The sequence below is a fragment of the Colossoma macropomum genome, unplaced genomic scaffold, assembly GCF_904425465.1.
Source record: "Colossoma macropomum unplaced genomic scaffold, Colossoma_macropomum, whole genome shotgun sequence".
Lineage (NCBI taxonomy): Eukaryota > Metazoa > Chordata > Actinopteri > Characiformes > Serrasalmidae > Colossoma > Colossoma macropomum.
The window spans coordinates 8809616-8953794 of record NW_023494807.1 but is presented as its reverse complement, the minus strand read 5'-3'; the positions used below and the strand labels follow the sequence as shown (position 1 = coordinate 8953794).

The following is a 144179-nucleotide window of genomic DNA, read 5'->3' as shown; positions in this document are numbered from 1 at the left end:
CATTTCACTCCTCACACCTATGACTTTGCGTGTTCATGTCTAGGGGTAGGGTATCCCGATTTTTGTTGATATAGAGGGGTAGGGCGAAATGTTTGGGCTACGTGGCCCTTCAAATTGAGGTTTTTTCAGAGACACACTTTAAACGGAGTGTAATGATAAAAAAAAGGAAAACCAGCAAGATGCACAAGTGACCATAAAAGCCCACAAATGTGAGAATTTTCTCCTTTAAAAATTACGATAACAATTGAATTATCTTAGTTTAATGTCATTTTAATTTATAATAATCATTTTCTTCATAACAAGCATTAAAAAACACTAGTTGTATGCTAATGTCTCGGTAGCTAGCTAGCTAAATTTCTCGCTCCACCTTAGATAGTCCAGCAGTTCTGACACCAGATTGCAACTGCTGCTCTATTTAAGGTGGAACCGGACAATTCAGACAAGAAGCTTCAGCTTGATATCACTGAAGAATTAGTGATGGGTGATAATAAATAATTGCCCCTCTGTGAAGGGATATGGTGCCCTATATGTAACTAAAGTCCAGCAGTGAGGAGCTGAATTTTACCCTCCTCTGCTGTCACTGCAAACTGGCAGGGTCGCCTACAGAGCAGCGCTAGTAGCTGTTAATAAAGTAATGCTCTTTTTATTTGAGGGTCCATTTTGTTGGGGGAGATTTCAACCACTACCCCTTGTAACTTAGTTCCAAGGGGCAAGGAGACACTCGAAAACAAGGAGTAGGGATAAAAATAAGAAATGGGATTGGCCAACGTGTGTGTGTGTGTGTGTGTGTGTGAATAGTTTTGTGTATAACCAAATTTGTATTATTATAAAAATGTAAAGAATTAAAATCCTTCAACACCAAAAATGTGCAGAAATACTACAGCAAAGTAGGTACTAGGCTGTAGCATATTTATTGAAAGTCATTTTGGTTATGTTCATTTCTTCCCAGCGATTTCAGTTCTTCTAGTAGTTCTGTTTTTGTTGGTATTTTTTATAGATTCATTATTGTCAGAGTGTATGGTGGGTGGCGGTGGGTGAAGGAGGCATCCAAAGGCATTTGTGCTCAGGAGCCTCATAAAACCATGATCTGTTTCTGACGTACAATAATTATGACAGTGGCATAGTAAGAACTTCATTTTAGGGTTACAGTTTGGAGGGACTATATAGGAGACTGCCCCAGAGACATTTCTGTAGTGAGGGTGACACCCACCAACTAGCCAGCTTCACTGTAGCTAATTTAATCAAAGAGATGAAACTTTAAACACAACTCATGATTTCTGACCTCTCATTTAACTGTCTTGTGGGACCAGACATAACCTTGTAATAAGAGTGTCTGGAGAAATTTTGGGCTGAATGTGGGTGTGAACTTGTTAGTGTGGAAACAAACAGTAGTTGTGCTCCAAAAGTTAGGCCACAGCCGAGAAAGGTGGGTCCTTGATAGGTCTGTCGTCTGAAGACTCTAGAATTCTGGAAAACAGAAGGGTTTACTGAGGCTGCTTTGTCATGTTATCATAAAAGTAGATGGTGCACAGATTTTAATGGAGAAAATAATGTTGATGTCAATGATAACATTGATGTGAATGATGTAATATGTGGCATGCAAAACAATTTGCTTGTAATTAAATGCTGTCCTGCAAGCTGAAAACTGTGAAACTCACCAAAGCAGGTCCATTTCACACCCTGCATTCAATTTACAGCCTCTTAAACAGATACACAGCTACACAAATAGAGTACAGTATATGTTACTGTATATTTTACTGGCCTTTTTAAACAACCTGTAGTAGTTGGTTTTTATCTGCCAGCATTTCTCTTGAACTTTCATCAGGTCAGATAGGTACACAAAGGATTGTGGGTGACAGAAGACAGTGAAGGATACTCTGCTAGCATCCTTGAAAACAGTAAGACTGTATTCGAAGGATCCTTCTGATTCGAACAGACTTGAATAATGTAACGATCTACAGCCCCATATCCAAAAAAGTTGGGACGCTGTGCAGAATGTAAATAAAAATAGGATGCACTGATATGCAAATCATGTAAATCGTATTTTTAAAGGGAAATACTATAAAGACAACATATCAGATGTTAAAACTGAGAAATTGTATTGGTTCTTGAAAATTATATGCCCTTTTTGAATTTGATGCCAACAACACATTCCAAAAAAGTTGGATGGGGGCAGGTTTACCACTGTGTTTCATCACCTCTTCTTTTATCAACATTCTGTAAGCGTTTGGAAACTGAGGAGACACTGCTGTAGTTTTAAGAGTGAAATGTTTTTCTGTTCTTGTTTGATATAGGATTTCAGCTGCTCAACAGTTCGGGGGCTCATTTGTCATATTTTTCACTTCATAATGCGTCAAATGTTTTCAGTGGTGACAGGTCTGGACTGCAGGCCGGTCAGTTTAGCACCTGGACTGTTTCACTACAGAGCAATGCTGTTGTAATTCATGCAGAATGTGGTTTGACATTGTCTTGCTGAAATAATCAGGCCTTCCCTGAAAAAGGCGTCATCTGGATGGCAGCATATGATGCTAAAACATGTATGTATCATTCAAAATTAATGGTGCCTTCACAGATGTGCGAGTCACTCATGCCATGTGCACTAATGCACCCCTAATGGAGGACACAGTGTCCATGATTTCCAAAAAGAATTTCAAATGTTGATTTGTCAGACCACAGGACACTTTTCCACTTCACCTCAGTCCATTTTAAATGAGCTCAGGCCCAGAGAAGGTGGCAGCATTTTTTTTAGCAGCATCAGTTTTAACAGCATTTGTGGATGCAGTGATGAACTGTTTTCACAGACAGTGGTTTTCAGAAGAGTTTCTGAGTCCATGCAGTGATTTCCACTACAGAATCATGCCTGTTTTTAATGCAGTGCTGCAATACTGGTTTTTGGCCTTGTCCCTTGCATACAGAAATTTCTCCAAATTCTCTGAATCTTATAATGTTATTATGTACTGTAGATGATGAAACACAAAAGTTCTTTGCTATTTTATGTTGAGAAACATTATTCTTATTATCACAAAATCACAGGGTAATAGAATAAACAGTGATTAGGTTATATTTGCAGTATTAGTCTATATTTAGAATATTTTCTGGCTTAAACCCAGGCAGTGCCACAGCTCCCACAGCATAGTTGGCGATGAGCTCCGTTGCACAGCGGTCACATTCACTCAGGAGCATGCAGGGGGTTAGTATGGAAACAGATGCGACCTATTCCCCTGCCCCACTGGCTTGCAGAGGCACTTAAAGCTATTTTTAGTATTCTCCAGGCAACACTCACCTCAGGTCTGCCAGATAACCCTGCTAGCGTCGGCTCCTTGTGCCGTTATAAAACCATGAGCTTGAGGCTGGAGTGGCCTGGAGCTGTGGGGAGCGAAGGCAATATTATAAAATCCAGTTTCAGCCACATTGCTGCCATCAGCTCTCAGTTCCTGTAAATTAGGCTCTACAAGCTGAGGACACATCCACACTTCAGCCACATGTCCACACGGACACAGCACTGAAACATTGACCACATGCAGGAGTTGATTTGTAGAATGGTGGTTTTAAGTGTGTGGGTTAGGGGGGTTGCTTTACTTATTATTATGTTTTTTACTTTTTTGATGTTGGAAAAAACTTTTTTTTCACATATCGCTTATGTTATACTATGAATTGATTGCCTAGACATCAATGATCAATTTAAGCACACTGGAATTAGAACCCATTTTAGACCGCCTACGAATAAATGCTAACTTTACAGCTTTACATGAGAAGGAAAAAACATACAATAAACTCTCTATATAAAGTATCTATATATTGGTCTCTGTTTACCGATCGGTCTAAATCCCGACCCTCACCTATGGTCATGAGCTGTGGGTAATGACCGAAAGAATGAGATCGCGAATACAAGCGGCAGAAATGAGCTTTCTTCGCAGGGTGGCGGGCTACACACTATTTGATAGGGTGAGGAGCTCGGCCATCCAGGAGGAGCTCGGAGTAGAGCCGCTACTCCTCCACATTGAGAGGAGCCAGCTGAGGTGGTTCGGGCATCTGATCTGGATGCCCCCGGGACGCCTCCCGGTGGGGGTGTACCAGGCACGGCCTACCGGAATAAGACCCCGGGGTCGTCCTAGGACCCGCTGGAGGGATTATATCTCCAAGTTGGCCTGGGAGCGGCTTGGGGTCCCCGGGAATGAGCTGGATGAAGTTGCGGGGGACAGGGTCACCTGGGATTCTCTGCTCTCCCAACTGCTACCGCGACCCTATCTGGACTAAGCGGTTAACGATGATGATGATGATGATGATATATTGGTCACTGTCTGGACAAAACCTCATATCTCTATGGAACATGTTCATTGCCTTTTACAATATATTAAAATTTCATTATGAACGTTTTTTCCTTTTCCTGTGAAGTACAGTGGTGGTGATAGGAACCAGGGGTCGTCATGACTACAACACAAATATAGACATTTTATTTACTATCCAAAACCACCAGTGAACCTACACGTCTTCTGAGTTTATATATGGAATGTTGATGATGGAAAAATAGTGTAAAATCTCATAAAAATAAGGCACGTGTCTTCTCAGTTTTATATGGAATCTTGATGATGATAAACTGGCAATAAATGTTTTCTTTGGGGTCTATTTTGTTTTTCAAATAAAATAAATATATCATCAAACAATCATACAATCATAAGACATCAGGCTGTGTATTCATTACTATTTCATGTAATATCTTTCTGTGAGGGAGCTTTTAGAGCTGGACGTCTGGTTCCTATCACCACCACTGTGAACAATTCTGACTCTGTAAGTTTCTCTAGAACAGAGCGTTTCACACCAAACCACTTTGTGTGACTGTTTACATCGTAACCATCTAATAATGCAGACATTTTAAAAATTTCAGTGGACTCTTTTCAGTGGACTTCTTTTAACTGACACCTCACTTCTTAGGGAAGTATCTTTCAGTACTGCAGGGAAAGCTGAGGCGTGACTGAGGGAACCCACAAAGCCCATCACCCGTGTACCGTTAGCACCCCTCCTTAACGGAAAATGAATATTGATTTTGGATCCAGTGACTGCGCGGTTGTTCCCTAATAGGCGGAGCGGTCATGATAACGCTGAGCATGCTAGCAAACGAAATCAGCCAAGTGCAAAAGCGCTAATACAGCTGCCCATTTGTCTGAGGCAGTGATACTGAGGCAAGCGGAGCCGCTGTAATTGCCCAGTCGTGCCATTAGCATCTCCACACATATTGTCTTTTGTGGTGACTGTTTTGATTGGGCTTTATTGTTTATTGCAGCTTGTTCTCCTCCAAATTAATTGAAGGGGAAGAAAACAACAGCAGCAGCCTGCAACAGCCAGCACGCTATGATTGTAATGATTTATGTAAATAATCATAGTTTCAGTCAGTGGGAGTTATGAGAAAACACCCTGAAGCGTCTGATGTTGCAAGCGCAGAGAAATCATAAACTGGTGAAGGTCATTGCTGGCCTGGGTGGCAGCAGGCCTTAGCACTCTGCATTATTTTACCATATTTATTGTGTCAACATTCGAATGTTCTTCAGCCATGCCCCCCCGAGGGGCAGCCACTGCCGTCCAGCATCACCGGAGCCATGACCTTAGTGGTGATGTGCTACAAGTTTAGGAGTTCAATGACAAAACCAGACCATTCACTAATATGTGCTGCTTGGTTTTGCCTCTATTCTCTCTCTAGTCTGCAGAGTTTTGCGTGGTACTGTACTTTGCAAAAGTTGGAGACCATTTATTTAGGCCCAGTCCCATTTCACCTCGCTGCCCCTACCACTTAGCCCTTAGCCCTCCGTTTTGCACTTTCATGTCTAGGGGTAGGGAGTCCCGATTCTTGTTGAGATAGAGGGGTGGGGTGTAGTGTTAGGGCTACATGACCCTCCAAACGGAGGTTTTTCAGAGGCACTCCAAACAGAGTGTTATAGAAAAAAAAGAAAAGAAAAAAAAATGGCAAGATGGAGCACAAGCGACCAAAGAAACCCACAAATGTGAGAATTTTGTATTATATCTGTTTAAAAATTATAATAACCATTGTTTTATCTTAGTTAAATGTTGTTTCAATATATTATGGCCCTTTTCTTCATAACAAGCATAGAAATCACTAATAATATGCTAATGTCTCGGTAGCTAGCTAGCTAAATTACCCGTTCCACCTTAAATAGTCCAGCAGTTCTGATGCCTGAAGTGCCAGAATGTAACTGCTTCCCCATTTAAGGTGGAACGGGAAAGTTTGAACAAGAAGCTGGTGAATATCTGACTTCAGCTTCACATCACTGAAGAATTAGCGGTGGGTGATAATAAATAATTGCCCCCCTCTTTGAAGGCATATGATGCCCTAAATGTAACTAAAGCCCAGCAGTGAGGAGCTGAACTTTACCCTCCTCTGCTGTCACTGCAGACTGGCAGGGTCGCCTACAGAGCAGTGCTAGTAGCTGTTAATGAAGTAATGCTCTTTTTATTTGAGGGTAGATTTCAACCACTACCCCTTGTAACTCAGTTCCAAGGGACAAGATGACACTCAATAACAAGGGTTAGGGCTAAAAATAAGAAATGGTATTGGGCCTTAATTTCCAGACTAAGCTACTAAGTGCATTTTCAGTGCATATTTACAGAAAGTTACACAGAACTTCAATAACTGAATCTAAATCAGAGGTTTCAGTATTCAGTGTGTCCACTCCTCACCTTCATTACAGCTTCCATTCTTTTCTCTAGAGAGGAATTCATGGTAAATTGAAAAGCAATCACTATAGTGGAAAAATGTGAAATGCAATGCACACATGACCTTGCTTTTCCATAGTGTAATGCAGAAACCGAGCCAACATGAAAACCCTCTATTACACTGTTTTCTCATCGCTTGACCTCTTTACTGAAAAACAATACATGAAAATTTGCTTTTTAAAAACAAAACGCTGAATTCATGTCAGGATTGAACACAATCCACCTTGAAATGTAATGAAGGTATGACTATGCTGCTTTCCACTGTGCTGTACTTAATGTTAAATCAATGGAAGGAATCTTTTACTTTTCATTTTAACACGTTTTCCGTGTGTTACTGTTCAAAAGCAGTGTCTGCACTGCATTTCACTGTTTTGGTTGCATGTCAATGAGGCAAATATGTTTGAATAGAAAAAGGAGGTGAAGCAACATGAAAACAGTGTATTGTGGGTTTTGCTTTTCATTTTGGCAGATAATCCGCAGGTTGTTATGGAAAAGTAGTGTCGTGTGCATCGCATTCATTTCATTTTCACTGTTATACACAGTTATGTATAGCTCAGTGAAAAGCAATGCAGACATGTTTTCATTACATTTCAAGCTGGATTATATTAAACTCTGGCACAAATTCAGCATTTGGTTTTTCGAATGCAAATCCTTATAGACTGTTTTTCAGTAAAGAAATCATGTGATGTGAAAAAAATGTAATAGAGGCACATATTCTGTATTCACTGTAGAACAGTAATGTCATGTGTGCATTGCATTTCATGTTTTTCCACCGCAGTGATTGCTTTTCAGTCAGGAGACTCACTTTCAGTTCTTCAAAGAATCTACAGACACACCTCCAGAGTTCAGTCTTAGAAGCTGGTTGATCATTTTCTGAAGTAATCAAACACATTCAGTGGTGTTGAGGTCTGGACTCTGGGGTGGTCAGTCCATTGTTCAGCTTCTTTGTTTGATGTGTCCGTCTCCTTTTCTCAGTGAGGTTACACATCCTTTCAGATCCATAGCGCTGAGTTGTCTTCTCACAGTGGAAGGATGGACAGAAACACCTGTGGATGTTTTCAGATCTGAAGCAGCTTCATTTTCTCCTCTCTCTCGAAGATGAAAGCTTTAAGTGCTGTTTATCAGATGGGGGCAGTTTTGGTGTCTACCAGGTCTTCCAGGTGGTTGTTAGGAGCCTCTTTCTCTGTAGCCTTTAATAATTTTTTCAACTCCAGTTGAACTTATTTTTTCCTTGACTTTCCCATCATTTATGGAAGTGATCTTACATCTAATCTCAGAAATATCTCCTGAAAAATGAACAGCTTGTAGTTAATGGCTGTTTTGACTTTGAATTAAATAAATTAAATACATATTTCTTACATTAGGCATTAATTACTAATTCATGTTGCCACATGTGCACCAAGTATTACATGTAGTCTCTACATAAAGTTACCTATTAAATAGTCATTTTTAAAAAGTCATTTTTTATATAACAGAATTGTATTATAGAATGAAGTACTGCTGTACAGAGGTTTACATAGTTTTACATGGGTTACTCTGTAAATTAAATGGTCCGTATCATGTTCTTCTCAGAAGATACTGCGGTCATTTAATAAACTTTTTAACTTTCTGTTGTATAAAAATGAATGTATAAACCTTCACTTTATAAGCACTTTTTGGTCACCAAATTGCCACCACAAGTCTTATTTAGCACCAGTCCAACTACGTCCCTCTTCTCTCGCTGAATCTCGAATGGCTCTCTGCTCCCTACATGATGCACTATGTAGGAATTTAAATACTGGATCCTGCAGAACAACAGTGAATAAAACAGCTAAGAAATGGTCATTTGGGATGCAGACACACCCACACTGGATAATGATGCACTATTTGGCTGTAGAGGCTAGAATTTCTCAGCTTTCATAGCTAGCTCACTATTTAGGGAATACGGAAAAAAACAGGTTCTCACTTCATCAGTACACTCAGTGATCCATGAGAGCAGCTTTAGAGTCAAAGATTATTCATTAACAGCACGAAGGCTGGCACGGTGATGGAGTTCAGTCACTGTGAGGGGGTCGTATATTGTGGATTTGACAATGGCTTCTAACGGGGCTCAGCCAATCAGATTTTAGGACTGGAACTATCCCTCACTTACCATCCGAATCAGTGCTGCTGTTTTCCTTCACCTCTGCACAGACAGTCTGTCTTCGAAGCTGCTAAGCATCTGCTAAAAAGACTTTTTGCATAAAAATCGACCAGTCTGAAATTCAGTAAGTGGCAGCTCCGCTCCTGTAAGAGCTCTGAGAGCATTTGATTAATTAATAGCGGGAGCTGCTGCTAATCTGAGGGGATTTCTGCGCTCGTGTTCGGCAGTGTAAGTATGACAGGTCTGGTTCTGAAGCCTGAGCAGCCTGAGCTGAGCGTCTGGGTGCGGCAGCAGAGGGTCAGCGAAGGCCACTGCTGGGCGCTGGGCCATGTTAATCTGCGAGGAGGTTAATTTTGGTTTTAGGCGTGAGGACGCTGCCCACTCACACCCAGCCAGCTAAAAACCTGCAGGTCATTAAAATGTTAATGAGTGTGATCAGTTTAATAATGTCACTGCCCACTGCCCTAAATCTCATTCTGCACAGCTCATATAACGCCGACATGGGCGCAGTGAACGCTATGCAAATGAGGAGTGACGTCGGCTGGTGCTTCTCGGAACTCGACTGTTCATGACTCTCTGTCTCTCTCTCTCTCTCTCTCTCTCTCTCTCTCTCTCTCTCTCTTTCCCATTTCTTTCTCTTTATCTCTCTCCTTTTCACACTCTCTTATCTATCTTCTCTCTTTCTCACTCTCTCTCTCTATTATTTTGCTCTTACTAATTCTCTCTCACTGTTTCTCTCTCACTTTTTCTTTTATTCTCACTCTAAATTTCTCTAACTCCCTCTCTCTCTTTCTCTCTCTCTCTTTCACATTTCTTTCTCTCTCTCCTTTTCACTCAATTCAATTCAGTTCAAAGTAGCTTATTGGCAGGACTGTTTTGAGTACAATGTTGCCAAAGCATATAAAATTCAACTCAAAGCGGAACATATTTTGTAGAACTGAAAAAACAAATATAGAATTAATAGTAACAATGATAATGGTCATTGAAATAACAGCAATAATGTTAAAATAAATAAAGTAAATAAATAAAATAAGACAATATAATAAATGTTGTAAATCTTGGTAAAGTAAAAAAATAAATAAATTAAATAAATAAAATTAGACAACATATATAATAAAAATAATTAAAATCGGTGTATTTAACCTATATACAGTGAAGGGTTTGGGGGGTCAGGGAGGTGGGGGTGTGGAGTGTGTTACTGTCCCTCAGGCCGTGACATGTTGCCACATATTTCGCAGCGAGAGACGCTGTGCCGCCTTCTCCAAGGAAGATTGGTAGTTTTTCAGATTCTGTTAGAATTTCAAAATTTGGGAGAATGTTTTTTAATTTTATTATGAAATTTTCTCGTGCAAATTTGAATTTTTCACACTGAAGGAGGAAGTGCAGCTCTGTCTCGACCTCACCGCTCTCACAGTGACCGCACAGTCTTCTCTCTCTGGGCAGCCAGGATTTTTTATATCTGCCCATTTCTATGGCCAGACTGTGGTCACTGAGCCTGTACTTGGTCAGGATCTGTCTTTGCTGTGGTTCTCTGACGGTGAAGAGATACTCTCCAATTCATACTCTCTGTTTAGGGCCCGATAGTTCTGTAATTTAGACTGAGTTCTGGTTTCGCTGTCCCAATGTTCCAGATAGGTGTTTTTACTGTGTCTGATAATTTGGTTTACTCTGATTGGACTTTGGTCAGCAGTGCTGGACTGAGGCTGCTGTGTGTTAGGGGTTAGTGGGTTAGTTAGTCTCAGAACCAGCTGACAGAGGGGACTGGGTTTAGGGCTGAGCTCTTGGGTTTTAAGTGCTTTATATTGTAGTGAATTTGGATTACTGAATTTTAGATGCTGCCAGAATTTCAAAGCTCTTTTCTGAACGGGTATAATCAATGGAAGTGGGCCTAATTCTACCCTGCATGCATTTGTTGGTGTTTTTCGTTGAACTTTTAATATATTTCTGCAGAATTCTGCATGCAGGGACTCTGTGGGATGCTTGTCCCATCTAGAATAGTCATACGTACTGAGTGGACCCCATACCTCACTTCCATATAGCGCAATGGGCGCAATTACACTATCAAAAATCTTACACCAGATTTTAATTGGGATGTCTATTTTGTGGATTTTTTTCCTGATGTTGTAGAGAGCTCTCCGCGCCTTCTCTTTTAGTGCATTCACTCCCAGATCAAAGTTTCCTGAGGCGCTGATTTTCAGCCCTAGGTAATCATGATGTAACGAGTGCTCTAGGGTGGTGTTTCCTAGTGTGAAAAGGTGTCTGTTTTCCTGAGATCTGGCTTTTTTCTGGAAGATTACTATTCTGGTTTTGTCCATATTGACTGTCAGGGCCCAGTTCTGACAGAACTGCTCCAGCAGGTCCAGGTGCTGTAACCCTTGTTCTGTGGGTGACAGCAGCACCAGGTCATCTGCGTAGAGCAGGAATTTCACTTCCGGGTCGTTTAGGGTGAGTCCAGGAGCTGCAGCTTGTTCCAGTAACACCGCTAACACGTTTATATAAATGTTGAACAGGGTTGGACTCAAGCCGCAGCCCTGTTCTCACCCCGCGCCCCTGAGTGAAGTACTCTGTTCTTTTGTCGCCGAGTTTAATTCCACACTTGTTGTTCAGATATATGGACTTGATGTCATATACTTTACCCCCTACACCACATTGTAGAGTCTGATAGAAGAATCCAGTGTGCCAAATGGAATCAAAAGCTTTCTTAAAATCAACGAAACATGCAAATATTTTACTGTTGCTGTTTTGGTGGACGTGCTGGTTGATTAGGGTGTGTAGGGTGTAAATATGATCAGTAGTGCGGTGATTTGGTAAAAAGCCAATCTGACTCTTACTCAGGACACTGTGTTCAGTAAGGAAGGCCTGTATTCGGGCGTTAATAATACAGCAGAAAACCTTCCCCAGGTTACTGCTCACACAGATGCCTCAGTAATTGTTGAGGTCAAATTTGTCTCCACTCTTGTAGATCAGGGAAATGAGCCTCCTGTTCCAGGATTCAGGAAAGCAGCCAGCTTGGAGAACCAGGTTAAAGAGTTTCAGTAAGGCCCTGTGCAGGTCAGGTGAGCTGCTCTTCAGCATCTCAGTCCTGATGCTGTCAGGGCCACAGGCTTTCTTCGTTTTTAGGTTTTGGAGTGCGTCGGCCAATTCTTCTGGGGTAATTTCGTAATCTGATGGGTTTTGATTGTTTTTGATAGCAGATTCGAGAAGTTCTAATTTATTTTTTATGGAATTTTGGTTGCGTGTGAGATTTTCTGTTGGGGTTTCTTTAAATAGATTTTCAAAGTATGTTTTCCATGTGTTTTCATTCTGTATTGGTATCTCCTGGTTTTCTGGTGTTTTTAGAGTGTTCCATTTTTCCCAGAACTGGTTTTGGTTAATAGAATTTTCAGTTTCTTGTACAGTTTGGTTGTAGCTTTTAGCTCCTAGGATGGATGAATACAGACCCTGGATATTCCAGCAAGTTAATGAGAAAGACTGCATTGTTTATAATTTGTTGGTTAGAGGAGTAAGGTAAGTATAAAGAGATGAAAATGTGATTTAGATGTGTTTAACAAATTGTTGAGGAAAAAAAAAGTAAATAATAATAAAAAATAATAATAATAATAGTCATAATAATAATGTAGTATAAAAAATGGACAAGTGATAAGTATAAAGGCATGAACATGTAATGAAATCTGTTTAAACGTGATTTGAATAATAAATCTTATCTGTACATTTGAATTTGAGCAGAATACAAGCTTCCGTAAGCTGCAGTAAATCTAAGCTGTTTATCCCAGTATTTTACAGATGAGGTGAAGCAGTTGTCGCACTTCCCCGATATCTGAGGTCTTTTCCCTTGCACCACCTCTGAGTATGTGAGCTGCTGGGGGGGTGAGAAGGGCCAGGTGACGTTGCTGGGGACAGTGTCCATTCCATGCACATATGTGTGTGGGTTTGAAGGGACTCTGCTGGGCGGGGCTCTGCTGGGCGGGGCTCTGCTGGGCTTAGACGGCTGATGTGCTGCTGGTACGATGGTAGCGTGGTAGGGCTCTGCTAGGTCTGTGGGTGGATGAGAATCTTCCAAGTGTGGTGTTCCTTAGATCATTAGCCAGAACTCGAACACCTTCAAAATCAAGGTGTATGTGATCGTACAGGTGGTCATCAGTCAGAGTCAGGTGAGTGGCAATGTGGACATTTGGGATGATGGCACAGAATCTGATGATGTCCTGATTGATTCTGTTGATGAAGTCTGCAGGGAAGTCTTTTCGGGGAAGTAGAGTGGAGATGGTTATGGCTGCTTTTTGAAATTCTCTGTATGTCTTCTCTGCTACCCTTTTAAGAGACTCTGCCACGGTTTCTCTTTTTGAGTGCAGGTCATTTGTACCAGTGTGAATTGTGATGTTTTGGGGGTCGTGCAATGTGGACTGGCATAGTAGTTTCAGTGCACTGTCTGTAGTTGGGCACCAGAACTTTGCCACTCTGTGAGTGGGGAGCATCTGTCGGTGTTGGAGGAATTTCCCATTGGAGTCAATGAGGACTGCGGTCTTGGGAGGCTGTGAAGGGGTAGGTCTCCTTGATATTGGTAGATGTGAGAGCTGAAGGCTGGAAGACTGTGGGGTAGGTTTGCTTGCTGGCTGTGGGACTGGTGGGCTGCTTCTGGTCTGGGCAGGTTGGCTAGCTTATATAACTTATATAACTCTCTCATTCTATTTTCTCTCTCTCTCTCTCGCTCTCTCACAGGTTCTCTGTTACTGTGTCTTAGTATCTCACTCAGTTTCTCTCTTTCACTTTTTTCATTTCTCTTTTTCTCACTCTAAATTTCCCTCACTCCCTCTCATTCTCTTTCCTATTTCCTTCTCTCTCTTTTTTCTCTTACTGTTTCTCGCTCTCCCTCTTTCTCCTTTATTTTCATAAGCGCTTTCTCTCTTTTTCTTTCTCTCTCTTTCATGTTCTTTTCTTCTCTCAGTCTCTCTTGCTCAGCTCACTCTCTCTCTCACTCTATTTCTCCCCTCATTCTCTCTCTCTTTTGCTCTCTAACTCCCATTTTTTCTCTTTCTCTCTCTTGTCTCTCATTCTCTCTCATTCGATTTCTCTCTTTCGCTATCTGTTCCTGCCTCTCTCATTCTCTATCTCTTTCTCTCTTTCACTCTCTCTCTTGTTCTCTCTCACTCTCTCTCTTTATCTCTCTGACTCTCCTCCCTGTCTTACTCCCTTTTTTCTCTTTTTTCTCTCTCTCTTGTTCCCTCTCTCTCTATCTCACTCACTCGCCCCCTCTCTCATTCTCTCTCTCTTTTCATCTCTCTCTCGTTCTCTCTCTTTATCTCTCTCAATCTCCATCTTCTCCTTCTCTCACTCTCTTTTTCTCTCTCTCTCTCTACCTTGTTCTCTCACTCTTTCTTTCTCTCTCGCTCTCTCTCTCTCTCAGTGTATCTCTCTCTGTGTTCTCTCTTTCTTTATCTCTCTCAGTCGCTCTCTCTCGCTCTCTGGTGATATTCAGTGAGAATGAGCTGAATGTCCAGTGATTGGCTGTGATGTTGTGGCTCCTGACTGAATGCTGTGGCTCAAACACTGAAGAGTTTACAGTAAAACGTCTTAATAGCAGTTCATTCACCGTCTGTCAAAGTGAAATAACACACATTGTAGTGTTTTGTGTCTGAGCAGAGACTCCATACGGTCGTCTGTACTGAGCAGTAAATCCACTTCTGTTACGTTTCTGATTAACTTTTACGCTTTAACACTTGCAATTGTATGAAATGTGAGTAGATCTGTCTGGAGATCTGTCTCCATTCTGAATGGAGAAATGCCCCTGTGCTGTTTCAGCACAGATATTTGAACTTTGACCCCTCTGGGCCTATGTTAGACTGTAAAAGGTCAGTTAAAGCACAAAGCAGCAATGCAGCCTGACTCACAGACTCAATACAGAACCAAATCAGCGTCGGTCTGAGATCTGAGAGCATCTGAGCACAACAAAGCTCCATTATACTCACACAGACAGCACAGGCTTTATTACCACACACACAGAGCGAGAGAGAGAGAGCGAGAGAGAGAGAGAGACAGAGAGAGAGAGAGAGAGAATGGACAGAGGAAGAGAGAGAAGGAGTGCAGTTCATCTCCATATAAGAGAAAACACAAACTAACATTCAACTATTTGGAATCTTCTGAAAAAATAAAACCTCCATTTCTGCAGATACATGTATAAAATTCTATGATTTTAATATGATACACAACCTTATTGGCTTCAGATCATTTGTGGGAAAGCTGTAAAAATGAAGAAATGTAAGATGTGAGCAGAAAGATTCATCATACATAAAGTTATAATAAATTTAACACTCAGAATTAATTATAATTAATTAATATCAAGTGTTTGTAGAAATACATACATATACATACATCATCTAAACCGCTTATCCTTCTGGGTCGCGGTGGGGTGCTGGAGCCTATCCCAGCTGTCGTTGGGCGGAAGGCAGGATACACCCTGGACAGGTCGCCAGTCCATCGCAGGGCAGACAGACATACACAGTCACTCACACACTCACACACTCACTACCTAGTTTGTAGAAATAATAAAAGTAAATTATCCATCTTGAATTATATTTTCATTATTTATAATTATTTATAATAAAATATTGTTCACAATTAAATTGTAATTCTTTTAAAAATACATAAATATATATATAAAAATATGTAAAATATGTAGAATAAAGGTATAATAAAAATAATATCCAGAATTAAGATATAATATATTAAATATATAAAATTAGAATTAAATAAATATCCAGAACTTATTTGTAATAATAAAGGAAAACCTTAAAATGAAGTTCAGAAAAAAATACTATCTGGAATTTTATCATAATAATAGGAATAATTAATTAATTGAAAATAAAATTCATATTCAGAGTGAAAGTCTAATATATTTTTAGCACGTTCCAGTAAGTTCTAATATACTAATAAGTCATAAAATATAGTTATAAGACTATAAAAATGGTGATTTAATCTCAAGGCAGAACAGCCGAACAAAATTATTGAAAATAGATAATAACAGGATGTTATTTATCATTTAAGAACTTCAAGCATATTCCAATTTTAAATATTAAATAGAGCATCAGACACATGATGGCTTGTTGTGCACTTTTTTATATTTTCCTTATTCAATTTTATATAAGTACATAACAAACTAAAGCTGTATTTAATATTTCAAATATTTGGGATTTTTATTGCATAGTTTATTTTTGTAATTTGACACTCTCTCTCTCTCTCTCTCTCTCTCTATATATATATATATATATATCTCCTGCTCTCTAATAGCACATTAGCAGTGGAAGCAGTAAGTGTGTAAGTGCTGGTCTGTGAGTGTGAGTGTGGCGGTCATGTGGAGGTCAGCTGTTAACTCTCTGGTCAGGTTGCCTTTTCATAGTTAGCCATTATAGACTGACAGATACTGTCTCCTCATTAGCCGATTAATTGCTCTTGATTATCACGCGGCTAATGTATCTTAGGCGAATCCTAATTATAATCAGGCGGTATGACAGGGCAGCTACCTGAGGGAGAAGAGCGGGACTCTCTGGATATCTCCCCTCCATTAGCTTCCAGAGTCTGATCAATAGTCTGTGTGTCTGCGTGGGCCCAGAAGATGAGAAGACCCCCAGGATGAGCCTGTGTGGATGTGTGTACGTACCTGTGCGTGTCAGTGTTTACGCGTTAGCTGGCCCTCATCCATTAACAATTAAAGCCGTGATCGATCTGTGCTGGTCGTGATGTATTCTGATTATTCAAACAGGACGAGCAGACGCAGCAGCGCTTCACTGCTGGCTGTAATTACTGCCCGCTCTGTGAATGCCGACCTTATTGTGCTGCTTACTATTCACCACTGATCCTACACATCACCCTGCTGGTTGTACGGCAGAGCCGCCGCCCTCCCTTACCACCCACTCACTGGATGGATGGATGGATGGAGGGATGGATGGATCCACAGATTTGAGCATGAATTAATGTATGGATAAAAATAGATTTATTAATGATGGATGGATAGATGGGTTAATTGGTGGATGAGCACACAAATTTGTAAATGGATGAATGGACAGATGGATAAACAAATAGATTAATGAATGGTGAACTGGATGGATGGATGGATGGATGGATGGATGGATGGATTAATGGATGGATGGATGGAACCTTAGGTTTGTGGAAATGTATTTGAACTTGTGGATAAATGGATGGATGGATGGATGGATGGATGGGTGGGTAGATGGATCCACAGATTTGTGGAAATGTATTTGAACTTGTGGATGGTTGGATGGCTGGATCCACAGATTTTTGGGAGCTTGAATTAATGGATGTATAAAAATAGAATGATTAATGATGGATGAATGGATGGATGGATGGATGGATTGGATGGATGGATGGATGGATTGGATGGATGGATGGATGGACGGACGGATGGTTGGATGGATAGTTGCGCAGTTTGCAGGCATCAATTTCAGCATGAGCATATATTAACAAAACTAATAAAATTGAAAAGGTAAACCATTAAACATCTCATTTATACTGTTTTCATTTAAACACACATTAAAGTCAATTTACAGATCAGTCATTTACAAATCATGTCTGTTTCTGTTTGCATTTTACCGACCGTTCCAGCTTTTTCTGGAATTGTATTTATTCATGTATATTGTTTTTTAGGGTGGGGTCAAAGTTTCAAAGCGGAAATTTTTTTTTTTCCAAGTTGTTCACAGTGGTGGTGATAGGAACCAGACATCTGAACAGTTTAATGCCTCTTAAAGCTCCATCACAGAAAGTTTTACCTCACAAATGTTTATGATAGTTTTGACAAAGTTTAGGGCCTAAAATGTACATGCAGGGTGTTGTGAGGCAAAATAGTCCCCAATAAAAATGTTTCTTTCAGATTTTCCACTGTTTGCCATCATCAAAATTCCGTATAAAGCTCAGAAGACACGTGGAGGTTCACTGGTGGTTTTAGATAGTAAATAAAAGGTCTATATTTGTGTTGTAGACATGGTGACATCTGGTTCCTATCACCACCACTGTATAGAAATCTGAGTCTGTACGCTTCTCTATTTTGGGATTCCCTATTAATAAGAGCATCAGATCAGATTTGTAATTCACACTGGGTCTTATGAGAGGTTCTTCTACAACTGAATGAACTCAGATCACTGGAGGACTGGCCCGAAAACCTGGAGGTCAGATTCTGCACCCCAGCTTCATAAAACATACTTTTATATTACAGTCATGCGCTTCGCTATTCCTTTAACTGTTCCCAGGTTGTTTCAGACGGGTCTCGTTCAGCTTTGTCCTCACATGCCCTCTCACCCTCCTTTGTCGTCCCATTGTTGGGAACACATTACCAGAGCGAGAGAAAGAGAGACAGACGAGAGAGACGAGAGAGAGTGATTCATTGTTCCTCGCTGCGGGCTTTGTCTGTCCCCTCTTCCATTCTATACACATCTCTTCTCTCTTCTTTATCCGCTGTTCCTTTATGGCTGACTCTCACCGGCCACCTCTGAGCCGGCCGGCCCGCCGAATCAAAGCGAGAGAGAACAGAGCGATAGAACAAAGAGAGTGAGCGGAAATGATGAGAACAGGTTGATGTCATTAAAAGAGGATCTCTGGGCTTGATTTAAAACTACAGTGAGCCGAGTGGATAGAGGAACGCCACTTGACATTCTCAGTGGCGGAGAGCCAGTCTGGAGTGCCTTGTTCACCGTGTTGGTTTTGTATGAGTGCTCGGCGTATTTAAAAAGCCATTCAGTTGGTCCTGAAACGCCATTCATGAAAACTGAGGTTCGCTGTAAAATATTTTAATTTACAGAATGCATTTTCTCCAGCAGTTTACTGTTTATTTACAGTACTCTATACAGTACTTAATACTGTTTATTTACAGTACTGAGTACGATGCAGTACTTAGTACTGTTTTTTACAGTACTCAATACAGTATTTAATGCTGTTTATTTACATTACACAGTACAGTACAGTACTTACCAGTTAGTTACCATAACAACCAGCATCACGTGAGTCCAGTCAGAGTGAGACGAGCAGCAGTGAGGAGTGCTTGTGTTTTTAATTACTTTAAAATGATGTCAGACTCAGGAAAACGTCCTTCACATGTCCTTATTTAAGAAGGCTGAGAGGAAGACGTCGTGTTCTGAGACACAAAAGCTGGACGTTCGTCTTTTAAAGATCAGAGCATAAACTTTGTCTCCTCTGCAGACCAGTTTCTGCTCCACCATGTTGAACGTTATAAACTCTCACTATGACGTGACGCACATGATCAGAATGGACTTTCAGACTGGGAATGTAATCAGATACAGGTGTTTATACGGATATTATTCTTCTATTTAACAGAGTATTTACAGGATTATCCACCTCGTTCAAAAAACTGTAGTCTGTTCCGACTGAGGTGGATACGTGGACGTATTCTATTCTGATTGAGCTATTAGTTGGATTATTAACGGATTATTAGGCTGCATGTAAATGTGGCTACTGTGACGTACACTGAGCAATGTCAACTTGACATCAAAGTTATCAAATGTAAACTTTAGGACAAATGATACTTTCTGGAATAAGTGTTTATAAATGTTAACACAGGTTTTTGTCAGATGTCATGAAGGAAAAAATATGTTAAAAATAAGATAAATGCTTATATTAAAGCTGTACTGTGTAAGTTTGGAGACCTCTCTGGTGGAAATGTGTAATTGCATGCAAGATACAGAAGAGCATTTTGTATGATGATTGAAAGAGAATTCAAAGAGAACTCAGTATAAACTTGGTGAAAGACGCGTCTTCTGAGGATGTGAGTGAATTATTTACTGCTGCCATCACATCTTCATCAGTATAACTTTTTGAGACGTAAACATCGAGCCAGACATTCTTTTTGAGCCTGTGCATGAGACACTAGTACGGAGATGTACAACGTGGTCCGAAACACTCCCGACCCGACACCTCTGACTTTGAAATTATTATTTCAGACTTTTTACTTTTACATACTTGAGTATGTTTTAATGTCAATATCTTTGACTTTCACTAAAGCATATTTTGGGCTCCATTTCAAATTGAGTGAGACTTTGATGCTATCTGTAATTCCGCTGAAGTACAGTTTCTCTACCTTTTCCACCCCTTTTTCCAGTAAACCCTTGAGGAACCTAAATTTGGGCCATATTCATTTTGCTCTCTGAGGGTAAAACCTGCATGACTTTATTTTTTTGTTGATGCAGAAGTTTTCCGAACCATGCGACAACAACAGCTAGCAACAATCTGGAAACTCATGATGCAAAAGCACAAATATTCCATCAGAAATGGGAGCATCAGTTCAGCCTTCTCCATATGGCTGGATGTGAAAGGCGAGAAGTCCTACATCAGCACATTTCACCCTTTGATACATATGACTATTACAGCATTTTGGCCTATAGAGAATTCCACTGAGCGCTGAAGTCTAAGACCCAATTTCAGTGTAAAATGTGTCCTTAATCAACTGCCCAGTTGCCCACACTCTTAAAAACAGATGGTTCTTTGAGGGTTCTTTAGTAAAGACAATAGTTCTATATAGAACCATGAACACTTAAAGAACAATTTGCATGATTAAATGAAAGAGTTCTTCAGATTGATGCAGAATGTGTTGTATATGGTTCTATATGGCATCAAAAAGGGGTTCTGCTATCGGTATGATGTCAAGGTTGTACACACTTAAAAAGAATGTTCTTTAAGGGTTCTTTAATAAAGAAAATGGTTCTATATAAAAACGTGAAGACTCAAAGAACCCTTTACATGATTAAAGGGTTCTCTGCATCGTGAAAGGTTTTGCAGAGTGCTGTAGATGGATCTGTATAGAACCTTTCTGAAAATGATAGCAGAAACCATTTTGTGCTATATAGACCTCTTTTCAAAAAGGTGCTATATAGAACCATATACAGCATGTTCTCCATCAATCTGAAGAATCATTTCACCATTTAATCATGCAAAAGGTTCTTTGGGTGTTCATGGTTCTATAAAGAACTAATTTCTTTACTAAAGATCCCTTGAAGAACCATCATTTTTAAGAGAATAGAAGAACCCCTTTTGGTGCTATTTAGAACCACTTTCAAAACGGTGCTATATAGAACCCTATACAACACATTCTCCATCAGTCTGAAGAACAGTGTCACCACGCAAAGATCCATCTAATCATGTAGATGGTTCTTTAAGTGTTCATGGTTCTGTATAGAACCACTGGGCCTCATTCACCAATATAAGTTTTTTCTTGAATTTGTTCTGAATTTGTTCTAGAAAGGTCTGATGTTTTCTTAAAGAACAGAACTATTCTCACCTTTCAGCAAGTCAGCAATTGAATTGAATTGAATTCAGAACCATCAGCCCATTTAACCCATCCGTGCAGTGAAACACCCACATACATGCACACTAGTGAACACACACACACTAGGGACAGTGAGCACACTTGCCCGGAGCAGTGGGCAGCCCATATCCACGGCACCTGGGGAGCAATTGGGGGTTAGGTGCCTTGCTCAAGGGCACTTCAGTCACGTGCTGTTGGCAGAGGGGATTGAACCAGCGACCTTCCGGTCACAGGGCTGGTCCCTAACCTCCAGCCCATGATGCAATTGCAAACAGCTGCCTGCTCTGGACACTGTGATGAAAAATGAGCCTTTCAGAGCAAGACATACATTCGTAGGACCCCTTCCTCCCCCCATATGGGCTGTGATTGGCATGTCATTGGTGTTTTGCATGTCAGTCAAATGCCCTCTTGGCCACGTTTTGTGGTGAACCAGAAAGTCAGACGTGTGGCTTGCGAGTCTGTACAGTCACTGGATTCACACCCTGGTCGCATGCCAAAAGTAGGAACTCCATCATGACCCCCAACAAGTGGCCAGAAAACACATTTACCTGCTATTTCAAGTCTATAAAAAAATTATAATGACTGAAACAAAGCTAATATTTAAGTCGTCCATCCCGCATCGTTAATTCCCTGCATCGGGCGGCAGTGCTTTCACAGAGGAGGACATCGTCCCCTGATGTGGACCTGTCCCTTTCACACTCCATTAGACAGGCTCAGTCACCTGTTTCCAGGGCAACCCGTCGCCAGCATGGCACTGCCGTTTGAAAGGGGTTGCTTGGTTACTGTACCATCTCTGGGCAGCCTCACGCTGAAGTAGCTGGTGATTAATGCTACTGTATCAGTGATGGAGCACGAACAGATGCTCTCCTCCACCAGACCTGTTCCCCATACACACACTCACTCTTCCCTCAGTGCTCCCGAGCTGCTCCTCCAGACCTACTTTATTCCAGACACACAAATCACTGACGTATGGAGAGAGCACACACTGCCTGGCAAAAGTTTGGGGAACGGCTAGGAAAGTGAGAAGCATATTGGTAAAGGGGTTCGACAAGGCTGCCCACTGTCACCATACTTGTTCAATCTATATGCTGAACATATAGTGAGGGACACAGGACTGGAAGAAGAAGATCAAGGCTTCGAGATTGGTGGAAATCCTCAGGAACCTTTGATATTTCAGATGACAGGACACTCATAGTAGAAGATCTGATGGCCCTTATAAGGAAGGTTAAAGTACAGAGTGAAAAGACGGGACTTCAGCTCAATATGAAGAAAGCAAAGGTTATGACAGCAGGAAGGATCGCTAACATTCCCAGTGATGGTGAAGATAGCTGGACAGCTTTTGGCTACTCAGATGGATTATCAATAAAAGATTCAGCAGTCAAGAAATACGACCTTGAAATGATCTTCAGTTGTAATGATTTCTACAAACAAAGATCAGAAATGTCCAAGTGGTCTTTTCTGTGGTTCTTTATGGATGTGAAAGCTGGACAATAAAAAAGGACAAGAAAAATGTTGAACTTTGGTGCTGATGAGGTCTAAAAGTATCTTAGACAATAAAGAAAACAAACAAGTGGATTCTTAGCCAAATCAAGCATCATCTCTCACTTAAAGTCCAGATTACCAAACTTATTTACATATTATGAGAAGAATTCATTAGAAAAGACATTAAGGCTCGGACAGTCATTCTTGGAAGAGGACAGTCAGCAAGATGGATGAATACAATCAGAGATATCTATAATGAAGCCTGAGAACCCAAAGAGGAGGCAGGACATTCTGAAGAAACACTGTCCATTTAGTTGACAGGAGTCAGAACCAGCTCGACAGCGCTGGCTAACAACAATAATAAAGGCACTACAGCACTAAGTACATTTTATCATAAATTTTATGTATGTTATGTTTTAACTTCTGTTTTCAAAGTTTGCATGGGTAGCCGATTAGTTTAGTGATGCTAACCTAGCCGAGGGTGAGTGTGTTCTGATTGAATAATCCGCTGCTAACTGTCCACTCCTTCCCTTCAGCCACAAATGACCGTTAGTGTAATGTATGCTTTTAATGATAGTTTGGAAAACAAAACCTGCCCTTGCTGAGAAAGACATTTTGATGAACATGAGTATTTTATGCATTCACTCCATGGGTAAATCTAGAGATTTGGATCTCTTTGGTGGAAATATGTCATTACAAGCAACTTATGGAAGAACACTTTTGTTATTCACTTTGGCTCCAAATTATTTTTCTATGTTAAATGAACAACCTACAATGTAGCATTAGAATAGCACTGCTTATTAATGTAGCCATGTCTGGACAGGGATTTAACCCTACATTGATGGTGTTAACCACTATGCTGTCTCTACTCTGTCATTCAAAACAGCACTATTAGCTATTTGGGTATCCAGACCTTCTACCAAGCCTAAAAAACCTCCTGCTAAATTCGACCCGACAGCGCTGACTGTTGAATGAATATTTTAGGCCTTACAGGGTGACTCGCAGCAGCGCAAGGACACATTTTTAGCTGATCATTTTTTCACTTACATAAAAATCCTTCATTTTTAAAAACGTCTGATGTAGTGCATCTTTAATTACCCTTATTTATGAAGCACAGACAGATGTATGGTGGAGATCCGGTCAACACTTTTTATAATGAAAGAGTCACCATAATGAGTAGCCTGACCTCAAGTTCCCTCTTAATGCACCAGCCCTCTTCAGCAGATACACTTGTTCACTTCCAGCCTTCACTCCTCTGTGTGTGCGTGTGCTGGCAGATAGGCTGGGTGTAAAGGGCTTTAAGAGCCTTGGGACTATAGGGAGCAGTGGAGTGGGCCGCCTCTGTGAGATGGTGTCAATAATCTCTCCTCCAAACGGATGAAAGGGTGTGGAATTGCCCGCCGGGGCCATGAGGTGAGGGCACGGAGCCGCTCGCCTGATCCAGCCCAGCGCGAGTGTGACAACACATATATTCACCCCTGGAGTGGCTGCCGGCCGTTCCTCCCACTGTCGGAGCGTTAAAGTGATAGTTTGACAAAAAAAGATCAAATTTAACCCGCCTCCCCGAGTGTAGCTGATCAGCCAATACATGTTTTGTGTCTGAAGTTTTGATATAAAGCTAATGTAGCTAACAGGTAAGCTAATTAGCATCATGAAATTTGCGTGCTTAAATATTCACCCACTTGAATCGTACTGTGTTGAGGTGTTATGTAATCTAAATAGACATGATTATGTGGTTTTTGACTATGGTTATTAATAAATCTATACTTAAAACTAAAACTAGCTGTATAAAGTACTCATTAAATTAAATAATACTAAAAAATGACAAAATAAAAGTTCACTTTAACAACATAAACACAATTATGAATTACGGAGAAAAAATCTTTAATTTTCCATATTTTCAATGCATGAAGGATGTTGCTAATTCAGCATTGCTAAACCAACAAATCTCATCTGATCTAAACTACAATCCAGTTCAGTCCAGTTCACATCCAGCAGATGTGTAGGCTACCTGTTAATAGCAATGGAGAGCATAGAGTGGGGGTGAAGTTCTCATTCACCAGCTTCTTGTTCCTGTTCCACCTTAAATGATGCAGCAGTTACAGTCTGGTGCCTCAAGCACTATTTAAGGTTGAACGGCAAAATTTGAACAAGAAGCTGGTGAATGAGAAGCGACTTCAGCCTCAAAAAAATTGAACGTTATGAGACATTTGACAAAAAACTGTTCTACTTTTGAGGAAAAGTTTCCTGCTGGAGATGCGAGAAAGGCAGCTATAGCTGAGCTAAAGCTTAAAGCAGAGCAAAGCGAGTCTGCATTTTGGTTTATATTGTATTTTTAGCCTTTACTAGAACATCAGCACATACTGAGACATATTTACAGCCAAGATGGTAAAATGGACATAAAATGTTGTGGCTCCCAAGGTCATTTGTTTTTTGTTAAAAAGACAAATGGCTCTTCCTACCATTTGGGTTGCAACTCCTGTAATATTACAATGCTAAAAGTAATGCTAGAGATAAGGATGACAATAAGACTGTGAGACCATTGCTTTGAGACAGGAAGTTTGTCGGTGTTTACAGTGTATACAAGTTGGATTTTGGGATTGTAATAAATCTCTGCGTAATTTTGTAGTTAATAAAGAAAGCCTGGCTTTTATTCATCAAAGTTGCATACAGTCATTTCTAACTGTAAAATGAGTGATTTAGGCCTGCAGTTAGCACTATGCTAATTAGTGATGTATAAGGTCCCATTACTTGTTAGCTACTTAAGCCTTGTAGCTCCAGCTCAAAACTAAAGATGCAAACAAGTCTGAGCTGATTGACTACATTTAGGGTAAAAGACAAACTATATATTTTGCTTTATAATTAGATTTTTCGTACAGTTTCTGGCAATCGGTTGCAGGACACTTAGCCGCAGCTTATCAGGATAAATCAGCAGCAAACTGGCCTTTCAACTAATGTGGACCATGCTGGTAATTACTTGTTGGTAATACAGAGGATTCCCTTTGATAAAGAGGTGTGTTGGTGTTTATACTGGCCTTCATTAGGCTACAGCTGATAAGAGCCCAGATTAGTTTAGAACACGTCAGTATGTTTCACCAGGGTCGGAGAAGAAGTCTCTATTTGCTATGTTATGCGGTGTAACGTTAATTCTGACCATATTGGAAATGGAGCAATTACACAGCTGTATCATGCACCATTCAGCCGTGTAATTATTTCATTAAAGTCCATAGTTATCCGCGTTCTCGCTGAAACACTGGAGAGACGTGCGAAAGCAGGTTTCACATCACGCATGGTGACGCACTGCGATGGGCCCTATATTTTAAGTCCTGTACCAACTCACTCACATTCACATCCATTTCATGTGGCTTAGTTGCACAATAGTCAGATTTTTATAACGCAGCGGCGTCATTTTCCTTTAAAATGTGTTTCTTAAAGGACCCTTATCATTACAATTTTAACCTTTTGGGAGTTTGATGTGGTATGTAAGCCATATTAACGTTTTAGGACATGCCACTCACTCCCCAGTCCACACAGTCCATGTAATGCAAATTAACCTGCAAAAACAGTCCGTTTTGAATTCATTGCTTTTGTGATGTCACAAAAACAGCACATTTACATATATCCATCTACTGAGCCAACAGCCGTTTAGCTCTGCTCATTCACTGAAGCTATAAGCTGTATATTTCAGCCCGGATTCCTTTTTTGAACAAGGCACAGCCAATCAGAACAGAGGTCGTTTACATACAGTCATGTGCAAAGTTTAGGCGCCCTGGTCAAATCACGTTCAAAGTGATACTCAAGCAAGTTAACACATCTTTCACAGGGAACACATTTTGACTGTTTATTCTTTTCACATTTACATTATTGTTTGCTGTTTAAAATTCAGCCTGTGCAAAAGTAATGGTACCTTTTATATTTTATGTTTTATACTTTTTTTTTCAATATGTTAAACTCAGTAAATTGCACTACAAAGTGCAGAGAATGCCATATTTAAATTTGTTCCCTGTGGAGGATGGAGCTACGAGGCTAATGTAGCTAATAAGTAATCGAACCCGCTAATTAGCATCAATCCTCAATTAACATTAGCCCCAAACCACGTCAAGTTGTTAAGTAATCTTAAATAGATATGCTTGCATGGTTTCTTACACTGTGGGGCAGAATGTTATCTATAAACATGGGCTAAAATATGATCAATCTGCTAAGATCTAGCTGCTTTTTTTATTCTAAATTGTATTCACATTCATAGAGAAGTCTTCATGTTTTGGCTAAACCACTACATTTGAGGGACAGTTGCTGTTGTGGAGAACTTTTGCTTAAAATATTGGGTTGTTCTAGAACTGCAGTTCCAGCAGGCAGCTAAAGGAGATCCTGGCTTAGCAGTAATTTAAAAATTCCTTGATACTCTGTATTTATTGCCTCAGTTCTCTATGGCTCTTTGTACTGCAAACAGTTTTACACCTTTTCACCCGTTTAAGGTACTGAATGGGCGAAGAGGCCTACATTCAGCAAATTACTAGACAGATGCTGCATCTTTCCGCACCTCACAGACCCACGTGGCCACTCCAAATACAGTTTGTCGAGGCCCTTATAGGAAGTGTTTTACCCTGTAGAGTTTTGAGAGCAGTGGTGGAAAAGCACATAAATGCAGTACATGAGTGAAAGTAGAAATATCTTTTGTTTGCTACAGTAAAGTATAAGTGCTCGAGTAGAATTGATGTTTCTACTTGAGTTAAAGTACATACACCGATCAATCATAACATTATGACCACCTCCTTGTTTCTACGCTCATTGTCCATTTGATCAGCTCCACTTACTATATAGGTGCACTTCGTAGTTCACCCTGTGAACTACAACCCTGTAGTTTACCCTGTTCTTCAGTGGTCAGGACCCCCATGGACCCTCACAGAGGTCACTGTGTCCACTCACTGTCCACTCTATTAGACACTCCTACCTTGTCAGTCCACCTTGTAGATGTAAAGTCAGAGACGATAGCTCATCTGCTGCTGCACAGTTTGTGTTGGTCACCCTCTAGTCCTCAATCAGTGGTCACAGGACGCTGCCCACAGGACGCGTCCAGCAGTGACACTGAGGTGTTTAAAAACTCCAGCAGCACTGCTGTGTCTGATCCACTCGTACCAGCACAACACACACAAACACACCACCACCACGTCAGTGTTACTGCAGTGCTGAGAATGATCCACCACCCAAATAGTACCTGCTCTGTGAGGGTCCATGGGGGTCCTGACCACTGAAGAACAGGGTAAAAGGGGGCTAACAAAGTATGCAGAGAGACAGATGGACTACAGTCTGTAATTGTGGAACTACAAAGTGCACCTATATAGTAAGTGGAGCTGATAAAATGGACAATGAGCGTAGAAACAAGGAGTTGGTCATAATGTAAGTGTTTGCTTTTAAATGCACTTAAGTATTAACTGCATAAGTATTGCGAGAAATTCTAAAAATCCGATATTTCTTGTATCTTCAGTTTAGGAAACAGGTGAAATTTCATTCCTTATCCAAATTACTAGGATATCAGCAAGCAGTAAAAAGTGGTAAATACGCCACAACAACACCACAGCAGTTTCTGTAATTCTGAAAGCAGTGCCAGCTCTACCTAATAAATGACATAAGCAGCTGCTTAGGACCTCACGGCCACCAGGAGGCCCCCAGTTTTAGATAATCAGGCTGTGATTAGGTGTGCGCTGATTGGTTTGGTTTTTTTTATTACTAAGGAATATCTGCTGCACTTCACAGCATCTTGTGGAAGGAAGTGGAATAAATAATATGACATTTATTGTGAAATGTAGTGGAGTTAAAATAAAAGTTTGGAAAAAAAAGTACTTAAAAGGCCCAAATCCTACATTTTTCTTGTTTTTTGTATTTTTATGTATTTGTATATTGTATTTAAGTCCACTTCTTATGTTTTTGTTATGTACCAAAAACAGACACAGACTTCAGTTTTATATGACCATATTCCACAACTGCTAAACTGCTGCAGGCTTATGGATGGGCAGATATATGTAAATTCAGTTTTCTTGCCATCAAAAGAGGCTGTTTTTGCTGCTTAGTTTGCATATATGGACTGCATGGACAGGTGAGTCAGCTGTGCACTTTGAAACAAAGCTTACGTACTTCATCAAAATTTTTCATTTCAAAAAAGTGAGGAGTTTTCCAAGATATAGCCTCTTTAAATACAGTATGAATTACATGTTTTTCATTACTGTCCATCAATGCTTGAGCTGTGAGTGTCACTGTTCATCTTTCTAGACAGGATTTCATTACAGGTAACCTATTAAATGCAGAACATGAACATATCCAGCATGTATTGCCTGAAGCACCCCCATGTTTGTCCAGCAGGCATATCACAGTACAAATATCAATAATTTACATCTATTTATCTCTCTATCTTTCCTTCCTCTCACTGTCGCTCGCTGTCCTTCAGCTCTGCAGGTAGAACACAAGTGAGTATGATTGTGTGGAACTGTGTGAAAGTCGTCTGGCAGCTCAGGGCCGAGGAATAATTGGTCTGGACAGTGTTCCAGCACCTTCCGGAGACCCTCTGGGCCTTTTTTGCCCTCTCGTTGTGATGTCACTTAAAACACAGGGGTGCATCTTCATCGCCAACTTCTCCGGCGTGTCCCTTGAAGCCAAGGCTTTCTTAAAGCTATAAATCAGCACAGTGACCGTTATGGGAATTTTTTTATGTGGGACTGTAATGGGGCCACAGTTTCTCTCCAGGGGCCAAATATATGCCTTCAAATTCAAAGAGCTCTAAAATTGACTCGTAATATCTCTAAATACTGTCAAGTTTGAACACTGCTGGTCAAATGACATGTAAACATGGCTATAAAATTTGCAGAAGTGTGTTATTTTCTTGTAATATGCTCAGGGGTGCCCAAACTTTTGCCTATATATGTACATTTAGACTGTATATTTGTCCTAAAGCAGGGGTCTCAAGCTTTTCTCAAATTACCTGGTGGGGCACTAGCCAGGTGTTCTCCAAGGAGGTCTGGTTGAAATGCAGGAAAAAAGATGTCCCATATCCCATGTGTATGAATTTTACCTACATAATATATACACTGTACATATACATGCTGTATAAAGTATATAATTTAAGCCCATTTTAGTCCATGTTTAATAACAATTCTTCTGTCACCACAAACCACAATTATCACTGTGACTACTACTACTAATACTAATAATAGTAGAATTACTATTATTATTAGCTAATAGCTATTAGCTTATAGCTAAGCAGTTCAATGAGTTCAACAACTATGTCAATATAACATTCATACTTTTGAGGTATTTTGACTTATTTATTTACCCCTTACATGGTCAAGCACCCACCGGTGGGCCCAAAGTTTTATTACATACTTCTATAACCTAAGAATAGCTTATGCCATTTGCATTGAAGTCCCTGTAGTTACTTAATAATAAGCCTTAGTATGTTATAAACCTGGGATTTTAAGGGGTTAAAAACGTACTGTTGACTGTATCAAGGTCTGTGTGTGTATGAAATTTGGTAGACATCTCCTTTTGAGACTCCTCCTCAACAATTGTTATAAATGAAAGCCATTCCAAAAATGAAACCCATGATTTGTATTCTGCTAAAAGTAAAACGTGTCATAAGGTGAGTAGTGCTTGGACCCCAATGATTGCCACTTCATTTGTCATAAACACAGCATAACTATTACTTGTTAGCTGCATTAGCGTCATAGCACCAGTGTAAAATTAAAGAAGTAAATGTCCAACACCAAACATGTCGTGGCTGATTAACTACATTTGGAGTGAGGAGGAGGAAACAGTATAAATTTTATTTAATGCCAAACTATCACCTTAACTGAGCCCCTATTCCTCTTTGCTTTCCTCACATACACGTTAAATCAAAAGTGCAGAGTGTGCGATGTGCTCGTTTAGCCCTTCTCACAGGCAACGGATAGAACAGCAGGTGCATCCCGCGCGGCACCGCTCTGTGGACGTGATCCAATTTTGTCGCCGCTGTAAATTCTCACGACAGCCAACAATTCGGTTCGCTATCTCAGCGCAGCGCTGACAGCAGGAGGAATATAAGAGTGAGGAGCTGAGTCTGGGTCTGCGCAACACAACACGCCGCCTCCACTGCTCCTACTGACACTGTTTCACATCACTGCAGCAAAGCCAGACTTACACTCATATAGATGTCCACTATCAGACACACCTGCCTTGCACTTCCACTCACTGGCCACTTTATTAGAAACACCTACCTTGCACTTCCACTAACTGGCCACTTTAATAGAAACACATGCCTTGTGCTTCCGCTAACTGGCCACTTTATTAGAAACACCTACCTTGCACTTCCGCTAACTGGCCACTTTATTAGAAAGACCTACCTTGTGGTTCCACTAACTGGCCACTTTAATAGAAACACCTGTCTTGCACTTCCACTCACTGGCCACTTTATTAGAAACTCCTACCTTGCGCTTCCGCTAACTGGCCACTTTAATAGAAACACCTACCTTCTACTTACACTAATTGGCCACTTTATTAGAAAAACATACATTATACTTCCACTAACTGGCCACTTTATTAGAAACACCTACCTTGCACTTCCACTAACTGGCCACTTTAATAGAAACACATGCCTTGTGGTTCCGCTAACTGGCCACTTTATTAGAAACACCTACCTTGTGGTTCCACTAACTGGCCACTTTATTAGAAACACCTGTCTTGCACTTCCACTCACTGGCCACTTTATTAGAAACTCCTACCTTGTGCTTCCGCTAACTGGCCACTTTAATAGAAACACCTGCCTTGTGGTTCCACTCACTGGCCACTTTATTAGAAACACCTACCTTCTACTTACACTAACTGGCCACTTTATTAGAAAAACATACCTTATACTTCCACTAACTGGCCACTTTATTAGAAACACCTGTCTTGTACTTCCACTCACTGGCCACTTTATTAGAAACACCTGTCTTGTACTTCCACTAACTGGACACTTTATTAGAGACACCTACCTTGTGGTTCCACTCACTGGCCACTTTATACTGGTCAGTGTCACTGCTAGGTTTAGAGTGGACCAACACCCAAAAATTTCCAATGAAGAGCAGCTCTTACTGGTGATGAAGGACTAGAGCCCTTACACCAGCTAAGTAGGTGTTTATAACAAAGTGGCCACTTATTATGTACCGCAAGTATCATGTGCGATAAGCACTCTGTTATTATTATTTGTGATCAGTACAAAAAAGGAAATGCTTGACCAGTTAGTGTTCGCAACAACAAACCCCATGTTAAACATAGCCACACTAATTTAGATGTTTATCTAGAATCTACACAGTCAACGGCTTGAGCTCTTTGATGTTAACTGCAAACAAAAATTCCATTAAGCCATTAAGGGCCCCCCTCCCTTTCTCTCTCTCTCTCGCTCTCTCTCTCTCTCTCTCTCACTCTCCTCTCTCTCTCTCTCTCTCTCTCTCTCTCTCTCTCTCTCTCTCTCTCCCTCTCTCTCTTTCCCTCTTAAAGGCCTGAACAAGACATTTATTTTCTTTGGGCTTTGACCCATAGCCTGACCTCTATTCCCACTGGCCTAGATGGATTAAGGGGCCTGGGGGTGGGGAGGGTGGGGGTGTACATGGTGCTTGAGGCTGGACAGACTTCCCTCTGCGTTTCCACAGTGCCCAGCCTGGCCAATCTGACTGATTAACATCTTCAGCCTCTCCGCTAATCACTGCTGGCTTTCGGTTTGATCTAATCAGGCCAGTATACGAGGCTTTGATCCTGATGTTGAGTGACTATTCGCTCTCTAATGAGACAAGACGGCTGCAGTTAAGACTTAACAACTTTTTTTTTCCTCCAAAGTCTAGCCGTGTCTGTGATAAAGACTATGGGATTCCCCCTGTGATGACATTTAAGACTTTATGGCAGAAGTATGACATCATATACTTTCCTTTATTACACAAGAACATGTGTTTTGTGACATGTGTTGACATGTATTGACCAGTAAGTGGCAACCGAGCTGCATTTTATTAGGTTTGAATTGATCACAATGAATTACATTAATAATGCATTAGCATACACTCATTTTTGCGCCTAGATAAAATGCTCAGTGTATTGTTTTTTTATTTTTCTATATTCCATATAGAATTTATATTTCTATATTCGGTGCATTTAACGTTTGTTTCTGAATCGTATCAAAATAACTGAATCAAATCAAATCATGATGAACATTGAAGTTTGAATTGTTTCCTAAGATTTATGGCTTTGCATATCCAGTCACTGTGTCTAAAACAGGAAGCTCTGATTCTAAAAGCTGATTGGCTACTCTCTGTTTTACACTGACCTCCTCTTCCTCCTCCTCCTCCTCTTCCCCACCATCTTCCAGGTTGTTTTCTCAGGTTTGAAGCCTCCAAGGTCATGGTGGGCACTTTCTCTTTCGAGGTCAGTGAGCCCTCGACAAGAGAGATAGTTTCAATTTCTCTTTTACTGTCAGAAAAGCCTCGCGCCCTCTCTGCCCCCCAAACCCCAACGTCGCTGATGCGGATAAGCCGAGGAAGATGTTTCCTGCTTTTTTTTTTCTTTTATCATCTCTCTCTCTCTCTCTCTGTGTCAGTAATAGGCCTGTAGTGATTCTAGACTGATAGCTTCTTCAGTTGAGTGGGGAGATGATTGGCAGTGGAGTCAGGACAGGTGCATGTGGCCTGATTGGAGCCCCCCCTCCAGCCCTATTGAGACAGGTGAACCTTACCGATTGGCATTTAGTATCTTTCCGTCCTCTCCAGGCCACCCCAGGCACCAGGAGAAGATGAAAAAAGGAGATTGAAGGAAAGAACGAAAGAAAGAAAGTAGGGAAAAAAAAAAGGAATTCGATCGTTAGAGTTGAAAGCAGCCCGGTGTGAGACGCTGCACTTTCCACAACCTCTTGCTGACACCGAAAATCATTCACCGCTTCTTTCGCATGCAGTGAAGTCATCAGCGTCGGCCCTTTGACGCCTCGCGGTGCGGCTGGAGGCGTTTATCTTCGACGTACAAACGCTTTTTATTTGGCTTCGGCTTTATAGGCCACCTCATCAAGTCAATCAGGCAATCGCTCTGGCCTTTTCACGACCACAACTGAGTACAAGGACGTCATAGTAGCTCGGAGGATGTAGGGGGTGATAGCGAAAAGTTGCTATTGTATTAGCCTCCCGTCGACAAGCTAATTGCCCAGTGGTGGCAAGAATGAACGAGATTGGACCCCAAAAATGGCAGGAGCTCTAAGTCCCTGAGCTCATTTACTGGAATGGGCTTCTCTTCCTAATTTTCAGATTTTTTTCGTCCAAATTAGTTACTGTGACTTAATGACATTAATGACATTTTCCTTACTTTTTAAATGGGGATTCACATTTCTGCATAATAAATGATGTAAACAAAGTCATTCAGAGTGGTTTAATGAGAAAAGTGTTTTCACTGAGTCACAGTTGTTCACGGTGCTGGTGATCATGTGAAATGTTATGAATACACTGCCTGATACTTGACTCATACAGTCATATGCAAAAGTTTGGACATGCCAGTCAAATTACATGTTCTAGTAGAGTTTAGTTGAATATATTGGATTATATATGTCGTTACTGTCCAATGAAAAGCATGAATCTCCATTTTAATCGATTTTTAGTTTATTACCTCATTTGAACACGGCAGCTGTCCTTCACATTGTGTCAAAATCTTGTTGATTAGACCAATAGAAATGCTTCAAATTCACCTATAATAAAAAAGCTTTACATTAACTTACATTAAATGTTGAGAAGGGTTTTTCCTTCTTCCATCAAGTTACTATTTTGTGTATAAATGTTTTTCTGATGGTTTTCTAATGATGATCTTATGGTGTTCTGATCATGTTCTGAAGGTGTTCAAATGGTGTTCTTATGGTGTTACGTTGGTGTTCTGATGGTTTTCTAATGATGTTCTTATGGTTTACCAACTGTTTTTATGTTGGTTCTAATGGTTTTCTGATGGTGTTCTAAAGATGTTCTGGTGGTTTTCTCATGATGTTTTATTGATGTTCTAATTGTGTTATAATGGTGTTCTAAAAGTGCTCTGATGGTGCTCTGGTGGTTTTCTTACAGTGTTCTTAAAGTTTTCTGGTGGTGTTCTAGATGTGTTCTGATGGTGTTCTAATGGAGTTGTGGTGGTGTTCTGGTCATGTTGTAGTGATGTTCTTAATGTGTTCTTACACCAGAACCAGACCTTTTCCAAGTAATGTTGAGCTGTCCATTCATTAAAAAACTGAAAAATAACAAAAATGGAGATATGAGGTTTTGTCTGTATATATATATATATATATATATATATATATATACATATATATATATATATATATGTATATATATATATATGTGTGTGTGTGTGTTTGTGTGTGTGTGTGTTTGTGTGTGTGTGTGTGTGTGTGTGTGTGTGTTGTGTGTGTGTGTGTGTGTGTGTGTGTGTGTGTGTGCGCGCACGTGTGAGTTTAATAAATATTTTTTTAATTCAGTAAATAAACAGTAACTGCAGTAATTGTGTATTAAAGTGTGCAGAAGCGTGTTCTCTGTAGAGGATGTGTTATAAAATCAAAAGAACATATTGTTTAACCAAGGGTGCACAAACATTTGCATCCAGCTGTGTACGCTGCGTACAATATCAGCAACTTCATCTTGAGGGGGAACTCCAAGGGGAACTACATATTCATATACACATTTATTCAAATGTGTATAATAATATGTAATCTTGACGCTGGTTAAATAGTGATACATCTGAAATCTGGTTTCTTGTGGGACTATTTTGCCTTAAAACGCCCTGCATGTACCCCTCCACCATGAATGGATAAAAATTGTACATACATGTTTTATGTCAACATATTCTCAAATCTATCATAAAGCAATGTCTTAGACATCAGTCAGCATATTCATAAACCTTTCATGTAATAACTTTCTGTGAGGGAGCTTTTAGAGGTGGACGTCTGATTCCTATCACCACCACTGTGAACAATTCTGACTCTATAGAGAGAGCATTTCACACCAAACCACTCTGAATGATCTTAATTGTTGAGCCCGTGTTACAAAAAACAATATATGTGTCATAGAATCATATAAGTCTGGTATAGCGTTGTTTGACACCCTGTGTTTAAAATGAAGTGGTCACTAAGATGCGAATAAAACATAGTTTGGCTTTTTAATGTAAAGGTTGTACAAAATAAAATAGAAAAACAAAAAAATCTAACAAAAAAGGGGAGAATGCTTAATATATGTTTTTTGTTGGAGGGGCTCATTTAATTATTCAGAATTTTTGAAAAACAGTCCTTTAATACACCTCCAGCATCCTTGGAGGGAAGAGCACATCTTAGAAGAAAAGCAGGGTCCCAAGATGTCTCCATTTTACGAGACATCGTATTCTCATATGGCTCAATCAGCCGCAGACAGGCCCTGCCCCCAGCTCTGCACCTTTAGGCTATTCTCCGTGAGGGGCTTTGCCCTGGAGTAATCACCGCTTGGCGTCTGAGGACTGCAGCTTTCTAAAGCCTGGGCTTACCCAAGCCCACGGCCTGCGGTTCTCTGAAGTCCCTGATTTGGTGCCTCTCGGTACCACAGAGAGCGTCTCCGCATGGGGCCTCTGAAGTGCCGAGGGCAGCTATTTGTTGTTGCGGATTTGTTTATGCGTTATTCTGAAAATATGCATATTTTATTCGAAAACATGGACTGTGGACATATATAGAGTTTACACGTGACCTGATGCCTGGCCTTGTGTTCTCATCAGAGTGTTCATGTTGGATTTAAATGATTGAAATGTTACCAGCTGTTCCCTGCAGAGCATGTGCCCAAAATAGCCGTTGTTGCTGAACGCTTGCAGCAGTGGTCACCGGGTGCTGCTGTAGGCATGAGGTGAAGAGCAAACTGACCAAAGAGGGCAGAATCTCTGAAATGGTCATTTTATAGAAGAGAGAAAAATGGGAAAGGGGAAGTCCACTGATTTTTCTAAATCTATGCATAATTAAATGGTTGAGATGTAAACAGAGTCATTCAGAGTGGTTTGGTGTGAAACGCTCTGTTCTAGAGAAACTTGCAGAGTCAGAATTGTTCACAGTGGTGGTGATAGGAACCAGACGTCCACCTCTAAAAGCTGCCTCACAGAACGTGATTACATGACGTGGATAGATTTGAGATAAAATTTTGGCCTAAGACTTATTTTTTTTAATTCATTCATGGTGGAGGGGTACACTCAGGACGATGTAGTCCCCAAATACATGATATTTTCAGGTTTATCACTTTTTTACCATCTTAAACATTCCATGTAAAACTCAGAAGAGACATGTACGTTCCCTGGTGGTTTTGGATAGTAAATAAAATGGCTATATCTGTGTTGTAGTCATGGTGACCCCTGGTTCCTAGAACAGAGCATTTCACACTAAACCACTCAGAATGACTCTGTTTACATCTTAACTGCTTAAGTAAACAGATTTTTTTTAATTTGGTGGAATTCCCCTTTTTCTTTAAAAGCATGATGTACAAACCATGTAAGGTGCGTCAGTTCATGTGTCGTGAGGCGTCATATATCATCAGATGACACTGCTGGGAAACGCTGTTCTAAACATCTTCTTAACGCTGCGTACCCTCACAGTCTTTTATTTTTTCCTCTGCTCACCGCGCACAAGGTCAGCGAGTGCAGCACGCAGAGGCTTTTATTTTGTCTTTCTGACGTCTGACCCTTCACGAAAGAAAGTCACCTCACTGTGGACTTTAACAGACTGAGCACCCGGAGTCAGCTGAGAGAGAGAGACTAACATCATCTGCTGAGAAAGAGAGAGAGAGAGAGAGAGAGAGAGAGAGAGAGAGAGAGAGAGAGACTAACATCATCTGCTGAGAAAGAGAGAGAGAGAGAGAGAGAGAGAGAGAGAGAGACTAACATCATCTGCTGAGAGAGGGAGAGAGAGAGAGAGAGAGAGAGAGAGAGAGACTAACATCATCTGCTGAGAGAGGGAGAGAGAGAGAGAGACTAAAATCATCTGATCAGAGAGAGAGAGAGACAGACAGAGAGAGAGGTTGTGGACACTAACAGAGAAAGAGAGAGATTAAGATACTGAGAGGACAAGAAAGGAAGGGACATTAGAAGAGGAAAGAAAGAGAGAGGAAGAGAGGGAGGAGAAAGAGAGAGGAAAGAGAGAGGAGAGAGAGGGAGAATAGAGGGAGAGAGAGAGAAGGAGGAGACACTGGGAAGAGCAGAGGGAGGCACATTAGAAGAGAGAGAGAGAGAGAGAGAGAGAGAGAGGAGAGAGAAGAGACACTGGGAAGAGCAGAGGGAGGCACATTAGAAGAGAAAGAGAGAGAGAGAGAAAAGAGACACTGGGAAGAGCAGAGGGAGGCACGTGAGGAGGGGGGGGGCATTGAGAGAAGAGGAGATGGACATTTAAAGAGAGTGGAAAGAGGGAGAAGAGAGAGAGAAAATGAAGAGACACTGGGAAGAGCAGAGGGAGGCACATTAGAAAAGAGGGAGAGAGAGGGAGGGGAAAGGAAAGACATTGAGAGAAGAAGAGGGACATTTAAAGAGAGTGAAGAGAGAGAGTAAGGGAGGGAGAGAGAGCGAGGGAGAGGAAGGAGAGAGAGGGGGAAGGAGAGAGAGAGGGAGGGAGGAGAAAGAGGAGAGGGAGAGAGAGGAGAGGGAGAGAGAGGGAGGAGAGAGGAGAGTGGAAGGGAGAGAGAGGAGAGAGAGAGGGAGGAGAGAGAAAGAAAAGAGAGAGGAGAGAGAGGGAGGAAAGGGAGAGGGAGGAGAGAGACAGAAAAGAGAGAGGAGAGTGGAAGGGAGAGGGAGGAGAGAGAGAGGGAGAGGGAGGAGAGAGAAAGAAAGAGGAGAGAGAGGGAGGAGAGAGGGGGAAAGAGAGAGGAGAGTGGAAGGGAGAGGGAGGAGAGAGAGAGAGAAAGAGGGAGGAGAGAGAGAGAGAGAGGGAGGAGAGAGAGAGAGAGGGAGGAGAGAGAGGGAGGGGAGATAAACAGAGAGAGTTGTGGGTGAATCAGAGGCTGATCTCTGTTCTCTGTGCTCTGCGTTCTGTTCTGTGCTGGTGAAGCAGAATCGACTCCCGCTCGGTGTGTGTGTGTGTGTGTGTGCGCGCGCGCGCGCATGTGTGTGTGTTTGTAAGTGTGCGCGCGCGCGTGTGTGGACCCGGGGGCTGCTGCCTCCCTCCTCACGGAGACATGAAGTACAGCGCGCGCTCCCTCTGCTCCTCGCCGGCGCGCTCTCCCATCGGCGGCTAGCGCTCTGCCCGCGAGCCTGATCAGCTGAAGTTGCGCCGTTTTTCTGACCGCCGCTCTCGCGCTCCGGGCTGGAACATGTCTTGAGAAAGAGAAGCGTGGATAAAGATGACAGTAAGTCTCTCTCTCTCTCTCTCTCTCTCTCTCTCTCTCTCGGTCTGAGTGTTCAGCACGTTTATTTCTGACCGCAGTTTATTTGTGGAGCTCCGCGAGCGGCTGAGCCCAGATTTACACTCTCCCGTGCGCTATTCTTACTTTATCAGGCAGAATCAAGCAGCGCTGTCCTGCCCGGTCCTGCTGGCCACTGCGCTGGGCTCTGAGAGGCGGTTTTGCGGCCGCACCTCTGTCCTCTGTTGCCGGGCGGAGAGCAGCTTCTCACATTCACTTTTTTTAGGACATTACATCATGAGCGAGTCGGCGAGTGAGTGACTGCGCGATTCCTGACGATTTTCACTTCCAGCACTGGGTGTTCCGTGTTTCCGTGTTTCCGCTGCGCTACTTAATTCATTCCTTTTTTCTTTCTTTCTTTCTTTTTATTACTGTCCTGTTATTTTTAATTTTATTGGCTGCGCAGTGTTGCTGCTGACGCGCGCGCACGGTGACGTTTGGGAGAGGCTCAGTGTACACACTTAAACAAGACGGGTCTTTAAAGGTTCTTTAGTTGAGACAATACAGAACCATGAACACTCAAAGAAGCCTTTCGTTCTTCAGATTGGTGGATAATGTGTTCTGTGTAGAACCCTTTTGAAAAAGGTTCTATATGGCACCAAACAGGGTTCTTCTACACTGTTAAAAAAGGTGGTTCTTCAAGGGTTCTTTAGTAGCTCTGTTCAGAACCAGGAGTCCTATATAGAACCATTTGCATGCTCTTTCTATGGTGAAATGGTTCTTTAGACTGATGGAGAATGTTCTGTATAGCACCAGAAAGGGTTCTTCTATGCTCTCAACAAAGACCATGAACATCCATGGAACCATTTGCATGGTTAAATGGTTCTCTGCATGGTGAAATGGCAGATGGAGAGTACACACTTAAAAAAGATGGTTCCTTAAGGGTTCATATAGAACCATGAACATTCAAAGAACCCCTTACGTGATAAAATGGTTCTTTCCACTGTTGAAGGGTTATTCAGATTGTGTTTTATATAGTTCTACACAGAACCTTTTTGAAAAGGGTTCTATATGGCACCAAAAAGGGTTCTTCTATCATTACAGGCTTAACAATAGAAGAACCCTTTTTGGTGTTGTATAGAACTTCTTTCAAAAAGGTTCCATATAGAAGCATATGCAGCACATTCTCCATGCAAAGAACCATTTCCTTTCATATGAAGAATGGACAGGGCTTTATATAGATCTCATGGTTGCTAAAGAACCCTTAAAGAACCATCTTTTTAAGAGTATATGTACATTTAGACATCCATACATGCATTTATATATGCACGTGAAATGTTCTATTTTCACACGCACATATAAATGTACACTATATATATATATATATATATATATATATATATATATATATATATGTACACATATATGTATATATACATAATGTGCACGTGCAGTGTTTTGGTTCCATGTCATCAGCATAAGCTCCAGTGCAGTTTAGTGTATGTATGTGTATATATATATATATATATATATATATATATATATATATATATATATATATATATATGGAATATATATACATATATCACAGTGCAGCATATCTCTAACAAATAATGAATCAGCTATAAAGAGGGGCAGATTTAAAGGAGGTGCGCGAGCGCAGCTGTTCATTTGCATGAATTGTGTGCCACTGTGCCGGTTAATCCGTAAAGAGATGATAAACCCCGAGCAGGTCCCGCCACGACCCCCTGCCCGTCCTGTGGATTTTCCCTCACTTTAAATAATTACACTCGTCGATAATAGAATAAAAACACTATGAGAGATGAGCTAAATCATAAAATAAATAAAAAATCACGCGAGCAATCCGGTGCCCTTTTAAGCCGCGGCGCATGCGCAGATTCAAAAAGAGGATTCCCGCGGCTCGCTTCAGACGGAGCTCTCAGAAACATCAAACATATCCTGTGTGACCGACGAGGAAGCGTTTACCGCTGAAACTGTCCGCGAAGAGCTGCTTCGACACCGCTGTTGGGTTTACAGCGCTGTATGATGGAGAAAGGAGTGTCACGCGAAGGAGCCGTAACGCTGCGGTGGAGTCGATGAGCGTTACGGTGAGATGTGAGGAGAGTTCTGCCAAAATGTGGATTTCTCGGCATAACGTCAAACAGTATTGGCTTTTTCTGTTCCCCTGTTTAAGCTGACGGTTTTAGACGTTTAATCTACGGCGAGTGAGCGTACGCAGTCCAGTTTATGTACGTTACGTTGCCTGGGTGACGTTATATAGGTTACGTCGTTTACGTTGCGTGTATTTTGCTTGAACCTTTTGCCTTGTTGGCCTTTTTCGTCAGGAGTGAAGCAGGAAATGCATATTGTAGTAACTGAACGGCACAGTCCTGTAATGTTGTTACACTGATCAACTATAGCATTAAAACCACCTCCTTGTTTCTACATTGTCCATTTTATCAGCTCCACTGACCATATAGGAGCACTTTGTAGTTCTACAGTTACAGTCTGTAGTCCATTTGTTTCTCTGCATGCTGTTCTTCATTGGTCAGGACCCCCACAGAGCAGGTATTATTCAGGTGGTGGATCATTCTCAGCAGTGACACTGACGTGGTGGTGGTGGTGTGTTAGTGTGTGTTGTGCTGGTCTGAGTGGATCAGACACAGCACAGTGTTGTTGGAGTCCTGTGGGCAGCATCCTGTGACCACTGATCAAGGACTAGAGGATGACCAACACAACCTGTGCAGCAGCAGATGAGCTACTACTATTGGCTTTACATCTACAGGGGGGACCAACAAGACAGGAGTGTCTAATAGAGTGGACAGTGAGTGGACCCAGTGTTTGAACACTCCAGTGGTGTATACTAATATAGGTGTCTGAATTCATCTGGTTCCATTGTTGACAGGTGTCCAGTTATGTTGTATAATCTCCATAGAAAAGCACTGACTGCTTGGTCAGGGGTCTTCCTGGCCTGCTGTTGTTGAATGACTGTGCAGACCACTAAGTGGTCAAGTGCCTACATTACTGCAGCTGCTCAGTAAGTTCCTGCAGGTTGTTTGAACTCTGTTGATTTGTTGGTAATAAAAAGCAGCGGCGTCCTCGAGGTGACGACGAGCCAACTTGAAGCCTCTAAACTGGACGTTCTCATTAGCTTTGTAATCAATCACACCGCTATAAACAACAAACACGAGTCAAGGTTAGTTTGCCACGGTTTGAACTTTGAAATCATTGACTTTAAGCTCAGACAGTGGGAAGTCTTGCTCTGACTGGGTGGTTATATGGCAATATGGCAAAGTTCGTGTGGCCTTTTTTTCAATAACAGACATTGCTGTGCGTTCTGTTGAATGGCTACACACATGTAAGGGTTATTTGACTGCTGCAGTAGTGCCTAGTTGTTATCATTTGCATGTTGGGTTGTATTTATATGTAATTATACGTCAGTGCACTGCAATTATGATCCCTGAATATAAACTGGTGGTGGCCAAAAGGCCACAAAAATAGTCCAGCAGTTCCTGCTTAAATAAAGTCCGCATCATTTTGGGTAAATAACTGGGTTAGGTCAAGGCAGCTTCCTAAAGGGGCATTCCACCAATTTTTCCAAATTTCTGCATAATTAAATCAGTTGTGTTTACATGCACTTAATAATCTGATAACTGCAGAAAATCTGGTTTTGTCAGTAATTCGATCAACGCATTTACATGCACTTGAATTGTAATTGAATTGTAATTGGATTTCTGCTTTGCAACCAGCCAACAAACTCACAGAAGAAGATGGAAACGTAATGTAAAAATCAAATTTTTTTTTAAAACGTCGTGCCACTTTACCTGAAAATATGAACATACATCATCTAGAAGATGAAGAATATTTAAATCCTTCATTTCGTCAAGCATGTATTTGGTTTTAGTGTCGCTCCAAAAGTGTTTTGCTGCGTCTAGCTGCAATGCTGCTCGCTTATTTCTGGTACCGCCATCTGTTTTTCACTCATGCGCAGACTGAGAAATCCGAAAGAAATCAGAGTAAGAGTTTACATGCAAATCTGAGCTCTCTTTGTCAGATTTCTAGATCGGACTATGCTGTTTACATGACCATTTGAATAATCTGCTAACTGCAGAAATCTGATTATGAATGAATTATTCAGTGCATGTAAACACACTCTATGTCGTTTGGAGTGGTTTGATATTAAATGCAAGATTTAATGTCAGAGCTGTTCACAGTGGTGGTGATAGGAACCAGACGTCCACCTCTAAAGGCTCCCTCCCAGAAAGGTATTACATTAAATGGTTATGAATTCACTGCATGATGCCTTGTTTTACGATGGTTTTGAGATAAAGTTTCAGTCCAACACATTTTTAACCCAATTCATGGTGGAGAGGTACATGTACGTTGTTGTATGGCAAAATAGTTTCCAAAACCTCACCGCAAACCTCTAGTTTCACCACCACTGTAAAGAAATCCAAGTCAGTTCACATCAAACCTCTCTGAATGGCTTCATTCACTGTACTGATTGAATTGTGCAGACGTTTTGAAAAATCTGTGGCGTTCCTCTTTAAATCGGCGGTCTTCAGTTTGGTTAATTCAACAGAGTAATTCCCTTCATCGTTTACATGTGCTCATCAATCTGTCTGGCAGTTTTTCGAAACTGGCTCTGAATTAAAAGGTGGAAATGGCTGAACTGGAGCGGAATTGAGCAAGAATGATTATTATGGACTACAGAGGGAACATCTGAGTCAGCTTGTCATTCATTAGGAGTCTAGAAGCGCACACTGTCTGTCTATCCGTGGAGAAATCAGCGCTTGCTGATCCAGCCAGACTTAAAGCGGTGGAAAGAGGGAGCGAACGGAGACCCAGAGGGCGGTGCGTCACACGGCATCCGTCACCATGCCAAGAAAATGCATGCAGGAAGGAAAGGCCTCCTGTGGCAGGAAGCCTGATTGTGTTTCTGGTGTGGAACTGCAGCACTGAAGTCACTAATCTACGTGTGTGCACATTTCCCAAAATCCTCCAGCGCTTCTCTCCGTTTCCTCCAGCTAACCACCCCCCCCCGCCACAACCCCTCCAGCTCACCCTGTTCACCTCCCCTCTCTGATTTTTTTGTTTGTTTGTTTTCCTTATCTCTCCATGACATATGACTGGCTTTTTTGTGTGCATCACAAAGATTCTGTTGTACAGTGCTGTGTGAGGTAGGCCAACTGTTTCAAAATATTCATGTGAGCAGTAAATGGCTTTGAGAAAACAATGTAACATTATAATAATTACATAATAAATGTGAATTTCTGGTTTTCAGTTAAGATATTCCTACCAACTTCAGCAATAAGTCTGTTCTTTACTCTGCTTTTGTGCTGGGTTACCTCCAAAACAGGACACTACACCTATTTGGCCTTAAAGCAGCACTATGTATGTTTTTTGTGGTTACTAAGTGAAGAGAAAAAGCACAAAATATGGTGTGCATGCGCTGCTACAAGTCCACCTGTAAAGCCTGAAATAATCACCTAAAAGTCAGAGGTGTTGGGACAGTATGTCTTTACGTACGGTGTGGATATAGGCTCAAAAAGAAGGTGCAGCTCGATGTTTAGGTCTCAAATGATCTCAAAATCAACATTATTCTGATAAAGATATGATGGCAGTAGATCCGTCCTTCACCAAATTTTGAGTTCTCTTCAAATTCTCTTTCAATCATCAGATGCAACTGATGATACAAAATGTTCCTCTGAATGTTGCGCGCAATGACACATTTCCACCAGAGAGGTCTCCAAATCCCCAAATGTTACATAGTACTGCTTACGTTTGTATTTATTTAGCGTAGAGGGTGGCGAACTGAGGGTCGTAGTCCAGTTTGGGATTTCCCTTCTCTAGCACATCTACTTAAACTGGTAATTAGCTGAGGAGTTGAATCAGGTGTGCTTGAGCAGGTAGCACCAAACTGTGCAGGAATCTGGCCCTCCAGGACCAGAGTTCCCCACCTCTGATTTAGCTGAATCAGGCTGTAATTCAGCTCTCGTCTTAGGTCATAATTCCCTGGGCACTTTGTATCGGATTGGTGTCCAGTATTTGCAGATTTTACTCATTTTCTGGATACAAATTTTTAATAAATGAATAAAAATAAATGTCTAGCATTACATTTATATTCAAGCTGTGCAATGTATTGCAGTACTGGCCTTCGCAATAGTGCTATTGCAGAAGGCTGCAATATGCAAATATGCTCAAGCACAAAATATAGTGTATGCTTTGACCATCCTGACCAACCTCAGATAGTCCAGACGGGTTTCTATGAGTGTTGAAATGCATTGAGGCTTTGAAGTTTTTCTTCTTTTCGATGCACTCAATCTGTTGCATTGACTTCCATCAGCAGATTTAATTTAATGAAGGACTGAATAGTCAAACTAAGTATTAGATGGTAAATACAAATACTGACCTACCTTTAAGAGGGGATTGGAAATGGTTAAGCTAACATGTTAACACATAAAATCACAATGTATTGTATTAAGCCCTGTGTTTATTTGTATTGATTCTATTGTTATTTTGATACTAGTGTTTTTCTGATTCCACTAGTTTTTCAATGTAAACAATCATTCAGAGTAGTTTGATGTGAGACAGCTAATTGTAGAGAAATGTATCAATCAAGATTTCTTCACAGTGGATACACCACAAATAAAGCCTACAACACAAATAAAGCCATTTTATTTACTACCCAAAACCACCAGTGAGCCTACACGTGTCTTCTGAGTTTTTATATGGAATGTTGGAATGTTGATGGTATAATGGTGGTGAATCTGGCTCCTATTTTGCACTACAGTGACCTGCATGTATCTCTCCATCATGATGTCTGAGACATTGCCTTACTATTAGTCATCAGGCAGTGCATTTGTAAATATTTTATATAACTTTCTGTGAGGAAGCTTTTAGAGCCATTAAGCTTCTCAGATGTCTGGTGCCTCTCACCACCACAGGAACTTTGAAAACTTTGGTGGAGTTCCCCTTTAAACACTAATTGCCCAGATATATAGCTTTAAGTGTATTGTTCTCAGGGGGCATAATGCAATATGAAAAGAAACTCCTGAAACTTATTCTCTCTCTCTCTCTTTCTCTCTCTCTCTTTCTCTCTCCTGTCAGGATTACCGGGAGGATGGCATGGACCTGGGGAGCGACGCCTCCAGCCGCTCCGGCTCCGAGGCCAATTCCAACAAGGTGACGCCATGCTCGGAGTGCAAGTCCTCGCCCAGCCTGGAGCTGGCCGCCCTGGAGGACTACGAGGAAGAGGACGAGGACTACCAGCAGTACAAGAAGAGGGTCATTGAGGACTGGGAGAGTGAGTACGGCACCGATTATGCCGACAACCGGGGGCCGGCCGAGGACGACGGAGCCTTGCGGAAGCCGGCAAACAGCCGCAGCCTGGCCGAGGAGCTCCAGGATGTTAAGGGCCCTTCGCCGCCCCTGACAGGCCAAACCACGGCCACCCGGGCGGCTGCCGTGCCAGAGGAACTCAAGCAGAATGGAAACCTGATCCTGCCCAATACTCACCACCTCTTGTCCCCAAGCTCTGGCGGGGGCAAGGGCCTGGCCAAGCCTGGACACAGGAGCCCCGGTGCGGGCGGAGGCGGCGGGACGGGGCCTGGGAGCTGCTACCGCCTCGGGGGTTACAGAGAGGAGAACGTGGTGGAGGAGTCTCAGCTCCCCACCATGGACTGGGCGGCGCTGGAGAGGCACCTGGCCGGCCTGCAGTTCAGGGAGCAGCAGGAGAACCAGAACCAGGGCCTGGGCCGGACCAACTCCACCAACGTGAGTCACAGCACTGCTCTTTACTCTGCTTTCTGGGCTGGGTTACCCCAAAAGGAGGCTGGTCTTAAATGTCCTGCAGGTCTTCATTTGTATTTGTTGAACTAAATCCGGCAGTGATGCAGGTCAGGTCTTTTAGGTCACTCCTTACGTTCTCCTATCCCAAGTTGGTTTGGTTTCCATTGTTTGCACATTTTCTGGATTTTCAGGCCTTTGGCAAAATCTGCTGGAACACATTTAGGTTGTCATGTTTATAAATCAGCATCCTTAACCCCTAAAACTACATAACTATCATTAGGGATGTGCAAAATATTGTGTCTGATTTGTTATTGCAGCATTGGCCTATATTGAATATGCAAATATGATGCTACTTGACCTTCCTGACCAACGTCAGATGGTTCAGATGAGTTTCTGTGAGTCACTGAATCTCACATGATCCAAAAACATGAATAAATTTGGTCCGAATGCAAGTTTTAGCCCTGTCACATCAGTGTGTTTCAGTATACTGCAAGGCATGTTTGTCTATTTCATGCAGCCCTAACACACATATCAGTTTCATAACATTTAACATTAATACAAAAGCAGCTGATATTGTAAAATCAGTCCTAGGATTAATAACTGAATAATAAGCTTGCAGATTGAGGGGTTAAACAAAGCTGCAGAATCTGATGTATGTTGTAAACAGCATAGTCAAATTCCAAAATGTCCACTGTTATTAAAGGTGAATCCCACTTATTTTTAAAGCTTCTGCATAATTTGGTGATTAATATGTTAACAAGGTCATTCAGAGTAGATGTAAAAGGCTCCATTCTACCAAGTCAGAATTGTTTACAGTGGTGTTGATAGGAACCAGACGTCTGGAGAGTTCCTCTAAATTCCTCTAAAATTCTTTTCACAGAAACTTATTACATGAAATGGTTATGAATACACTGCCTGATGCCCGAGTCTCTGTTTTACACTAGTTTTGAGGTTTTGGATAGTTAATAAAATGTCTACGCTTGTGTTGTAGACATTGTAACCCCTGGTTCCTATCACCACGTGACAAATGACATCTGAAACTCCTGGATTATGCAGAAATCTAAAAAAATGGTGGAATTCCCCTTTATTAACCGTTAAACGCAAATGCAATGCAGATCTACCACCAGCATTTACATGGAGTTTAAAAGGTTTAAATAGATGTTTTTGTTGTGCTCAAATAAGACCCTGCAGCACTTTTGCACTGCTTGCTACAGGGGCGTTTTGAGGGATGGGATTTCTCAGCATACAAACTTAGACACAAACAAGTGAGCCATCACAGCCAACCACAGACCACTATATTAAATTCCACAGTAATGCATTCCAGTAAGCAGATGTCCATTTGGAACTCTGGTGCCGAGACTAGCTTCAGTCAGAGGGTCGTTGGAGACGAAGTGTTAGTCAAAAAAGTGACCTGACGATTGGTGGAAAGGCGTGTAATGTTGTCATGCGTTCAGTTAGCGTGCCATATGGTGTGAAAGACTGGTCACCTGTGAATTCTGAATGGTGCTGTCCTCAAAATCTGATCTGGAGAGGCTTATTCTTATCGCATCTGTTCTCCGGATCATGTGTCCATGTGTGTGTTTGCAGGCTTACGTTACAGCAATGCTCTGTCACGTTTCCGTTTATCGTTCCTAAAGCATGATGAAATAATCCTGCAGTCATGCTTGGTGGAAAACCTGAATATTAGCCTATAAATTAGAAACGTCCTTTAAGCTGAGCGATTAGCGCGCATTATGAGACCCTAAGCTATTTGCAGCTTTATGCCCAGCTGTGAGAAAAAGAGTGAAAGAGGTTATGAAATTCAACAGCTGGTGTTTCCAGCAGGCTATTTATAGTGTATACTGTTAACAATTGACAGCCAGTGCAAATGCCACTGACATAACACCCTGTTTTCTTTCTGCGGGGGTCCTGGGCCCCGTTTACAGCTGTCCGCGTGGTGTCTTGCAAACTGACCCAGGAGCAGAAATAGAACTGTGATTACGCCCACTTCCTGGTACTGTGTATGGTGGGTTCAGCAGAGGTTCATATCAAGGCTGGCTCAGTAGAGGGCGCTGTTGCAGTGCTGAAGAGGTTTCTGCTCAGCCTCTCCCTCATACACTGCTGCAGTGAAATCGGATGCCCACCCGTCACTGCTTTTTTATGCTTCACAGTCACTGAAATCAGGCTGAGCGATATTGATGCATTTCAGTATCATCATATTTTCCTAATCACTTTATCAAATGAAGTTAGCATTAATGAAGTTAATGAGCCTGTGCTTGTGAAATGCTCTGTTCTTGAGAAACTTAGAGTAGGAACTGTTCACAGTGGTGGTGATAGGAACCAGACGTTCCTGATGCCAGTAATATTTTTTACAGTAGTTTTGTAAAAGTTTCAACCTCAAAAAATTTTAAATCATTGGTTGGAGTGGAGAGGTGCATGAAGGGCAAAATATTCCCCAAAATGTATTTGAAAACGTCTTTACCACAATTTTGCCATCATCAGTATTCCATATAAAGCTCACGTGCAGGTTCGCTGGTGGTTTTGGATAGTAAATAAAATGGATATATTTGTGCTATAGTCAACTACTCTGAATGATTCATCTCAACCACTGAAGCAGAGATTAAAAATATGGTGGAATTCTCGTTATAAGGAATTATTTAATATTTTATGTTTTATAAACAAGTGTGGCATGTCTGCATGGAATGGGGGTTGTTTAAGTTAGAATTCAGCAGCTCAGGGTTTCCAGTGTGATGGGTCAGTCCTTAGTGATTGTCCATTGGTCAGTTTCACACTGAATGTAGACGGACACACAAATTCACCAATTATACACGGTGAGAAGCAGATGACGTGTATCTCAGCCCCTCTTCATAGCCTCATAACTCCGGATGTGAGTCACATATGATCTCGTGATAAGACGGAATGGAAAGGGCGACTCTGCAGATTCAGGAAACGTTTGAACTGGATAATCACAAGGATACAAAAACAGATTTAGAAACATTGAATTTGGCTTTTGGGCGGGTTCATGATCCCCAAAGGCTTAAGAGAAGTTTTTGGGAAAAAGATTTGTATGACTGTTGACTTCTAGTGTTTGTTAGCAGCGTCAGCCTCCAGTGCTGAACCAAAGAAGCAAAATTTGGGCACTAAACATGTCTTGGCTGATTGACCACATCTGACATAAGTAGAAAATGCTGACATACCAGTCAGTGAAGCACTGTTCATTATTTTAATCAGCCACCAAATGTTCAAATCTGTCGGGCCTCACTGAGGCACTGGGGCAGTTTATGCACTTCCGAACATTTAGTTCACTTTTGTGCCGTTCGGAACGCCGTATGAAGTGAATGGGACTGTAGTGGAGCGAGCGCTGAGTGGGAGATGGACGGTGTGTGTGGGTGAGCTCCTTTGGTATGCAAACTTGCTGAGCTAGTGGACAATAGCCGCTGCCCTCAGCTCTGAGTGTGTGTGTGTCGTTATCTGCCTGAGAGAATGTGAGGAATGTGGGGGGAGGAGAGAGACGAGGTAGAAGAGAGCACAAGATGGTGTCCTTCACACTGTCTGGGTTAACCTGCTGGGGGTTGCCCGGCGTAATCCGTCTGCAGCTTTGAGCAGTTTTAGCTCTGGGTGTCACGTGATAACACCCTTGTTTACTCAGACCTCCAGCATGTTCATGTGGCTACGTAACTGACACGCTACAACCATGTTGACATTACTGTCATTTTTATTCCTGTAATCTTTTACACAAAGCTAGGCTAATGCATGTTGTGTATACATATAAAACATCCAGAAGCCATTAAGCACTTCACTGAAGAACTCCAGCATTTTTCAGCTTAATCTACATCTGCCGTATGTGTAGCATACAGTCAGCATGGACAATACATTTGACACGTTTCTGGACACCTGGAAAGTAACAGAGAACCTGGCGAAACTAGGGATGTCTTGATATGATCCAGTGGAACAGGATCAGAATAAACTAAGACATTTTATCAGTTCCGTTAATCCTGTTCCACTTTGATTTGCATACACTGTTAGAGAGGTCCAACTGTGAACCTTAAAGAAGTTTTTCCAGGTGAAAAGTTCGTATTTGTACCTTTTCATAACCGAATGTTTTAAAACAGTACAATAAAATAAAAGCCTGGAGACGAGACGGGGTGTGTGGAGTCAGTACAACTTAGAAAATATCATTTCAATGGATTATGGTACAGTTATGTTCCCTGATTAAAGCTACTGAGATGTACCCTTGAGGGAACCACCCCCGTGACAAGAGGGGCACTGCAGTAGTAAAAAATGAAAATGAAGTGTTTTAACTAGCACAAAAACCTCATAAGTTAAATGCTTTTTAGTGCTGCAGTTTGGCAAACAATTCAGTGCTTTGTGACTTTCAATGCTTTCCATACTTTCAGTTATCTGTTTAAGGAAGCTAGCATGAGGTTGAGATTGTATACAGCTTGAATTTAAAGTATTGATAAAAAATCATGTACCATCATGCCACATTCTTCACTGGCGACTGGTGTAAAAACAAAAACAGTGATGAAAGGCTCTCTTTTACCAGCTGGTTTATAACGATAATAATAATAATAATAATACTAAGTTCAATTTATAGCGCCTTTAGAAACCCAAGGCCGCTTTATGAAGACATCAAAAAGTAGCAAAGTACTTAATCAACAATGAATAAAACCACACAGAACACACACACAACTAGCCCAGAAAGAGTCCTTTCCGGTGCGGTGCATCACACAGGCAGCCAGCCTGGGAAGCCTCGAAGCCGAAAATATCCTTAGCCAAGAAGGGGTAGCATTTTCCTGCTGGTGAACACCACCAGCCCAGACAGCCTCATAGCTGTGATTAGGGCTGGACAGTTAATCGAAAAGTAATCAAAACCGACATTCAGAACCTCTAACCGACATAATCTTGCCCATGTCGGTAATTTAGATTTTTTTTTATTCCAGTCTGCGACATGGAAGCTAAGGCTGTGTTCACACAGCAGGGATAAGTGGCCCAAATCTGATTTCCTCACCAAATCGGATTTTTTTGTTTGGCTGTTCACATTATCTTTTAAATGTGATCTGTATGCGACATCAGTCTGAACAGATCAGCTCCTAAACTGACCCGCATGGGCAAAAGAACAGAGCGTCACGTTGCTTCATGTGGCTCAGCCAGAGATAAACAATCATGACTATGAATGAACGCCAGTCGCTTCCAGAGGATCAGCTTCATCTTCACTAGCAGGAGCTATCATGAAGCTTCACTGACTGACAGCTGGGCTCATCACCCAGAATGTGTTCAGCTCGCCGTTAAAAAGGGCGCGGTCACTTCTTTGGTTCACATCTTCGGATTCTGCGGATAACTGTTCTTTGACGCTGCAGCCTCGTTCTCCTACGGCCGCGTTCGGCTATTTCTTTCGAAATCTCTTCAAGCGCTGAGGTGTTTTGGATACGTCTCTTCGAATTTTTGTACAGAAATATCACCCCAAATATTTATCAGGTCTCAGCAGTGCAAAATTATGACGAATGTCGAGTTGTATTGATGGAAAAGCTGCGTGAATTCTGATCTGGCTGTTGAGACAATTTACATTAGGATATGCAGAGCATATTTATACTACAAACCCTGTCAGTGAATTATGAGGGCAAAAAAAACAAACAAACAAAAACAAAATAATCGCTCATTAATCGTAATTGGAGTAAAATATTCAATTAATCATGATATTGATTTGAGGTCATATTGCCCAGCACTTACTGTGTTGTAGCATCACTTAGGCAGCTGGCCTGAGAGGCCTCATAGCCACGGCGTAGCGCAGCTCATGAAGCCAAACACTACCAGTCCAGACGGCCTCACAGCTGCAGTGCAGCGTCATCCAAAAACTCAGCGTTCACAGTAACGGCACCTTCAATGATAAAATAGAGCAGTCTGCCTAAAACGTGTTAGAGCTATAGGAAATCATAGTGTATGCACTACAAGATGGTTTGTTCATGTGATCAATCCCCAAAAAAAGAGCACATACCACTCAGAACACATATAGAAAATGAACTGATTTTAATGCAGCGTTTGTAAACGGTTGTATTGTAAACAGATTAGTCAGCCAAAACACTATAAAATGGTCAGTTTTTAAAAAGTAGGCCAAAAATAGACAAAATGCCTGGAGTGTCACATTACGCACATGGTAGAAGTGAAGTGATATTAGTGTAGCATTAATCAGCAGCCGGATCGCCATCGGCTTATACGCCATATTAAAATACTCAGATCAGATTTAGGGGGCAAAATAACTGGCCTACTGGAAACGGACGAGTGGGCGTCAGTATGAGAAAACACATCACAAGTATTTGTATTAGGTAGTTCACCATACACACTTAAAAAAGATGGTTCTTCAAGGGTCCTTTGGTAAATGCAGTGGTTCTATATAGAGCCATGAGAACCATTTGCATGTTGCATATGGTTACATTTGCATGTGGTTTCTTTGCTGTTGTTGGAAGAAAACCTCGTATCTCCAAAATGGTAACTGTACAGGAGAAGGAAAAAACCTACTTTACTTTTAATGTAAGTCAATGGAACCAGACTTTTTTCCAAGTCATTTTGGGCCGTTTCTTTTAGTCCATTCATCATGAAATTTAGAAACAATGTAAAGGGCAACAGGTATTTTCAAATGATGTCAAAAACTGAAAAACGTCAAAAATGGAGATATGAGGAGATATGAGTGATATTGTTCTATATAGCACCAAAAACAGTTTTGCTATGTTCCAAGCTTGACATCATAACAATAGCAGAGCCCTTTTTCTACAGCACATTCTCCATCTCAGTCTGAAGAACCATTTGTCCATGCATAGTCCTGATTCTAAATAGAACCTTTCCCTTTATTAAAGAACCCTTTTTTATGTAGCAGATGTGGAGGAGAATCGGCTGAGTATTAAAGTACGCTATTTTTATACTGTTCCTGTTTTTAAACTGATATTTTCTCGGAACATTTTGTAATGGCTGGTGTAATGTTGCGTATTCCCAGCCCATGAAAGACGCTCAGCTCAGACGCATGTTCTATGCAGCCTGAACCCCTTAGAGGAGGAAAAGGCTGCTGCTTTTAGGTTAAGGATGTTGGCGAACGGATGAAGTGAGGCAGAAAGCCATTTCCATCGCTCTGTCATGTATATTTTAAAGCTGCCCGTGTTCACATTTAGTCCTGTTATTCCCAGAGAGAGAGAAATTCCTCAGCCTAGCTTCAAACGCAGCCAGGAAGCTTTGATCGCACTGCGCTCAGGTGCTGATGTGGTGTGGAGCAGGACGTGCTTCTTGCAGGATCGTTTACTAACTAGCATTTTGAGCCTACTTTGATTATTAGCAACATTAGCAAGCTTTATTGGAGGTTCTCATGTCCTTAAACATGTAGCACCGGTGTGAGCAGAGGCTTAACAGAAGCATTACACAACTTTACCTGCCTTTTTTTGCCCCCGTCCCAACTTTTTTGGAACGTGTTGTCGGCATCAAATTCAAAATGGGCATATATTTTAATATATGACCCCCATGGACCCTCACAGAGCAGGTACTATTTCGTTGGTGAATCATTCTCAGCACTGCAGTAACACTGACGTGGTGGTGGTGTGTTAGTGTCTGTTGTGCTGGTATGAGTGGATCAGACACAGCAGTGCTGCTGGAGTTTTTAAACACTGTGTCCACTCACTGTCCACACTATTAGACACTCCTACCTTGTAGATGTAAAGTCAGAGACGATAGCTCATCTGCTGCTGCACAGTTTGTGTTGGTCATCCTCTAGTCCTTCATCAGTGGTCACAGGACGCTGCCCACAGGACGCCGTTGGCTGGATATTTTTGATTGGTAGACTATTCTCAGTCCAGCAGTGACACTGAGGTGTTTAAAAACTCCAGCAGCACTGCTGTGTCTGATCCACTTGTACCAGCACAACGCACACTAACACACCACCACCACGTCAGTGTTACTGCAGTGCTGAGAATGATCCACCATCCAAATAGTACCTGCTCTGTGAGGGTCCATGGGGTCCTGACCACTGAAGAACAGGGTAAAAGTGGACTAACAAAGTATGCAGAGAAACAGATGGACTACAGTCTGTAACTGTAGAACTACAAAGTGCACCTATATAGTAAGTGGAGCTGATAAAATGGACAATGAGCATAGAAACAAGGAGGTGGTCATGGTGTTATGCCTGATCGGTGTATCATCGCACATCCCTGCTTTCATACTGCACTCAGAAAATGAAGCAACATAATCTCAGTATTAGAATTTTGTCCATATGTTCAGTAAAAAATAGTTTTGATTGCATTGCATGTCCTCTGGATGTACTGTGAGCCGTGTGCACTTAGAGAACTCCTCATTCAGATTAGGATCAGCGTCTGCAGACGAGAACTCCTCACAGGAAGCTCATCATCACGCAGCAGAGCAGCGCTCGGAGGAGACATCCTCTCCCGCCTCCCACTCGGAAATCCTCCTCGTCCTCGCTTCCCAGCGCAGGGCCGCTGAAGCACCTTATCTCTTAGATGTCTAGCACGAAGTGGGGGAGGAAACCCGGACGGTGGGGCCGTGAGTAGAGCCTCTCCATTCGTGATGAATATTTCAGCATTTTGCCGTGGCGACCTGTGGATAGAAGGAGGGATAGATGGGTAAATGAATGGACGAGAGAGGAGTATAACGGAAGCGACGGAGAACAAGGCAATTTGCTTTTAAGGAATAGCGAAAAATCGAATTGACACAGTTTCTCTCCTTGATCTAAACATAGTTGATTAGCCATGCCTGAAGTTTGCTGATGTAGTTTTGCGCTGGAGCTACAGGCGAGGGTAGTTAATGAGTAATGGATGCTTACACCCCACCAATTAGCATCATGCAAACATAAATCAGCATCCTTCTTCAATCAGCGCCAGCTTGTTAAGCAATCTGAAATCCCAGAAGTGGCTTCCTTATGTGTTGTTAACACTGTATGGCGTATTGTTGTTTACAGAATTGGACTGAAGTATGTCATTTAACTAAAAACATTAGCATCAGCCATCAGGAAACAAAACCAAAGAAATTTCAGATGCCAAATGTGTCTCTACATTTGGGGAGTGGTGCAAATTTTTTGTGGGCTACTCCTTTAAAGGGCTCATATCCTGGAAAACTGCATTTCCCTCATTTTTTTTAAATAAAGTGTGAAGTAATATGTAAACATTGTTAAAGTTGCAAAATTCATGATCCAGTAAATACAGTCCATATATGGCTTGTATCTCCAAAAAGGTAACTTTACAGGAGAAGCAAATACATAGGTTACTTTTAGTGTAAGTCAATGGAACCAGAATTTTTTCCAAGGAATTTTGGGCAGTTTCTTCTGGACCATTCATCATGAAATTTACACACAATGTAAAGGACAACAGGTGTTTTCAAATTATGTCAAAAACGGAAATGTGAGGTTTTCTTCCAACAACAGCGTTATTGTTCTATATAGCACCAAAAACAGTTTCGCTATGTTCCAAGCTTAACATTCAAATTATGTCAGAAACTGGAAAACAACAAAAATGGAGATACGAGGTTTTGTTCCAACAGCTTTGATATGTAAATAAACCTTTGTTTCTGTGATGTCACAAGAACCACCTATTTACATAATATCGTCCTGTTCAGCCTACAGCAGTTTAGCTCATTCATATTAAAATGCTAAGGAGTGTTTTAGCTCTGAATTAGGACAGCCAATCAGAACAGAGCTCATTTACATATCTCAGTCTTAAAGGAACTTGCTGCCCCTCTGTTTAAACAGTCCTCTCCGAAAGAGTTCATTGATGTTCCTGTCAGACTGATGACGCCTGGTCAGTGCTGAGTGGCCAGCTTGGAGGAGCAACACTTCGTATCGAGCCCATTATCAGGTCCAGCAAGCGTGAAATGTCTCTGGGAGGTTCTCGATAGGAAAGCTAGTCGGAGACCCTCCTGCTACAGAGAGGGTCTGTTTTTAGGGCAGTTTGTTCAAGATTTATAATACAGAATAGTGTACGAATTTCTCATTAACTGGTTCAGGCGGACGCTGATGACCTTATGACCTTATGATATGAATTATTATGCTGTCAATAATGATGATGAGGAAGAGAAATAGTAAATGATGAGACTCCACATGGGGGCCACTGCCTCTCTCTGCATGTTGTAGCAACACTGTACTGCAATTGAGAACCTCAGTGAGAAACTAAAGTATGGCTTGCTTTAGTCCACTGTTTACTAGCTTAGATCATCTACAGTGATTAGAGTTTTAAAACTGTTTCTTTGGGTCATTAGCCATGCGTACAGCTCTGAATCTGATGGGAGCAGTATCCAAAACTATCCAGGCTGGCAGAACAGAGCACATTTACATAAATCAGTTTTAAATAGCCTGTTTAATGGAAAAAGAGATGGTGATGTAAAAATTAGTTTTGACTGTTTTAGTGGATAAACCCACACAAACGTCATAAGTGAACCTCAGGAGATAAAAATGAACTATGTGAAAAATTCAATGAAAAAATGTAACACATGGGCCCTTTAATGTGCACCCATTGCTAACACATGCATTCAGTTGCACACTGCATAGAAAAGCACTGACTTAATAGATGACACATGAGCCTAAGGTTACCGTGTCCAATGCCAAGTGTGGGCTAGAAGGGTATAAAGCCCCCCAGCACTGGGCTGTGGAGCATTGGACCTGTGTTCTCTGGAGCGATGGAGCTCCATCCAATACCTTTGGGATGAGTTGGAGTGATCCAGAGCTGACCATCCAACATCAGTACCTGACCTCACTAATGCTCAGATCCTCACAGCAATGTTCAACATCTAGTGTAAAGTCTTCCCAGAAGAGTAGAGGCTGTTGCTGCAGCAAAATGGGGCAAACTCTCTATTAATACCTTTCATTTCAGAAGAAGCTCAGGATGAGCAGGTGTCCACAAACCTTCCGACATAAAATAATAAAACCATCCTGACTATAAATAAACGGCCTCACTGTTGGCTTTAGTAGGGCTGAGGAGTGTTCAGCCTGGCTGTAAGCACAGCTGAATGACAGTAAGTCTCTGCCGAGACTACCTGAGCCTCTTAGGCCTCCTCCCTGTTCTCCAGGCTTACCCAGGGAGCCCAGACACACAGTTCACTGACAGTTCGCAGCCCAACTTTTGAAAGAGAACATTGAGGCCCGGCTGCTGTCAGAGACGTGGGTGTAATCTCCAGCAGGGCTGTTATGAGATGGAAGCGCAGGGCGTGTGTGGCGTGTGTGCGGTGTTGTTTTATGGGGTGTGTTGACCTGACAGAGGGTCAGTGTTTTTTGTGGTTGAGGGAGGAAGTTCACCTGCTCCTAATCTACTTCTGAAACAGGGGAAAACACACAAACGGAAAAGGTCCCGCAAGAGGATGTGCATACATTCTGTAATCCCACTGAACCTAAACAATAATATTATCTTTCATTAGCTGCACTGTTTTGTCTAGCGCCCTCTACGGCAACCAAGGACAAAATGCAACCTGTCTGTGACTTCAAGCCCCATGCAAATCTCTGTAGATCAAAAAGACACTTTTTTTGTTTATGAATTAGTTTGTGGTTTCTTTTTAAGGACAATGCACATTAAAGGAGAAGTCCACCATTTTTGTTTTGGTGTGAAATGGTTGATTGCAGCCACTCTTTACAGTGGTGGTGATAGGAACCAGGGGTCGCCAGGACTACAACACCAAAAACAGCCATTTTATTTACTATCCAAAACCACCAGTGAACCTACACCTGACCTGAGTGTTTATATGGAGTGTTTATGATGGTAAAATAGTAGAAAACCTGAACAAAATACAAAACTAATGTAAAACAGTGTCTCAGACATCAGGCATTTAATGTAATACTTTTCTGTGAGGGAGTTTTTAGAGGTGGACGTCTGGTTCCTATCACCACCACTGTGAACAAATCTGACTGTAAGTTTCTCTGGAATGGAGCATTTCACACCAAACCACTCTGAATGACTCTCTTTACTTCTTAACACATTTATTATGCAGATTTTTTCCCACAAATTGGTGGATTTCCTCTTTAATCAACCATAATTAACAGGTGAATGTCTCACTGTCAGCCAGCTGGAGTTTAAACTGTAATCCTGATATAATTAGTCAAAAACAATTAAAGTGAATAAAACAAAGTACACTTTACATAACAGATCGAACAAATATCATCACAAACTCATTTATGAAGGTCAGAAATCATAAAACTACCCTTTATGACTATTTTAAAATGAGTTTATTAATGTTTATGAATTACATCCTAACAAACACTAATAAGGCATTATAATACATTAATAAAAAGGGCAGCAGTGAGTTGTTATATATGAAGAATATGGATATCTGATGAAGCTGACAGTTTTAATGCTGACTAATGGAGCAAAAATCAGTGACCAGGAAGATCTGAGCTTTAACAGTGTAGATGAATGTGGGCTCACTATTTGGCAAGTAGCAAGTCACTAGGATCTAATTAATGCCTGTTAATTAACTAATTTCTTATTGTGTCTTCTTGTAAAGCTGGTAGCACTGTTGCCTCACAGCAAGAAGGGTCTAGGTTTGATGCCCCAGCCGGGCAACCTTTCTGTGAGGAATTTGCATGTCCCCCCCCATGTCTGCGCTGGGTTTCCTCCCACAGTCCAAAGACATGCAGTCAGGCCAATTGGACATGCTATATTGCCCCTCAGTGTGAATGTGCATGTGAATGAATATGTCTGTCTGTCTGCCCTGTGATGGACCGGTGACCTGTCCAGGGTGTTTCCTGCCTTCTGCCCAATGACTGCTGGGATAGGCTCCAGCTCCCTCCCCTGCGACCCAGAAGGATAAGCAGCTTAGATAACATGTGTCTTATTCTAAAGTGGTACTGAACTCAGTGTAGCTGTGAATGTAAACAGCCATGCTGTAGGTTAATTCACTCCACTCAGAGACGTTAGAGGAGAACTTAATGAGAACGGTTCTCCTGCCATGTGTGTGCGCTCTGCAGTATTCATGCCCTGGAGGCAGAGTGAGTGTTCAGTAATTGAGGTGTGTCCTGACCTGCTGTCGCCTCCTTTACTGCTCAGGAATGCTGTTAGGAAATCGTGTGTCGGTCAGAGAGCCGTATCCTGAGGCCGTGTATTACCGCGCACTCAGACACACACATATGCGCTCACAGAGTGTGGCTCATAATGTTTACCTAACATACTAATGTGGCTGAGTAACACAGGCCTGTAATTCTAGCAGCTGGTTGCACAGTGACAGTTTGATGGAGGGTTTGTTGTCAGTTCATTCCAGTATTATCCAGCAGCATCACTCAGTGCTACGTTCTACTACTTTATAGTGTTAAAGTGAGAGTTCAGTGTGATAATGCAGTATTAATGTTTATTTGCTGAATTTGACATATTGGAAAGAAAAATGTAACATAAAATGGTCTGTGCAAAAACAATGGCAAATTTTGTATTTTATGTTTTTATGTATTTTTCACTTTAGTTAAATTTTAAAATGTATCGTTTTTTTTATTTAACATGTTAACAGTGTAACTGGCTTTGTTTGTTAATCATATGCAACTATTAAAGTACAAACGTCATAAATGGCCAAATTGAGTGATTATCTTGCTTTCTAGCTGCTGAAACTTAGTAGCTTTCAACTGATGACAGAAACATTACTTCATGTGTTTGTTTCAAACCAGCTGATGAAAATTCTAATTCTATTTGTTGGAGCATAAACATATGATTATGAAAGGAAAACAGCTGTGGAAAATAACTGTGATTAGCTCAAATAATCGCAGGGAGCTTTTAGAGGCATTAAACTCTTCAGACGTCTGGTTCCTATCACCAGCACTGTGAACAATTCTGACTCTGTAAGTTTCTCTAGAACAGAGCATTTCACACCAAACCTCTCTGAATGACTCTGTTTACATATGAACCACTTAATTAAGCAGAAATTTTGGAAAATCGCTGGAGTTACTTTAACAGCTTAACACAGTTTGCATCAAGTGTTGATACAGACTTGTTTACACAGTGCTAAATGGGGGAGGGGGGCTCTATGCTACCATTACTTTTTAGCTCCATTACAAAACTAAATAGGCAAATTTCAGACACCACACGTCTGGGCTGATCAGCTACATTTGGAATAAGGGGGAAAGTTTGCAGATTTGACTTTTGGCTGATCTATTGAAACTGATGTAAGCGCACATGCAAATCGCACCGTTTAGAACAAGCTCTGCTCGTTGATTGCTTTTCCTTACATCCGTCTATAGCTGCGTGTCACAGAAAACATGCTGTGAAATGAGTCTGGCTTCATTAGCTGCAGAGCACAGCGCGAGGGAGTTATTCTGAGCGCTTATAAAATGCTAAAAGGGAAGAAAGCAGACGAAGGAACAAGCCACAGCAGATAACCGAGAGCAGCAGAGATGAGACGGGATCAACAGGAATGTGAGAGAGAGAGAGAGAGAGAGAGAGGCACTGATGTTTGCTCAGACGAGGCTGCCGAGCGAGGCAAGTCCATGTCTGTGCAGACACAAATGAACTCTGCCCACGACTCACACTGTTCTGCATTTACCCGAGCCACACTGCAGTGCCACGTCAGGGGACGAGAACGAGCGAGAGAGATCGAGAGAGCTAGGTTAAGAGTAAGAGAGCTGGAAAAATAGCATAATAACAGGGGGGATGCAGACAAACCAAACCACAGTGACATCATGGAGCAGCGGCTGTTATCACAGGCTTTAATGGAAACGTTGCAGAGACTGAGGGCCAAATTCCAGCATAAAAACAGCGCAGACTGGAAGAAAAAGACAGGAAATGAATGAATAAAGGGCGAAGGAAGTATTACTGCTGATAACATCGAATGCCATGATATTTTCTTAATGTATCACAGTGTCACATATTGAAGTTAGCATTATTAAGGTTCATTAGGCCAACGCTTCCTGAGTGCTGCTACGCTTTGCTGAGAGAAACTTGATTTAGTAAGAAAACTTAGCATGTATATTGTTTTTGTGTATGCTAGAGATGTACGATATGGCAAAATGTCATGTCACTGTACTTCAGGACGTTTTTTACAGTACATGCACCTCAAGGTTTGCACCTCAAGCACCTCAAGGTTTAAAGATAAACTCCTCTCGAGAGTGCTAATGTTGCTAATAGTGAATGAAACCTTATAGGAGCCAAATAGCATGATGTTAATAATAATGAGGATAATAATGATGAAAATTCAATAATACAATAAAGTCATGGATTTTTACTTAAAGTACATTTCAATGTATCCAAGGACACAAAGAAATGCAAAAAATACATAAAACGCATAATCAGAGCTACATTTGAAGGCCAGTTAGCATAATATTTGCAAATTAGATCTAACTGACCATCAGATAGATAGATAGATAGACAGACAGACAGACATATAGATAGACAGATAGATAGATAGACGAATAGATAGATGGATGGATGGATAGAAAAACGGTAACTTTACAGGAGAAGGAAAAACATTCTCGGTTTTGAATGGAGGTTAATGGAAATACATTTTTTCCAAGCACTTTTGCAGCATTTCTGTTGGTCCGTTTATCATGAAATGCACAGCTGGCATTTTCAAATTCTGTAAAAAAGTACAAAATGACAAAAATGGACATACAAGGTTTTCTTCCAACAGCAGTGATATATTAGGCAGAAATATAAATAAACATAAATTAAGTAGAAATAAAGTATAGAAAGTATAGACTTAAAATATGAGAGTGTAAAAAGAAGTATATCTATTAACATATTTATATAAGTATTTAAGACACCATGTATTGTTTGCAGGGTGACAGGAGAGATGTTGTGACTGGAGAAGTGCTGCACCGTGACATAGTGAAGGGGAGAGAGAGAGAGAGAGAGAGAAAGAGAGAGAGAGAGAGAGAGAGAGAAGAGAGAGAGAGAGAGAGAGAGAGAGAGAGAGGCCGAGAGGCCTTTGGCAGAGTAAGGAGCAACTTTAGCATAAAACAGTGTGAAGGTATGCTGGCATAGTGAGGCGGGGGGGGGGGGTGCACGTGTGCTGGGGGTGGTACAGGGTGGAACTCTTCTCTAGAGGCCAACAAAGTTAAATGGAGTGCAGGGTTCTGCTGAGGTGCGACCCAGACTGATCCAGAATCAGCCTCCTGATCCTGCAGCTGTTACAGCTACAAAATAACCCAAATCTGAACTGATCCCAGAGCAGTTTTTACAGGGCAGCCTCATTAGGGTGTGCCTGCCGTCTAGTTCAAGCCCACAAAAGCCTCCTTGCTGACCGCCCTCCTCCTCCTGCACGAGCGTGTCTGTCTCAGCATGCCCTTACACACACACACACACACACGGCCGCGTGTGCTGAGCAAACTAGTTTGGACTCCCCGCTGGATTCACTGCTTGTACTCTCACCTGTGGGACTTTAAATGTGCCTTATGGGAGTTTTTTAATCGGCTCACAACCAGCAGTTACTTTGGATTCTCCTAAGTTTGGTGAATGAGTGCTTATCTGAAATCAGCATTGGATTCCAAGCAGCAAGCGGGGAACCTAACTCAGGTAAAGAGATGAGTGTATCTAATGGCATGTTTTACTTCTTTAGTCTTGCACTCACTCTGCACTGTTACACCTGTGGATTACAGTCTGTTCCTAATTCTTTAGTTTTTTAAGTTAATTGCTGTAGGGTGATTGGGATTCATATGTAGAGCTGGGTACTTAAATTCTTTTATATATATATGTATATATATATATATATATATATATATATATATATATATATATATATATACCCATCAGGCATAACATTATGACCATCCTTGTTTCTCTGCTCATTGTCCGATAGCTCATCTGCTGCTGCACAGTTTGCGTTGGTCATCCTCTAGTCCTTCATCAGTGGTCACAGGACGCTGCCCACAGGACACTGTTGGCTGGATATTTTTGGTTGGTGGACTATTCTCAGTCCAGCAGTGACACTGAGGTGTTTAAAACCTCCAGCAGCACTACTGTGTCTGATCCACTAAGACCAGCACAACACACACTAACACACCACCACCACATCAGTGTTACTGCAGTGCTGAGAATGATCCACCATCTAAATAGTACCTGCTCTGTGAGGGTCCATGGGGGTCCTGACCACTGAAGAACAGGGTAAAAGGGGGCTAACAAAGTATGCAGAGAAACAGATGGACTACAGTCTGTAATTGTAGAACTACAAAGTGCACCTATATAGTAAGTGGAGCTGATAAAATGGACAATGAGCATAGAAGCAGGGTGGTGGTCATAATGTTATGCCTGATCGGTGTATACATAAATGTATGTATATATATATATATGTGTATGTATATATATATTATATATATATATATATATATATATATATAAAAAATTGGATTTGTGGACCACTGAACAGAACAAAGGAAATTTAATAGGTCATATATGGATATTAAAGGGTTTTTTTTTTTGGAAGTGCTGAATTACAGAAAAAAAAACATAATAATAATAATTATTGTACCCATAGTTACTGTTTTGCCGGTGCGTTTTATTCATCTCAACTTCGTCAAAACATATTGTCATACATACTGTATATAGTATCATGATGTTATATTTTTGCCAGATCACTCAGCTTTATGGGGTTATACAATAAAACTCATATAGGCACTGTCTGAGGAAAGCTTTTTCTTTCCTCATACAGAGCTTCTTAACAAAATCCAGGTGTTCAGAGAGGAGCATGAAAGATGATAAACATGTGTTACCTGTACAGGAGCGGTACAGCATGGAGCCGAGAGCTCAGAGGGAAGCCTAATAACAGGCTGCAGCGTTTGTGATTATTAGTCTAGGGTTTGCAGGAAGCGAGTGTTTTCCACTGTATGTTACTGTCAAACTGGCTGTTAAAGACATATTTTCAACTTCCAGTTGTTATGACATAGTCTGAGAGTCGAGGTCTGTAGCTGAAACGCAGCAGGAGTGGACAGAAGGGTCATTGGGTGTTTTGATGGCTGGCCAGGTGTGCGACTGAACACACCTTTGACAACAAAGTACACCTCTATCAGTGAGCGACACAGAACCACCTCTTAATCCCACAAACATTCTGACTCACACAGACACACAAAGGCAGTGTTTCTGTGTATTGAAAGCTCTCGTTGGATTTTCTTTTGTCGGACCTTTGTGAAAGTGTAAATATAAATATACTTATTTGACCATCTTGATCAGAACTTACACTATATGGCCAAAAGTATGTGGACACCTGGCCATCACACCTACATGAGCTTGTTGGACATCCCATTCTAAAACATGGGCATTAATATGGAGTTGAACCCCCTTTTGTGGCTGTAACAGCTTCCACTGTTCTAGGAATATTTCCACATGATTTTGTGTATCTGTGGGGATTTTGTTTCCATTCAGCCAGAGGAGCATTTCAGACACTGATGAGATGAGAGGGCCTGGCTCACAATCTCCGTTCTAGTTCATCCCAAAGGTGTGCAGTGGGGTTGAGGTCAGGGCTCTGTGCAGGCCACTGGAGTTCCTCCACACTAAACACATCAAACCATGACTTTATGGAGCTCACCTCGAACACATGCTGAAAGAATATTTATCAACAGAATAGATCTATTTCGATCTTACATCAGAATCCGATGTAAGATCTGTGCTTTCCACACAATTTCTCTGCTTCGTTCAATGAGTTACGAGTGAGAAATAATTCATATCGAATTACAACACATTGTATATTTCATATTTACTTTAATGGGCAAACATAAAAGATCACAAATACGAAAACTTAGGAGCTCTTTTGAAATTATAAGCATGAATATGTTGTTTATGATACAGAATCCATTACCATTACTCCATTACTAGCACTCCATTACTACTCCATAACTAGTCTTCCTGTCTCTCTCTCTCTCTCTCTCTCTCTCTCTCTTTCTCTCTCTTTCTCTCTCTCTCTCTCTCTCTGCTGAGAATTAGATTGCCAGATAGTGAAGTGTGATTCCTTCATTCTGCTGCCAGTGTTAGTCTATGGAGATCGCATGACTATGTGCTTGTTTTCATACACCTGTTAGCACTGGGTCTGGCTGAAACACCTGATCTCAATAATTAGGAAAGGTGACATACTTTTGGCCATATAGTGTATTTTGATTTTGTATTTAACTACATTTGTCCAATTATATAATTAATTACATATCTTGCTGTGTTAACCCTGGAATTTCTTCCAGCATGTTATGGACGGAACTGGTGCACGCAGAAGGGTCATGCAGAAAATGGACAGAGATATTGGACATGCGGCTGATTATATATTTACCAACAGAACAGAACTATTTCGGTTCTCAGAATCGGATGCAAGTACGTAAGAAGACTCAGTGCAGAATATGCCATCATGTGTCCACAATGTGCTCTTGTGCACTTGTGATATTTGTGCACAAGCTTGGACAGATTTCAGTTCAGATCAGAATAAAATACCTGCTCTTCTACTGACACAGACACAAATGTGGTGTGGACTGAAAGTAGGGCTGGGCAGTATGACAGTACTTATCATTATTGTGATAAATAATGTCACAGTATGTCACAGTATGTTCTTCTGACCATATCAGTACTTCACCAGCTGCATATTTATTAAAACAGAGCATAATTAGTCCAGTTTAACTGGATCTAGCACAGTGCAGTATGTGGAATATTGAACACAGCTGTTTTTTAAATGCTACTCCCACTTTGCCTGTTCCAGTGTTCAGATATTAGAAGAAATAAATAGCATGGCATTGTGTATTGTGATATTGCGTTTATGCCAAGTCACCAATCTCTAATTTAAAGTTTAGAATCTGCACTTTCCACACAATTTCTGTACTTTTTTCAATGAGTTATGAGTGAGAAATAATTCCTAATCGAATTCCAGCACATTGTACATTTTTTATTTACTTGAATGGGCAAAAAAAAAGATCATAAATAAGGAAACTTGGAGCTCTTTTGAAATTATAAGCATGAGCATGTTGTTTATGATGTAGAATCCATTACTAAGCACTGTGTTCTTGTCCCTCTCTCTCTCTCTCTCTCTCTCTCTCTCCTCTCTCTCTCTCTCTCTGCTGAGAATGGCATGGCATGTCTTGACTGTTCACTGAGGGTCGATAATTAATTGCTAAGCGTCCTTCGGTCAGTACAGTCGTGTCGCAGTCGGCCCTGAGAGAGACGGCACGTCCTGTGTGGATGATGTCATCAAGGCGAGCCCTGCTGCGTTACCGTGGTGCTGGGGGTGAGACAGCAGTTTGTTTGTGTTAGAAACACATGGCCTGCAGCGGCGCTTTTCATCACTGTCTGTTCAACAGACCTTGCCTCACCTCCCAGTACTCACCACTGAGTCACACACACATCCGCACACACACACAGACACACCTCTGCCACCATGTGCTCACCACACACACACAAACAGAGATACGCTGATATCCCACCCACTGATAAGACAGAGTTTAATCAGTAACGTTTTAGCTGGTGTGTTATTGTTATAATATTATTGATACTCCAAGTTTCTGCAAATACGTTTAGGCAGTCAGTTACACTATAAGATGATTATGCTCACTGGTCACTTTATTAGAAACACCTCCCTTATACTTCCACTACCTGGCCACTTTATTAGAAACACCTCCCTTATACTTCCACTTCCTGGTCACTTTATTAGAAACACCTGCCTTGTACATCCACTCACTGGCCACTTTATTTGAAACACTTACCTTGTGCTTCCACCCACTGGTCACTTTATTAGAAACACCTCCCTTCTATTTCCACTCACTGGCCACTTTATTAGAAACACCTTACTTGTAATTTCCACTCACTTGCCACTTTATTAGAAACACCTACCTTGTAATTTCCACTAATTGGCCACTTTATTAGAAACACCTACCTTGTACATCCACTCACTGGTCACTTTATTAGAAACACCTGCCTTGTATTTCCACTCACTGGCCACTTTATTAGAAACACCTACAGTATGTGTACAGAATGCAGCCCCCCTGTTGTTGCACAAATTCTGCCTCTCTACCCCATTCATCATCGGTCAGTTTCTGACCCTCAGGACTGCTGTCGCCCAGGTGTTATTTGAGTGGTGGACCATTCTAAGCACACCAGTGACACTGGCATGGTAGTGTGTATGGTGCTAATACAAGTATACCAGACATCACTGTTAATAGTGGACCACCGCCCAGTCGAGAGTGGCTCTGTAGTCAGAAACTGACCGTTGATGAAGGGCTGCGCAGTAGCAGACAGTAAGTTAATATGATGGCACTGTTTGAGTCACAGTGTATCGCTGATGCTGGATCTGTTTTTTTAGCTCTTCAGCTGCTCTGCATTCACAGCCTTTCACACCTGACCCTTCTAGCCCTGAGCCTCAGGCCCTCTGACCTTTCAGCTGGTCTTCTAAGCCCTCTGATTGGCCTCCAGCCTCGGACTGGTGCTTTTTCAAGCTAGCATCTAAATGGCTAGTTCCTATAGTTGTCACAAAGCATTAGCCTCTCTTACATTCCCACTGTGGTTAGAAATCAGCAGGAGACAACTTTCTAGCCCTCTAACAACCCCCCTCCCCAAAATAACGCTGAAGGGGGGAGAGAGAGAGAGTGAGACAGAGAGTGAGAGAGAGAGACAGAGAGGAAATTGGCTTTTATGTCAGTGTTAAAGAGCGTGTTATAGCCGGGTCTCGCTCTCTGGGGAAGAGAGAACGAGGTAGAAAAGGGAGAAAATGAAAAAATCATTCACACAGAGCATCATCCTGTTCTGTCAGAGCGAATAAAAAGATAAGAGGCGATTTGGACATGAAGCGTTTTCTGTTTGCGAGAGAGGGAGAGATTGTAGCTCTGTGTGGGGATGGAGTGTCCCCAGTACGTGAGGAAAACAAGCATTTTGACATTGTGTGTACATCTAGCTGCACTGTCAAAACAGAGTTGGTGACTTGACTAGGGCTGCTCGATTATGGCAGAAACCATAATCACGATTATTTTGGACAATATTGAGATCATGATTATTTAACACGATTAGTCCTTGACTTGAACATGTCTTGTCAACAAACTTGTCTTTTAAACAGAACTTTAAATGTAATTTAACTGAAAAACAAAAAAATGCAAAAAGGGTAAATACATATATAATATATAAACATACATACATTTAAATAAATAATATAAATTTTAGAGAGGGACGAAAGCACACTGCTGTAAAGGACATTAGATTTACTTCTCTCTTATTCTGTTGCTCTATAGATGCCATGTAGATACATTTACAGCACTGCAGGATTCAGAGACCGTCATTTATTTTCCAGTCAAAATGTCCATTAAGCACATGTTATTCCTTTTTTCAGCGTTTGGAAAAAAAGAAGCCTCAACAACTAAATATAGTATCAGATTTCAGTATCATCAGTGAGTGTGTTTACATGCACTTAATAATCTGATAACTGCAGAAAATCTGATTTTGTCAGTAATCCGATCATCACGTTTACATGCACTTGAGTAATCAGATAATGGGGAAACTCCGGGTCTACATGAGTCAGACAGTAATCAGATTACTGCTTTGCAACCAGCCAATAAACTCACAGAAGAAGACGTGACGTAAACGTAATGTAAAACTCAAACTTCAGCAACGCTCTTTGTCAGTTCCGCACATGCGCAGACTGAGAAATCCGAAAGAAATCAGAGTAAGAGTTTACATGCACTGAGAAATCTGATTACTGAGATAAAATCCAGCTCTCTATCAGATTTCTTATTTGGATTTGGATTTATTTTGGAGTAAGGTGTTTACATGATCATTTGAATAATCGGATAATTGCATGTAAACACACTCAGTACTGTAAGTCATTCTGATTGGTGTGAACTGAATCTAGTAGATTCTGATGCAGAGTGTTTCAAAACTTCTGCCTCGAGCACAAGAGTTCAGAAAGAATCAAAGCATTTGAGATTCTCTTGTTTGTTTCTGCCGTCAGTAAGTGGGACTGTGTAAGTGTGCGCTCTTCTGTTCTCCTGGACTCTCTTCAGGGTCTGTAGAGGGGTCTGGGCTGTTTGGGTGGGACCACTCTGGCTCTGGTAAATAGCAGGTTTGTGCTGGGGGAAAATTACACACCACTTTCAGCAAACACAAGATACTGTGTGTGAGTGAGCGCCGAGTACTGTTTTTAACAGCACAGTACTGTGCAAAAGTCAGAGACCCCCCTATATTTATTTAGTTCACAGTCAAAACAGCCATTAAATGCAGGGCAGTCTTTTTTCAGGAGAGATTTCTGAGGGGATTAGATACAATATAATCAGCTCACATAAGGAAGCAGAAAGTCAAAGCAAAAAAAGTGAGTTTCCAAAACTTTTCCAAAAACTGATTAACAACTACAGAGAAAATGGGACTCCTAACAACCTCCTGGAAGACCTGGTAGACACCTAAACTGTCCCCCAACAGATAAACAGCACTGAAAGCTTTCATCTTTGAGAGAGAGGAGAAAATCAAGCCACAAGTGTTTCTGTCCATCCTTCCACTGTGAGAAGACGACTCAGCGCTGTGGGTCTGAAAGGATGTGTAGCTGTCAAGAAGAACCTCACTGAGAAAAGGAGACGGACACATCAAACAAAGAAGCTGAACAATGGAATGACCACCCCAGAGTCCAGACCTCAACACCACTGAATGTGTTTGATTTCTTCAGAAAATCATCAACCAGCTTCTAAGACTGAACTTTGGAGGTGTGTCTGCAGATTTATTTGAGGAACTGAAAGTGAGTCTCCTGAAAACAATGGAAGAGTTTATTGGCTGGTTGCAAAGCAGAAATCTGATTACTGTCTGACTCACGTAAACCCGGAGTTTCACATTATCTGATGACTCAAGTGCATGTAAATGCGTTGATTGGATTGCTGACAAAATCAGATTTTCTGCTGTTATCAGATTAATAGTGCATATAAACGCACTCACTGATGATACTTACTGAGGAAATTTGATACTATATTTAGTTGAGTCTTCTTTTTTCTAAACACCGAAAAAATGAATAACATGTGCTTAATGGCCATTTTTTGTCTCCTGCCTTCCGCCCAATGACAGCTGGGATAGGCTCCAGCACCCCACCGCGACCCAGAAGGATAAGCGGTTTAGATTATGTATGTATGTATTTAGATGATGTTAATGGCCATTTTGATTGGAAAATAAATGACGGTCTGGAAAATAAATGACGGTCTCTGAATCCTGCAGTGCTGTAAATGTGTGTACTTGGCATCTATAGAGCAGCAGAATAAGAGAGAAGTGAATCAAATTACACAAGAACTACAGTGAACTGTTTCTGTATGAGTGTGGAAAAGCTCTCCACGTCAGAGAGCATGAAATGTGTGTGCATGAATAGAGGGATTTGGCTCATTGACATGAGCGATGTATATATGCATTTGTGTGTGCAGAGGCACTGAGAGTGATTGAGGGCCTCAGCAGCCTTGTTTTGGTGTCTAAAAATATAATTCTCTGAGAGCTCCTGTGTCTCTCGCCGAGCTCTTAAAGGGACGCAGTCTTCAAATTCTGAACACTGCACTCTGAAAAAGATGGTTCTTAAAGGGTTCTTTAGTACAGACAGTGGTTCTGTATAGAACTATGAGCACTCAAATAACCAAACAGGTTCTTTGCATGGTGAAATTGTTCTTCAGATTGATGGAGAATGTGTATATGGTTCTATATAGCACCGAAAAGGGTTCTACTATTGTTACAGTGTCCAGCTTGTAGCAATACAAGAACCTTTTTTGGTGCTTTATAGAACCCTTTTTGGAAATTTCCTATATAGAACCGTATATGACACATTCTTCATCAATCTGAAGAACCATTTCATCATGCAAAGAATGATTTAGGCAGAGAGTTCATGGTTCTAGAGCCATTGTCTTTGCTAAAGAACCTTTGAAGAACTGCAGCTAACAGTTATTTCTATTAGCATTAACATAATATTTCTGATTTGTTGACTAATCTAATCAAACTGTCATGCTCTTGTTTCAGTTGGCACAATTAGCATCTCGTTTGTGTAGACTGAACTGCTGCCTACTAGCCTTCATAATTTGTTTTTATGCATGCATTGCTTTCTGTTATCAATATCTCTTTATTACCTATTTCAACACCCCTTTCTGCCCCCTCTTTCTCCTCTCTCTTCCCTCTGTCCTGCGGGTGTGCTGCTACTCCAGGCCGAGGGCCAGCTCATGGAGAGTTCATCTGTCTCCTCCTCAGTGTGCGCTGACCTGAGGAAAGAGCATGTAACCCTTAATTAAAGCAATATTCCAGCATTTCTCTCAAATAATGGTCTGGTGGGCTTTTTCATCTGTGCTTCTGAGACAGTGGGCAAAAAGGAGATCCTGTTAATCTTCCACATGGAGAACTGTGTTCAGTTCAGGTTCAGGATGTTCCTAAACAGCAGGTTTTAACACAGTTAAAGCCCTGTAACATCCTAGAAAAAGACGTTACGTGTGAATTAAGAAGAGTATTTAATTATATTTACAAAAAAAGCAACAAAACAGTGAAACATTAATACACATTAACACAGTAACACAGACAGCATTCTGGCCATATTAGCTTCATTCAGCACCACCTGAGTGAGAGGAATGCAGTCTCTTCTTTCCTGCTGATCTCCTCTCCTCTCTTCTCATTTCTTGTCTTCTCCACTCCTCCTCGCCCTCCACTCCTCCTCCTCATCTCCTCTCATATCTCTTCTTTTCTTCAGTCTTCTGCTCTCCCATCTCTTCTCCTCTCTTCTAATCTCCTCTCTCTTCTCCTCTCCTCTTCTCTCCACCTCTCCTTGCACCTCCTCTTTCCTCCTCCTTTCCTCTTCCTTCTCTTCTCCTCTCCTCTCCTCTCCTCTTCTACTTCTCCTCTCCTCCTCTCCTCTCTTTCTTCTCTCCTCTTTTCTCCTGTTCTCTCCTCTTCTCCTTCTTCTCTCCTCCTTCTACAGTCTCCTCTCTCCTCCTCCTCTCCTTCTCCTCCTATTATCACCTTTTCTCCTCCTGTTCTCTCTACTCCTCTCTTCTTGTCTCCTCTTCTCCTCTCCTCTCCTGTCTCTCTCTTTCTTCTGTCCTCTTTTCTCCTATCCTCTCCTCTTCTACTTCTCTCATCCTCTTGCCTTCTCCTCTCTCCTCCTTCTCTCCTATCCTCCTTCTCCTCTCCTCCTTTTCTGTTTTCTCCTCTTCCTCCTCACCTATCCTCTTCATCTCCTCCTCTCCTCTTCCTCCTCTGCTTCCTTCTCCTCTCCTCCCCTCCTCCTCCTCTTGTCTCCTCTCTCCTCCTCTCCTTGGGCTGTGCTGAGTGTGCTGCTCCTCCAGAGCTCTATGAGGCAGTGCAGTGTTGCTCTTCTTTCAGAGCTGGTGGAGTAAAGCATTCATCATGAACACCTACTGAAATGTCAGCATTCTAAAAGCGGCGGTGCGCATCCGTTCCTGCCGAGAGAGCCGGAGAGAACAAACAGGAGAGAAATTAATGAGGAGAGGAGGGACTGCCACTGTTTTCCACACTGAACTCTTCATTCTGCCCCTGTGTACGTGTGTTGCCGTGTTCTCTGCGGAACTGTGTGATTTCACCACTTCAGATGCCGCTTTAATCTCCTCTCCTTCTTCTGTTTTTTCTGTGTTTTTCTCTCTCTTCACCCATGAGTAACCTCAAACAACTGCTTTTGTGGCTTAAAAGGCAAAGAAATGTCAGAGGAAACATACATTTTAATATCCAAGACTTCAAACGGTGCTAAAAATGCTCCATAAACAAATACACAGATACATACATGCCCTTCTATTTACACTTGTAGTGCATATATGTGTAAATATGTATGTTTGTATGCATGAATATAAATACAGAATGACCCAGAAGCCTCAGCGACTAAATATCATATCAGATGTTTCACTGTTTACTGTATTCACTGTTGACCTTCATTACAGCCTCCATTCGGTTTGGGAAGACTGGCTTTCAGTTATTCCATCTTCCATTCTTTTCAGACTCACTTTCAGTTCCTCAAAGAATCTGCAGACACTCCTCCAAAGTTCAGTCTTAGAAGCTGGTTGATCATTTTTTTAAGTAATCAAACACGTTCAGTGGTGTTGAGGTCTGGACTCTGGGGTGGTCAGTCCATTGTTCAGCTTCTTTGTTTGATGTGTCCGTCTCCTTTTCTCAGTGAGGTTCTTCTTGACAGCTACACATCCTTTCAGACCCATAGCGCTGAGTCGTCTTCTCACAGTGGAAGGATGGACAGAAACACCTGTGGATGTTTTCAGATCTGAAGCAGCTTGATTTTCTCCTCTCTCTCAAAGATGAAAGCTTTAAGTGCTGTTTATCTGTTTATCGGGGGACAGTTTAGGTGTCTACCAGGTCTTCCAGGTGGTTGTTAGGTTGTTTTAGGGTTTTCACTCTTCTTTAGATTGAATAAATTCAGTTACCCAATTTTCAAATTACCCAAAATCATTCATTAAAATTTAATTTCTTGATCAGTGATTAGTTGTCAGCTTGTTTGATGATAATACATATATTTTGAAAACTTTGAAGATTTTTACAACGTTTTTTAAACACTGTGTTTTTCCAGTAAAGTAAGGAATATTGAGTATAAGAGTATTTGGAATTTTTGGAGTACTTTGAAGCTGTGCATGTGTTTGTCATCGTTCATTTATGCCTTTTTATGTTTATATAAAACTCAGATTGCTCTATTATTCGTCAAAGTAATGGGTAGAAAACTGGATTACTAATATAATTCTGAACATTATAACAGACGTCAAAGCACTGTCCTCATTATGAGTCAGATTTCTGGTCTGTTGTTGACCTAATTAACTGCAGTTCACATGTTTTATTTTATGTAATTGTGCGATTGATCAGTTCCGTTGGTGGGATTTTCCTATTGCATGTCTGAATGTGTTTCTGTCTCAGCGCTAGAACACGGCTCTGACGCTCCTGCAGCTATATTTAGTCTGTCTGCATTTTGACTCGCAAGATCGTTCTGTTATTCCGAGTGAAGAGGGCGATTCTGGACATGCTTGTATGCAGACCCACACACACACGTCCACTCTCAGACTATTCCTTGGCCTTCTGCCAGCTCTCAGACTGCATTGCATCAGTCCCACCTACTGATTGATTTATCACTAGTCTGCACTGAGATGACGCTTAACACTGTCACACTTATTTAGAACATACAGCTACATTTAATACCCAGTAACGTAAAGGCCTCTCAATATGTTGTTCACATTCATTTTATGAGAAACCCCACGTCTGTCCATGTTATAGACTGGGGTCCATCTGTTGATGCACAGTTTGTGTTAGTCAGCCTCACACCCAAATAATATCTGGTCAGCAGCGAGCTTGTGGTCAGAAGCTGACCATTAATAAATGGAGGGGGGCTGATAACCTGTGTAGCAACAGATGGGCTGTAGTTTTTAATTGTACACATATAGTGTACTATATAGTGGAGCTACAAGGGGGTGTTTCTAATAAAGTGGCCAGTGAGTACAGGCACAAGATAGGTGTTTCTAATAAAGTGGCCAGTGAGTAAAAGCACAAGGTAGGTGTTTCTAATAAAGTGGCCAGTGAATAGAAGTACAAGGGGGTGTTTCTAATAAAGTGGCCAGTGAGTAAAAGCACAAGGTAGGTGTTTCTAATAAAGTGGCCAGTGAGTAGATGTAGAAGGTAGGTGTTTCTAATAAAGTGGCCAATTAGTGGAAATTACAAGGTAGGTGTTTCTAATAAAGTGGCCAGTGAATAGAAGTACAAGGGGATGTTTCTAATAAAGTGGCCAGTGAGTAAAAGCACAAGGTAGGTGTTTCTAATAAAGTGGCCAGTGAGTAGATGTAGAAGGTAGGTGTTTCTAATAAAGTGGCCAATTAGTGGAAATTACAAGGTAGGTGTTTCTAATAAAGTGGCCAGTGAATAGAAGTACAAGGGGATGTTTCTAATAAAGTGGCCAGTGAGTGAAAGTAGAAGGTAGGTGTTTCTAATAAAGTGGCCAGTGAATGGAAGTACAAGGGGGTGTTTCTAATAAAGTGGACAGTGAGTAAAAGTAGAAGGTAGGTGTTTCTAATAAAGTGGCCAGTGAGTAAAAGCACAAGGTAGGTCTTTCTTATAAAGTGGCCAGTGAGTGAAAGTAGAAGGTAGGTGTTTCTAATAAAGTGGCCAGTGAATGGAAGTACAAGGGGATGTTTCTAATAAAGTGGCCAGTGAGTGGAAGCACAAGGTAGGGGTTTCTAATAAAGTGGCCTGTGGAAAACTTCTGGGCTTCCTAAATTTTGTTTTAAACATCATAAAACTTAGCTAGTTAGCACTAGACTTGACCCGTGTTTTCTTTTTTGTCCAGAGCAGGAAAAGTGCCCACAGGGCACAAAAGCTGCTTTCGGTTTATGTAAAATGATGCAAGGAGATGCAGAGTTTGTGTCTCGACGCCAGCAACATGCTTTCTCGATTTCAGTAGCCATGACATCACCGCTATCGCATAACTCGCAGCAAGCATCAGCCTTACATCACTGTTTCTTTTCAGACACGATGAGGTCACAGTCATAAAAGCACAAACGTGAATAAAAGATTAATACTCTGCTTTCCGATGGTTCTGATTTGCTGCCAAAATACAGATTATAATGCAGTTCTGCTTAATCCAGGTCACTCCTGTGGTTAGATAATCCTGGCAGGGCAGGGCTTTGTTTGTTCATCGAGATGGGCTGTGTTGCTTTAGTTCTCCTTGGCAAAGGGGGAGTTTTGGCGAACGTATCAAGGTCACAGAAAGAGAAGGAGCAGACAGAGGGATTTGGGAGTGAGATATTCAGGTGGATCATTTATAGATGCATTAATATATCTACACCTCCAGTTATGAGAAGCATTTCAGCCTGGACTGGTTTATTGAATGAGGCGTCGTACAGGGCAGCCTATCAGAGCAGAGCTCGTTTACATATTTAGGTCTCAAAGGCAGGGCCTGTTTCATTTAAGAGAGTGAAAAAAATTATTGCTAATTTGAGAACAGAAAGCCACACAAACACCATTTCATTTTTGAAATGGAAGCATTGAGGCCAACAAGAGATGGAGATGGTTGTATATTTAAGAGCAAAATAGAGGCAATGAGAGAGACAGAGAGAGAGAGACAGAGAGAGAGAGCAGGAGAGAGAGCTGTCTTGAATCAAAGCTCAGAGATTCGCACTTCAAAGTCGTCCCCTGGGTTTGGGCCACATTAGTATTCTACAGCACTCTGAGAAAGGCAGCGAAAAAGTGCACGGTGGTGGAGGGGGGGTGGGGGGCGGAATCACGGGAGACTTTTTAACTCAGTGCTTGAATATTTTTCTGCCTTTTTCACAGCATACCTGCCAAAAATAGGCATGTTTTTCCCAAGCAGAGCATCCGACTCCGACCCAGTTCTCCTCTAAGCGTCCGGCTCTCACCCGTCTCTTCTCCACAGCTGTGAAAAGATTAGCCTGCTGCCCACTGTCCTTTAAACAGGATGGATCTGGCCTGACATGGTCAGTTGCAGCGCCACTACCCATTACTCTGCATGCCACACAGTCTTGGTTTTAGACTCTGCACCCCCTGTGCCTGTGTTCGGCAAAAAAATTCCACTTTAAATGTCACTAATCCAAGTAGGAATAGGTAATATGGCAGTATTTTATGATGGTAGATTCTATCACAATACAGTTTTCTGAGCAATTCATAGATACAGGCAGTACTTAAAGAAGACAGGCAGCATGTTTCATTACAAAGACAGCAAACATAGTCCTGTTTAATGGGATATGGTGCAACTATAGTATCCTATATATAGGGTTGATTTTTCTGTTGTGGCCGCCATATTTGGGACTACTCCCACAGGACCCCCACTGAGCTGGTATTATTCTCAGCACTGCAGTAACACTGACGTGGTGGTGGTGTGTTAGTGTGTGTTGTGCTGGTCTGAGTGGATCAGACACAGCAGTGCTGCTGAAGTTTTTAAACACTGTGTCCACTCACTGTTCACTCTATTAGACACTCCTACCTTGTCAGTCCACCTTGTAGATGTAAAGTCAGAGTCGATAGCTCATCTGCTGCTGCACAGTTTGTGTTGGTCATCCTGTAGTCCTTCATCAGTGGTCACAGGACGCTGCCCACAGGATGCTGTTGGCTGGATATTTTTGGTTGGTGGACTATTCACAGGGGTCTTGTGGGGGTCCTGACCATTGAAGAACAGGGTATGCAGAGAAACAGATGGACTACAGTCTGTAATTGTAGAACTACAAAGTGCTCCTATATGAGTGGAGCTGATAAAATGGACAATGAGTGTAGAAACATGGTTTTAATGTTATGGCTGATTATATATATATATATATATATATATATATATATATATATCGCCGTTGTCGGAGCAAAACCTCGTATCTCCAAAAAGGTAACTTTACAGGAGAAGGAAAAAACATGCTTTACTTTTAATGTAAGTCAATGGAACCAGACATTTTGTCCAGGTAATTTTGGCCGATTACTTTTGGTCCATTCATCATGAAATTGACACACAATTTAAAGGGCAACAGTCATTTTCAAATTACGCCAGGTTTTGTTCTGACAGCAGCTATATATATATATATATATATATATTTCTAGCACAGCTGGCTGTTTAATGTGTGAACTGATATGTATATTATCTGCCTGCTCTTCCCCTTAAATCTTCCCACCACTTCGTGACGGCGTCTAATTCATTCCCTTTAGCTATAACTGGCTTATAATCCAGCTAGTTTGAAGTAGGCTAGCGTGCTCACTCCCTGGCTGGAAGTGAGAGAGTAAGTGATACGGGTTTCTGAGTAAGAGAGGGCGATCAAAGCACTCTCTCTCTTCTTCCACTTCATTAAACCACATACTGGCTGGTAGTGGGGAAACTGCAGGGTGATGTAACAGGGATCAATGGCGATCGTGACTGCTGCCTGTCTGATGGTTTAAACTCTGGCCCAGAACTCTGACATACTGGTCTTCTTTGACCGCTGACATAATATTGGGAGACTTTGATGCTCCGTTATTGAAACCGAAAGGGTTCAACGTTGGCAGAACAGTTTGGCAAAGTATCTATAGTCCAAACATAGTCGATCAGCCAAGAGATGTTGGAAAATTTGCTTCTTTAGGTTTGCACTGGGGCTGCGAGGCTAAGTAGCTAATCAGTCATAGAATCTTATGGCTGATGAGCCTCCTGCAAACCACAGGCCTAAATCATCACACACTTCCTCTTAACTGTGTGGAGCTGTTCAGTATCTCGAATAGACTTGATTTATGTGGTTTTTGACACTGTGACACACTGTTATCTTTAAACATGGACAAAAGGACGGTCAAATATGCAGCTGGCTGACACTGCTGTTTTAGCTATGTAACAAAAGCTTGTATCTCCATTTTTGTCGTTTTTCAGTTCTTGACATAATTTAAAAATGCATGTCGCCCTTTACATTGTGTGTAAATGTCATGATGAATGGACCAAATGAAACAGCCCAAAATGTCTTGGAAAACATCTGGTTCCATTGACTTACATTGAAAGTAAAGTGTGTTTTTTCCTTCTTCTGTAAAGTTACCATTTTGGAGATGCAAGGTTTTGTTCCAACAGCAGCGATACGTACACACACACACACACACACACACATATATATATATATGTGTACATGTGCTTGTTTAAGAGCTTGTTTCTGGAGTTCAGGTGCTCAAACTGCTTTAGAGTTCATGTTTCTGTGATGTCATTCATTTATATATATTCACCTATTCATCCTACTGCAGTTCAGCCACGCCACTCAGGAGTGTTTTGGCACAGACTGCCATGACCATTATGACCATTTTTGATATATAAACCTATACAAATCTCATATATGAACCTCGAGGGAAAAATAAGATGCAAGAAAAATGTAACATATGGGTTTTTAAGTTAATGCAATATTTTCATTACATTGATCCGAATAGCTTCTCTCACTGCTGGCCACGGGGGTGTGTCACTAAAGAACAAGCAGGCTTGAGGTGCCAGAGTGAACCTGTGTGCCAGGCTAATATTAATTAATAATTTAAAACCTAAAAAACTTAAAAACGTAAAATTAATTATGCCACAAATTTTACCCCCCAGTTGGTGTGCATTCCAGTGTTGAATCTCAACTGTAGCTTGACTATGAACAGTTGGGTGCCACAGTTGGGTGCCACATATCGACAATCTGATTGGCTACTGCTCAGCTCATTTGCATAAAGTTTGTCCAGAGCAAGAGTGAGCAGGGTGCGATATGACGTACCAGTTATACTTGTATATTGTTGTTTCTCATCACATTGGCATGTTGTGGTTGATATAAATTAGCACGAAAAGGAGACAAATCATTTTGCATGACGTCACTGCTTATGCCACACTAATGCTGCGTAAAATTTTAGCACCTCTAACTTCCTATGCAAAAAAAATGTGTAAATTTGGGTTTTTCCACAACTTCCTCCAATGCATTAAGGTCTATTTTACATGCTTTCTCTTCAGTTGTATCTGCCTTTAAAAGAAGGACACGTATCAAATATTATCTAGGAATGCGCCGTTCTTCACTTCCAGTCCTCAAAGTGCTGCTGCATTGTACAGCTTAAGTTGGCAGTTTAAGTTGGCTGAACACATCCTGAAAGCGTGCCGCTTTTAATCTGCGTTTCCTGAGCCCACTAAATTCATTTAAGATAAAGTACCTCAGTCGTAGCAGGCTAATAAAATGTAACTGCTGCTTAGCAAATTTTAGGCAGGTTTGAGTCCCAGAAATGCAAAATAATTTCCATATAATGCATGTAATTGAATACATTAAACACATGCAATGGAAGCTTATACAGTCAGTTAGCATCATGCTCGTGCCACGTTGAAACCTGAGTTTTGTCTGTTCAAGATAACAGCATGTCATAGTGTCATATATACAGTTAACCTCTTCAACTCCTTCAGACCACCAGTGGTTCCAAAACGCACTTCATCATATTCTTCATAAGTTTCATATTTCATAAGCTACATTCAAAAGGTGGGGGTCATATGAGAGCTGTAACTGTCTTCTTTCCAGTCAAATAGATGGGTAATGTAATTTTAAACCCTTATAATAAAAGAAGCTGAATTCACAAATTTTTTGTCTACTGAAAGTCGACCCATTTTTCCACAAATCTGGGCTATAAACTATAAACAGATGGCGTCTCTTCAATGATCTGCTCTGTAAACATTATTTTTACAAAAAAATACAGAGCATCTAAGATTTTTGGCTTTCAGCAGTAAATTGTAAGCATATAGCAATATGTGTGATCATAAAACACGTTCTGTTAATCTGAGGGGAACTTTTACAATAAATAAATAAATAAATAAAATAAAAATTCACATTTATTTCATGCAGTTACTGAATAATTTGCCTTACAGTTTGGTCATGTAAATTCAGATGGACAAACCAAAATATACCCTGGAGAATAAGAGGTTAAGAAAAATAAGCCTGTAAAATAAATGCTGTAATGCTTTGAGGAAACTTCTGTATTGACTACAGTTCATTGAAGTTGTAGTTCTTGGTATTGGCAGCAATACTAGCACTTAAACACATGATAGTGATACTGATTCCTCTGACCAATACCATGAAGCAGTTTCTATCACATGCTAATGTGCTAAAGTGTCATCATATTAAAGCTAGCCTTAATGATGATGCTCATTGCGATAAGAAATAATAAACAAAAACTAGAACGGAAAAGTTTGTGAACGAACTTTAAGTTGGCTTGAACAAGCCAGCTAATTATGTTAAAACCTTACAATTTTGGGAGACTGTCGATGGTTGCTAAAGCGTTGCTTAGATGTTGCTATGCAGTTCCTATTGTATTCCTATTGGTTGGTAAGGTTAAGTTGTTGCTACACTGATAAATACACTGATACCTTAAACCACCACCACCTTAAATTCACTGCCCCCTTAAATGCAGTGCCACCTTAAATCCATTATTTGTGCTGATATTGCTATGCATTAGGCTGTAAGCGTAAGAGTCTGTGTGTACTGTGTATGAGTGTCTGTGTGAGAGATGTGCATCTTGACATCACTTATGGCAGTTAGACTTGTAAATCCCAAACATTCAGCCATTCATTTCTTATGGGGAAAAAACGTTTTACGAAAACCGTGCGTTGGATCGCTTAGAAAAGCACAAGCACACTCTTCGGGTGTGGGAAATGCAAAGTTTTGTGGTTCTCACTCGAAAACTGCGGGACGAAAAACATTTTATTTTTTCAGTGTATAATAATAAGAAGAAGAAGAAGAAGAAAAAGAAGAAGAAGATTACAAAGAACAGTAGGTTAGGTTTCAAGCCAACTTCATAAGCTATTTGTAAGTGAGTTGTCTTCAGTGTTCAAAGTGTGATGACCTGTTTGGAAAGAGTAGCTTGTGTAACACTTTAGGAGAGATTCTGTGCTGCGTTCTGTCAGTGCATAGAGAGAGAGGAGAGAGAGAGGAGAGAGAGGAGCACAGAGAGAAGAGGGTTAATCTGGGTTAGGATGGCTCTGTGTTGCTTTAGTGAAGGCCAGATGGCATGGACGGATTAGGCTCCCTCCTGTCTGTACTGGGCTTCTGAAAGAGAAAGGGATTAACTCGCGTGCTCACACACACACACACATTGCACGAGTACACCAGCTTACACGCATCTATACACTGCACTTTATGCTCTTTCATTTTCTCTGTTAAAGTGTTGTGAAGGATGACAGGTGATGTGTGAACTGCAGCAGTAAGAGAGTCCTCATATGGAGGTAACCATGTGTAAAAGAACTAAGCTGGGTTAAGCTGGGTTTTTTCTTTGCTGTAGTGTTTACACACTTTAGGCCCTGTCACACTTTGTGTTTGCACATGAATTTTTGTAAGTGAAATTGGTTCACCTTTTCAACTGGTCTACCGCTACCCTTATAAAGGGTTCGTGAAAGTTTAAATTTAGTTTATTATTGATAATTAATTAAAATTTACAGCGGTGGGCCATTTTGAGACTAAATTTCACGTAAAGTTCAACTTTGGTGAATTTTGACGTGCAAATTTGCGTTTTCTACCAATAGATAAACAGATATGCATTGTGAAACGATTCATCAGATTGATGGAGGATGTGTTGTAGATGGTTCTATGTAGCACCAAAAGGGTTCTTGTATTGTTACAAGCTTGACATCGTAATAATAGAAGAACCTTTTCTGGTGCTATACAGAACGCTTTTCAAAAGGGTTCTATATAGAACCATATACAGCACATCCTCCATCAATCTGAAGAACGCTTTCACAATGCAAAGAGCCCTTTAATCATGCAAAAGGTTCTTTGACTATTCATTGTTCTATATAGAACCATCAGTAAGTAGCACTGCATACCAACTATGTAATTATCTAATGTAATGTGGTCACTTTTGTGTTTTTGCTGTTTATAGTAGGGATGCAGCGATATGATACTCAGTATTGCTATTGGTCCAATACTGGCCAACATCACTGGGTCAGATATTGGAAGAAAAAAGTACAGTCCAATTGATTCATTAGCCTAAACTATTACATGAACGCTTTTAACAACTTTTTTTTTTTTTAGCACAAAGTAGAATTTTGTGCAACTTTAAATATTACTTTGAATGTTTGCGTGGTGCTGACCAAGTTCTGCATGTGAAAAGGTTTAAATGAAAAGAAACAGCAGTATTGGTTAACTTGGTCATGTTGTGGGCTGTATTTCTACCTTTTGGAGAGTTGAATATTTGTTTCACAGTTTGATCATGATGTTATTTAGGTGGCCAGGTTAAGCGAAGTGCATCCAGACAAATGTATTATTAAAAGCTTAGTTGTTTAAAAGAGGGAAAAGTGTTATCGGTTTAGTATCGGTATCGACACATACTTAAGGTATCAGTACTGGTATCAGACATCAACAAATGGTATCGAGCCACCCCTAGTTTATGGTAGCCTAGTTAGCCTGCTATGTTAGCTGCTTGGCCAACTGCAGCTGCAGCTGCTTGGCTAACTGCCTACTGCTATCTGCACAAATTATCTACATATATGTTTTTCATATGACGCAATATGCAGCACTAGATGTCCATGTGTATCAGCTGTTTAATATAATTATGTTCAGTATTGTGTCATTACTGCCTATGATTAGCGGGTTAGCTTGCTAGCTGCACTGATATGGAGGTTTTTCCGTCTTTAGTCATTTCGGTTATGGCCACGTAGTTAAGGAAGTCTATTTAAACTTTCTTTTTTTCAGTAAAGTATTTCAAAATCTTTAAAAGATTCATTGTTTTTTAAAAGTTATTGTCTGTTTTTGTTTTTTGGACCTTTTTCACCTGTTAAAATACTCTGTTTATTACATCCTAAAGCTTATTATGTATTAACTACACAGAAAACAACTCACATATTCTTAATTTGTAAAAGTGTGTAGTAGAAGTTTGAGGTTTTAGCCATTTATGGGGTTCAAGAACTCCATTTACTCGACTAATCATCAAAATGTTGTAGATTGCTGGATTACTAATGCAGCTCTAATGCAGAGTTTCCAACTGGTGAAGTGGTGAACTTGTCCAGGGCCACCGTGTGAGGATGCTGTTAGTGTTTACGGCTCTTGTGATGAGTAGTGGAGGCGTGGGTGGACTGTGTCTGCGTACACTCATGCTGGATGTTTGTGGAAAAGCCCCGTTTCAGTCTCGAGAGCTGCTGCTTTGCCTCTTTAAAAGTGTAGAAACTTCGCCCGAGTCAAGCAGAGGGAATTTAAATTCCAATGCCTCCTGCTGCAGGAAAATTCTTCGGCTGCTCTTTTATCACAAAAGCCCTTTTCTTTCAACCCTCTCTCTCTTTCTCCTCCCACTCCTTCCCTCTTTCTCTTTCTGTCTTTCCTTTTTTTTTCATCCCCACCCCGCTCCTTTCTCCCTCCGTGGGATTTTTACGTCCCTTTTCAGCACTAGGAAGGTCACTCCTCCCTTTTGCATCTCTGCCCCCGCCCACTGCTTTTCTTGGCCCATCCCTTTCCTCTTGTGCTGCAGTGCCATTGACGGTGAATAGCCCTCAGTAGCCCCTCCCCCTTCCGCCTGTAATAGAGAGAGAAGTGGAGAAAAGCTTGCTCCGCCCCTTGTATTTGCTCTGTCTCTCTCTTTTCCCAGCACCCCTCCCTCATCCGTTCCCGTCCGTGGTGCAGAAGCTCTCCGATCTTATCCCTCCATCAGACAGGGTGAGATAGTGAGAGAGAGAGAGAGAGAGAGAGAGAGACAGTCTCAAAAGGGAGCCAACACTGCATACCAGCAAAGGAGAAACGCGGCGGTGGACCCGCTTCGCACAGCTGATAGTGTGTGTCTCTCGCTCTGTCTCTCTTTTTCCACTCCGCCGGGTCTTCCTCTAGCTGGGTGGGTCCCAGACCCTTCTCCCCCCTCCATTCTCTCCGCTCTCCCCCCTCTCCTTCCTTCTCCTCGGCTGGGGAAGTGATCGTTCCTCCCCCGTGCGCTCTACTCGTCTCTAGGATGCACTGAGAGAGCAGGATGGTGCACCAGGAAAACTGTGCCTATCAGGTAGGAGCAGCAAACTGGCCTCTTATCATCAAAATGCTGTAACTTTTTGGGTTTTGCTTTTCATTTATTTTGTTTTTCACTGTTTTCTTTGCGCTTTGGACCAATAGATGTGGTCAAATATGACTGTACATTGACATATGAGCATATTTTTCTTCATATAAAGTTTGGAGACGAGGTTTCGTTACAGCAGCAGTCTGATAGTGATCTATTTCACACATACAGACCTCATAATGAGATCATAAGGTTTTCCGTGTTGTTAATATGTGGCCGAGTTAGATGGCCCGTCTCCTGTGCTGTCTGCTGTGACGGTCTTCATACTAGAGGGTCTGCTGTTATTTAGCCCTCGCTGTGTAATACATGCTTAACACTGCAGGCTCCGTGCGTTTGGGAACATCTGATTCCGATTCTGCGTCTGTGTTTGAGAGACAGTGTTGGCTTGGTTGCTAAGTGCACCCCTGGCTTTAGAGAGTCATGCTCCCTCCCTCAGCACACCAGGCTCCTCAGCTGTCACTGGTATAAAGGTGTATGTGAGACTAGAGCGATCATGTCTGTAAATGTTTTGGATGTACTGATGTTTTCACTGCCAGGAGGACCTGGTGTGTGTGCGCGTGGCAGCATTAGGTCTGTTTGGCTTGAGTGCGGCACAGACTGCTGCGTGTGAGCTGGAAATGCCGTCTACGAACAGCACAAGAGTCCCACTTAGTGCTAAAACAGGTGTGATTTAACCACCACGCAGCAGTAACTGAACCTCTCTCTCCCTCTCTCCTCTCTCTGTTCCCTCTCTTCTCTCTCTCTCATCTATCATCCTCAGTTCTTTCCCGCTGCCTCTTCTGATTCCTCACCGTTTCATGTTTGTTGGCATGAGTTAGTAGTTCTGAAAAACACTCTGATCTGTTCCTTTCGTGTAACAGAGCACAGAAACTCTCCCTCTCTCTCTTTCTCACACTTCTCTGTTTCTCTTTTTTCTCATTCTCTTTCTTCTTCTCTTTCTTTTTTGTCTTGTACTCTCTCTCTCTATATATATATATATATATGTCTCTCTCTCTCACTGTCTGTCTCTCTCTCTCTCTCTCTCTCCTTGTCCTCATTCTTCACTGTTTCATGTTCTTTACCAGCATTGCTTAGTAGTGCTCCAAATACACTGCGCCTCATTAACACTACAGTTACAGTATCCTTCTCTTTCTCTCCTTCTTTCGATCTTTCTTTCTCTCTCCCTCTCGATCTCTGTCTCTCTCTCATCCATCATCCACATTTCTCTCCCTCATCGGCCTATTTCGCGTTAGTTACCAGTATTTGTTAGTATTCAGCAGAGGCTGTGTTCCAAATACACTCTACCTTTACTTCTTGTTCTTCTTGTTCTTTTTCTTCTTCTTCTTTCTCTCCTTTTTCTTCTTCTTTCTCTCCTTTTTCTTCTTCTTCTTCTACTTCTTCTTCTTCTTCTTCTTCTCTCTCTCTGTCTCTCTTTTTCTCTCTCTCTCTCTTTCTCTCTCTCTCTCTCTCTCTCTCTCTCTCTCTCTCTCTCTCCATGTCCTCATTCCTCACTCTTTCATGTTTTTTATCAGCATTGCTTAGTAGTCCACAGTGGCTGTGCTCCAAATACACTGCACCTCATTAACACTACAGATACAGTCTCCTTCTCTTTGCTCTCTCTCTTTCTCTCTCTCCAGCCACATTTCTCTCCTTCGCCAGCCTATTTCACAGTAGTTACAAGTATTAGTTAGTATTCAGCAGCAAATACACTACCTTTACCTATTCTCTTCTTCTTCTTCTTCTTCTTCTTCTTCTACTTCTCTCCCTCTCTCTCTCTCCATCTCTCTCTCTTCCCTTCACTGTCTGTTCCCTCTCTTGTCCATCACCTACATTTCTTTCCCTCACGCTCTTTTGATTCTTCGCTCTTTCATGTTCACTACCAGCTTTAGTTAGTAGTCTGCAGTGGCTGTGCTCTAAATACACTGTGCCTCAGCTCCGTCTCATTAACACCACAGTAACAGAACCCTTCTCCTTCTCTCTCTCTCTCTCTCTCTCTCTCTCTCTCTCTCTCTCTCTCTCTCTCTCTTCTCTCCCATCTATCATCCTCATTTCCCTCCCCCGTCCTCTCCTGTTTTCTGGCTATTTCACATTTATTTGCATATGTTTGTACTCTGCAAAGGTTGTGCCTCGGCTCCGTCCCATTGACACTATAGTGACAGAACCCTTTCCCTTCGCTCTCTTGCTCTCCTCTTTCCTTCATGATCATCATTTCTCAAAGTGTTTCATGTTCATTATCAGCGTTAGTTAGTAGCCTGCATCGGCTGTGCTCCAAATGCACTCCGCCTCAGCTCACAAAACAGTAGAGAACCTCTCTCTCTCTTTCTCTTTCACCTGTCTATCATTTCTTTCCTTCACCCTCTCCTGTCTGATTCCTCTCTGTTTCATGTTCACTAGAAGCATTAGTTAGCAGTCTGCAGCGGCTGCGGTCCAAATACACTGCACCCTGGCTCCGTCCTGTTCTGCGCAGCTTGTTCTTCGTGCTGGTATTTTCTCTTAATTCTTTGCGTGGGTCTGATCGTGTGCAGATAAACGAGGGCTGGTACGGTTGTGTAATAGGATGTAGGCTTCCTCTTAAAGGGGGCAAAGCTGTGATTACTACAGCTAAGAAGAGAGATACAGACAGAGAAAGAGAAAATGAGGGATGAGAGAAGTGTGTGCCAGAACAGTTTCAGGAGAGAAAGGCACCAATTGTGGGATATGAAAGAGTAAACAAGTGTTTAGATTCGGGGAGGAAATAAGGGGATAAAACAGGATGGAGAGAGAGAGACTAAGATGGAGGAGAGATAGGGTGGCAGTAGATCCAAAAAAGGAAGCGCAAAGAGGAATGATCGAAATATGAAGGAGGAGAAATAGGCTGGAAAGGAGAATGGTAATGAGAGAATTGGGCATACTGGTAAAGGAGATTAAGGGCAATACAGATACTCCAGGAGGGAAAAAGGGAGATAGAGAAGTTCCGAATGGGAGAGAGAGATGGAGAGGGAATTTTCAGGGAGGGATAAAAGAGGGACTCAATTAGAGAAATGGAGAGAGAGTGCATGAGAGACACAGAGAGAGAAGGAGAGAATGAGAATAAATAGTGAAGGCATAGCACTCGCTCTGATAACACCAACTCTCCAGAGGCCCCTCAATTAGGCTGGTTTCCTGGCAACCGCCAGCGCCCAGCGCACTGTTCCTGACCACACAGAGGTTGGTGCCGGCCTGTCCCTGTCACTGCTTCTGCCTCCTCGCTGTTCTCCCCCCACACTTGCTGAGGAGGGGGCGCTATCAGAAGGCGTTGTCTTGTAAAAATTGCTGTCAAACAGCTTAATGGCCCACCCATCCCCTCTCCCCCCTTTCCCTGCTCTCGCCCACTCTCCCCCGCTCTCCCTCACTTCCCCCTCACTCACAGAAACGCAAAATAATAATTATCCCCTTGGCTTTAATTATTTACTCACTAGATAATCTTCCCCAGCATCTCCAGCTGTGTTTCTGTGCATGTATTTAGCTCTTTGTGGGGACCACAGATCCCTGTTATAACAGGAAAACATACATTTTTTTAATAGTGTTGGAAAAATGCATTTGATTTTACAAGAAGCTTTAGTAAAGACCCAGAAGATTTAATTTTGGCTAAGGTTAAGGTTAGAGTTCAGGTTTAGGTCCAACATACATTTGGATAAAATTGACATTTCAAGTTGATATTTGATGATGTATTTATTGTTATAAAGTATCTGCATCTTGCTTATTTTACTGCCTCTTCTAACCTGATACAAATAAATGTAGTATTTTTCTGTAATGTTAATCCAGGTAGGTTCAATCCCAGTTTGATTTTCCTATTGTATTGAAAATCATTGTAATATATCGAGAAGTATTGTATCGAAACAATCGTATCTTACAGAAACACATTGAAATGTATTGTATTGTAGTGCTCTATCACAGCTAGCTACCTATATATAAAGGTATAACACACACCTTTATGCACTTTTATAATGTTTCAATGCAATAAATTAAAACATTAACATAATATCGTAAGATATATTTTCAGCCATTCCTTATTTTCTCCTAAATCTGAATTAATGCTGATATTTATCTGCATTAGAGGAGAATAAAGGGGAATGAAGGAGATTGGGTTATGCAGGCACACATGCACCACGCCCTGCTAGCAGAGGAGAGATTATGGGGATCGATCAAAGGCCTTTCTGATCTTTCTCTCCTCTCTTTCTCTGCCCCTCCCTCTGTCCCTCTCTCTCTCTCTCATGCTCTCTCACTGCCGTCCATCCAGCCCTTTCAGTCTGGAGATGGTGGGGGGTTTGCTTCTAGTTTCAAGGCCAGAAATGGTGCATCGATGCTGCAATAATAAATCTCTCCATCACCCCGGACCCCTGGAGGTGACAGCTGAAAAATATGGCCCTGAATTCATTCGGCTCGGATGAGCGTTCGCACACACACGCGTGTAAAACTATCTTTCTGGGTTATTGGCATATTTAGCTTTACTTTGCTTTAGGTAATGCTTTAAAGTCACTTAATTCAAATGCATACATCTTTTTCATATTAGATATATATAAATATATGGATTTGGCCACTAGGGTGTAAAAATGGGCAATAAGGCAAAAATGTAAACATCATGATAGATGATAGGGACGTGTGTGTACACAAGTACTCGATTAGCCTTTTAAGGAGCCAGTTTTGGAGGTGCTGAATGCTGAAGTCACTACTATGGTATTCTTTACATTTCATTGCAGGGAGACAAAGAAAATATACAAACTCGCATCAGTGAAATAAGAAGGTTTTACTCATATTTACGAGTGAGTGTGTTATTTTAATATTACGCTCATTAGCTCATCTGAAGAGGCAGCTCCCATTACTCATCCCACACAGAAGCCTACCGATGTCAAGTCTCTGTTTTTGAATAATGAAGCATGTTCCTCTGCGTACTGCTGCGTTTGTGCAACACCAGTGTTGCCAACTAAAACAAGTAAACCATGCAAGTCCGTTTTTGGATTTGTTTTGTTTTTCCTTCCTGCAGTTAACTGGATATACTCATGAACAGATTCTCAAACATGAAAATTAGTCTGAATGCACATCTCTAATACATGACATGCCGTGATATTTTACTGTTCTGATGTTACATAAGTCGAATACAATGAGCTTGAGGACTTTTATTATATTTTCTCATACTGCACTGCAAAGAAATGGTATCTTAGCAAGTGAAATCATCTTAAACTTAAAGAACATATTTAAGATTTTTCACTACAAGATTCTTTACAAGATGATTTTTTAGAATAATTAAATTATATTTTAGGCTTTTTGACTTATGTGTCATTTAATCAGGTGAAATTGTCTAATTTGTATAATTGGCAGAACATTTTATTTGTTTCAGTAAATACAGCAGATAATTTTTGCTTGCTTCAAGAAACAGCATGCAAAACTATCTGAGAATGGAATGAGGCACAAGTAAAATGTGATCAGAATTTTAGGCTGATCAACTTTCACTTTATGAGAATTACTAGATATGGTCGCTGTCCAAAACATACATTTTCCCTCATTGTTTCAGCACAGCAGCTGCCCTTTACATCCTGTCAAAGTTTCATGAAGTATGGACCAATAGAAGTGCTCCAAAACTACAGAAAATAAAAAATATCATTACCTATGTTTTTGCCTTCTCCTGTAAAATTTAATATTTGGGGGGATTTTTTTTTTAGGACAGCAACAATATATTGATGAGATTTGCGATTTTTTCACATGACATGATTTTTTGCAGTGCAGTTATGCTCACTTTGTAATAAAGCATGCAGTTGATTAGTCTTCTGAATCGCTTGGCCATTGATTTCTATTATAATCCTGTTTCAAATCAACAGATCATCTGTTCTTTACAAAGTACAGAGAACTTTTGGAAAAATGCTGGACTTTCCCTTTATTATGATGTGAATCTTTAATTTACTGCTGGTCCTCACTACACACACCCTCACAGACACATTGACCACCACTCTTTTTAATTTATCGTCTTATTGTTTTAAAAATCTGTTGTTCCCATGATGTTAGTCTGCTCTGGAGGGAGTTGCCCAGTGACATCTGCGTGTGTTCAGATCCGTCCCGTCGGGCCACGCTGCTCCTCCAGCCCAGTTTGTTTATCAAGAAACATCACCATGGAGAAAACGATCGCGCATTTGTACCAGGTTGCCATGGCAGCCGAAACTGTCGCTCCTCAGATGAATAAAGAACATGAAGATGTTTCCTCAAAGGAAATAAAAATCATAAAAGATCTCAGTATCTCTGCAGTGAGATCAGATAAAAGACAAAGGAGTTTTCAGCTGAAGCTCAGATGTTTCTCCTGAGAAAAAGAGCTGAGTAATCTCACGCGTCTCCTCTTGAGTTTTGGTTGAGATCTCATTAAACTCACAAACTGTGCACAGATTTGCTGAGATAATAACGCTCAAAGACCAGAAGCATCTCATGTCTCCTTTATGGAATTCAAGAGAATCACTATTAAAGGGCCCATAACTTCATTTTTGTTCTGTTTTATTTATTTACTTTTGTCCCAAAGGTCCACTTATGATGTTAATATCTTTCTATGTTCCAAAACCTAGGGATGCATAATAACATCAGAATTGTATCATCAGATATAAAATAAATTGAAGAGACACATTTTTGATTGACATATTTGTTACATGGTGCTACGATTTCTGCTTTTTATTCATTTCACTGCATCTGCAACCCCATATAAAGAAATATGACATTTTCTGTGATGCTAATTCAGGTATATTTAGTCCCAATTTCTACGTGTTATAAATATCTAGTACTGATATCAGCATCGGCAGATCTGTATTTAAAAAATATCCGATATCGGCAGTGCAGCCCTATCAAAAACAGTCATAATTCACTTTTACATGGCCTTTTTCCAACCTCTGTTTAACCTTTACAATTAAACTGTTTTTTTCATATTGGGTCTTAATACTGATATATGTAAATGAGCTCTGTTCTGATTGGCTGCCCTGTGCTGTGCCTCATTCAAAAAGCAGTCCGAGCTGAAACACTCTTTATAACTTCAGAGTGGGTGGGTGGAGCTACACTGTTGTAGGCTAAAAAGGTTGCTGTTTCAGTTGTTGAAACAAGGTTTTTAAAACAGGCTGTTTTTGCAGCAAAATTTCCTCTTCTTAATATGGGCTCTCTAAGCCTCCTGAGCCATAAAAGAGCAACATTTGAGCAATAAACAGTCATAATTCACTTTTTCATGGCCTTTTCCAGGCTCTCTTTATCTCTTACAATTTAACTGTTTTTTTTTCGTATTGAGCCATTAATACTGATATATGTAAATGAGCTCTGTTCTGATTGGCTGCCCTGTGCCCAATCCTTAGAACTTCAGAGTGAGTGGGCAGGGCTAAATAGCCTGAATAGGTGGGTGTGTCGGTTGTTGTGACATCACAGAAACAAGGTATTTAAAACAGGCTGTTTTTGCAGCAAAATGTCTTGTTCTTGATATGAGCTCTTTAAGTCTCCTGAGCCATAAAAGAGCAACATTTGAGCAGTAAAGCTGATGAAATCCTCAGCAGAGCTGGAAGTGACGTAACTGTAGTATGGTCGGCCTGTTGCCGGTCAGCGTGTGCGCGTATGCGTGTGATTGAGTGTGAAGTGTACCAGTCACGATCGTCGCTTGATTACACTCTCTTTCTCTCTCTGACTCATAAAGGTTGCGGTATGAAGTCAGCCTGAGTGATGAAGGTGGGAGGGAAGAGGCAGATCGTTTCTTTGTTCTCCATTTCTCTCTTTCTCTCTCTCTCTCTCTCTCTCTCTAATTTATCTTGCTTTATTTTTGTTGAAGTTCAGTCAAAGATTAGATTTACACATTCCCCACCCCCCCAACACCCCCGATCAGTCGATCAGCAGATCAGCGGATCAGCCAAGATGTGTTTTTTGCTTCTTTAGTTCACAAATAGACTTGCTTTTGTTGTTTCTGACACTTTTCATCTATAAAGTACAGGCAAACTTGAGGGCCCTTGTTTACCAAAAATAGGTATCAGTATTTATAGTATTAATAGTATGTCTCACCACCATTGCTGCGGCTACAACCCTGCAGGAGGCTGAAGGCCAAAATAGACCAGAATGACCATGAAAATTATGAAAATGGACCTAGAAAATTAGATAATTAGCTTGACTGACTAACATCAGAAAATGCATTAAAAATGGCTACCACACCAGCCAAAGCTCATAAATAATAAATGCATACGTATGCATGAAGCTAAAATCGGCTTCCGATTCACCTGCTTCATACTCAGAGGTTCCTTTCCACCTGAAATGGTGCAGCAGTTACATTTAGGCCCCTGAATGAAGAAGCCAACATCAGCCTTGTTACATACACACACAGCCAAGGGATGTTATGCAAATGTCACAGAAAAATTCATAGACGCCCAGTTTACCTCAGTAAATGCATTCATAATTAAGAAACAGCTTCAGCATTTTCGTTTTGTATGAACGCACCACTAAACCTTTGCTTGGAGATGTTTAATGAGCAGCTAACCAGCAGCCCGGCACGGCTATAATCAGCCGGCTGACCTGACTCTGCGTCCCAAACCACACACTTCACCTACTAGACTAATGAGTGTACATCTAATGGTACCGCACTGGTTTAGACATACTGTTTAGTGTGCTAGAGTGCGGTTTTGGATGCAACAGAGGGAATGCAGCATGAAATCTCAGCCATTTGGCCTTCCTTATTTAGCCCTACAGCAACAAATCAAGGCAGTACACTTACGTATAGCATCTCATATGCTTTAAAAATGAGTTAAACCAAGTATTCACTGTATTTACTGCCTTTGCTGGATCGTTATCTCCTAACAAACTGCCACTGCGCAGTTCAGTGAACTTACTGAGGTCCATGTGACTGCATGACCTTATCTTAACAGTTTAACTGGGGCCTTAAAACACATATCGAGCCTCAGAATGAAGCGTGAGTGATATTGTTCAGTAATATAACCGTGTTCTGTCACCATTACTGGAAACTGTCATGTAATGTTTAATACCATGACAGCCTTAGCATGACATGCTAATGTTTGCTGTAGTGTCAAAGTGTACTCTTGTTAGTGTCACGGAGCGTAACTGTCTAAGCATTGGCCCTGTCATCAGGAGGTCGCAGGTTCGATGCAACAGCCATCCCTGGCCATCACTCAGGGTGATGCTAGTCAGCGCAGGCGTCTGTTAGCTGACGTAACAGAACTGGCGGTTAGCATTCACCTCCAAGCGCATTTAGCTGTTCAGTGGCATTCAGTCTACTAGTGCTGGTGGTTTCATGTGATTGGGGGAGGCCTGCCTTGTCGGTGGTATTTAATAGGATCAAATTTGGGAGAAAATTGGAAAAAATGCCATCATCTTGATTGGCTTCCTTTCATCGTGCTTCATTCAAAAAACAGTCATCATAACCTCAACATAATCGGACAGGGCTACCCTGCTGTAGGTGGAAGGGTTTAAATGTATCTGTTTTTGTGACATCACAAAAAGAGGCCAATCCAAAACAGTACGTTTTGGCAGATTAGTTTCCCCATATGAACTGTATGGACTGGGAACCGGTGGTTTCAAAACGCACTTCATCATGTTCTTTACTTCATAACTTTCATATTTCATAAGCTACATTCAAAAGGTGGGTGTCATACGTAAGCCGTAACTGTCTTCTTTCCAGTCGAATAGATGGGTGATGTAATTTTAAAACTTTTTAATAAAAGAAGCTGAACTCACAATTTTTTTTCTACTGAAAGTCGACCCATTTTTCCACAAATCTGAGCAATAAACTGGATCTCAGATGATATGCTCTGTAAAAATTAGGTAAAAAGAAAACCAAGCTGTTGGCGCAGAGCTTGATTTAAAATGTAAGTTGTTCACATCCTCAAATTCGTCTTTGTCACCTTATAAAGTGTAAAATCACTGATTTAATTAAATCATTCGTCCATATATTGTATATTGTCCCCAAATCGTATTTTATTTAGAAATATTTGTAAATATGTAGTTTATCGTACTACATAAGAACATCATCTCCATTTTCATGAAGAAATGAAAAAGCAACAAACACAATGTAGCAGCTCCATTTTCTCTCACTGGTTCCCTCACAAGTTCACCACGCAGCCTCGTTCCATTTGTGTGACCGATAGCCTACTATAAGGAAGAGTCTTCATAGGACAGTCCTACCGAGGACCCACCCACCTCGGCTGCAGCCTTGGCTATGGAACACAGCTAATGTTTACATATCACTCTCAAAAAAGCAGAGGAAATTTGATTTTCACTGAAATGGGCCCGTTAACGTATGAACACAAGGCACATATTCAGTCACTGTTTCTTGTCGCTGTATTGAAAACATATCGAGACTCAGCCGTGTCAAACTGAATTTTGAGTCTGATGTGTCATTACAGCCTTGGTGTGGAGCTGCGTTTGTCTCTGTGTTATTGTGCTGCAGTGGCAGGTGGGCGGATGCAGGAGATGGAGCGATAAGTCATTCTGTATCACCCGTAATCCCCTGGGATCAGCTCTGAATCAGACCCACTGCTTTTTTCCCTTATCCAGCAGAGAGTGGGGGTGTGTGTGTGTGTGTAGTAGTAGTATGCAAAAGTGTTGGCACCCCTGGTCCAGTGGGATGTTTTATTGCTCTTCTAAGTTGGAAATAAGTTACAGAGAACACACGTCTGCACATTTTCATACACAGTTACTGTTTATTTGTTGATTTTAACATATTGGGGGAAAAAAATAAAACTTAACACGTGGCCTGTGCACAAGTTATGGTTTTGGTTTTTCCCATATGTTAAAGTAAGCAAATAAATACAAATTGTATTTAAAATGTGTGTAAATGCTATATTTCATTGTGTTTTCTGCATTTATTGTCACTTAGAAAATCAACAAAACATGTAAATTGACCAAACATTTGCAAACGAGTGTATATATGTGTGTATATAAACTGTTTTGTGGGCACTTCAGAGGGAATTCAGGCTGTTTCATATTGCGAGACTGAAGGTTACTTGTCTCTGAGCTTTTTCTCTGTACAGCTATGTGTACCACCGATTTTCCAAGATTTACGCGTAATTAAGTGGTTAAAATGTGAACAGAGGCGTTCAGAATGGTTTGGTGTGAAAAGCTCCATTCTAGTGGGTCAGAATTGTTCAGCAGTGGTGATAGGAACCACCTCTAAAGTCCACCTCTAAAAGCTCCCTCACAGAACATTATTACATGAAATGGTTATGAATTCACTGCCTGATGTCTGAGACATTGTTTTATGGTTTTACATGCAGGGTGTTATGAGGTAAAATAGTCCCAAAGAAAACTTATTAATATTTTAGATTTTCCACTATTTTACCATCATCAACATTCCATATAAACATGAAGACACATGTAGGTTCACTGGTGGTTTTGGATAGTAAATAAAATGTCTATGTTAGTGTTGTAGTCATGGCGACCCCTGGTTCCTATCACCACCACTGTAACTATTGGCTGCTATATGCAGTCTCGTTTTTTTCATATATGGTTCCATCCCTGTATTTTGTCAGTGCTGTGCTCTGCGTGTCCTGATGTAGAAGTCCTACCTGTCTGCTGTGGTTATCTCCTCTTTGTTCTCTGGTCTCATTGTCCTCTATTGTCCTCTGTGTCTCTGTCTACCTAAGATGATGATGATGATGTGTGTGTAGGACCTTTATTTGCTCACTGTTCGACACCCCCTCCCCCCCCACCCCAAGGTCAGGTCAGTGTGTGCGTGAGTGTCTGCTCACACATGTGAAGAGAATCATTAATGATTTCTTTGTTTCCTTTTTTGGGGATTTTTTTAAAATGATAATTACAGGTGTATCTATCTGTCTGTCTGTCTATCTGTCTGTCTATCTGTCTGTCTATCAGGTGTAAGTATGGTGCTATAGAAGCTCTGCTGATGCTGTTTTACGTGTATTTGCTTTTGTTAAAGTTTATTGAGTTTATTATATCAGTCATCAGCATGTTTGGTCACAGAAGTCTAGACAGTTCAGTACTCCAGTGTACAGTAATACCCATACTGGGACTTAACTGCATGACATCAAGCCTGGAATTAGCGCAGAACAGGAAGTGAGAAGGTGAGGTCATGGTTTTCAGGCCCAAACTTATGGCAGATATGGCTTGTGTTGTAATTTTACGCTGAAAAACTACAGACAAATAGAAATGCATGTGCATAATCATTAGGGATAGGTGATGATACCATATCATATCATCATCTCTGTAATGGTTTTCCTGTTGGATCCAGGCCCAGTTTCTACATTGTAAATGTGTCATCAACTTACATGAAAAACATCAGATGTTTTTTTCTGAAATGAAAGGAATTAATAGTGAGTTTGTGCTGCAGTAACAGCCTCTACTCTTCTGGGAAGGCTTTACTCTAGAAGTTGGAACATTGCTGTGAGGATTTGACTGCATTCAGCCACAAGAGCATTAGCAAGCCAGTGATTAGTCCAAGAGCTCTTTAAGATCTGAAATCTTGAACATGAGGCATAAAATCCAGGGTTAGAAGTGGGCAGTTAGCTTAGTAAGAAGTCCAGCTTGGTGAGGCAGACCCTGCAGAGGTGTGGACCACCTGACTGGTTGGCAGAGATTAGCAGAGCGAAATGTATTTGTGTTCTCTTTCTCCTCATTTAGCTCTGTGGTTCTGGGCAGATGACTGCGATTTTTGATGACGGTGGAACTATTTTTACCCAGCCAAGATAAAAACGGACCCCTAGTTCCTCACGCAGGTTGGTTTGAGTGGGTACTGAGTGCTGAGTGAGGGCAGCCGGGCGTAGATCAGCTCGGGAGAGTTGTCTATATAAGGAGAACATGAGGTAGGAAAGTTAAGACAAAGAGAGATGGGGGGGGGTTGAGTGTGTGTGTGTGTGTGTTTTCCGTTCTCACACTCCTGATTTGAGGACAGCTGCCCCTCACAGCTTGTTTGGAAAGAGACACCTCAGCTAGCTCGCTCATTCTCTCTCTCTCTCTCTCTCTCTCTCTCTCTCTCTCTCTCTCTCATTTCTTTCTTTCTTTCTTTCTTTCTTTTTCTCTCTTCCTCTCTCTTCTCTTTCTTTTTTACTCTTTTCTGTTTTTTGTTCCTCTCTTTCTTTTCTTTCTTTATTTTCTTTTCTTTCTGTTTTTCTTTCAACTTTCTCATTCTCTTTTTTCCTTTCTTTCTCTTTTTGTCTTTTACTCTGTCTTCCTCTCTTTCTCCCTCTATCTTTCTCTTTTTCTTTTCTCTTTCTATGTATTTCTCTCTTTCTTTCTTCTCTCTCTCTTCCTCTCTCTTCTTTCTTTCCTTTTTACTCTGTTCTGTTTTTGTTCCACTCTTTCTTTTCTTTTTACCCTTCCTCTCTTTCTTTATTTTCTGCTTTTCTCTCAGTTTTTATTTCAACTTTCTCCTTCTCTTTTTTCCTTTCTTCCTCTTGTTCTCTTTTCCCTCTATCTGTCAGCCTCTCTTTCTTATCTCTCTCTCTCTCTCTCTCTCTCTCTCTGTCCTGGAGTGACCGCCCTGTTTGGGAAGTGGTCAGGCTTGGAGGTGATGGGGGGTGGGGAGGGGTGGGGGGTCAGTCTTTAGTCTGCAGGAACAGAGGCACTAACACTGAGCCATGGAGTCCAGTGTCCACTTTAGTCCTGCGCTGAAACTTACAGCAGGTCCAGGATTAACTAAACTGCAGCAGTACTGAGTACTGAAGCCAGGCCGAGCTGTGAAGGAGAGAGAGAGAGAGAGAGAAAGAGAGAGAGACATTAGCAACATGGACTATGCTGGAATTGATGATGTCATCTGCAGAGCTTCATCCCTCTATGTTATGGATGACTACAAGGAGGTAATGGAAAGGGGTCAGAGTCATGTGTGGAAGTTCTCATCTGGTCTTTATGATGTGCAGCATTTTTAAAACGTTCAGGTTTGCAAAATGAAGTTTGATCATCAGAGCTCAGAATTGCTGTCACTCTAAAATTCATTACGCCGTCTGACCCGGGCCCTCATTAGATTTACTCCTCTGCAGCAGAACGTAAACGGCTATGTCCCAAATGTCTGCTTTAGGCTGAGAGTTTAGAGCTGTGAGTGGAGTCGCTCACCGCTGAGGGCTGAGTGGAGGGTCTGGAAGTTAAAGGTGGAGTGAAGAGCCTCTTTCCTGAGCAGCAATGAGTAAAGGTTTCCTCACAGCTCCCAGCAGGAAAACATATTGTACTACTTAGCAGTAGCTTATTGTGCCTATTGTGTGCGTGTGTGTGTGTACATGTAATGTCTAAATACTGTGCTCTCCAGTCTGTGTGTTAGTATACGATAACATATATGTATGTTATAGACATTATAGGGATGAAAGTGATTAACCAATTAACCAATAACCAACAAATACACTGTTTGACCTGTGCTGTCTGTTAAAAAACTTCATTTTAGTTAGTTTTCAGTAAGCAGGAGTTCCTGCTCTGACTACTGACTGCTATTAGAGTCAAAAGTTTGGGCGCCTCTGGTCAAATTATTTGTTTTTGTTGCTGAGAAGTGAAAATACGTGAGCACATCCTCTACAGAGAACACATGTCTGCAGATTTCCATGCACAATTACTGTTTATTTACTGAATTTAACACATAAGAAAAAATAAAACATAAATGTGGCCTTTAAAAAAGTTACAAATTGCATATTATATTTAATTTTTTCGAATATGTTGAATTTAGCAAATGAATCGAAATTGTACAAGTAGCAGAGAATACTATATTTGAGAGTGAAAAACTTATTTTTACTTTCTTGTTTTTTAGTGGGTTTGTTGCAAAATTAGTGGTGATGCATGGACCAAAAGAGATGGCCAAAATTGACACACACACACACACACACACACATATATATGTATATATATATATATATATGAGTTGCTTTTTAAGTCTATATAAAGACCTTCTCTCTGCAGTCAAGTCCAAACCTGCCCCAGTCACCCATACAGAACACACACACACACACACACACATACAGAGATCAAAGGTCACAGCTCTATCAGAGCAGCTATGGAGAAGAAAGAAAGTAAGAAGGCTGGAGCATTTCCTCTTCTGTATCGCTTCTGAGCTCAGGCTTCTCATCACTCTAAGACAAAATACAGAAACTTTGAAATATCAGTGGAATTCCCCTTTGTTATAGAAGTGTTGATGAAAGTACTAATTAACCAGAAATCTAGGAATTGTAAAGTTCTAGCGTCATGTTAGAGTCATTTTACACATTTACATGCAAATACATTGTCTTTATAGTTGTGTTTTAAAGTTTGGGCACCCCCAGTCAAACAACATACGTTTTGTTTATTTGCTGAATTTAGAACAAAATAAAACAAGATGTGTCACTATTTGTATTTAGTTTTATTTTTTCACATGTTAAATTCAGCAAATAAATAGAAACTGTGCACATCAATCTGCAGAAAAATGTTTAATGCTTTGCAATATTTTGCATGAAAAATATTTTGGTTCCCTGTAGAGGATTTGTTAGCTTATTTTCACTTCTACAAAACATGCATATTGATTGACGGTATTCAAACATTTGCATATAACTGTATATCATTGAAAACAGTGATTCCAAACGTTTTTGAATGCTACATGCGCACAATGTGATACACAATCACATGCTGAGACTTATAATATGATAAAATATGATCTCTATCCCTCAGTATATACCCTACACACTATTTACACACTCAGGCTGTCAACACTGAGCTAAAAATTCACTCACGGGACTGGAAGGTCCGCAGATGAACAGGATGCTCCTGTCCGATCCGGCCGAGCCGAGCGGGGGGCGAGATCTCCGATAGCAACAACCCCCCTCCACATGCTCAAAGCCTGCATTGTTCTTACTGGAAAGTGAGAAGCAAAATGGAGAGATAGAGGAGAGATCTTCTATCAGTAATGTTAAAGGCCACTTAGCCCACACTTTACTGGTATTTTTTATTTCTTGAGGTCCATTTATGACATTCGTGTGGTTTAACACCAAAAGGAGTCCTAAAAAAAACTCTTTTCATCCCAAGCTGTGATACTGTACCTGTAAGACCTATACATATTTAAATGAGCTCTGCTCTGATTGGCTCCTGCTGCAAAAAACTGCTGAAACACTGCTTATGACTTCAGTGTGAAGGAGCAGGAATTAACTGCTGTAAGCTGAATGGGCTGATACGTTCATTCATGTTCATTGTTGTGACATCACAAAGAGTCATTTGTAAAAATCATTCAAAATCTGCTGTTTTTGCAGTTCACTGTCTATATATGAAATGTATTGCTTGGAAAATGAATGGTACATTCTGAAACTTCACTGAACAGCCCAGAAAGCTGTTGCAACCTGTTGTAGCCTTGCTAAAGTGAGATTTGAATAAGAATAGGGCACTTTGATTGAACAGGTGTCAGATGTGAGGGGGTCAGCGGAAGGACAGTTGATAAACACACAGTGACCGAATGGCTTTACAGTGTTCTTTATGTTAACAGCGCTGATTTGCCTTGACTTGAATGGATGTTGATTCAGTATAAGGAGGTGTGTGTGGGTGTTGAGGTGTGTGTTGACATGTCGGTGTCGTTTGTCTCACCCTGTGATGTTTTTACGGTGAAGGCTGTAATGCTGTTTGTGTGTCCCCAACACACAGCTGTCCCACAGGTGCTGTGTGTGTGTATGTGTGCTCAGTAAGAGGATGGAAACTCCTGAACTTGTTGCAGACCCACTCCTGCCGAGGCGCTGTGTCACTCCACAGTTTCTCTGATTCGACTAAATTAGGCCTACACAATACATCATTTGTTAATCGTTATCACGATATTAGCCTTTGCATAACTGACATCATAGATGATTCTATGCAAATGAGCCCTCCAACCTGATTTGGGAAGGACGTCCAATTGTGATTTTTCTGAACAGAGTTGTGACTGTGATTTAAATTGTGGTCCCATTTCACATCTCCAGCTGGCTGAAGGCTTGATCCCTGAGCATAGTGCACCAGACTACTGGTAAGGTGTGTTTGTGATGTCACAGCACATGGGTGTTTGGTTCCTTCTGATTGGTCTAACTCAGGGGTCGGCAACATGTGGCTCCTGAGCTGCATGCAGCCCTTTTACTGCTCTGTTGTGGCTCCACAGCAGAATTAGATTTCTAGGTAAAAATTAAATGATATCACCATAGCAACACAGATAACAGTCTCACACAGTTTAATCTGCAACAAGAAACTGTCAAACACTAAAAAGTCGTGAAGCTGAAGTCAGATTCTCATTCGTTAAATGGTGCAGCAGTTACATTCTGGTGCCTCAGGCACCATTTAAGGTGGAACGGGAAAATTCGAACAAGAAGCTGGTGAATGAGAAGCGACTTCAGCCTCATAAAAAGTCGAACGTTGAGAGACATTTTACAAGAAATTATTCCACTTTTCCTGCTGGAGATGCGAGAAAAACAGCTATAGCTGGCCAGGCTGCCCGCTTAGAAGAGATAGCGATGTTAGGATGTAACTGGCAGGCTAACGTTTGCTTTGGTTTTATATGGCATGCACTCAAAGTAAAATTCTGAGCAGGGGTACAAATTTATTCTGATAAGTAGGGGGTGGGTTATGGGCTATAGTCTATATTCAAGGCTAGCACCTATTACCATATCGTCTTGATATCTAATGCTTCATATGACAAGATTAAAATATAAAACAAACAAAATTAGTAAGAGGAATTACAGATTGCATCCTTTTTTAGTGTAGATAGATAATAATCATGTACTGTTTATACAAATTAGCCTCTAGGCTGCCTGCTTGCAGGTGAGGTCTTCCAGGTGGTTGCTAGGGGTCCCATTTTAGCTCTTAGCTTTTAATAATTTCTTGAGCTCCAGTTTTGGAAACTCCTGTGTGTTCACCTATCTTCCTTTGACTTTCTCTTTCCTTATGCGGGTGGATTATCCTATATGAGAATAAATCTAATGTAAAAATGTTGTATATTCCTGTCTGTATGATGACACCACATTTGCACCAAACTGCTCCGACTGCTTTTAACTAGACTTTTTTGCGTTTTTGAATCACCAGTGTGTTTTTCTATATTGCAGCAAAACAGAACAATACTAGTATATTCAATACTCATGCAATACTCTTTGGTATATGGTGCCATGGTGTTTGGCGCTTGTCATCCAGGCCTGTATGCTGTCACAGAAACACAGCTGTCACTCAAAACAACCCACACACGCTCTCTTATGATCACTCCCTCTCCTCATTCCTCCGAGCTCACTGCACCTGACTGTGGAAGAACTCACAGTTCCGTTTGTGTTTAGTCGCTTAGAAAAACGTAAAGAGCTAAATGCTGCCCCCTGCTGGGCACAGGACGAACGGCACCTTCTGTCTGGCTGCTCGTCAAGCCTGGATGTTTTCGTGCATCCACATTCACAAAGATTTCAAACGGGCAGCTTTTGTGTGAGGACTCTGTCGATACAACATTGTGCGTCTGTGTGATTTTAAGAGGAAATGCTGGGTCTGAGATCTCCTCCGGTGTGTATCCTGCCATGTTTGCCATCTCCGCTCTTGGCGCCGACACAAACCTTCCCAAACCCTCTTTGCTGAGTCATGCTGTGCCAAGCACCACCCTCGCCTGGCACAGGCAGCAGAGCTGATCCCAGCACACATATACGCACGCACAGTGTGGAGCTAGGATTATATGAGGCTGCTCTGCACAGGTTGAAAAAAATGACATGAACATTTCCTGTCATGACATCAGTGACCAACATTATCTCTACATATTTTTTTGTATTATCATAGTGTTGTGAAAATATACTGAAAATATTTAAAAAGCACACTGACATCGTTTCACCACAGGTAGTATATTAATAGACTTTTTATTGAGCAAAAATCAACGGCAATTTGAATAAATAAGTCATTTTTACAAGCACTGCTGCTGATTACTGTTTGGATTATAGCTGTGAACATGTGGCACCCCCTGCGTGCTTTGCTGGGGGGCGCAGTAGGACATTTACTTCACCATCACTTTTTAAAAAGATGCTAATTGTACACAGATACTGTCATTATAAAAATAAAAAAAGTATCTTTGGACATCATTAAACCTGGAAGCTGTCCATCACTACCCTGTATGATAACCAGCACCTGACCTGTATTTGGAGTTTGTGGCTAATACTGATTTTAATAGGCTAAAAATTACAATAACTGATAATATCTGCTGACATAATTGAACTGTCACACTTCTTAACAACCCAAACAGCAGAAACTCAGTCCTATGTAATATACAGTGGGACCAAAGGTCTAAATTCGCTGGTGAAAATGCTTCTATTTTGCATTCATTTCTATTTTAATACGAAATTGTTCATTACAAATTATATAATCAGCATGAATATGAGCTTCAATGGAAAGAATAAGTCTGAAAAAGAAAGAAAAAATCTGACTTTTTTTTTTATACAAAGGCCGTTTTTTAAACATTGTCAATGTCATGAATTGTCTTCAATTTGAATAGCAGCCTATGCAGAATCCATAATATTTCTTCCATGTTTTAGATGCATACATTTTTTTGGTTCATTTTTCCAAAATTCTGCATCTTTCTGTTGTTTATTTTCAGATTTAAAAGGAAAAAATCCCACATTTTCAGTGTGATCTCTTTTGGAACCCATTGCGTATCATATGTATAAAAACTTGGTAATTATCAGTGATTTATTTGCGATATTTATGATATCGATAACTGACTTTCTCTCTCATTCATTCTCTGTTCCCTCTCTCCTCCGCTGCTGTCCCGCATTGCATGAGCTTTCTCTTTCACTTCACTGACCGGGTTCAGTCTGGCACTGAGAGAATAGCAGGCGTTGGCGCATATGGGCGTCACCAGTGAGCAAATTGGCAAATCAAGCTTTTGCCAAATGGAGAAAAGCTGTTCAAAGAAGTTTATTAAAATATACTTAAACTGAAAAATGAAACTTGATTCAAATGTGTACATAATTTCTGTAAAAATGCAACCTAATGCATCTACAACATGATTATCATCAGTCAGTAAACTGGAATGACTGTGTTGATGTAATGTTTTATTCAACATGATGATGATTCATTTCAAAAGCACGATATTTTGTGAATATATCACAGTATCACAGTATCGGACAATACTTTGCATTCATAGCATTAATGATACAAACAGTATTGTAAATATTAGAATGGTAACTTACTGCTGCCTTGCTGAAGACATATCATATAAATAATAATAATGTAACCACATCATATTAATGCATGGGAACAAGATCCTAACATGTGGCCACAACTTAGTAAGGCATGGAAACAAGATAATTAAGTCGTGGGCTTGACTTAGTAAGACATGGGAACAAGATCATGCGGTATTAAGCTGTGGTCAAGGCTTAATTATCTTACTCCCACGCCTTAATAAGTAGTGGCTGCACATTCGGATCTCATTCCCATGACTCAGCAAGTTGTGGCCAGGACTTAATTATCTCACTCCCACGCCTTACTAAGTCGTAGCCACGCATTATTTTTATTTATATAGGATGAAACCAGCAGGGCTTCGTGGCCAGATTGAAAAACTGCTATTTAAATCTGTGGATACAGTGACTTTTATTCTGCTTTTCAAATACTGTGCTGCACTAGAAGTAATTAATCTGGTCCAGTTATGCTCTCTTTAATGATATTGTTCATCAGAACAACACAATTTGTCACAATCAAAAAAAATATTGACACATTGGCGACTTATAGCTTGTATACAGCAGCATCAGTGCCATCAGTCGTCAGCTCCACTTTGCTGTGGGTTCTTTCTGAACTCGCTCTCTGTGCTCAACCACACAGCAGCTCCACTGACAGTTGCAGGTTAAATTTTACTTCACAAATAGGACAAATAACACAGACGCTCTGTGGATCGCAGAGCTCGACAGAAAGTTATTTGAACAGCATGTTTTCCGAGAAGGAAAAGTAATGATAGCAGAGGCATCCGGGAGGCTCAGCTTTCATGTGTGCGATAATGAAAAACCTTCAGGCTTTCTGTTTCTCGCTCTCTCTCTCTCTCTCTCTCCCTCCCCTGTGTCCAGCTACTGGATCACTTACATACAGAGCTAATCATATCTGTTACTACACAATATGGCATGGATCAATACGTACTCAACTGTGCAGTTAATCAAATATCTCTCCTACATGGACATGAGTGCCCTCTAAAGTGTCCACTGCAGTCAAGTCTGCTGTTACAGTCCGAACTGCTCAGCATTTTCCATACAAATCCACTGTAGTCCTTTCAAGTTTAGCAGGAACATTCGAAATGCTGGTAGAATTTCAGTGTGAGTGGGCGGAGCTAAAGTGCTGCAGGACAGATGGGATATATGGAAATGTGTTGTTTTTGTAAATCCACAATAACAGTTCAACAGTTCAAATCAGACCATTTTTGCAGCATAGCATGTTTTTCCACTGCACTTTTTAAAAAAAGGAATTGACCCAAACGGGAAATAACAAAACTCATGGTTCTGGTTCTCGTTAATTGAGACAGCTGGAACCAATATAACCACAGTTAATGGTTTAAATGTCTTTTTGGTCATTTTATGCTGCTCTAGAGCATCCAGTTTGGCTAATTAGCCACCTTCTTTGTTAGCTAGCTTAACATATTTGCTGATATGAAACAATATCCTGCACTGATGTGATCTCACACTTTCACAAAAATGTCTCCATTTACTTGGAATCATATGTAGAACCAAGCAAACCTTATATTTGAGTGAGAAAACATAAGCAAAACCTCATATTATTAGCATAGTTGCTTATAATGTTAGTTTAACTAGCTAATGTCACCATTGCAACCTCTTTACGAAGTGATAATTTTGAAAATAGCTATTGACACATCAACATACCATTCTAGTTTACATTCTGGTGCATTTATTGGTGATATTATAGTGCTTGGTGAATTTTTCCTCATCTGGAAGAGTAAAAAATGATCAGAGACTTGACCACTCTTGAGCAGATACCTTTGATATGAGACTGATGGCCAATAAACAAAGCACCATTCCTGTTTTCTGGTGTCAAAGGTTCTGGTCCTTTGTCCTCTCGTCAGTTTCCATATGTGGACTGTATGTAGTTTAATTTCCGGTATCAACTCTTTAAGAACTGGTCGGCAGTTTTGACCTAATAGGACTGTATGCTGTCCTTCGTTCATGTGTCTGAAGCCGTTATGAGGTGTTGTATGGGTGTAAAAAAGCAACGATTCATTGTGAAGCTTCAGTCTGTAGATATTCTGCTGCTCCGATATTGGAATATTATAATTTTCTCATTCTTTTCATACATGAAACTGATCCAAAAACCATGGTGTGTTGTTTTTATGGTCCGTATTTCTACTATATGACTAGTTCCTTCAGTCGCATTTGTGTCTTCATTGTATTTTAAAAGAAATGAATTGTGCACAGTAAATCATGGTGAGATTTGAGAATCCATCATGCTTTTAATAATTTCCTAAAAACAAATCAAATTGTGGGGCCATTCATCACCATTTAGCCTCCACTTTCATTGCTACCAACATTATCATTATTGACTCAGCCTTTCCTTTAATACAGCTCCTGCTTAATGACTCAATGGTGCCATCTGCTGGACTCCTAAAGCATACACAGTTTATTAAATTCCCTCTCTCCCTCTGTGTGTCTCCCTCAGGCCCAAAAGAATGAGCGAGAGTCCATCAGACAGAAGCTGGCCCTGGGCAGTTTCTTTGACGATGGGCCTGGCATCTATACCAGCTGCAGCAAGAGCGGCAAACCCAGCCTGTCCTCACGGTAAGAGTGTCAGCAAACTCAAAAAAAGTGTTGCTTTGGATTCACTTGGTTCACGTGTGCGTCTTTTCTACATTAATAAAATATTAGGGATGCGTTATGATATCTGAATCATAAATATCAGCATTTTAAAAAAAGACAATCAAAAACTGTGAATACATACGAATGATTTTTAGTCAGTGTTTCACACATTGCATTGAACTAAATCAAGTCAATCAGGACTGCTGATGCTCTCTTTGTAATGAAATATAGTTGTTCAGGGTAATTCGACCAGTTATTCCAAATGTCCTCAGAATCAAAGGATTAAGATGTAAACAGAGTCATTCAGAGTGGTTTGGTGTGAAACGCTCTGTTCTAGAGAAACTTAGACAGTCAGAATTGTTCACAGTGGTGGTGATAGGAACCAGACGTCCACCTCTAAAAGCTCCCTCACAGAAAGTTATTACATGAAATGGTTATGAATTCACTGCCTGATGTCTTACATAGTTGTAAGACGATTTTTGGCCTGAAACGTACATTTTTTTCTGATTTATCATTACTTCACCATCAACATTCCATATAAAGCTCAGATGACACATGTCGGTTCACTGGTGGTTTTGGATGGTAAATAAAATGGTTGTATTTGCAGAGTGATTATCAAAACCTCTGGTTCCTGTCGCCACCTCTGTAAACAGTTCTGACTCGATAAGTTTCGCTAGAACGGAGCATTTAGCACCAAACCACTCTAAATGACTGTTTACATTTTACCCACTGAATTATGCAGAAATTTTGTGAAATTCCCCTGTACTTACTCATTGATATAGCCAGAAAAGCATATTGTGATGTACAGGGTTGAGCAAAAATACTTTGAAAAAGTAGTGTTGCCTGAATATTGAATACACTGTAGCAAATGTATTTAGTGACATATTCAATTACAATACATAGTAAAGTAATATATTCAGAATATATTTACAATACATTAAGAAAACATCTTGGTAAAATACATGGGAAAAACTTTTTTCACGGCACTGGGTGGCAGTTTTAGTTTTCTTCATGTATTTATTTTGTTAAGTGACCCTTGTTAGTCCCACAATAGGGAAATTTCACCTCCGCATTTAACCCATCCATGCAGTGTAACACCTCATACACACTAGTGAACACACACACAACAGGGCAGTGAGCACACTTGCCCGGAGCGGTGGGCAGCCCTATCCGCAGCACAGAGAGCAGTTGGGGGTTAGGTGTCTTGCTCAAGGGCACTTCAGTCACATACTGTCGGCTCAGGGGATCGAACCGGCAACCTTCCGGTCACAAGGCTGGTTCTCTAACCTTCAGTCCACGACTATTCCCAGCACAGGAGTCCACTACAACACAGATGCTAAACTTGTCACTCATAACCACACTAATGAGGAGATTATTAATTTGATCATGCCTTTAAAAAAACTTAGTAACACTGAGATTAATAACTGAACATCACATTGATTTATCAGTCTACTCAGGCTTTACAGAGCTTAGACATTATAATTCGATTTTGCAGCATTTTTACTTATAATTAATCAAAATTTTTGTGACCATTACTGTTTTTAACAACTTGTTGCTAGGTTACAGAGATTCGGTCAGAGTGCCATTATCACGTTGCAAAATCGGAACTAACTGGCATAAAACAGCACAATGTTGTCTTTCGGTTCACTTGGCAATCACTGTGTTGATGTCATGTATTTGTTCACGTGGTAATGTTGCAGTGTGGCGATCATTAAGAATGAAATCACTGACAGTAATTTCGTCCTCGTTCATCTAAGAGCAGTTCTTGGAAGTTCAGTTCATTTAATAATTAAAAAAACCCTCCTATACTGTCATCAACTCAGTGATCAATAAATAAACTGAAAGGCTTGTGTTGTAAGGTACTGAATTCATGTAAATTCAGAGCACTTTCACCAGTGTCTGTACGTGCATCTGTCTGTAACACCGTGAGAAAGTGTTTTTCTCATTTTTTAAGTTGGTCTCAGTGAATTGATCTCATTAGGACGGGGCTAAACTGAGTGAATGTGAAATTACTGTCACTGATTTCATTCTCAACTCACTCGCCGCAGTATTACTCAGCTGAGTCACACAAGTGAAATGAGTTCTGGTCACTTTCTAGCGTGAATTCTGATCTGGTTTTACAAGCAGCTCGCAGCACACAGCGTTTTCCTGTAAGTCACGCGCTGGTGTCCCATCTGGGGACTTTAACTGTAGCGAGCTGAGTGCTGCACTCTTATTGGGTTTTTTCTTAAACGGTGTCTCATTCCAGCTTCTGTGTTTAATCACATGAGACAGTGAAAATGAGGGAAGAGGCCTGTAGTGTAGTTCTGGTTATTTCAGCGTGTGCTTTGAAACCTTATGGTGTGTGTGTGTGTGTGTGTGTGTGTGTGTGTGTGTGTTTATACATGTTTATACACTGACATTATATGAAAACCAGGCAAAAAAATATGCTCCTGACTTTGAAAAGTTCATTTCACAAGAACTTACTAACTTTTTTTTTAACTGGAAGCTTTTTCCAAGCTTGAGGTTCGGTTTATGCTAATAATAATAATTATAATAATAAAAGTAATACTACTACTACTACTACTACTAACAAAAATAATAATCATAACACACTGAATTAAAATGAAATTAAAAAAAGGACCACATTGTTTAGATGCTTATAGAAATGTAATATTGTAGATACTTACAAGAATGTAATGCATATCATGACCGTTGGGACAAAACTTCAAAAGGAAAAACATTCTTAACTTTCAGTGGAATTTAGTGCATATATATATATATATATATATATATATATATATATATATATATATATATACACACATACCCATATATGTGTGTATACACTATATAAATAACATTAACACACACATATATGTATGTATATATTTATATCTGTACACATATGTATGTATATACAAAGTTTTCTTCCAGCAGCAACAATATGACAATACATAATAGAATAATTAGATTAACATTTATTAATATATATTGAATATAATATAAACTTAAAAAGGAAAAACATTCATTACTTTCAGTGGAAGTTAATGCACAGATATAACAATATGTTATTAATTTATTATAAATAATTATTAATAATTTCTATTGGTCGAATTGTCATGAAACTTTCACACAATGTACACAAAATAATATATATATATATATATATATATGTATATATATATATATATATACATCGTACAAAAACAAGTGTGTTTGTGGTACACAGAAAAGGAAGTACTTTCAGAGTCAAGAGTCTCTCGAAGAACAAACAGGAGGACTTCCCCTCTGTCTGTACATCCCGCTCACACCCTCTTCCCAAAAGAGAAGCTACTCGCACAGTCATATATTTCTATAAATATAGATATTTACACACCTCAGCTGTCTGAGTGGGGGCTGCACGATTCCACAGAAGCAAGTCATATCCATTTCACATGAAGTGTGTGAGCCGCAGACCTTCACGATGCATATCAGTTACCACCATCAGTAGTAGATCTGAACCCACATGTAGAACACAGTAATTAACTGATTGGCACCACAGAGCAGGCTGGCATGCGCTCCAGCAGGACTGAGCAGTGTTACCGTGGTTATCGTTATTGGAATATATTACATTATGCTGTTCTGAGTATCTGTGATGTTTATCGTAAGAGAGGGCTAAAGTATATTAGTAGTACAGCATTAATAATGAGCTTATTTTATGTGAGCGCTGCTACTCTCTTGATTTGATTGGACCGTTTTCTTCTTTTCTCGTCTTTTAAAAATGAGAATTACAGAACATTTTTTATTTTTATGGATTTTTAAACCAGTTTGACCACCATAAAGCTTCCTGCTGTACGCAACGCTGTGCAAACCTCACCTGCATGAACTGACCCTCCTGATGATGCCCATTGCTTCTCCTGCTTTTCCTCTTTTCTGTATCTTATACTGATGGTCAAACCTTATTCTCTGCTCACATTGCTCTTCTGTTATTGTTTGCTATCCGGTGTCGACCAAAACGTTCGTGGTCTCGGTATTCTATTCGAACACTCTGTTTCACCTCAGAAGGAGGGAGAAAGTACACAGACTAATGAGTCAATAGAACACTGATATTCAGACTTTGGGACACATTTACTTCAAAACAATGAGATCTAACGGCTCACCATGTGGGACAGGGATGCAGTATCACTTCCTGCTCTAAAATGTATGGGCTAAAATAAGGCTCCTCCCACAGACTAAAACTCTGTTTTTCGGTAGTCACATGAAAAACTCATGAAAAATCTAAATCTTTCAACTTTCACTTTAAAAGAAATTAAATTAAAAATAAACATTGGAAAAAACGTAAGTTTTATTTTGACAAAAATATTTTTTTGGTGAAAAAAAATGTATAATAATTTATGAATATTTTATTATATGGTTTGGGACAGATACCTCCCAATAGCAAGCACCCTATAAATCAGGGGTGTCAAACTGAACCACTAAACGGGCCATAATCTCGGCAAATCTGTGGGCCAGCTTGTTTTTATTTAACTTTTACTTAACATTTTGCCATGACCTGAACCAGCCATTGTTTATTCAAAATATGCCAGAACTGCAACAGCAAAATATGCATAAAATATTTCTAAATAAAAATAAATTACGTATTTTTTAAATTGCCTATTTGCTTTAACTAGACACCAGGCATTTGTTCTTTTTGTGTAACCGCTGACCCACGGATTGTTGTTGGGCGTCAGAACACACACTATGTTTCAGTGCATGCTGGGGACTGTAATGCATCTCAGGGTGAACCAGGCTCATAAGAATAGAAAAATTAAAATAATTTCATGGGCCAAACAGGACTGTGTCACGGGCCTGACTTGGCCCGCAGGCCTTGTGTTTGACACGGGCTTTAAAATGATGATTTTGTATATATTTAGCTTATTACTATCTCTATTAATGCTTTGGGTTTAAATAAATCATAACATAAACCATTTTAATTTATCACTGTTATCGGAACAAAATCTTGTATCTCCATTTTTGTCGTTTTTCAGTTTTTGACATGATTTGAGAACACCTGTTGCTCTTTACATTGTGTGTAAACTTCATGATGAATGGACCAAAAGAAACAGCCCAAAATGACTTGGGGAAAAAAGTCTGGTTCCATGGACTTCCATTAAAAGTGTAAAAGTATGTTTTTTCCTTCTCCTGTAAAGGTTTTGTTCCGACAGCAGTGATTTAGTACTTGATGAGTACTTAATTGTTTTTTTCAATAGTTTTATTACTGTGGAACTGCAATTTAACAATTAAACTGATGTGTTTAGTGATCCTTATACCATGATATATACCTTACAGGAAACATGAAGTGAGAGGCGCTATGTCAAAATATTTCCGGAAACGCAGTCACATGGTTTTGGCGAGTGGGAAGGGGGGACTCATTTCCCTTTAGGCAGGCAACAGAGACTCGAGGCCCCATCCCCCCTAAAGCTAATTTTCCAATGCGCTGATTTTAAGAAAAAACTTTTTAGTTTTAAGTTTTGTCCTGGGTTTATTCAGACAGCTGCCCAGTCTTTCTGCACAAGCCACTGCTGTTGCCCTGGAGACAGACGGGGCAGAGCGGTTGGTGTAAGACTTAAACCCACAGGAACTGAACCCCTTCTGGCCCCATTGATTTGAATAGTCATGCACCATCTCGGTTTACCTCATATATCATCTTTGTATGTACAGAAACCAACAGAAATCTTAATCATACCGTGACATAAATTACTGGCCATACTGCCCACTACTAGGTGGATCTCATCGAGTGTCCAGTGGCTGGCCACAAGAACAGTTCCCATGATGGCAGAGTTGCTCATTGCTCCATCACATCTGACGTCCTACACTTTCTGGGGGTGCCAGTGAACCCCTTACTTCCTGCCTAAGCAGGAAACGACGAGCAGAGAGAACACACTATGACTAGTAGGAAACATTTACTCAGGTCACTCATTAAAGCATGACTTACTGTCAGCATGAGCAACATCTGCAAATGAACTGATCTGAGATCTGTATGTCTGTGTGTTTACCTGTCTGTGTCTGTGTGTTCTGCAGGCTACAGAGTGGCATGAACCTGCAGATCTGCTTCGTCAATGACAGCGGGAGTGACAAAGACAGCGATGCAGATGACAGCAAGACAGAGACCAGCCTGGACACACCTCTGTCCCCGATGGTAAACACGCACACGCAAATACACAGAGGCTATAAGTATATCACCCAGTCAATCAATCAAGTAGAACCATAATTATCTAAGAAAGGCAGTGACAGGCAGGCGTACGGTACTGTGCACAAGTCAGAGACCACTTTTAATTTATTTCATTTCCATTAAAATGGCCAGTAAAGACAAGAAAGCATAAGAAAAAGTTTTACATTTAACAGAAAATTTCAGGATATTCGCTTTCAGGTTTACAAAGAAATCTGCAGACACACCACCAACGTTCAGTCTTAGAAGCTGGTTGATCATTTTCTGAAGTAATCAAACACATTCAGTGGTGCTGAGGTCTGGACTCTGGGGTGGTCAGTCCATTGTTCAGCTTTTTTGTTTGGTGTGTCCGTCTCCTTTTCTCAGTGAGGTTCTTCGTGACAGCTACACATCCTTTCAGACCCATGGCGCTGAGTCGTCTTCTCACAGTGGAAGGATGGACAGAAACACCTGTGGATGTTTTCAGATCTGAAGCAGCTGCAGCTTGATTTTCTCCTCTCTCTCAAAGATGAAAGCTTTAAGTGCTGTTTATCTGATGGGGGCAGTTTTGCTGATCCACCAGGTCTTCCAGGTGGTTGTTAGGAGCTCCATTTGCGCTGTAGCTTTTAACGTTTTCAACTCCAATTTTGGAAACTCGTTTTTTTCACTTGTTATTTTCCTTTAACTTTTTCACTCCAGTGCTTTGTCTTATATCTAATCTAATCCTGAAAAATGAATACTTTGTACTTAACGGGCATTTTGACTGGAAATTAACTGAATGAAGGGTAGTGTCTGATTTTTGCCAAGTACAGTCGTTCAAAAAAATAAATACTGCAAGGAAAAAAAAATTGGCAATTATTTTTCAACCATGAATCAGTAGTCAGTGATTATTCATTATCTCTCTAGCCTTAAATCAAGGACCCATCCAAAACGGTTAACTGCTAATAATTTAAAGCTACAGTTAAAAGCTTTATTTGGCTACATTTACACAGCAGGTAAAAGTGGCCCAAATCTGATTTTCTCACCAAAATTTTATTTTTTTTTATTTGGCTCTTTACAATATCTTTTATTTGTAATCTGTATGCGACATCAGTCTGAACAGATCAGCTCCTAAACTGACCCACATGAGCAAAAGAACAATGTGTCACGTTGCTTCACGTGGCTCATCCAGAGGTAAACAATCACGACCGCCAACGAATGCCAGTCACTCCCGGAGGGTTCAGTTTCGTCTTCACCAGCATCACAGGAGCCATCATGTAGTCCTAATGGCTGACAGCTGGGCTCATCACCCAGAATGTGTTCGAACTCGCTGTAAAAGGGCCACTTCTTTGGTTTGCATCCTCAGATTATTTTTGTTTTCAGACTTTTCTTCAATGCTGCAGCCATTTTCTCCTACGGCCATGTTCAACCATTTCTTTCAAAATCTCTTCGAACACAGAGCGGTTGTGATAAGTCTGTTCTAATTTTTTGTACAGAAACATCAGCCCAAATATTTATGAGGTCTCAGCAGTGCGAAACGATGATGAATGTTGAGCTGGATTGACGTAAAAGTCGCGTGAATGCTGATCTGGCTGATCCGCAGATTGGATACGTATCAGATTTCAGTACCACATATGAAACCGTCTCAACTCGGAATTGAAAATGTCAGATTCAGTGTGTTTGTCAGTTCACACTGACACACATCTGTGTCACATATGAAGAAAAAGATCGGATTTGGGCCACTTTTACCTGCTGTGTGAACAAAGCCTAAGAATTCCAGTGAGAATCAAACACCTGTTTGTTCATTATAGCCATGAGCAGCATGTTGGCCAGTATAGATACTTGTGTCTTAATTCAGTTCACTTCACTTCTCATAATGAAAGGTGTCTCGACAGAAACAGCCTGAACCAGAATGCCCCTGCTTTGTGATGTGGTTGTGAACCCAAAACTTCCCATCAGATGTTTTGGCTAAGTTACTGTAATGTCTGTCGCTGTGTGGCAGACGGAGACGGACTTAGGTTTCTTAATCATGTGATTTTTTGCCCAATTTTACTTAAAATAGAAGTGGTGGTTATTGAAATATATTTTCAGCCATATTACAAGGAAAAACCTACGGAAAACCTGTGGTCACGAGCACATTCCCACCACGAGGGGGATGTGACTTCACCCTTAGCCTTGCATAAGAATGAAACTCTAAACACTTCAGAGAAACGTATAAGTTTTGGTAATGACCAAAGCATAGTTCTATGTTAATTAGTTAATTATTGTCAATTGTTGAAATAAGCGGGAAGAAAGTGCAGATACTGAGCTTGGCCTATTGCCAAATGGCTGTTACATTGTTGTATAATATTGATAATAATAATAAATTTTAAATCAAATGATGTGCCAAATCAAATAATTATCTACCAAAATCAAAATAATCATCTGTTCGTTCATGTGTCCAAAGTAAAAATGTGCTGATTCTGATCATGTGTCCGCAAGACTTTATAAAATATCTTTTATCCTTTTATTTGCCATGTTTTTGTCATTTTTGACTTTGAAACAAGCAGAAAAAAGTCAGAAATGCAGATTCAAAGCTGGTCCAAGATGTAATTTGAATGTAAATGTAAATCACTGTGTAACTCACTATGTAATTGAATATGTAAAGTCTGAAGGATTACCTCCTAAAATTATTACACAGTACTACCAGTGCTGCTCTACAGAACCAATTCGCTCAATACAGAAGCAATTATAAACAAATATTAACATCTGATTTATCATCATTTATCGCTCTTTAGAATCAGAATAGAGCCAGATCATCATTATTTGTTGGAGCATAATTCGGCTCTGAACAGGTTAAACATTTGAGCGCTGTGAGACATCGATGGCTGAACACAACAAGCACCAAACTGTAGTTTGTGAATTAGTGGCTAATTCAATAATACAGACTGTAAAACTCTAAGCAAAGAAATTGTCTAATGTCTGTTTCAGCCTTTAATTGTCCATGTTTAAGGCAGAGTGTGCTGAAAAACTTGAATGGACAGAATTGTTAGCTTAATGCTAACATTATATAGGGATTCTTATTGACTGGCTTATGGAAATTAGCATTAGCACATGAAGAGCTGGCAAGTCTGTGATTTTATGACTACAGTTTTAAAAAAGGAGGTTCATCAAAGGCTCTTTAGTAAAGACAGTGGTTCAGTGTAGAACCATGAACACTCAAAGAACTCCTTTGCAGAGTGAAATGGTTCCTGAGATTAATGGAGAACTTGTTGTATGTGGTTCTATATACCACCAAAATGGGTTGTGATACTGTTAGGATATCAAGCTTGGAACAATAGAAGAACCTTTTTGGTGCTATATAGAACTATTTTCAAAATGGTTCTACATAGAACCATATACAACACACTGTATGTGTTCACCTTGCAAACAGCCCTTTATGCATGCAAATGGTTCTTTCAGTGTTCATGTTCTGTAAAGAACCACTGCCTTTACTAAAGAACCCTTGATAACCACCTTTTTTAAGTTTGGCACACAGCTGTCTTTGCAGCATCCCAGAACAGAATAAACATCACCTCGTCCTCTATATTTATTATTTTTATCTATTTTATTTAGTGTAGCGGAACAAAAGCAGTAATTCTTGACCTTTAAGGCTTAATAGAGCCTTAATTATGAATACAGGTACCGGTAGTTCGTCCAAACCCTAGGTTAAGGGAATCTGTAGAGATCTCAGATCAGTCAGGCCTGCTGGAGTTGCGAGTTGAGCAGGCAGTCTTTTTCCTTTTACCACAACTTGTGGGACAAGAATGGTGCTTGATGGCCATTTTCTGGATGGTTGACCTCAACAGGCAAAGCAAATGAGATCTGATTATTCAGCATAGCCGGTGACAGACACGGATCACTGGACCCCCGAGCTTCCTGACAGCTTTAGGAGAGAGAGGGAGTGAAAGAGAGGGATTTTGGCTAAAAACTGCTCAGTGCCATCTGTCTCATCTTGTTCCTGTCTCGTCACCTGACCTTCAGACGTGCATACTGACACTCAGACCGCTCATGAATAATTTCAGCGCATTGTAATTTTATCGATATGTCCCATGTATGAATCAGACAATCTTGTGACAAGTTTTTAATTGCTTATGCTTCTTAGCAGGGACTTTATTTCACTTTACATTGTCATAGGATAGTCGTCTGTTTTTTCTCCTCCTTCTCTGAACTGGCCTCTTTCATCTTTTCTCAGTGAGTCATTGTGTTTATCCGTCAATCCCCCCACACATGCTCTAATTCCTTGCATCCTCTCACTTTATCATGTCTTGCAGAGCAAGCAGAGTTCCTCGTACTCAGACCGTGACACCACGGAGGATGATTCTGAGTCTCTGGAGGACATGGACTTCCTCAGCAGGCAGAAGAAGCTGCAGGCAGAGGCTAAGCTGGCGCTGGCCATGGCCAAACCCATGGCCAAGATGCAAGTGGAAGTGGAGAAACAGAACCGCAAGAAGTCTCCTGTGGCAGACCTGGTGAGTGTGTCTGTGCAAGCCTGTGTGCTTTCATACATACTGCATAGGAAAAACAGAGCTAACCTACAATATCAGAACCACCAAAACTCTCCAGACTTTGTAAAGTACTCAGTTTTTCATTTTTAAAACTGAAAGGGTGAAACTATGCCTTGGTTGTACTGAGGTTAGATTTTAGGTTTGGAAAGAAATCTTTAGGGTTAGAAAATTATAATATACAGATACTTGCATCTCTACAATGCATATGGAACATATTATCATTACATATCAGTAGTTACATATATATTGTCAGTGTTGGAACAAAACCTTTCATCTCCAATTTTTGACAGATTTTGAAAATATCAGCTGCCCTTTTACAATGCTTGTAAATGTAATGATGAATGTAATAGAAATGATCTCAGTAATAAAATCATGTTTTAGTAACCTCCATTACAAGCTAAGAACATCTTCCTTTCTCCTGAAAAGCTTTGGAGCTACAAGGTTATATTACCAACAGTGATGATATATAAAATACCTGTGGAGCATATTACTACATTTAGGTACTTACATATCGTTGCTGTCGGGGCAAAACCTCATATCTCATATATATTTTGAAAAAGGCAGTTACCCTTTACGGTGTGTCAAATTTTCCTAATTAGCAGACCAACAGAAGTGGTCCAAAATAACTTGGAAAAATAGTATATGTATGTATGTATGTGTGTATATATTGTCGCTGTTGTCACAAAATCTCATATCTTGGAAAAACTTTTAATTTTTTTTAACTGATATTATGGTTAGGTTTAGGTTTAGAAACAGATCTTATTACATATTGATACTTATGTACTTACTATTTTATATAGGTACTTACATATAAGTAATACATATGGGACATATTATTACATTTAAGTAGGTAGACAATTATCTGTTCAGCCAATTATGTGGCAGTAGTGCATAAACTCATGCAGACATGGCCAGCAGCTTTAGGTAATGTTCATATCAACCATCAAAATGGTGAAAAAATGTTTGAGCGTTTCTGTAACTGCGGACAGATGCACCTTGTTGGGAAAGGTCAGCAGAGAATGGCCAGACTGGTTTGAGCTGAAGGAAAGGCTGCAGTAACTCAAATAACCACTATTGTCAGCATCTCAGAATGCACAATACTTTGCATGCTGAGGTGGATGGGCTACAACAGCAGAAGACCATGTCAGGTTCCACTTCTGTCAGCAAGGAACAGAAAGCTGAGGCTGCAGTGGGCACAGGCTCACCAACACTGGACAGTTGAAGACTGGAAGAAAAAACATAGTCTGGTCTGATGAATCTAGATTTCTGCTGAGGCACACAGACAGAATTTGGTGCAATCATGTCATATATATATATATATATATATATATCGCTGTTGTCAGAAGAAAACCTCATATCTCCAAAATGGTAACTTTACAGGAGAAGGAAAAAATCTACTTTACTTTTAATGTAGGTCAATGGAACCAGACTTTTTCCCCCAAGTCATTTGGGGTCCATTCATCATGAAATTTACATACGATGTAAAGGGTAATTGGTATTTTCAAATTATGTCAAAAACATATATATATATATATATACATATATATATATATATATATATATATATATACATATATATATATACATATATATATATATATATATATATATATATATATGTTTATGACATGCAGCAGGTTTTTAGTCTGGATAAAGTTTCATACCGCATTGTTTTTATGCTGGCCTTGTGAAGCTCAGTGGACCTCACTAAAACCAGAGTGACTCCAGCATGACATATCAAAACCTGCTAAAGCGATAAAGTAGGGAGAAAAACTGAGGTGAGATAAATGCAGACCATGTGTACCGCGAAGAGGACTGTTTCCTCTTTTTCCTCTCACCCATTATTCTCCTTCTGTAACCTGGGCCTCCTGTCTCTGCCAGGCCTGCAGTTTCTGTTGGGTCTTTGGCTTTCTCTTTCATACTGTTTTCTCTGTTGTGTCAGTGATGAACACTCGCTTCTTATCCCACAAAGGTTGAGGGAAAAGACCTAAAACTGAGCTCATCTTTTCAGGATTCGTGACACAGTATGCCTTGCACTTCTGCTTTCAGCTGTAGTACTTCCTCGCTTATGTCAGCGAAAGCATCAATCACCGTTTTTATGATGCGTTGGATACGTAAGGGCCTGGAGATTTTTAATGGATGTCTTTGGGAGTTTCTGATGAAACTGGTCTTTAATATGCAGGTTGGTCAAGGGAAAAATATTAATTTGTCATTCGCTACAGAGGAGTTAGATCCATGAGCTTTCTGTGGAAGAGGAAATGTTTGTTTCACTTTCAGAATCAGTTGATAAGACATGATTGATTTTCACAAATCGTGTATTTGGGATAGCATTTAGTTTCAGCATTCATCTGATAAGTATACATTTGGTTACATTTACTGCCACTCTAACTATATCATATGAGAATGGTTACATTCATTGTCTTCTAGAGTGTAATAGGTGTAAGACTTGTTTTTCTTACTTTGGTTAGAGTTCCAAACTAAGAAAGCAAAAAAAAGACAAGAAGTGCTGTTTTTGGCTTTTTTATCATCTCCAAAGGCTTTGCAAGTACTAGTAACTTGATTTTTGAAAAAGAAATTCTATATTTGTTTTTCATTTCTTAGAGACAGTCGTAATATAACCTTTATTCCTAAAAAAGTTGGAATGTAAATGTAAATCAGAACAGAATGCAATGATGTAAAAATTATTTAAACCCTATATTTAATTAAAAATATTACAAAGTCAACGTATCAAATGTTGATACTGAGCAATTTTATTGTGTTTTGAAAAAAAATATGTGGCCATTTTGAATTTGATGTCAGCAACATATTTTTAAAAGTTGGGACGGGGGTGCCTGTTTACCACGGTGCTGCATCACCCATTTATTTAACAGCACTCCGTAAGCGTTTGTGAACTGAGGAGACCAATTGCTGTAGTTTTGAAAGTGAAATGTTTTCCCTTTCCTGCTTGATACAGGATTTCAGCTACTCAATAGTTTAGAGTTTACTTTGTCGTATTTTTCATTTTATAATGCACCAAATGTTATCAATGGTGACAGGTCTGGACTGCAGGCCAGTTTAGCGCCCAGAGTCTTTCACTATACAGCCATGCTGTTGTAATACATGCAGAATGTGGTTTGGCTTCGTCTTGCTAAAATAAGCAAGGCCTTCCCTGAAAAAGACGTTGTCTGGATGGCAGCATATGTTCGCTCTAAAACCTGTATATATACTGGCTTTTAAACTGTGCACTGATAACAAGCCAGATGGCCCCTCTTCTCTTTGGCCTGGAGGACACAGTGTCCAGGATTTCAAATTTTGATTCGTCAGACCACAGGACACTTTTCCATTTTGCCTCAGTTCATGTTAAATGAGCTCAGACCCAGAGAAGGCGGTGGCGTTACTGGATCCTGTTTATATGTGGTTTCTTCTTTACATGGTAGAGTTTTAACTTGCATTTGTGGATGCAGTGATGAACTGTTTTCACAGACAGTGATTTTCTGAAGTGTTTCCAAGCCCATGCAGTGATTTCAACTAGAGAATCTTGTCTGTTTTTAATGCAGTGCCGCCTGAGGGCCCGAAGATCACGGCCAGCCAATAGTTTTAGTTTTCGGCTTTGTCCCTTGCATACAGAGATTTTTCCAGGTTCTCTAAATCTTTTAATGTTATTATGTACTGTAGATGATGAAAAGCAAAAGTTCTTTACTGTTTCACATTGAGAAATGTTATTCTTAAATTGGTGCACTATTTTCCTGCTCAGTCTTTCACAGAGTGGTGAACCCTCCCCATCTTTACTTCTGAAGACTCAGCCTCTCTGGGATGTTCTTTTTACACCCTATCACATTACTGACCTGTTAGTTTAGCTAACCTTTTTGAAATGTGTTGCTGGCATCAGTATCAAAATGGGCATATATTTTTCAAAAACTATAACATTTCTCTGTCTTAACATTTGTTATGTTGTCTTTATACTAATTTCAGTTAAATATAGGGTTTAAATGATTTGCACCTCATTGCATTCTGTTTTTATTGACATTTTGCGCAGCATCCCAACTCTTTTGGGAAACGTCATATACTGGAATCCTGATGACTTTTTTAGCAGGTTACTTCTGCACACCACATCTGCCTCTGTTCCCCAGAACACATTCTCCCCAGACCCTTTTTTTTAACCCAGCGTGCCCTGCCACCTGGGTGGAATGCTTTACTTATTCAGCACTAAGAAAAGCAAGGGCAGGTGGAATGCATTATTTATGACCCACAATGCACTTGATGACGTGTTTGGGGACCGACTTGTGTCCACCTGTCGGAAGCAATAAGGCTGAAATCGGAAACTCTGCCACAACAGACTCACTACAGCATTCTGTGTGGCACTGCACTTTAGAGCCAACTCATATCCAGCCTTCAGAATGACAGACTTATTCACCTAAATGACCTTTTGTTTTGCTGAACCCTTTCACACCTATTAGGGCCTTTCCCCCTTTACATGATCAGTTTTGTCAATGCATCAAGGATTATGGATTCTCAGATTCAGCACGTCCTGATAATGACATATGCAACTTAGCACACACTCCTCTACATCAGCGCCTGACCGACATGAAAAATCATAGAGTTTAGAGGACTGAAAATTCAGATAGGCAGTAATTTATTTCAGCCAATAATTTAATATTTATATTTGAGATTTTTTGAGTTTTTAAAGACAAGAAGTGCTGTTTCGTTCTTTTTTCCTTGCCAAAGGCTTTGCAAGCACTAGTAACTTGATTTTCGTAAAAAAAAAAAAAGTTATACTTGTTTTTCATTCCCTAGAGACAATCGTAATGTAACCTTGTCTCCAAAAAAGTTGGAAAATGTAGGTCAAAAGAAAATGCAATGACCATTTAAACCCTATATTTCATTGAAAATAGTACAAAGACAACATAGCAAACGTTGACACTGACAAATTTCATAATTTTTTTTTAAAATATATGCCCATTTTGAATTTGATGCCAACAACACATTTCAAAAAAGTTGTGATGGGGGCATCACTTCTTTTAACAACACTCTGTAAGCATTTGGGAACTGAGGAGACTCAATTACTACTGTGCCTAATTATATATATAATATAAATATTGTACTTTGTGGATGTGGAGTTATCTGTACTCTTTTGTGATTCCGGTTTGTGTTTATTACATCTTCATTTTCTCATTTTTCATTAGTTCTTGTTCTTATCCTCATGCTTAACGTTGTTCCGTGTCTCATAGCGGTACTCGAATGCATAACATGGTGCCAGCATGATAAATGGACAAATATAAGAGGAGAGCTTTAGCCGGGTTGATTATATATTTAAGGGGGAAAAGCCAGGAGGACGCTCTGTACTCTTTACATTTTTTGTTATTTAATACTGGACTTTCCATTGGATTCCATGGGATAATACTGGATTTTCCGTCACTGCTCCATTGAAAACAATGGAATCAGGTTGCCACCAACCGCTTATTGCTAACATGTAAATACAGCACTATTGTTTTCATATATTTAAATATACGACAGCAATATGTCTCACATTAGGCTGCCCAGCATGGCACATTCATTTAAGGATCACGTCTGAACTGAATCCTGGCAATACCACCACCAAAAACGCCCTAATTATTGGTGATAAAACTGCAGGTCACCAATATCGGCCGATATAATCTGCCAACTGATACATCAGTTAGGCCTCATTATACATTATAGTGGGACATATTAGTTCACAACCTTCCAAATTGTCAATCTGTACATCAAAGATGACGGATAAAAACTGATCTTAGTACAAAAACGAGCAAGCAGTGCTCCCAGAATGCTTATCTGTATTTAAGAACACCAGGCAACTGCATGCTGCACATAATTAGTCCTGGTTAACCACTTAAATTCTTAGGCTTATTACATACTAAGGCTTATTATTCGGTAGCTACAGGGACTTCAGTGCAAACTAGCTGAGCTATTCTTTAGTTATAGAAGTGTGTAGTAAAACTTTGGGCCCACTGGCGCTGGCCATTTAAGGGGCTAACTGGATTTAGTACTGCGCAGTTTGTGGAACACAACAAAATTAATTGTAGCTTTTATATTTTTTTAAATGTAGCACTCTGCCCAATTCCAGCTTATCAAGCCTCAGAGAACCTAAATATTGTGCTAAATATCTTGATATTATATTTTTGCCCAGTGTCTCTCATGTCTTGTAAAAAACTGCACCAAACATGAATCTCTTTGAATCTGTTAACTGAGACTGTGAACTGATTAAAATTGTATAGAAATGCTTGGGTTTGCGTACCACATCTTCTGAGCTCACCAAACTGAAAAGTTGTCTCTGTTAAGTTTCCAAGCTTCTTTGCTGAGAAATGCATTTAATAATTGTGCAAAATGTCACAAGTTCCCAGCTTGCTGTAGAATTCTTCACACACGAATGCCTGGCCTTAAACTAGGTCAACCTCAGCGGTTTATAAAATAAAGCTGATCAGGACTTTTGCCTATTCTGTGCGTCAGTCATCACTAGTAAGTGGAGCTTTTCCTTCGCTGATTGGTTCGACCCCATAAAAACATATGATGTAATCCTCGGGCGTTCGTGATGCAGGCCGGAGTGACATAATCGCTACCCAATAACAGGAAAGTCCGCTGTAGGTTCACTGTGCTTCGAGGTATCGGCGAACTGCTTCTGACTGTCAGGCTTTCCGCTTTCATTTTCGTCACAACAACCGTGACACGCTGACCAGGAAGCAACCGGTGGCTGTGTCATGTGACTGCTGATGTGAAACCTAGAGGCCTTACACACATACACTCTGCAACTACTGGCTTACAAAGAAGGAAGGAAGGAAGGGAGAGAGATGGCCAGGCAGAGAGGAAACGGGCGAGAAACATTGCATCAGAAAAGAGAGAGCGAGAGAGAGAGAGAGAGAGAGAGAGACAGAGAGAGACAGAACGAGAGAAAACAAGCCTGCATAGAGAGGAAGGTGGCTATTCGCAGCAGTGTGGGAGGAGAGAGTGTTCGGTAAACTGAGGGGGGATTTCTCCTTCCCCCCGACAACATTAGAAATCCCAGCATGCATGAGTAACCACTCGCTGGCGCTGTCACTACAGGGCAGAGAATGAAACCAAGAGAGGAAGCCGCAGCGGGAGGTGCTAAAGTCACCTTGCATCTACTTCACAGAGGAGCTCCAGTCATCATGACAGGCCTGTGTGGAGTTGGGTGGGCAGTATGATGTCATTTATCTTCAAAGGCAGTGGTTCTGTTTGGAACCATGAGTTCTATGTAGAACCATTTCATGCTTAAATGGTTCTTTGCATGGTGAAAGGGTTCTTCAGATTCATGGAGAATGTGTTTTATACAGCATTTCTGGAAAAACAGTTCTGTACATCTCTAAGAAAGGTTTTTCTATTGTCACAAGCTTGATATGTAGCAATAGCAGAACACTTTTTGGTGCCGTATAGAACCGTTCATTATGTTAAATCAAGTGTCACTAGCACACGAGATGTGAACTACTTTCTTCAAAATAAGAAATTCTTGTTACTTTTTCGTCTATTTATAGTTATTTGAACGATATATTATGTTTCACAAGCACTTATTGTCAAGATAAATGGTTTTAAACTGTGTTAGGTTTAAGACTTTTGTACAGTAACAAAACCTTGTATCTACATTTTTGTCGTTTTTCAGTTTTTGACATAATGTGAAAAAGCATGTTGCCTTTTCCATTATGTGTAAATTTTACAATGAATAGACCAAAAAAATGGCCAAAAATGACTTGGAAAAAAGTCTGGTTCCATTGCTTTACATTAAAAGTAAAGTAGGTTTTTTGCTTCTCCTGTAAAGTTACCATTCTGGAGATATGAGGTTTTGTTCCTACAGCAGTGATATAGAAATACAAAAAAAAAAAACAACTTCTAAGACTAAACTTTACATTTAGATTTCTTTAACAACTGAAAGTGAGTCTCCTGACAGGAATGGAAGCTGTAATACAGGTAGAGTGGACATATTAAAAACTGAAAGATAAAGGTATACTTACTTATTGAGGCATGTGTGTAATTTCCTGTTAAATTTATGTTTCTGCTTTTTACTGATGGTGAAGAACGAGTAAACTTTTGAGTGAAAGTTAAATAAATGGGAGATATAACATGGGAGATATTGCCAATGGCTTTGATTTTATATTGTATATATTAATGATAATGGGTAATTTTAAACAAATAAACATTGATCACGTTTACAAACAGTGCTGAAATAGTTTCATCTTGTTATAGTCCATAAAGTCCCAGGATTATTACGTACTAAGGCTTAGTATTCAGTAACTACAGTAACTTTAGTGCAAACTGGCTGAGCTATTCTTAAGTTATAGACGTGTATAGTTAAACTTTGGGCCCTCTGGTGGGCCCTCACCATTAAATAGGGTTTAGTATTGAACATCTTATCTCTGAAATGTTAACTCTAACTAACTCTAATGCTAACTCTGTTAATGTGACAAGGTTTTACTAAAATAATTGTCGCTAGTTCTATGTTTTGGTCCGTTTGTAATGAAGTTTTCACAGATTGTAAAGAGCCCCCCCGTTTTTTAAAAAGGGTTTTGATGTGACTGTGATGATGTGTAAGCTTGCACCACAAGTCCTTTCCATGGTCAGAATAAGCCCCTGCTCAAATTACATGGTTTTGTTGTCTGAGTGAAAATGAACTAACACATCCTCTACAGAGAACTCACTTCTGCACATTTTATTTAGTTTATTAAAAATAGAACGTTAAGTGAGGCCTGGTGAGACTGCGCCACATGTCTGGCTCATTTTCTCGCAGTTTCATTTTGTTATTTTCTACTAGGAAGGCAGGGGAACATTATACATGGCTGGATAAAGGTCATCTCCCTGAAACTAAAAGTCCATTGGACGCAGTGACCAGTACTGTTACAGTACCTCAGAATTTAGTACTGGACGATGGGAAAATCTCAGGTTCTAATAAAATGAATAATATGTGGCACTGACTCAGTCACCAGCTAATAACGAGAGATGGTTTTACACTGGTCAGGAGTGGTACAGTGTAGAGAAAAAAAATTACGTCTGACATGGCAAGAGATGAGCCTGATTTGTGAGATAAGATACTTCATGTTAAAAGAAACACAGCTCAGTTACTGTAAAAGGCTTTTTCCAGTTTTGTTCCAGGTAAAATGATGCATATCTGTCATGACATCAGTATCATTCCTGGTATTTTTACATTTTGTCACTTCTATGTGAATAGCATCTCTTAATTTATTCTGTGACATCCAGTAAAAAAGTTTAAACATCCTCTACACACAGCATACTTACTGTTTATTAAAAGCAAAACATAAATTGAGGCCTGTACAGAAGTTATATAAAATAAAAAAGCAAATAAACACTAATTATGTATTTCAATGTTCTGAAATGTGTTCTCTGTAGAGGATGGATTCATTTTAACTAACTTTAACTAATCAACAAATACACAAATCAGGCATAACATTATGACCTCCTTTTTGTTTCTTTGCTCATTGTCCATTTTATCAGCTCCACTTACTATATAGGTGAACTTTGTAGTTCTACTATTACAGACTGTAGTCCATCTGTCTCTCTGCATACTTTGTTAGCCCCCTTTTACCCTGTTGTTCAGTGGTCAGGACCCCCATGGACCCTCACAGAGCAGGTATTATTTGGGTGGTGGGTCATTCTCAGCACTGCAGTGACACTGATGTGGTGGTAGTGTGTTAGTGTGTGTTGTGCTGGTATGAGTGGATCAGACACAGCAGTGCTGCTGGAGTTTTTAAACACTGTGTCCACTCACTGTCCACTCTATTAGACACTCCTACCTTGTCAGTCCACCTTGTAGATGTAAAGTCAGAGACGACAGCTCATCTGCTGCTGCACAGTTTGTGTTGGTCATCCTCTAGTCCTTCATCAGTGGTCACAGGATGCTGCCCACAGGATGCTGTTGGCTGGATGTTTTTGGTTGGTGGACTATTCTCAGTCCAGCAGTGACACTGAGGTGTTTAAAAACTCCAGCAGCACTACTGTGTCTGATCTACTAAGACCAGCACAACACACACTAACACACCACCACCACGTCACTGTTGCTGCAGTGCTGAGAATGATCCACCACCCAAATAGTACCTGCTCTGTGAGGGTCCATGGGGGTCCTGACCACTGAAGAACAGGATAAAGGGGGCTAACAAAGTATGCAGAGAAACAGATGGACTACAGTCTGTAATTGTAGAACTACAAAGTTCACCTATATAGTAAGTGGAGCTGATAAAATGGACACTGGTGTATGTCATTTGTCCATTTACTGTCTGTAGACTTTATTCGTGTGTGCATTAGGTCTCCTAACTGGTTGTTTTTGTTTTTGTAGCTTCCCCATATGCCTCACATCAGTGAGTGTCTGATGAAGAGGAGCCTAAAGCCCACAGATCTGCGAGACATGACCCTAGGTCAGCTACAGGTCATCGTCAACGACCTCCACTCACAGATCGAGAGTAAGTGCACCCACAATGTAGGACAGTCTGTTTAAATGAAAGTAAGAAAAGCAGAGGCTCCTTGAAATCGTTGAAGGGCCTGTATAAGTGCTAGACGATGCTGATGAAACTCAATATAAAACCAGAAATGAGTAACAAAATTTCTATTCAGTGTGATATTTTTGGAACAAAGGTGTGTCCAATACACGTCAGTCCCTCTAGTGCACCACTCATCTCCAGTCAGCAAAACTAGACCACAGAGGACAATAGTAGGTGAGCTGTGGCTTGATATTTAAACCGAGAAAGGTGGTTAACCTAGTCATAAAAAAAGCAGTCAAATGCTAATCTCCTATTACACACTTAGTCACATCATAATCTCACCTTATAGGTTTTAGCTGAAGGAAAGTTCATGAAGAGTTAGCTGATATGATTAATTCACTAAATTATTTTATTACATTAAATATATACCAGTAGAGTGAAAAATGGACTTAAATTTGCTGTTTATCAGTGCTCTCACTGCAGTGCTTTCTATGCAGTATATAGCTGCATATGGCAGCATATTCTAGACGTTATTCATATTCAGATGCAAATTTGAAAATGCTAATTCAGTTGTGTAATTGCATTTGCATTTCTGTGTATAATGATTGTTAAGTTAGTGTGCAAAAGCAAAGTGTGGTGACACTTTCTATGAACACCATGTCTATGACCATCTATTGACACATTAATAACGTATTAATGCATTCATAAGGCATTATAGACATGGCTGTAAGTATTTATAAAAATGAATTACGCATTATAGCCATGTTTATTATGCATTATGAACTGTTAACATAATTAATTATAAGTAGTGTTAATCACACGTCATATTGTCAGTGCCAAAGAAGTCAGTCCCAGCCTGCAGAGTGTAAAGTGAGACAAATAAGTGTAAGTATTTTATTTCACATCATGGGTGTTGTTAGGGCTCGACCTTTGAGGCTTAAGTCTTGAATATTCAGATCCCCCTAACAAGCCCAGAGGTAATATTACAATACACTTTCCTTAACGACAACTCATTTCCTTAACGACCACTCTCACTTTAAAAACTACATCACAACAAACCAAGTATCCATCAGACCTCTCCCCTGAAACCCCCTCTGACATCACACAGCTAATTTCTGCTAGCATTCTATTGGATATGCAGTGTTATGTGAGAGCCAAGCTAACGGTGGTGCATTTTTATAAATTTGTATAGCCATGTTTATGATGCTGTATGAATGCATTATAACATGTTGCGAACGTGTTCATAGGTTCTTATAGACATGGTATTCAGAGAAAGTGTTTCCCCAAAGTGCTTTTGGCATTTCATTTTCATTGTCTTGAAAATGACATAGTCTGACATTTCAAAAAAGGAATAAACAATCGCTGATTTGCAGTTGCATTTTCACTGTCAGTGAGGCTTACTGTCAATCAAACACTGTAGGCAGGAGTCGGGAGGGACTTTTTAGTGCAGGCCGTGTTTTGAGAGGAAGTGCTGAGTCTAAACTTTGGCAGTTCTTAGCAAAGCTAGATGCTTGTTTAATACAATACAGAGCTAGCATTAGCAACCACTGAGTGAAATGTCAACATCACTAACCGGGCCAAAGAGCGATTTTCATGTGGAAGTGATTGTTGACTGACTAAGAGCTTCACAAGCACCAACATGGGTTAGAAAACACCACACTAACCCAGTAGCCCTGGCCTTCAGGTCCGAGCCTCTGCCCGAAAATATCCTACCTACAGCTTTATGTCGGGAACTACCTATATGTAAAACTACCCGACATACCGATACCTATAGAGGGAACCATCTATATGAGGCTGAAGTCAGCCGCTTATTCAGGAGCTTCTTGCTCAGAATTTCCCATTCCCCTTTAAATGGTGCAGCAGCACATCAGGCATGAGAATGTAACTGCGGCACCATTTAGGGTGGAATGGGAAAAGACGAATAAGAAGCTGCCCTCAGCTTCATCTATGGTGGACCAAGAATCACTTCCAAACAAATCAACAGCTTGTTAACAACCGCTGACTGTGTAATGGGTGTGATAAAGCAGCAAAAGCACTGAAATGTGCAGTGCCACGTTAACCCAGGACCACCGTTCCTATGACAGTCTGGCAAGCCTCTGCCCAAGGCCTGTCACTAACTTTGGTGCTTGTGAAGCTCTGCAAGTCAACAATCACTTCCACACAAAAATCACTTTGGACAGAAGTATCCTTTGGTTAGTGATGTTGACATTTCACTCCGCGGTTGCTAATGCTAGGTCTGTATTGTATTAAACAAGCATCTAGCTGTGCTAAGAACTGCCACAGTTTAGACTCGTTACTTCTTCGCACTAAAGAAACCCTCCCGACATCCGACCACAGCGTTTGACTGACAGGAAGCCTCACTTACAGTGAAAACGCAGTTGTAAACAGGACTGTAAATCAGATTATTATTGCTTTTTTTCAATATGTCAGAGCATTAAGACAATGAAAATGAAATGTCAAAAACACTTTGCTTTTCCAAGTAAACTTTACTTAAACTTTTATTGAACTATGTCTTTAATAGTGTCACACTGGAAATGCAATTGTAAATACAAAACTGAATTAGCATTTTCAAACTTTCATTTCAGTTTCATTTGCAGCTTGTGTGTGTGTGTGTTTGTATGTGCATATAGTATATATAGTATATATATATATATATATATATATATATATATATATATATACCACACATACATACATACATACATACACACACACACACACACACATATATATACATATATATGTGTGTGTGTGTGTGTATGTATATATATATATATATATATATATATATATATATATATATTCTATAGCTGCACAGCATGGTTCATTTGACATGTACAAACCTGATACAGCTTGTTCTGATTCTTTTCTTCTATTTTCTTAACTTACAATTACCCCATATACAGTATTGTAAACTTTAAGCAGAGTAAAATTTCCAGAAAAGAAGCTCACTTTTTATGTTGATTTCATTTTATATAATGTTTATTGTTTTTGTAGATTTTAAACAGTTCTTTCAGTTGAATCCCAAGCACTAATTAAATTACATTAAATGCAGTAAACTGCATTTTCCAGCAGAAACTGTGTTTTTTATGGACACTGTGTTCATATCACATTTATGTATGTGATGCTCTTAATCTTATCATCATTTTCACCTAGAAAAAACAACAAATGTTAGAAGTTTTAACCAGGGGCGCCCAAACATTTGCACTTTTTTATAACAGTTTTGTTTTTTTTTGCTTTATATTGAGATTTGTGATTTGTGAAACACTGTTCACTACTGCTCAACTGTTTAGAATTACTCATTTCAATGATATAGGAAAACATTTGGTTGCAGATAAATGTGCAAAATGACTGTAATATATTAGTCATTTTTATTATAGGTTTATTAGTAGGACTCTAGGAAGCTGTAAATGAAATTATCTAAATGTTAGATGTATCCAGCATGTTGAACAGAGCTCAAAGAAAGAAGATTTAAATGACTGAAATGTCAAAAATTAAGCTGTTATAAAATGAATGCCCAGAATTCAGAATTTTTTCAGAAGAAACAAATCTTAGGGGAGGTAACTGAATAGTTTGTAGTATTCAAACACATATATTTAAGAATGCAATATTACTTTATATATATAAATATATAAATACATATATACTGACATTTATTTCTGACACTGTGGTGGTGATGTTTGTGCTGTCATTGTGCACAGGTTTGAATGAGGAGCTTGTGCAGCTGCTGCTGATCAGAGATGAGCTTCACATGGAGCAGGACGCCATGCTAGTGGACATTGAGGATCTGACCAGGTAATTAGTCTCTGCTTCCTCCATGTAACCTATCTGATAGCTTCTCACTGACTGTAGCAGCCTGTAGGTTGCTGGTTAAGTTAGATCATTGCTGAGGTAAGAGCAGTATGCAGCATTATGTGGTTTGAGGCAGAGCGCTATAGTAAAGAGTCATCGGTCAGAAGGAAGAGGGTGGGGGAAGTGCTGAGACGAATGCCTATGACATCAGCTGTCACTACTGAAACATCTGACAGCTGGGGCACTCCAAAACATACGTAGGATTGCACTGTCTGTTCCAGTATTGCACATTTACTCACTGTCCACTTTGTTGGAAACACCTACATTGTGCCTACTCTTACTGGCCGCTACCTTATAGGTCCATTATGTAGGTGTACAATTACAGACTGTAGCCAATCATATCAGTTTATCAGCCCCCTCCACCCCATTCATCATTGGTCTGTTTCTGACCACAGGACTGCTGTTGTCCAGATATTTTTTGGTCTCAGCACAGCACTGCATTGACATGGTAGTGGAATTGAGAAGCTGCTGCATGCTTGCACGTTTGTTACTATTTTACTTCAGGTTCTTCTACTATTTTACTTTACGGTTCTTATTAAAAGTGAAGGGATGTCCCATAATAATATCCCACTGCTAACCTGCGAAAGTAGGTTTACTTAAAGTAAGTCAGTATAATGGAAAAAAGTAAATTTCCTGTAAAGTTCAAAGTAATATATTAATATTGTTAAAATCTCATAATGTACTGTTCACTGTTCAGTACATATATGGAAAATATGCAGCAAGAAATATGCAGTCCGATTTGAATTCATCGTTTTAGTGATGTAATTAGGAGCGACTCATTTTCATATATCCACCTATTCAGCCTACAGCAGTTTAGCCCCGCCCACTCACATTGAAGTTATAAGTGTTTCAGCTCTGACTATTTTTTTGAATGAGACAGTACTGGACAGCCTATCAAAACAGAGCTCATAAAAACAGCCTAGGTTGAGAGGTTGGAAAATAATCCTGTAAAAATTAATTATCACTGTTTTTGGTGCATAATGATCAATAAATCGATCTTAAAGGTGCTGTGTGCGAGATTTATTGGCATCTAGAGGTGAGGTTGCAAACTGCAACCAATTGAATCCCACCCTCTTCCTCACTCCCTTTCCAAGCATGTAGTAGAACCTACGGTGCCCGTCAGGTATTCTTCCGTCGCCTGTCTCCATTCCGTTTTGCTGCTTCATGTTTTCGCTTCTATGACAATGAGGATTCACCCTCCCTCGCTTTTTCTCATGCTATATAATACGTATGATCCTCCATTGGTCGAAATTTGGGTCCTCAAAAATGGTTAGCCAGCACTAAAACAACCACTGATTATTCTTCTTTCTGTCTACCAACCGGTGCTAAACATTAAAGTTGCTCTCTAGAGCCAGCTTTGGGTTTGTCCGTTCTGGGCTACTGTAGAAACATGGCAGCACAACATGGCGGCTTCTGTTGGAAGAGGAGCTGTTCCCCCTGTAGATATGAAGGACTCATCCTAAGCTAACAAAAACACAATTTGTATATACAGATGATTATACACTAATGTAATGCCAATATAGTGTAGTGGGTAACACCTCTTCCTTCTACACTGTAGACTGGGGTTTGAATCCCCGCCTGGGTAAGCACCCTACACTATATCAATAAAAGTCCTTGGGCAAGACTACCTTTACACTACCTTCTGTGTAAAATGATCAAATTGTAAGTTGCTTTGGATAAGAGCATCTGCCAAATGTCATAAAAATGTATGTGTAATAGATCCTTCTAAATCTTACACACTGCACCTTTAAAGGAAAAATGAAACGCTAAATTTTATGATATGGGCCCTTGAAACATTCAGAATGGTTTTGTTTGGAAAATAGTATATAAATACATCAGCGTGTTCACTGAAACTTGAAAACGTAAAGTTTTATTCAACACTAAGTCCTATTTAAGTCAGTTTCGAACAGGATTTGAGCTCGGGTTAAAATTTGTTCATGTAGTAATGGGCTGTACTGGGGTTTGGAGCAAACTTTTGGGGGCCTTATTTAAGCTCTAGATGGAACTACAAGGGAGGGGTTTCTGATAAAGTGGCCTGTGAGCACAGCAGGATCTGCACACAGTATTTTAAGGGGTTCTTTTGGAAGCTACAAATAGTGAAATTTCATGCACTGGGGTTCTGGTGGAAAAAAGTAAACACGCCGGTCGCCCAGCCTGAAGGACTTTAAATATGATAACAGCCTTTAAATATCATAACCGATGTCTTACTGTGAGTATTTGTGTGTGTATCCAAAGGCATGCTGAGAGCCAGCAAAAACACATGGCTGAGAAGACCCTCTCCAAATGAGCCCCATTCGCATCCCCTAACCTCCACCACCCTTCCCATCATGGCGTCAATACAGAGAAGAGCCACTTTTCTTTTGCTTCTGTGGTTGTACAAATACAAAATGATGGAGCACTTCCTGACAGGCGAAAAACAAAGTGTGAGTCTTGGATACTGTTCCTGGCTTTCTGTGCAGTGATTGGCCTTGCTTCTTAATAGTCTTTAATTTTAACTTTTTACATTTGCCAGTAAATTATAACTGTCAAAATACAGACAGAAAAAAAAACATAGTGAGAAATTAGTAGAAAGTCAGATATAAAAGCTAAAAACTCATTGTATAAAGAAAATAAGGATTAACTGCTGAAAAATTTTAAGTTGGACAGTATTTTAAAAGTTGGCCTGTTTTTATTCTGCACAAACAGTAGTTTTCAACTGAAACTTTCATTTGAAGGTGCTAAAAGTCTAAAGGAAACATGCCTGCCTTGTAGTCGTAGCTTTTGGTAATATGTTCACTCTAATCGGTATTCAACATTTTGTGAATGTTGATTCTCTGACACAAGTCATTTTAAATAAGTGTGTTAATATCATTTTCATCCTATTGTATTCAGATTCTTTATTTCAGGAGAGAAATGTTTATGTACAAATATGTAAGATAAAAAAATAAAAACTTTGTTTCATACACTGTGGCCTGAGTGCAGTTTTTTGTCATATGAAATGTGTTTAAAATGTCAGTCAGTCTATCAGTGTTTTTACGCATGGTGTATATTAAAGCAGGTTAACATTATTTTGGGGTATTTCTAGGCCTCTGTTTTGTCATTGTGGAGAAGTATATAGTCTCCCTGTGTCAGATACATATAACCGTTGGGATAAATGAGCTAATGCGGTTTCTGAGTTTCACTTTTCGTTCATGGTAGTGCAGACCGAAGCAGACTGTACAGCACCTTCAGCACATTCAGCAGACTACGCTTGGTGGAGCTCCAGTACCCCTCAAGATCCTCCACTGTAACAAGACTCCACAAGCTGTAAGAACAAGAGTGAGACGATACAATCAAAGAGGAGCTGAACCACTGACTGTATATTTGATGTATATATACTCTCACTGACTGTAGATATGATATATACACTGTAACTGTACACACGATATATACACTCACTATGTATCATATATAATATATACACTCATTGGTTGGAACGTGCAGACACTGTTGCTCTCACTGGACGTTGGTGATGAAAACTGGCAACTGTTCATTGTGAGGTTATCATGTCCAGGTTATGTGTTCACACAATGAAAATGTATTGAATTATTGAAAGTAATAAATACGTTCTGATTGTTTTTTTTAGCCACTAATAGAGGTATAACAAAATGCACTGCTTTTAAATGAGAAAAAAAAATATCTTTCTTTAGGGTCAAATTTGAGCAAAAATGTGTGATTAACAGTGATTTTACAAAAAATGTGATAAATCACAATTACTTGTCATTTAACATAAAAACCAACAGGAAAAGTCAGAAGTTCAGATTGTTTGTTAAAAATATGTAAATCCATTGTAGATGTAATTTATTGTGTATCTAACTGACAATAAAAGCAAGGATAGCACAACAAAACTCCTGAGAGTTCTGAGGTTCGGGTTTGATTGTCTTGCACACAAATCCACAATCCATGAATGTAACCATGTTTAACCAAGGTTTTTCTTTGGTTACTTGCCAAGCAAGGTTTCTGTTTCTGTTTGGGCTTCAGGGACTTCAGTCTGTTTTGAATCGTAAGCTGGGAGATTGACTTGGTCAGTCCAGAACTTTCCACTTTTCCCCACTGAGCTGCTCCTCGGTAGTTTTGCCCATATGTTCCTGCGTTATGTCTCTGCGGAACAGTAAAGCACCCATTGAGGCCTGGTGAACTGAATACAGGCCTTCATGAACTGAATACAGAGTGCTAGACGAGGGTAAACTCTAATATCCGCGGCAGTTTGGCTTGGAAGGTCCCCAGTTTGTTGTGCCTGCATTACATACAGCAAAAACAAACCGTATTGCTTAAAACAAGTTCTGCTAAACCAGACTATACCTATAGAAGATTGAAGATACTTGAGTACCTGTCTTTAAATAAAGCATTTAAAGCGCTTCCTGGAATTGATTTGGTTCACTGAATATACCTCCGACAAAAGTGAATCAAAATGGTATTCCGAAAAAATTGGTTGGGCTCCATTTCCTTGTGCTGGCTTGCGACAAGGGTGGAGAAACCTGTTTAAATGCAGTCTTTGGTAAATTGTCGTGTAGTCTATCTACAGTTACAATAAAAATCACCCTAGAAACTGTTGTAGCTCTCCTTATTGAGGACCAAATGTAACTCAGTTCTTTGCCAATGTTTGCCATGATTTTCAGTGTGGCATTTGTTATGGTGCAACCTCGTCCACTGAACCTGAGCTTTTAGCCAGAGCAAAAGTGGAGTGGAAACCAAGCCCATATGGCACAACTAGTGCATGTACTGAGCTTACTGCCGAATGAATGTTAGCTAACAGTAGTGCTTTGTAGGGCTGAAAGATTTCATCGTTTTTATATCAAACTCGCAATTTGAAAGAGCTGCAGTCTTAATTATAGACTGTTATTAACACTGTTGTCTTAAGCTTTGAAAACATGGAGCTTGAGATCTGCCTGTAAATAAGTTCAGCCAAACAAATGCAACAAAACACCCAAGTAAAGGTGGACCACATGGCAAAATTTTATTGTTATCGTGATCAATTTTGTTATCATCATGAACTAACTGTCAGTCTGGTTTACTACCTTCTGCATTCAAGCCTTAAGACAAGAAACAAATAATAGGCCTGGACCTTAATTTGTAGAAAATAATTGAAATGTAAATTGCAGTTGCAATATTGGTTTGGAAAATCGCAATTAGATATTTTCCTCTAATCGTTCCGCTTTAGTGCTTTGCTACCTAGCTTGTTTTGCCTATGTCATCGACTGTCCTCCAAACATTAAAGGAGAATGGACTAGAGAAATTTTGGGGTTTTAGATGCGGCTCGTCCTTGTTAGTGGTGGATTTCATCACAGTCCAACACCAAAAGTTTAAAGGTTATATTTATGACATTTTAAACATTCATATAGCAGCAAAAAATATTTTCTATGGAAAGACATAGTGGAGTAATACGGTCCTGAACAGAGAATGAGGTCCCCTCTGTGTGTGTGTAATCTGAGCCTCTCTGTTTTGTTTTCAAAGCTGGTCCGTTCATAATAGCAACTAATTAGCTTCACAGCAGCAATTATTAATGACAGTCTGCTAAACCACATCCTAGCTAACGTTAGTTATTTGCTGTGTCATTGTTTACTCTAATGTTATATCATGGTATTTGTCTGTACAATGTTTGCAAAGAGTTTTATGGTCAAAAAGATCTAAAAAAGCATTGTTCGCCTCAGCAATGGGCATCCATGAATTTGGGGGCGGAGCTTTTCAAGGACCACTGACAGGGAGGGGTGTATTTGTTTTGCTGTTGAGTTCAAATATTCTCGTTATAACATCACGTCTGGCACCATGAGAATAACCACCATGCTGTTTGCAGATGAGGTATTATCTCCACACGTTCTTCAACCTTCCCATCCTGCCGACAGAGGTTTACAGTTGTACTGTCATGAAATACATTCAGAACTTTGTTTTTACTCTTCTGCATTGTAAAAAGAACATTGCTGTAGCTTTAATTGAGCTCACAATAAACTGTCCCCACACTTTTGAAGTTGTTTACATTTTCAGTTGGAATTGTTTTAGGTTTTTTCCTTTACAGCACTGGTGATTTTTCTGTCCTCCACCACAGCAGTTTTCCTCAGCTGACTTTGTCGATACCAATCCATGTGTACTTACTCCAGTGACCTCATCTTCAGTTGCTGATTTTGCTATAATTCCTAACAGGTTTCTCTTTTAAAAAGCTTTTAGCTCTTCTTGTTCGACTGTAGCTGCTGAAAGTAGAAAGCTGGTGCTCTGTAAGGTCATGAGCTTATAATAATGTTGATAAGAAATCAACATTTGACCAGTGTGTGCCAAAGAGCAGGTGTTATGTACTTTATCTACAAAGGAAATTTGTTATTTTGCAGTCCAGTCTGGGAGCAGCCAGCCTTACCCAAGTGCACAACCAACTATACCAATCAGCCTTAACACTAAAACCACCTCCACCTTCCTACACTCATTGTCCATTTTATCAGCTCCACTGACCATACTGTTTCACTTTGTAGTTCTACAGTTACAGACTGTAGTCCATCTGTTTCTCTGTATAAATTTGTTACCCTGTTCTTCAGTGGTCAGGACCCCACAGGACCACCATAGAGCAGGTATTATTGGGTGGTGAGTCATTCTCAGCACTGGAGTAACACTGATGTGGTGGTGGTGTGTTAGTGCGTGTTGCGCCGGTCTGAGTGGATCAGACACAGCAGCGCTGCTGGAGTTTTAAACACCTCGGTGTCACTGCTGGACTGAGAATAGTCCACCAACCAAAAACATCCATCCAGTCCTGTGACCACTGGCGATGGACTAGAGGATGACCAACACAAACTATGCAGCAGCAGATGAGCTATCGTCTCTGACTTTACATCTACAAGGTGGACTGACAAGGTAGGAGTGTCTAATAGAGTGGACACTGAGTGGACACAGTGTTTAAAAACTCCAACAGCACTGCTGTGTCTGATCCACTCATACCACCACAACACACACTAACACACCACCACCATGTCAGTGTTACTGCAGTGCCGAGAATGATCCAACACCCAAATAATACCTGCTCTGTGGTGGTCCTGTGAGGGTCCTGACCACTGAAGAACAGGGTAAAAAAAAAAGAAGGAAGAGAAACGGATGGACTAGTCTGTAATAGTAGAACTACAAAGTGCTCCTATATTGGTCAGTAGAGCTGATAAAATGGACAATGAGTGTAGAAACAAGGAGGTGGTTTTAATGTTATGGATGATTGGTAACCCCAAGTGTGCTCGTCATGGGGGGGGGTCTGCTCGTCTGGTCAGTCATGCCCATTTTGATCTCCAACACCATAGCCAGCTTTTACTGGATCACCTTTGGACATCCTCATTAGTTTGACAGCCTGTAGAGCTGTTTTAATAGAAAGAAACCACCAAAATGTAACCATGTGACGGATTGAATTGGAGCCTTACTTGCTGTTTCTGTAATATTGCTTGTTACGCCTCTTTTTTCTTTGCTTTATTGAAATGTGTTCTTCAATCTATAAGAAGCAGAAAAGGACGTCTATGACGAGCACCATGGTGCCATAAGAAAATCATCTACATCTAAACTAGTTAACTAGTACAAACGAACACAACCATTAGACTTGCATTTAAATAGAACATCCCACCACTTCTCCAATCTTCTCCCTAATTTTACTGGACCAAAACAGTCCATCTCAACTGTCTAAATAACCCTGAGTTAGATAAAAGAAAACAGCAAAGTTCTTATTTTTATTTCTTAAAAAAACAGTTTTGCCTTCATTCATTTTTGAGAGTCCTGTTTAGAATGCATTGTTAATTGTCTTTTGTTTTCAGATCCTGTGCTAAAAAAAATAAAATAAAATAAAACAGAAACTTAGTACGCACTTTCCCCGATTTTTTTCTTGTTCCTTAAACTTTTATAAATTCTTAGTTATACTAACATTTTTTTTGGTTAACAATATTTAGTTCAGATAACATAAAAACATTTGTTGTACTAAGAAGTTACAATCCCGCTCAATAAACAAAGCTTTCTGAAGTTAACTAAAAAGATTCAGTGGAAATCCTGTACTAAGGAATATTAGGTTGTGTCATTAAACTTAAAGAACACAGCTGGTGTTATGCTCTACAGTAAAACTGTGAATGTGTAAAGAAATAGAAGAGGTACTACAACACGGGTAGTCACAGCTGAGCAATCAATAATCTGCCACAGTTCTAAGAAAATAATGTCTTAAATTAAGCCACTATGTACTGTAACATGTCTTGTAAATGTAACAATATTTGAAGCTCACCTGTGTTCACCGGTATGTGGACATGAACTGATTACATCAGAAAGCATACTGAAGCAATTGCTAAACTGGTGAGTGCAGTACACCATTGTACTTGATAATGTGTTAATGTAAAAGTGCACTTTGTAGTTCTGCAATTGTAGATTGTAGTTGATCTGTTTCTCTGCATAATTTGTTAACCCTTTCACCTTGTTCACCTATGATCAGGACCCCACAGGACCACCTCTGAGCAGGTACTGCTATTATTTTGTTCTCAGCACTACAGTGGCACTGCCATGATAGTATGTGTGAAAGACTACAGGATGACCAACACAAACTGTGCAGCAACAGATGAGCTATTATCTATTATGTTGGTGGACCAACAAGGTAGGAGTGTCTAATAGAGTGGACACAGTGTTTAAAAACTCCAGCATCACTTCTGTGTCCAATACACCACCCAAATAATACCTGCTCTGTGGTGTTTCTGACCACTGAAGAACAGGGTGAAATGGGGCAAAAGTCTGACTGCAGACTGCAATCTGTAACTTGGGAGTGCTTGGGAGTAAAAATGGCCAGTGAGTGTTTACGTATGTGTGGGAGAGATAGACAGCAAGAGAATGAACATCTGAAGCCCACCTCACTGAGCTAAATATACCCGTCCTTTAACAGATGTGGAGGTCTCTGGTCAATTTCTTTGTCACCTGCAGCTTGTGAAGGTGGATTCTTCATGGCTGCATCAAAAATGAAGAAAAATTAAGCAAAATTAGTAATAAACACTCACCAGACAAAACATAAAGACAAGAATAAACCGAAAAGTAGGCAGTATGAATAATAAATCTAAGAATCAACAAGATTAATAAAAAAGCATTTGCTACAGAATACAAGAAGGAGCATGTTATTGTAAATAACAATGTACTACGTTTTTCACATAATATTGCACAATCTTAAAAGATCTATTGCAACAGTTTTGCAAAGTATAGAAAAAAGCTAAGTATTTGAGACATAGTTCTAAATACATCTTAGATGTATAATACTGGCAACATTTAGTGCTAAAAGATGTAGCAAAATATATAATGAAATATGTACTTCTAATATGAAGCGCAATATTATAAACAATACTATAAGTGAAAGCACCTGGGACAAGCTGTAGGTCCTGATCAGTTAAGAACCAGGGGCTGTATTACAGAAACTTCCTAGCTTTTTGTCTTAAGATCTGACAGGTCAAGATAAGATTTTTCACAAATTCATATTACAGAAGCAAATCTGATCTTAATTTAAGAATCTTGTCTTATCTTACAGTATCTTATCTCAGGATAAGAAATCTTAACTTTCTCGTTTTAAGTTGACAATCAACGGTCGTGTCTGTTATCTAGCAACCGACCATACGCGCACAGCTGAAATGTAAACACGTAATCAAGTTAGTTAGTCAGGCAGCTAACATTAGCTACCATAACAGATGTAAAAAAGGTTGAACAAAACTAAAGCGTGATAAACTGAAAGTTTATGCTGTTTATCAGAGCGTCGCCGCTCCACAGTTTCAGTCTCCATTTCCAAACACTTTAGCTGAGCACCCTAACGTTATTCCTCCTAATAAACAGACACACATTCAGCTCTGTCTCCTCTTTATTCACCACCATCTCTGTAATATTTTATCTGACAAGTTTTTATCAAACATTAACACCTGAAGGTAATAAGAGGGGGTGGTGGAGATCGTGTCTGCAGCATCCGAGTTCTCAAAAAACACTGTTAAAAAAACCTCACAAGCCAAAGCATCTGTTGGAGGAGAGAACATTTGGTAAATGTTTAAAATGTTAACTTCAACAACTGAAACAGATACAGGTATGTTTCTGTTGACTAACTAAAACTGTACAAGTATTCAAGCCTCTCAAATCCAGTAAATATGTTGCTTCCATACCTAAAAAAATACAAATACTTTTTAGTTCCTGACCTCTTCTTTATATATAGTATTATATTAAACACAAATCATTATACATAAAATGCTAAATTCTTGTTTGACAATTATCTTCCATCTTCAACTGCAAGGACGTCTACAAATAAATATATCAATAAAATAAAAAATAACCAACAGTTTCAATGCTTTGTGATATCTGACAGAAAATTCAAAGAATAAAAGAACAATGGCCTCCCGCTTTACTCAGAATTAGTAGCTAACATTTTTCAGTACAATGTGGACCAGAGTCAACACTGACTTTAAAACCAAGAACTTTTGTAGATAAAATCATAACCAAAACACTTTAACTCAAGTCATATTTTATAAAGATTTCTACTTTTACTCAAGTTCAGTAGTTTTGTACTTTGGTCACTCCTGGTGAAAAGCCTCCTTTAGCTGCTATGTGGTGGGTGGTTGGGGGTCTGGAAGTAGAGGAAAAAGAGACACTGAAACAGGACTTTGGTAAAATTTAAATTTTAAACTTTGGTTGTATGAGATGGGGATCTCACAAAGGAGGCAAATATATGAGTCAGGAAAACACAGAGAGGATGGAAAAAGGCAGTTGACAAAACACAATCCACTCTAGGCAAGTTTAAAGGCATCTTCACCAGTCAAAATTTAAGTGATTTTAAAATGAACATGAACAATTCTGGTGCACATTAGATTAAACTACAGATAAAGAAAGTGGTTCAGTCAAGCAAAAAAGTTGTATTACCTAGAAACAAAGCATGGGCACAATCTTTATGGGCTCCTCCCCACCTCAGAGTATTTTTCAGTTTCAAAGACAGAAGCCCACCATCTCACAACATCATCTCCATCCTTAAAAGTGGGCAGACTCTGGTCCACGTTGTACTGAAGATTGTTAGCTACCAATTCTGAACAAAGCAGGAGGCCATAGTTCTCTTAATCTTTGAATTTTCTGTTAAATCACCTTAAAGCTCAGTGTTTTCATTCCACAATTTGAGGTGGTACTGAAATATGCATAAAAGCACACTTTAGCATCATGAATGATGCAATATGTTTATTTTGAATGATAAGAAACAGAAATACAATCTATGCTACAGATAGGATTTTTAAAAAAGTGAATTTTGCAGAAAGTCGACAAGTTTTCATGTATGATATAATCACACACCCCTCACTTTTCAAAAAAGTTATAAAACTGTTCTATCTCAATGGTTATAACTGTAGATATACATACCTAGATTCCGCGTTGTCTGTTGTTCTCTATCTGAGACAATACACCTGTTTGTCCGCCATGTTGGAGAGGTCAAGATGCACTTGTG

At 40.4% G+C, this 144179-nt stretch overlaps 1 protein-coding gene across 5 annotated transcripts; it reads left to right on the top strand.

The window, feature by feature from the left end:
• The first annotated feature begins 38622 nt into the window (after positions 1–38622).
• Positions 38623–135279, top strand: schip1 (schwannomin interacting protein 1). 5 transcript variants are annotated; one of them, XM_036555936.1, is made up of 8 exons: positions 38623–38998; positions 46103–46768; positions 107638–107756; positions 113796–113913; positions 118194–118391; positions 128737–128860; positions 132580–132673; positions 134966–135279. In XM_036555936.1, the coding sequence occupies exons 1-8, from the start codon at positions 38993–38995 to the stop codon at positions 135015–135017; spliced, it is 1377 nt and encodes a 458-aa protein (XP_036411829.1). In that variant the 5' UTR covers positions 38623–38992; the 3' UTR covers positions 135018–135279. The 5 variants fall into 5 exon arrangements, with proteins under 5 accessions (XP_036411829.1, XP_036411828.1, XP_036411831.1 ...); XM_036555935.1 differs by lacking the exon at positions 38623–38998 and adding an exon at positions 40923–41100; XM_036555938.1 differs by lacking the exons at positions 38623–38998; positions 46103–46768 and adding an exon at positions 63004–63222 and having other exon boundaries at positions 134966–135265.
• The last annotated feature ends 8900 nt before the right edge of the window (positions 135280–144179 follow it).

What these genes read in the sequence shown, in the direction of transcription:
- schip1 (XM_036555935.1), top strand. An exon ending in ACACACCTCTGTCCCCGATG is followed by an intron (nt 113,914 to 118,193) that starts GTAAACACGCAC and finishes CATGTCTTGCAG; the next exon opens with AGCAAGCAGAGTTCCTCGTA. An exon ending in GACATTGAGGATCTGACCAG is followed by an intron (nt 132,674 to 134,965) that starts GTAATTAGTCTC and finishes GTGTATCCAAAG; the next exon opens with GCATGCTGAGAGCCAGCAAA.